The 137,609-nt window shown below is 42.6% G+C and overlaps 1 protein-coding gene and 1 pseudogene across 3 annotated transcripts; both read right to left on the bottom strand.

Moving 5' to 3' along the window:
- Window positions 1–2,344: 2,344 nt before the first annotated feature.
- LOC111827034 lies at window positions 2,345–3,107 on the bottom strand (annotated as a pseudogene).
- A 15,099-nt stretch (window positions 3,108–18,206) lies between these two features.
- On the bottom strand, window positions 18,207–123,410 carry MBOAT1 (membrane bound O-acyltransferase domain containing 1). Of its 3 annotated transcripts, XM_006093749.3 has the most exons (13): window positions 123,111–123,408; window positions 65,707–65,852; window positions 63,802–63,879; window positions 58,882–58,977; window positions 46,367–46,422; window positions 43,980–44,034; window positions 42,059–42,242; window positions 39,520–39,712; window positions 34,424–34,527; window positions 31,644–31,708; window positions 28,285–28,417; window positions 25,110–25,261; window positions 18,207–19,549 (listed from the first exon to the last, which is right to left on the bottom strand). In XM_006093749.3, exons 1-13 carry the CDS (start codon window positions 123,204–123,206, stop codon window positions 19,429–19,431), a joined length of 1,479 nt encoding a protein of 492 aa, XP_006093811.1. In that variant the 5' UTR covers window positions 123,207–123,408; the 3' UTR covers window positions 18,207–19,428. The 3 variants fall into 3 exon arrangements, with proteins under 3 accessions (XP_006093811.1, XP_014315516.1, XP_014315515.1); XM_014460030.2 differs by lacking the exon at window positions 65,707–65,852 and having other exon boundaries at window positions 123,111–123,222; XM_014460029.2 differs by lacking the exons at window positions 28,285–28,417; window positions 34,424–34,527 and having other exon boundaries at window positions 123,111–123,410.
- Window positions 123,411–137,609: the final 14,199 nt, after the last annotated feature.

Here is a 137,609-nt window from a genome sequence, read left to right as displayed (position 1 = left end):
CCTGTGTCTTCTTCTTGTTCCCTTTCTGTATTTCTGTTTCTCCTCTCGGCCTGTCTGCAAGCAGCCTGCCTTCCTCTCCCTCTCCTTTCTTATCCCCTCCTATTGTATCCTATCCTACCCCGGGCCTTGCAGCTGCCTGAGCAGAGGGCGGGGACGCAGCCTGCTGAGCCAGTCGTGACATGATGCTGTAATGGGCAATTTGCATATTCCTCTATTATTATATAGGATAGTCACCATGCTATACATTTGATCCCCAACTTGTTAATATTATTACTTTATCTTTTTATTCAATTATAGTTGACATTCAATATTATATTTCAGATGTACACATAAAGATTAGACATTTACATAACTTATAAAGCAATTCCCCAATATATCTAGTACCCACCTGATACCATAGTTATTATATTATTGACTATATTCCCTATGCTGTACTTTACATTCTCCTATTTTGTCACTGCCAATGTGTACATCTTAATCGTGTCACCTTTTTCACCCAGTCCCTCAAACTCCTTCCCATCCAGCAATGATCACTTTGTTCTCTGATTCTATGAGTTTTTCTGTTTTGTTTGTTCATTTATTTTGTTTTTGTTTTTTTCTGGATTCCACATATAAGTGAAATTATGTGGTATTTGTCATTCTCTAACTTATTTCATTTAGCATAATACTCTCTAAGTCCATCCATGTCGTTTCAAATTATAAGAGTTCATTCTTTTTATGGCTGAGTAATATTCCCTTGTATATATGTACCACTTCTTTATTCAGCTATTGATAGACACTTAGGTATCTTTCATATAATGGCTATTGTAAAAAATGCTGTAGGGAACATAGGGATGCATATTTCTTTCCAAATTAGTGTTTTGGATTTCTTCAAATACATACCCAGAAGTGGGATCACTGGGTCAGTAGGTAGTTCTAATTATAATTTTTAAAGAACCTCCATAATTTTTTCCATAGTGGCTGAACCAATTTGAAATCTCACCAACAGTGCAGGAGGGTCTTCTTTCTCCACATCCTTGCCAACATTTGTTCGTTGAGTTAGTGATGACAGACACTCTGACAGGTAGGTGTGAGGTGATCTCTTATTATGGTTTTCATTTCTCTGATGATTAGTGATGCTGACCATATTTTATGATATTTTTATAGATTAATTCACCATGTAGGCATAGGTTTATTTCTGGGCTCTCTATTCTGTTCCATTGATTTGTCTGTTTTTATGCCAGTACCATGCTGTTTTGATTACTATAGCCTTGTAGTACATGGTTTGATGTTAGGTAGCATGACACCTTCAACTTTGTTCTTCTTTCTCAGGATTGCTGTGTCTATTCAGGGTCTTTTGTGGTTCCATATAAATTTTAGAATCATTTGTTCTAGTTCTGTGAAAAATGCCATTGGCATTTTTTAATATATTTTTAAAATTGATTTCAGAGAGGAAGGGAGAGGGAGAGAGAGAATTATTGATCAGCTGCCTCCTACACACAACCCATTGGGGATTGAGCCCACAACCCAGGCATGTGCCCTTGACTGGAATTGAACCCAGGACCCTTCAGTCAACAGGCCAATGCTCTGTCCACTGAGCCAAACCAGCTAGGGTTGCCATTGGTATTTTAATAGACATTGCATTGAATCTGGAGATTGCTTTGGGTTGTATAGATGTTTTAACAATGTTAATTTTTTTCTATGCATGAGCATTGTATATGCTTCCATTTATTTGTATCTTTTTTAATTTCTTTCTTTTCAATATCTATAGTTTTCCAAATACAGGCCTTTTATCTCCTTAGTTAAATTTATTCCTAGGTATTTTATTCTTTTTTATCTTTAGACTTTAATTTTATTTTATGAGATCATGTTCATTTTCTTCTTTAATAAACTTAAATGATATCCTTCCACACATTTGGTCAGGCTTATTTATTTGTTAGCAATTGAAGCATTAAACAATGACAGTTTTTATTCTCAATCTTTAATAAAATTATATTCATTATACTTTCTTATGGAAAAAGACACACCCAAATATAAACCTTTGCCAGTGATTCTCAACCTTCCTAATGCTGCGACCCTTTAATACAGTTCCTCATCTTGTGGTGACCCCCAACCATAAAATTATTTTCATTGCTACTTCATAACTGTAATTTTGCTACTGTTATGAATCGTAATGTAAATATCTGATATGCAGGATGTATTTTCATTGTTCGCGACCCACAGGTTGAGAACCAGTGCTTTATACTATCCACCTACTAGTCCTGCAGCAAAATTTTAATAAAAAAGGTTTACTAATAAATGGATAATATATATGATGTGGGCAGAGAAATATTAAGAGTGATTATAAAGTGGCCAGTCTTGTAAGTCAAGAGCTATGATCTTTGATCCATTGTTCAATCCACTTCAATATCTGATTGATTTTATCCTCTACATTTTCTGGTTTATTTCTGGGCAGCTGATGCACTATTTCTTTGCCGTAGGATGCTAATGCTTCTTCATAAAGACTTTGAAAATTTTCACACTGAACATTATCTTTTAGTTTCTTCTCATTATAACCCAGCAGTTCTCAACCTGTGGGTCGTGACCATCGGAAAACACATATAGTTTGTACAATACACTATTATCTGTTTTCAGTCAAAAACTATATGAGCCCTAACCAGTTTGGCTCAGTGGATAGAGCGTCGGCCTGCGGACTGAAAGGTCCCAGGTTCGATTCCGGCCAAGGGCATGTACCTTGGTTGCGGGCACATCCCCAGTGGGAGGTGTGCAGGAGGCAGCTGATCGATGTTTCTGGCTCTCAATCCCTCTCTCTTCCTCTCTGTGAAAAATCAATAAAATATATATTTTTAAAAAAACTATATGAAACCAGTGTTCAGGGAAGAAATCACAACCATGGTAATCAATAACAACTCCATCTTCACTCATTTGGTTTTCTAACTCATCAACTACTCTATCTTCATCTAAAATAGGACAATCATACTCTTCATCATAGCCATCATATAACTGTCCTTCTCGAGCTAAATCACCCACATTAATGTATTTCAGTCCCCATCTTGCTGCAAGTTTTTGCCTAGTGCGGTTTTTCCAATTGCTGGTGTACCTGTGAGCAGGATGTTCGGAAGCAACATAGTCCTCAATGCAAAGGCTCTCTATTTTATTCTCTTTTATGCAATTGAAATGGGATTGTTTTCTTAATTTCTCTTTCTGATAGTTTATTATTGGTATATAAAATGAAAATGATTTCTGAATATTAATTTTGTACTCTGCTACTTTACTGAATTCATTTATTAGTTCTAATAGTTTTTTGGTGGAATCTTTAGAGTTTTCTCTATATAGTATCATGTCGCCCACAAATAAGGACAGTTTTTCTTCTTCTTCTTTTCTAATTCACATGACTTTTTTTCTTGTCTGATTGCTGTGCCTAGGACTTCTAACACTAAGTTGAATAAAGTGGTGAAAGTGGGCATCCTTATCTTAATTTTTATCTTAAGGAAAATGCTTTTAGCTTTTCACCATTGAATATGATGCTAGTTCTGGGTTTTTTATATATGGCCTTTATTATGCTGAGGTACATTTCCTCTATTCCCATTTTGCTGAGGATTTTTTTTTATCATAAATGAGTGTTGGATTTTATCAAATGCTTTCCCTGCATCTTTGTGACCATATGATTTTTCTTTTTTTAATGTGGTGTTTTGTTTTGCAGATGTTGTAATATACTTGCAGCCCTGGAATAAATTCCACTTGATCGTGGTGTATCATCCTTTTCATTTATTTCATTTATTTTTGTTTTTCTAAAATTTTGAGAATGTTTGCATGTATGTTCATAAGGAATATTGGCCTCTAATTTGCTTTTATATTTTCCTAGTTTTGGTATCAGGGCAATTTGTCCTCATAAATGTGGTTGGAAGGGTTCCCTCCTCCTCTGTTTTTAGGAATTGTTTTTGAAAGATTGGTACTGATTCTTCTTTAAATGCTTGGTAGCATTCACCTGAGAAAGCGCCTGGTTCTGGACATTTGTTGTTGGGAGATGTTTGATTACTCGTTCAGTCTCCTTACTAGTCACCGGTCTGTTCAGAATTTCTGTTTTCTCACGATGTAGTCTTGCTAGGTTATATATTTCTAGACATGTATTCATTTCAAATTTGTTGGCATATTATTGTTTTATAGCAGCATCTTATGATCCTGTTTGTGTGGTATTGCCAAGGTTTTTTAAAATCATGAGGAAATAATGTTTCCAATTGGTTTTTATGCATCTGTTAAAATGATCATTATAATTTTTCTTCTTTATTTTGTAAGCATGTTAATTACACTGATTAGTTCTTGAATACTAGACCAAGTTGGCATTCCCAAAATAAACCAATCTGAGCAATATGTGTTATCTTTTTTACATATTGCTCGATTCACTGAGTTAATATTTTGTTTACGTTTTTTTAGTAGATATTTAGGCATTGGGGGTATCTTTTTTGTTATTCTTATTCTCTGAAAGAGTAAAAGGTTATCATTAATTTTTTCTTAAATGTTTGGAAGAAGTTAGTAGTGAGACTTCTGAGCCTGAATTATAGATTCAATTTACTTAATACTTATAATATTATCTTAATTTTTCTATTACTTTTTGTGTCAGTTTTAGTCAGTCACCTCTGACATTTTTGAGGAATGAGTCAATTTCATCTACCTTCTCAAAAATTATTTAAAGCTGCTCATAATCTATACTAATAAAAGGGTAATATGCTCTTTAGACCGGGTCAACTGGCCATCTTCCAGACATCTGACTTCCTTCCAGACAAAGCCATGGTGGTGGGGCCGAGGCAGAGGCAGTTAGGGGCAAGATCAGGCTAGCAGGGGAGAGCATTTAGGGGGAGATCAGGCTGGCAGGGGGTTAGGGGCGATCAGGCCGCAGGGGAGGGCAGTTGGGGGTGATCAGGCCAACCGGGGAGGGCAGTTTGGGCATTAGGCAGGCAGGCAGATGAGTGGTTAGGAGCCAGTGGTCCTGGATTGCGAGAGGAATGTCCGACAGTCAGACATCCCCCAAGGGGTTCCAGATTGGAGAGGGTACGGGCCAGGCTGATGGATACCTCCTCCCTACCCTGCACAAATTTCATGCACTGGGCCTCTAGTATACTTATAATCTTTTAGATGTTTGGAGCAGGCTCTATAGAGATGTCTCCTTTCTATTCCTGGTATTAGTTATTTGTGTTTTCTACCTGTTTTATTTTAATCAGAATATCCTGGAGTTCTTGAATTTTATTAGTCCTTTCTTAGAACCAACTTTCAGTTTTATTGATCACTTTCTTGACTGTGTTCTAATTCATTAATTTTTTTCTCTTACCTCCACTAATCCTTCTTTCTGGTTTTAGGAAATTTAATTAGCTTTTCTTATTATAAATTCTTGAAATGAATGCTTAGCTTGTTTATTTTCAGATCTTGTCCTACACAAATATATAAATTTAAGACTACAAACTTTAAAGAGGGCGTTAACTGCACCTCACCAATCTGTTTTATTAGTAACAGTAATACCTTTGTAGCTCTATGTGTATAAGCCTATTTTCTTATAAGTTACTTTAAAAATAATGTTAGATCTACTTTTATTTACATGTATATAAACCTCTAAACCAGTGGTTCTCAACCTTCCTAATGCCACAACCCTTTAATACAGTTCCTCATGTTGTGGTGACCCCCAATTTCATTGTTACAAATTGAACATAATTAAAGCATAGTGATTAATCACAAAAATAATATGTAATTATATATGCGTTTTCCAATGGTCTTAGGCAACCCCTGTGAAAAGGTCATTCGACTCCCAAAAGGGTCTCGACCCACAGGTTGAGAACTGCTGCTCTAAACTATTTCTCTTATTTTAAGCTATATGCATGTAATAATTTGATATTAAGGGGGGGGGGACTTTCAGCTTCCTGTTTTCTAGAGAAAAGATGAAAATTTTGTGTATACACATCTACACCTTTGATTCAATCCCACCTTCAGTCCTCACTCTCCCTCTCAAATCCCATCAGCCCTTGGAGTGCTTCCTTAGCAAGGCTCTCCAATTGTCCCCCCTCTGAACCCTTATAGCATGTGATACCCATTTTACTCATTTTGACTCTTGATAATAAGCTGTCTTATACTGTTATTGTTTCAAGTGTGAATGTATTTTCAATTAGCCTATTGTCATAAGCATACACCCTATATTTACATCTATTTTGAAGATCTTTACCTTTATTTTGCCTCCCCCTCAGCATATTGCATTGTACTAGACAGGTGACTCGCCATCATAATAGACAGAGGAAGAGCAGGTGTCTCTGCCCACATATCCTCAGCACTGGCCTTCCCTGTGCACACAGCAGCTTCTCATTGCTGTTCTGCCTGCAGCTGAGCACGCTGGGCCTGCTTGCAGGACACCATGGTGCTGGGGATTGTCTCAGTGACAAATTAGAGTTGGTCCAGCCTCCTCTTCTCTCGGGTGGGACGACTCTGGGATGTGCTCTCCTCTGTCTCCCAGGGGTCTTCTGCAGACTGAGCCCCAGTTTCCCACAGAGGTAATCTACCGATGAATATACCCTGTATCAGGTTCCATCGCTTCCCTGTCTCACTTCCCCATTCTAAATCCTTCTCAGTATCACTTCCCAAACAAACTGCTTAACATGAAATCCCCACCTCCGGGTCTGCTTCTCGGAAGATACAACCCAAGACCATCTGTTGGCCTTTCTGTCTTTCTAAATGGATCATTCCTCATTCGGAAACTAAGAAGGCTTAAAACTGAATTCTAACTACAATTTATTCAAACTAATAGCAACAAGAGTTTTTGATATAATTCTTGAAATGAACTTACACAGTTTGGCAATACCAGACCTCAGCCCAAGGCAGCTGCCCAAGGTTCTGACGGTGTCGCCATCACTCACAGGGTGTGTGTCCGAAGGGGAGTTACTCTGCTTCTTCAGGCCTCGGCTTTCTAACGTAGACATGGACAGTAATGGCTGGTGCCACTAGCCTTGCCTTGTTAATCTGGGAAGCAAAGGAGAGACTGGGAATGAGCTTTATGAACTGAGAATTACAAAGAAAAAGTGGGGTGAAATAGAACATCACCTCTTTTCAGAGGGACTGCAACTATTCTTGTAATGTTTAGAAAATTAATCACAAGAAAGAAACAGAGGGAGAAAGGAAAGAACAAACTTGCCTGAAAGATATGTTGTATTCTAATTCTTTTTTTCTATGACAGTGAGGCATAAGCTCAATTTGTGAATTGGTTAGCCAAGTGCATTATTTTGTTGAGAAGCAAATGAGCTAGGAAGGGAGACCTAGAAAGACTTACTGTGTTGCTTGCCCTACAATTTTGGGCCAGAAGAGGGCGACGTCCATGACGTATGTACTGTGCCTGTTGGACACACAGGGGAACTTTAAATATTGGCCGAGATGTTTACCTATTTCTTTATAAATTCAGAACTTGCCTAACTACCCCAGCCATAAAACTGAAATGTCAATGATAACAGATAACATATAAAATGCCAGTATTTTCCTTTAGAAATTACTCAGAAGACAAAATAGTTACCCACCAAAAAATAAGTTAGCTTACGCTGGCACAATCGCTGGCTAGGAGCTCACTACTAGAAATAAAGAGACTCCTAAGAGTGTGATAAAGAATATCAAATTACAAAATGTTAGAAGCAGAAGCAACCTTGCTGGTCAGCTTGTTTTATATACACCTTTTACAGGTGAGAAAGTTGATACCTAAAGAGCTTAGATGCCTCATATCACAATGGCTTATCTGTACCATCATTTCAGAAATCTACCAGCTTAATAAACTCAGATTATGCTTTAACTCATTTTTAACCTCCACAATTCTGACAGTATTGCTATTATTCCAACTAAGAGGAAAATTGTACTCAAAGAGTTGGTTCACTTTCTCCTTGGTCATGCAGCAAGTAAGAAGCAGATGTATGCCTTAAATAAAGCTATTTTGTCTCTAACATCTATGCTATTTGGAGTCCATACCCCCTTCCCCTCCTGTTTTTGTTTCTTCCAAGGTAGGGAGAGGACAGGGCAGTATTTGGCCCTAAAGGAACACAGTTACTAAAATCTGACCTTTATTTTAACAGACCATCATTTAGTGTTTACAGGAACACCAGATAAATTAAAGTGTCAATTTCAAGGTATTCGGAGTGTGGGTGAATGGATGGGTGACTGAATGAGTGAGCAAACAAACAAGGAAGGAAGGTTAGAAGAATGAATGAATGGTTGGCTTTACAGTACAATATGAGTTGCCTGCAGTTACCATAAATGTCCACAAGATGTCACTACCTCACACCACTTCAGAAAAACCATCCACATTCAAATTAAAAATTTTACATCTCTGGACTGAGATATGACTTTATCACTTATAATTGAAAGAGGCTTGCTTATTTCTACTGTCTTATGGCTGCTGCCTTGTTTCCTCTTACATCTACTTCAAGAGATGCTGCAAGACATAGACTTTAAATAAGGCATGAAACCTAATGCTTTAATTCTGGAAAACATAAAACATTAAAAGTTACCCAGGCGAGGGGTTCCCAGGCTGCTCAGCAAAAACAGAGACAGGGCTAGAGACTTTGCACTAAGCCCTTAACCTGCTCAGTAGCAAAGCTCCTCTCAGCACCTTTTTGTGATTCCACCTCCCTGGCTGCTTCAGCTGCACAGGAAACAGTGATTCAGCATCGAAAAGGCAGCACTGGGGTGTGCCTTGTGCTTTCTTCTTGAACTGCTTCTCACACCTTCCCTCACCAGGACTGAAGTTCCAGTGGCGGTGGTGAGTTTATGTGTGCTCTATATGTGCTTAATACATATGCATGGGGCTTTACCTGCACCTCACCAACACATAACTCAGTTCAGAGTGCTCCTCTGCTTACTGTTTTTTCTGTGTTTGCTTTTGTTTTTTTCATGCATAATTAGAATACAGTTTGCAAATGATTATTTCAAGCTTTTGCAAGTTTGACAAACACCAACATAATGTTAGCCAGGCTCAGTATTTCAGCTTCTGCTTTATCTAACATTGACAGACCTTAAATTATTTTAATTTAAATATTTTATTCATATGGGTTCTACTAATGCAAACTATGCTTGTCTGTGGCAGATTTGTAAAGGCCCCAGAAAATTTTAAGGTCTTAGGTGCTTTATTAGTGCTCTCTACTGAGATTCTTTCTCCTCATTATTATTATTTTTATTGACGTTGGGGTAAATAACCTTCATCAATGGCAATTCAGTTCTGGCGAGAAGACAGTGCACTCATTCTGTTATGAAAAGAAGCTGCTTGGTATGTTTTCAGATCACTCAGCTTTGTAGACCAAAAGAGCTGTGTTGCTTTAAAGGTGCATATATCCTATACAAATACGTCCTACTTGCTGAGTCAACTTAGCAGGTGGTGGGTTAATGGCTCGGAGAAGCAGACATCAGCCTCCATGTCCTGATGCATTGTGAGGTATGCCAACGCAATTTCTTACTGATGATAATGTAAGGAGCTAGAGCTAGCAATTGATGTACCTTTAAGAAAGTTAAATAAATTACTAGACCATGTTCATACCAACCCCCATTAAGGGCTCACTGGTTTTCATTCTGTGATGCACTCACTGGAGCAGAAAAGAAAGGGATGGAAGATCTCATGCCAGTGAGGACATGCTCCCACTGTAAAGTTAAATAAGAAATAAAGTTCTGAACTCTGCAGGAAGCATTAGAATGTTGTGAAAATAAGTACCTATAAAAAGAATAACTACGAAAATGTTTTAAACTACAAAACAAAAATTAGAACTAAGATAAAATGTTAATAGATACGAGGATTGTGAATGCCATATTCTCATTAATTTTTTTTAATTTTCTAGAAGGTATTTTTTAATGAAGCAACAGCCAATGTCCAACGATGAGGGGGATGTTTTTCAAAAAATGGCACATTCATTCACAGACAATTAGGCAGCCATTAAAAACAACTTTTAGGAAGTTTATGGAATAATATGGAGAAATGCTTATGATATTTCCAAAAAGCCTGGTGCAGGGGACAGACTGTCTCTGAAAGGCTACATACACAGAAGATAATGGTGGCTGCCTCCAGGGATGGAAACGAGGAGAGTGAGGACAGACCTCAGAGGGAGAATGGCTTTTCTCTGTATCTTTTACATTAATTAGATGGCAAATACAATAGTCTGGCAACGCCAAGTCTGATGGGACCTTAATCCATTACAACTTTGGGTCACTAATGGTTCTGTTAAAGAACCACCAATGACCCAAAGTTGTAATAGATTAAGGTCCCAGCAACATGGCGGCCAGTGAGTGCGTACCCCCAGGATTTAGCTCCAGCATGCTGATCTAACCCCACGCGAACCCCATGGGCCAGCAGAACTAGATTGAGCTCCATGTTCAAGAAGAAGCCTGGATGCTAAAAGATAAGAAAGTGTGGGGCCTTTGGTCGTTACTAGGACCATTTATAGGGCTGGTCTTTAAATGCAAGGGCCAGAACCCCAAATCCAACCTGCCTTTCCAAGATGCCCCCTCTCCCTCACCTCAGAGAAATAATCCTGCCAGAGTGAATGGAATTCATTCACTCATTTCTTCAACCCATGGTGACTCTAGTACCTCTGAGTCAGGGCCTCACTAGGTATGAAGATATAAACACAACCTACAATTATCAGATAGATGGTCTGATTGGAGAGAGAGAAATAAAATCAAGTCACTCAGGACACAAGGTGTTGGGGACCTGTGAGCAGAATCCAGAGGTGAAAACAGCATCTTGTATACTATATTTTCTCTGCCAGACAGGCCTGTTTTTTCTGCTTTGGGAAATACTTGCTCAAAAAAGGTAGGTTTTTCAGGCAGTGGCCATTAAAACTACAAAGGCACAGAGTGGCAAATGCCCCCACGCTGCCCCTGAGTAGGGCAGCCACACTGCGGGGGTTGGGGGGGGAAGGGCAGGAACAGGCTTGTTAGGGTTGGAAGGGAAGGAGGTGGATTTATACTGTAGACACAGGAGCCAACAGAAGATTTTAGGAAGAGGACTGGCCCGATGGGCTGTCCAGGAAGGACTGGAGGGAGAAGGGACTGGGGACCAGGAGAAAGCTCCGCCCAGCCTGGGGCTTTTCCAGGCCAGCACACAGAGACAGTTGCAATGCGGGGCTGCAGCTGGCCATGCTGACAGACCGTTCTGCCTGTGAGACACAAGATAATAGACAGAAAGAAGGCCCGGAATGAATGGACCATTGTAGCTGGCAACCCCATTGACCGTGTATATTTTAATGTCAAATGTGCTTATTCTGTATGAACTTTCTTTGAAAACAAAAGGGGCCATTTGATCCTCAGGGTGGTGTGGATCCAGAAAAGCAAGGAGAAAAGTGCTGCCCTGTCCAGAAAAGTGCTGCGCATCTGCCTCCGCTGGTCAGCTCAGCAGTTCTGGAAATACTGTGAGGGAGGCCTACACGCTGACACAATGCACGAGGAGGTCAGCTGGTACCCAGGGCACGCAGACGTCCAGTCTGCTGAAACATAGCCAAACGCTCACTTGGACTCTCCACCTCAGGCCTGAGAGAGGATGCTCATCTGAGAAAATGTTACTGAAGATTTAGATGGTTCCTTTTCGTCCCGCTTGTCCTTACGTGGTGCCCTCTGCTGGCTGTTTGTGAGAAGGGAAGAGGCTTGTGCCTCTGTGAGAATTACACTCTGCTGGGTCAGGAGGGTTCACTTCTACCCTAACCCTGCCACAGAAGAGCTTTGTGATGCTTGGGGCAAGTTGTTAAACTCCCGGACCTCAGTTTCCTCAGATGTAAAATAAATGAGGCTAAGCCAGTAGTTCGCAAACCTGGCTGCACATCAGAATCATATGGGAATGAGTTAACGATATGGATTCCTCAGCATATCTCTGGGTCAACGGAGTCAGGAGTGGGACCTGGCGTCTGTGTCTAACCAAATATCTGGTAAGGCATCTGTAAGATGTCGCTGCACTTAGAAATTCAAATAAAAAACATAGCACCATCCCCAACCATATGACCAGCATTTTGGCCAGTATTTGGGGGTGGGGGCGGGGGCCGGGGGGGGGGGTCTCACTGGAGGCTTAGATTACTACAGAACATACCTTACCCCAGCCTGTAGTGTCTACTGCGTTCTCTGTCTCTCCTCCCAGCAACACCAAACTGGAGCCAAGTGCACCCTGCTTTAAGGTTAAAAGTGTCAGTAGCCACAGTAGTAAGAGAGGGAGATTCCCTAACGCCCAAGAGTTCTATGCCTTCCTATTCCTTAATTTTTTTAAAAAAATTTAATTACAGTTGACATACAGTATTTTATTAGTATCAGGTATACAACATAGTGACTAGACATTTGTATAACTTACAAAGTGTTCACCCCAATAAGTCACCTCTTCTGGCACCATACATATAATTATTACAGTATTAGAGGCCCAGTGCATGAAATTCGTGCATGGGGGGTGTCCCTCAGCCTGGCCTGCACCCTTTCCAATCCAGGACCCCTCGGGGGATGTCCAACTGCCGGTTTAGGCCCGATCTCACAGTGATATCCATCCCTCTTGCAATCTGGGACTGCTGGCTCCTAACCACTCACCTGCCTGCTGGCCTGATCGCCCCTAACTGCTCTCCCCTGCCAGCCTGATCACCCCTAACTGCTGGCCTGATTGCCCCTGACTGCCTCTGCCTCAGCCCCCACCACCGTGGCTTTGTCCAGAAGGACGTCCGGAAGACATCCGGTCTATCCAATCTAATTAGCATATTACCCTTCTTTAGTATAGATTATTGACTTTGTTTTCTATGTTATACTTTACATCCCCATGACTTTTTTAGGGGGATAATTTGTACTTCTTAATCCTTTCACCTTTTTCACTCAGTCCCCCAAAGCCCTTCCCATCTGGCAACCAACAGTTTCTTCTCTTTATGAATCTGTTTCTATTTTAGTTCATTTCTTTTGTTTTTAGATTTCATATATATGTGAAATCATATGGTATCCATCTTTGGCTGACTTATTTCACTTAGCATGATACCTCTAGGTCCATCCACGTCTCAAATGGCAAGATTTTATTCTGTTATATGGCTGAGTAATATTGCATTATGTACTTGTACCACATCTTCTTTATCCATTCATCTATCAGTGGACACTTATGTTGCTACCATATCTTGTCTAATGTAAACAGTGCTGCAATGAACATAGGGGTACACATATCATTTTGAATTACTGTTTTTAGATTTTTTTCAGATAAATATCCAGAAGTGGAATTGCTGGGTTATATTGAAGTTCTATTTTTAATTTTTTGAGATAACGCCATACTGGTTTTCACAGTGGCTGCACCAATTTACAATCCCATCAGTAGTGTATCAGGGTTCCCTTTTCTCTACATCTTCACCAATATTTGTTATTTGTTGATTTATTGATGATAACTATTCATTATAACAGGTGTGAAGTGATATCTCATGGTTTTAATTTGCATTTCCCTTATGATTAGATGTTGAGCATCTTGTGTCTGTTTTATGTCAGTACCAGCCTTGTAATATAGTTTGATATCAGGTAGTATGATACCTCCAACTTTGTTCTTTCTCAATATTGCTTTGAGTATTCAGGGTCATTTGTGGTTTCATATAAATTTTAGGATCATTTGTTCTAGATCAGTGAAAAATGCCATTGGAATCTTAATAGGGATCGAATTGAATCTGTAGATTACTTTAAGTATTACATACATTTTAATGATATTAATTCTTCTTATTAATAAGCATAGTATATCCTTCCATTTATTTGTATATTCTTCATTTTCTTTCTTCAATGTTTTATAGTTTTCTGAGTACAGGTCTTTTAATTCCTTGGTTACATTTATTCCTAGGCATTTTTTTTCCTGCAATTGTACATGGGATTGTTTCTTAAATTCTCTGATAGTTTGTTATCTATAATAATAAAAGGGTAATGTGCTAGACCAACGTCCTTCCGGTCAAAGCTGGGGTCTGAGGGAAGCCAGCCTGCAGGCAGCCGGAGGGAAGCCAGCCTGGGTCCTGGGTGCCAGTAGGTGGCCAGAGGAAAGCCAGTCCAAGTTCCGGGTGCCTGCAGGTGGCTGGAGGGAAGCAAGCCCAGGTCCCGGGTGCCAGAGGGAAGCTGGTGCCAGCAGCCAGGGGAAGGAAGGCCTACTCTTGCACAAATTCCGTGCATTGGGTCTCTAGTTGATGTATAAAATGCAACCAATTTTGAATATTAAATTTGTATTCTACTTTACTGAATTCATTTATTAGTTCAAATAGTTGTTGGTGGAATCTTTAGGGTTCTCTATAGATAGTATCATGTCATCTGCAAATGATGACAGTTTTATTTCTTCCTTTCCAATCCAGATGGCTTTTATTTCTTTTTCTAAAGCGTGTCCCAAAATTCACGCAAGAAGTAATTTTGATAGAAAACACAGGTTTAAAATTAAAAGTTGTAAATTTTTTATTGATTCATAAAGTATACAGTATAGGGTTATGAATGGAATAGCATATTGGGTAAATGGCCTCCACGGCTTTGCTGGCACATACGCACTCTTTTGTTGAAATTTTCCATGACCGTTTTGCATAAATGTGGCTGAATTTCATTGATACAGTGCTCAATTTCCTCCTTCATGCTATTTAACGCCGTTGGACTTTTTTCTTTAGAGTTTTTTGAAGTCTAAGGTTTATGCCAACAAGCCCACGACCACCCACGCCTTTATGATTGCTGTGGCTAGGACTTCCTGTACTATGTTAAATAAAAGTGGTGAAAATGAGCATCCTTTTTCTTAAATTTCTTTATTGATTAAGGTATTACATATGTGTCCTTATCCCCCCATTACCCCTCTGACCCTCCCACTCATGCCCTCACCCCCCTGTTGTCTGTGTCCATTGGTTAGGCTTATATGTATGTATACAAGTCCTTTGGTTGACTTCTCCCCCATACCCTCACCCTCCCCTACCTTCCCTCTGAGGTTTGACAGTCTGATCAGAGCATTCTTTTCTTGTTCCTGATCTTAAAGTAAAAGCTTTCATCTCTTCACCATTGAATATGATGTTAGCTGTAAGTTTGTCATATATGGCCTTCATTATGTTGAGGTATGTTCCTTCTATCCCCACTTTGTTGAGAGTTTTTATCATAAATGGATGTTGGATTTTATCAAATGCTTTGTCTCCTCATTTTGGCCAACTCCCTATGCTTGTTTCTATGTGTGAGGTACATCAGCTACATCCCTCACTCTTGGCAGAATGACCTTATGTCATTCACTCCATCTCCCTGGTCCCCTGAGCTGGGTGCTCCAGGAGTGTCCCTTGTGTGGGTTGTGCATGCCTTCCTGTTGTAGCTAAGCCTCGATGGCCATGGGCATGTCAGTGGGTGGGACCGATCCTTAGGCCGGCTGGCTGTGAAGGCTGGCCTAGCGCATAAGCTGTTGTGTGGACCCTGACCCCACAGTGTAGGAGTCACTTTAGTGGAACTCTGATGCCAGAGGAGTCTGCTCCTCAGGTGTGTCCTTTGTGGCGCTGGTTGGGTGGCTCTCTGCTGTGGTATGAAGCAGGCTACCAGGTGTGTTGATTCTGCAGCCTCTTGAAAGGGACTCTGGTGCAAGCCAATGTTGGCCGCCGTGTGTGCCCAGCTGGGGGCCACCTGGTTGGAGCTACAAAGTGATTTCAGGTGGGTTGCCGCATGTGCTGAGCTTGGAGGCACTTGAGAGGAGCCATGCTGAGAACTGAGGCCAGCTGCCGCCAGCTGCCACATGTGCCAGGCTTGTGGCCACTTAATGGAAGCCACCTTCCAAGCCAACACTGCCCACAGCTGGGACGGGCGTGGGGCTACCTGATGCACTTTACAGTGCTAATTGAGCCTGGTTGCCACTGGCACTGGCTTGGGGTCACTTAGCAAGAGGCACAGGCCACACTGAGGTCGGCCCTGCTTGTCTGGGGTTTGTGGACGGACCTTTGAGGGGTTTTAGGAAAGTCAGGCCATTTGAGCGGCAGCTGTGTTCGCTGATCCTGATATGTTGCCAGGTCAGCATCCAATTTCAGGACAAGGGCAGGCTTGACTCTAAAAGTACTGGACATGAGTCCCGGGCATGAGGCTGAGGAGCAGCCCTGTTGCTCTCCTGGGTAACCTGCAGACACCATGAGACAGTAGTGAACTTACAGGAAAGCAAGGATATGCCCATCAGTCACTGTAAATCTGATGCTAGGGTTCTCCGGGCACCCCTACAGCACACGCTCTGGATCATGTCTTTCCGATCTCGCTGTGAGCACTTCGATGGCACAGAATGAGCCTTTAGCATCTTTTACCTGCACCGTCTAACAGAGTGCCAGGCCCATACCAGCCATGGCAACATTTGATAGGTAAGTGAATGCATTAATTAATGGTACGGACCAGGACCAGGGCAGTTCCGAATATGTAAATAGGCTGTCTGAGTGGTTATTTCACATAATGTGCTTTCACAATTCCCTAAAAAACACAAGCCTTTCTTTCAAAAACTAATTCTGAAAAGCAGACAAAGATTCCCAGTGCAAAAATGACTCCAGCAAAACTGTCAAGTGCAATGACGCATTAAACTAATTCATTCAACCCCATCATTCATCGGCAAACACGCACTGAATCTTCATTACAGCCAAGCACTATGCCAAGGGTAGAGGGAAGAAGGGAAATAAGATGTGATCCCTCAAAGGGCTGGCATCAATCCATTTTTTAAAATGTTCCTCTGTGGTCCCAGTGCGCACCAGGGAGGAGGAGGGCTGTCAGGGAGGCCGCTGCTCACCCCGGAGCGGGCACAGCACTGGGGGGCACAACCCCCATCCCGGACACCACCCCCAGCTCCTCCTCCACCTCCCAGTTTCTGCCTTGTCCTCACTTAACCAGAATCTCAGAATCTCAGACTGAGCTATTTATTGCTTTTCACATCTACCAAGTAATGTTTCTGGGCCGTATGGTTACCTTAAGCAGAAAAACAAACAAACAAACAAAAAACACCACAAACAAAAAAAAAACAAGAACAAGTAAAGTTAGCTTTTTCAAAAACAGAACTAGAAATGTATTTCTTTCAAACCAAAATCTCATCAGGTTAATAAATACATATTTATTAAATGATTATTATGTGTAGGACAGCTTGGATCTCTAAGGCAATAAAAACAGCCCCAACCTTCTATCTGCATTCACTTACTTATCAGACTTTGACTCTAAATGAACATGATTTTCTATGGGTAAATGTTCTCAGTGGGGGGAGGTGCTAATCACTTTCTGCGCGTTGTCCCTTTAGGACTGAATAAAGCCTCACAGTGAGAAAAGCGTGCCATGTGTCAGGCCCAGGGGTCAGTCTGACATGCAGCTTCGAGAAGCCCAGATTCCAGAGGCCTGGCTTCCACTCCACTCCGTAAAGAACATCTGACTCTGGGTGGTCACTGGGGGAACCAAAAGTCCCAGTCTTCCCAGGACTGAGGGGCCAGCAGAGGCCCTGGCAAAGCAGGAAGACTGGTCACTCCAGTGGTCACCTCTTCTCTCACTACCCAGGTTCTCCTCTCAGAATTGAAGATGCTTAAATTCAGTGAAACCTGGTCATAAATCATACTGTGAGTTCATACACTGCACTGTGATACGGATTATTCCATACACTCCATGCCAGTGGGGACAGATGCTATGTTTGCTGGTGTGTAAGCGATGTATGTTTGGTCTTACACCTAAAATATTCTTGTTGGAGAGAGACCCTGACAGATCTGGGGCACCTATACCACCACCCCTTCCCCACTCTCTAATATTCCTCCTGCGACAGCAAAGTAGGGTCGCCCCAACATTTCCTGGTGAAATTGGGGTGAGCCTCATACTCTGGCCCAAATGTGCTACTTCTTAACTGCCGCTGCTTCACACAGGAGCTAGAGTTCAGGTTCCGGTCCTCGCCCCCAGCACCAGGGCTGCAGAAGCTCTTCAGGGACAAGCACGTTGCTTCACACTTCTCTGCCCTAAGACGGGCTGTGGGCTCTACTCAGCTCTACCACTAACTCTGTGACCCTGGATGCAGCCAGCAAACACCTCCCTGATTCTGCTTCCTCACCTGTAAATCGGGCGCCCATGGCCTGCAATGTTGGCAAACGAAGACCGGAAATCACACCAAAACCCAAAACCACCCAAGTGCCGATGTGTCCAGGTGGCTTTCTGATTTACAAAACCTTACGTTTGCTGGGCACATGTGTTAAACACACACACACTTCAGAATATCAAGTCTCTACTGATACAAACAAAAAGCAATTCTCTCTTCAGAAATATTTCCTTTATATAACAGTCTTTATTCAGTCACAAACTAATTTTTAGCCATCTGATTTGAACAAATTCTCTCCTCCCAAGGCACTTGATTGAGGGCACAGCATTGTAGCATATAATTCATTATCATCATTATTATTTTCCACAACATTTAATACCCTGTTTCTTTCTCCAGGTAGAATATTACCCAACAGAAATCCCCAGAAGGAGCCACAGCACATTCATAACAAAGACAGAAAACTGTCTCCGTGTTTGCTTTCCTATAGGAAAGTTCAACTAATACAAAGTCAGATCGAATCAGCCCTGAAAGGAAACAGGACAGTCAGCCCCTGGTGGCCATGACCTTTAACACCTCCAGGAAACGAGGGGAGAAAAGAACCAAACATCAGCTTCTTACCAAACTTCTACGTAACTTTAAATTACTCCTTTAAGCCACTATTTCTTTAGAACACATTCTTCTGCCGTGGAGGCTTTGAACTTGGGGCTGATTCCTCAGGGCGGGCCCTGGGCAAGCAGTGGCACCTGTGAAATGGGAAGAGATCTGGGAACAGCGGCCCCTCCGAGACTCCTGGTGGGCGTGTCCAGGCGGCTTTCTGATTGACAATCTTGGCTCAATTCAGAAGAGAAAAGGGAAGAGAGACATCCCAGGGGAAAGGTGCAGCCTACTTCAGGGCAAGGCTGGCTTTTGGTCCCTTCAAGTGTTCACAGTTGGCCCTCCTGGCTCGCACAGTTTTCGGTACCTGAAAAACAGCCTCCCGACCTTGCTCCTCCGTGGTCTCCGAGTGCAGTTATTGTGTTCGAAACAGTCATGTCCCAAGTCAAAGGATTTGGGGCTTCCCCAGGAACAACTCTATGTGGTATGTTCTGGTTTGATGAGCCTATGACAGGTCTCAGCAGTCACCTGCTAACGTCTGGAGCAGATGTCCGGGTCCCAGCGTCCACATGTCAGGGGCTGGAAATCATACTAGGAAAGCAGCCCAGACGGACTGTTGCTGCAACTCTGGCCCATTCACCACTCAAACGTCCTATAAAATATTAAAACAGGTTAACTGGACGTGGCGGATTTAGCGGTACGAAAGGCTTTATAAAATACTCCCTGAACTTTTATTTAAAAAAAAAAAAAGATGCATGTAAACATCGCCTCCAAGTCACAGAAGAACCCTGGAACCTTGTCATCTCATCTTCCAATGTTTTGCAGTTTTCCGTTTCCAGCTTTCCTTGGGGATATCAGTCTGTTTTTTTCCTATTAACAGAGTTCTGAGGCTGCCTTTGAATATGAGCTTGTGGTCTGATTGGCAGGAACAGTATTACCAGGAGACTGAGGATGTGTAAATAAAAGTACATGGACCTAGGAATAAAAACACACAAAAGTTATATTTCAAACAAGGACACGAATGGGAAACGTCACAGGAACGGGATTGCATCATCTGCAGGGTGAAGACGAGGCACTGCTTTCGGAGGAGGGGGCATGTTTTAACTCAGGCTCGTTTGGTCCACCCCACAGATACTCCCTTTGGTGGAGAGAGGGACAGGGATGGACTGAAACTACAAAACCAGGCAGAGCAAAGCAAGCAGCCCATCTGTGAATAGGCCTGCGTACGATGTCTTGTCAATGAAATAAGACACCGAGAATGAACCCCACAAAAGCCAGAACTCAAAGTATACGGATGCACAGGACCAAATTCAAACTCTATACTATTACGTTCCCCACACACAAAGGCAACGGACACTTTAGCCAACGTGCTCTACTCAAGGACACAGAGTTCTTCTCGGGTGTATTAGGAGCCAGAAGAATCCAAACTTTGAAAATTTACTCCATGACTCTGAAAATAACTTTCATCCAAACGTATAAGAAGCAGGTTTTGCTTCTGATGTTTGTGGACTTTTATTGCATAAGTGTGGTATTCAGCACACTGGGTACAATGTAGACTATAAGTAATGGGCATATCAATAAAAGAAAGAAATTAGAAACAGGTTACATTTGTACAACTGTTCTATTTCCACTCGGAAAAGTCAGACTTATACTTCCTCCAATGCTTTTTGAAGAGCAAAGGAAAATAATGTTAAAAAGGGAGGAAAATCCCACAGTTGATCTATGTATCATTCCTCAGCTGTCAGGCGTATTAGAATCAGGTAACTTGAGTATCCCCTGAACTTCCCGACCATTTAGCAAGAGGAATGTCTCCCTGAAAATGTCTACAGAATAGTCAAGAGCTCTCATGGAAGCAAACGAATCTTCATTTATTCTTTTAATAAGGTTGTACTGTTGAGAATGCACCGACGCATTAAGCTAGGGTCTACAAAAAGGCAAAGGCGCTGCCACTTCTCTTGGGAGTGGAAAACAAGACAAGTACAGGAGTAACAGGAATGTGTTTTTTATGTTCAACAAACTCCTATTGTTGCTATTATTATTGCTCTTATATTCTACCAACCACTATACAAATATTGTGGTAGGGTGGATAATGCCCCTTTAAAGATATCCACACACTAATCCTCGGAATCTGTGAACGTATTGCCTTATATGGCATAAGGGACTTGCAGATGGATCAAGTTCAGGATCTTAAAATTTGTAAAAGACGAATTAATGTGTGAGGATTTGCTTTACAAAATGGTTTCCTAATAAAGGTTCTGCTACGGGTTGAATATTCGTGTCCCTACAAAATTCATTGTGAAGCCCTAACCCCCAATGTGATAATATTGGGAGGAGTGGCCTTGGAGAAGTAATTTGATTTAAATGAGGCCATTACAACAAGGTCCCATCAGGAGCCTAGTGTCCTTATATGAAGAGAAAGAAACCAGAGTACTCGCAAGATCTTTCTTTCTCTCTCTTTGTCTCTTCCTCACTCTCTCTCTGTTCTTTCTTGCTGTCTCTCCTCTCTTCCTGCCTCTCATCCTCTCTCTCTCTCTGCCTTATGAGGACACAGTGAGAAGGCAGCCTTCTGCAAGCCAGGAAGAGAGCTCTCCCCAACTGTGAGAAATAAATGTCTGTTGTTTAGGGCATCTACTCTACAGTATTTAGTCACAGCAGCCCAGCTGACTAAAAGAGGTTCTCTCATAATACAGTATTCCCCATCTCCTTATCTCCTTACCCATGTTCAACAGAGGTCTGAAATACTGAATGGAAAATTTCAGAAATAAATAATTCATAAGTTTTAAACTGCACACCGTTCTGCGCAGTGCAATGAAATCTTGTACTATCCCACCTAGGATGTGATGGCACACCCCTCCGTCCAGTGTCTCCACACCTGTTATAGCCCCTCCGTTATCAGGTCGACTGTTGTGTGAACATAAACATCTCAGTGCTTACGTTCAAGTGACCCTTATTATACTTAGCGATGGCCCCAAAGCACAAGAGTAGTGATTCTGACAATGCAGCTATGCCTACGAAAAGATGTAAAGTGCTTCCTCTAAGTGAAAAATTATGTATGCAAAGGGGAAGAAATAGAATACACAGGGTTCGGTGCTATCTGCAGTTTCAGGCATCCACTTGGGGTCTTGGAATATATCCCTTGTAGATAAAGGGGGACCACTGTACATACAAGCGTTCGCTTGGGTGTAATTTACAAGTTAAAGAAAAAAATTAGACTAAGGAATTTAAAGCTGAGATTTGAAGTCACTATAGAATGGAAACTGACTAGACAGAAAAATGAAACACATCTGAAATTTAAGGTTAAGCAGTGAAGGACATACTGAGACAAGGATATGCATACAACTGTGGCTCACTGCTGAAATTAGCCCCAAGGGAGGAAAAGATCCGGGATGCAACCAGCCCCTCCTCCGCTAAAAGACCACGGAGGTTTAATTTCTTTTACAAGATTTAGTGATTCTCTTAAGAGATTCTGAAAACACTTTTTGGAGAGACAATCTATAATAGTTGTTGGTAATATATGGCTGCTTCAATTCCAATTAATTAAAAAGAGATAAAATTGACATTTCATTTTCGGTTTCAAATGCTCAGTGGCCACATGTGCTGGTGGTCAATGTATTGGACAGCATTTCTGTCACCATAGACACATCTATTAAACATAGCTGCTCCGGATAAGGAATTTAAGTTATATATACAGGCATACCTCAGAGGCACTATGGGGTCAGTTTGGACCACAGTGAATATTTCAATAAAGTGAGTCACACAATGTTTTTTTGCCCACTGCATTTAAAAGTTATATTTACAATTGTAGTCTATTAAGTATTACCTTAATTTAAATATACTTTATTACTAAAAAATGCTAACCATCCTCTGAGCCTTCAACAAGTCATTATCTTTTTGCTGGTGGAGGGTCTTACCTTCAATTTACACAATAGGCAATATCTGAGAAGCACAATAAAATGAGGTATGCCTGTGTAAGTGGCTTTGAGAACAAGATAAAACATTAGGTTGAAGCGTCTGAAATTGATAAAGTTAACAGAAATGTCAACTTCACCCTAAACAAAGGAGTTTTTGTTTTAATCGTTTAGACTGGTTTCAGAAAGAAGTGGGAATCTACTTAGGAGTCATCTGGATTGATGATTATTTGACTCTTACCCTAGAGCCCTGCCTAAGTGTAGGAATTAGCAGACTTTCATTGGTTAAGTGCATGTCATCCCAAATAAATCACCATTAGTGTGATCCCCCAAGCAGTAATTTTCTTCCAAAATAACGTGTCCTACAGAAATGTTTAGTAACTGTACTATTCATCTTGCTGTTAAAGGAACTCAGGTCTAGCACTCATTTGCTGTGTGAGTTTTGTTAAATTACTCACCCTCTCTGAGACTCCACTTCCTCATATGACAAATAGGGATACTGACAACTTCCCTTCTCTTCTCAGCTCAACACCCTCTACCTGGGATTGAGTCTGTGTTCTGCAAACCCTCGGGTTTCTCGAGTCTTCAGTGCACAGAGCTTCCTCCCAAGGGGGCTTGTCTCTGCTGTTGCCTATGTTTAGAGCAAATCCACAGTGTTCCACCTCACCCACCACCCTCACCCACACTGTGCCTGCTTCACTCCTACGATGCAGCTTTCAAGACTTAGCTCAAATGCCACTTCCTCCTAAAAGCCACCCTTGAGGCTCAGTCTGAGTCAGATTCCTGTTACTGTTCTCTGAAATCTTTGTACCATTCACTCATTGTGATATTAGTGTATATTTATAAACTTGTCAATTACCACCTGTCTCTTCCAACAAGCTATCCCCTCCATGAGAGCAGGAAGGAGTTCTACATTTTGCTCACCATTTGAGTCCCAGCTTCTAGAACAGTGCCCAGCACACTGTAGGTATTAAATAGCATTGAGTTGAATACAGGCATTTCTACTATAATATGATACATATATTCCTGAAAAATCTCACATTCAGCAGTATTCTGTGCTAAAATCACCTGGGCTTATGGGGGGACACCATATGAGAAGCAGACAACTCAAAATTTATGAGACTTTGTAACCAGAACAAATAGCACCTAAGCCAGCAAGCTGGACAGCCCAGGTAGATGCTCAATGGAGCTGCAGGCTGCTCAGGTGGGGGAATAAAACATAGGAGGCAATGAAGGCAAATGCTGGCTGGAGGGCATTGGAACCAGGGGAAGGGAAATGGAGCTGTGAGCCTGTGGGCTGCCCCAGGTGGAACACGGGGGAGGGGAAGCCAGCTGAGAGCCAGGATGGTGGGGGGTGCCTCTTGGAGAGGAAGCCCAGGGAAGAGGTGCTCAATTTCAGGTGTCTTAAATAAAGCTTAGTGCCCCCTACCTCTGTAGGGCTGAAATAAGGGCTCCCCCTCCCCTAGAGATTTCATTCTTTTCCTACTATACTGGTATCTTATCTAGAAAAATGTGTATATTAGTAAAACCCAACTCAACTTCCAGGTTACACTCCTCTGACCTAATGAGGACTTAGGAACAGTTTTATTGATGAGTGTTGTATAGTTTCCTCTACCTGAAAAAAATCATCCTGTGACACCCACACTGGGTAGTATCTCTGATCATTTCTGACCAGTGAATCAACCACAGAAAATACCCAACTTACAAATAAGGTACGTTTGCATTGCTTATTTCTAAGTCACTTTTCTGACCATAGCTATGCTCCAAAGCTACTCTACAAAAGCCTGTGAAAACCATTACATAAATACAAGTTACCATTTACTGAAAACAAACTATATGCCAGGCACCCACGAGTCCTTCCCACATCTGCCTAGTTCAGTCCTAACAAAGGTGCCCTGAGGTGGATTCTATTCTTAGCCTCATTTTACAGTTGAGAAAATAAAAGGCGAAAGAGGTTAGAAACTTGCTAGAGGTCACACAACCACGATTGTGGAAGTAGTGGAGAAATGCAACTAATTCAACATAAGAACGAAACTAGGAGAGTGAGCAAGAAGAGGTTTGAACAACCTCTTCCCCAAAGGCCTCTTGTCTCTGGTGTGAACCTTCCCCTCCATCCTAAATTCCACCTACTCCCCTCCACGTGTACCACGTGCCACATAGGTCCCATGTGCATCCAACAGAACTGCCGTCTCCCAGGACACAGCCTCCTGCAGACCACTCAGATCAGCCGCTCCCAGCATGGGCAGCGCCCCCGCACCTGCCACTTGTCTTGCTCTCAGAATGGCCCACAGTCTCCAACACAGCCTCGCCCCAGGAAAAAGAGGCTAAGGCAGCAGCTTCATCCTCTGAGTAACTCAGGTCCATCCCTTCAAAATCCACTACCATAAGCAGCCCTTAATTGTGTTATGAATGGCTGAAGAACTTGCGTCAGCTTTGCTAATGTACTGTTGTTTGTGAGTTGGGATTTCTAGAATGACCATGTCCACTCAAATCTTTCTATGGCCTTTTTTAGGAACTGAAGCCATATTTAGAAATTGTTAGTACTGGTTGATTCAATTGACTGAGTCCTGTGTCAAACACAGAGAAAACACGTTTACTGAACAGCGACTGAGAACGCGGGAACTTACCTGTATAAACTGATGGTGGGTTCAACTGCCAACATGACAAAGGGCGCCACTGTGTAGGAGACGGCCAGCTGCGTGGCAGCCCAGGTAGCCACGTCATAAGCAACCTTGAGGACTTTTGAAGAAAGGAAGTAATGTCTACAGTTGTTCCTCACCTGCCAGGCAAAGGGGAAGGTAAAAAATAAAACACAACTTCTACTCTGCGCAAGCAGGTACACCTTAGGAACGTAAGGTCTCGAAAACACCAACCGTCTGAATTCTATTTTCAACTAAAAATAGCATCGTGGTATTTACAATTATTTAAAGAACTAAGCAAAAGCAATTTTTTCTTTTTTAACATCTCTCAGAGAAAAGCACTATTTAAAAAGTTGGCACATATCCTTCCAGACTTATTCTATTCATATATACTCACTTTATATTTTCAATGGCATCAATATAATCTTTCGCTCTAGCTGGATCGACTCAGTGGATACAGCATCGGCCTCAGGACTGAAGGGTCCCAGGTTCAATTCCAGTCAAGGGCATATGCCTGGGTTTCGGACTTGATCCCCAGTGGAGGGGGGTGGGGGTGGGGCGTGCAGGAAGCAGCCAATCAATGATTCTCTCTCATCATTGATGTTTCTCTCTCTCTCTCTCTCTCTCTCTCTCTCTCTCTCTCTCTCTCCCTCCCTCCCTCCCTCCCTCCCTCTCCCTTCCTCTCTGAAATCAATAAAAATATATTTAAAAAAAATAATCTTTTGTCTGCTTTTCTTATAAAGATTTTTAAATTGATTGTTATAGAGAGGAAGGAAGAGAGAGAATCATCGACAGGCTGCCTCCTGCACACCCCCTACCAGGAATCAAGCCTGCAACCCGGGCATGTGCCCTAACCGGGAGTCAAACTGCTGATCTTTTGGTGCCAGGGTCGATGCTCAACCAACGGAGCCACAGCGGCCAGTACTTAATAGGTCATGATGTGGTGTTTTTTTTCTTTCATATCAGTAAGTATTAATCCCCAATACAATTATAAGTTAATAATGGAAAAGTGAGCTTGGGTCCCACCCCCTGCTGTAGTGAACAATTCTGTGATGCGACAAATCTCTGCAGTGTTTCCTAATTATTTCCTTTGAATAACAGTAATAAAGTAACATTAGCATTAATGATAAGAGCAGCTCCCATTTACTGAGTGCTTACTGCATGCCAAGCTTGTGTTAATGCTTACCCGTATGATTCTCCCGGCAAGCCTATCATGTGAGCATCATTATAACCTTTTGACAGACAGGGAAACTAAGAAATTCTTTGAAATGGACAATGCTGGGTCAAAAGATATACTCATGTGGAGGTCTTCTGACACATGTGACTAGATTTGCTCCAGAAAGACACCTAATCTCCAGATCCGAGAAGCAAAGGCAGAACTGAAACCAAGGCTGGCTTATCGGTAGGTCAGCCCCAAAGCAGGGTGGCTGGTGAGTGGACTCCTCTCCTCATTCTGGGTTCCTCCGGACAGAAGCCAGAGGTCCATCCATGGTGGGGGCAGGGTGGGCAAGCATGTAGGAGATTATATTCCCGAGTCTAAGACACTTCATACCTATTTGATTATATTCTCTGTTTGGGGGACAAAAAAAGGGGGGGAATACTCTTCTATGAACCCTCTCTGCTCCAACCCCACCTTACTAATTTGTACAAAATGTTTCCAGGCCACCCCCCAAAAAAAGTTTTACATCAATCAATGCTTTTATGCCAGTTGAGATCAATTAAACCAAAGACACTTTAAGAAATAATACTCTGAATAAATTAACAAACAAAACTCTATCCTTTGTTTCTTAGTTTGTCCTGCTCTCTGTTTTCAATGTTCTTTTATAATCCAAGTGTAGGTATATAAGTTGGAGAAAAGAAAATGCCTTCCCTAGTTTCTATGCACAAATATGTACAATATATATTTAATTTTTAAAGTGTGCTAATCAGCATGAATGGTAATCAGTTATCCATACTGTTTACACATATATCCCAACAAACCTTCATCTAACTAAAAATTCCATTGGGAGAGGGGGGACCTCTTGTTTTTGCTCACTACAGTAGCTTAGCACCTAGAACACTGAAGTAGGGCTCCTAAAATATTCATAGAATAGATACATTAAAGAATAAGTGAATAGCTTATACAGTTCAACAAATGTCATTTAAAGCTGTCGGCACATGAACAAGAAAGGCCACAATCATTATCATAGGCTGAAATAAAATCAAATATAAAACTCGGTATCTGATAATTAGAGCATATTGAATTGCAGTTACTTATTTCATATTCATCTCATTCTTTGAGGGAAGGCTTATTTTTATTTCTTTATTATTCTGCTCTACTGCCAGCAAAATGTAGGAACTGTCTAGGACAGTGATGGCGAACCTTTTGAGCTCGGCGTGTCAGCATTTTGAAAAACCCTAACTTAACTCTGGTGCCGTGTCACATATAGAAATTTTTTGATATTTGCAACCATAGTAAAACAAAGACTTACATTTTTGATATTTATTTTATATATTTAAATGCCATTTAACAAAGAAAAATCAACCAAAAAAATGAGTTCGCGTGTCACCTCTGACACGCGTGTCATAGGTTCGCCATCATTGGTCTAGGACAAACTTCCCAAAAAACCTAGAGAACCAAATTTATAAAATCCAAAGGATTTTACACAAACTAATTCAATTGGATCAGCCATGAGAGTTTGGAGCAATCTCCAACAGAACACAGTTCCTGTGGCTGTGATTTTACTGGCTGCTCACAGACTGAATTATTTCTGGGCTTAGGATAATGAAATGAGAAATGAAGTGAAGTATAAGTAAAATGAAGTGTTACAAAGCCTACATTAATTAATAATCATTGTCACCTGTGAATAGTAGATTGTATATGTTCACAGCCTTTAATGATTAAAAATGTTTTCATCTCTTAAGTTACTAAACGGTGCTCCTAAAATTCCTTTTCTTTTGCAAACACACTCTGTAAATAATGTGAAAATAAAATGATAAACCATTTGATGACCACAACCTCCTAGATACTGAAGTATTTCTCTAATGGAAAGACTTCTGTTTGATTTTTTTCAAAACATCACTCCTACCCTCTCATCCCCCGACTCCTAGTAGGACTAAATGACAACAAACATACAGGCATTACATTCCTAAGGAAAAGACCCCACAACCAAAGCAAGCTTACCGTCCTGGCTGCTACTGTGACGAGGATTCCAGTTAAGAAGGTGAAATAGTACCCAGGGTAGACACCATGCCACAGGGCGGACAGGATGAAGGTGAACACTGTGGGGTACCAGGGGACACGCTCGTAGCACACTCTGTGAAGAGAGGCAGGCACGACCAGCCACAGGTCAAACAAACCAGAAACCTCCAGCTACACTGGCATCTTTTCAAATCAGACTGACAGAAATCATTTGCTCCATTCCTGATGATCTGCCTGCCTAACCCTATTCAGGGATTTGCAATGCAGTCTAAGCAGCCTGAACTCGAGTTTTCTTGAACACTATCAGGTAGACAATTCACATGAACTTTTAACCTCCAAAGAAGTAAATGATCTGACCCCATTATTCTATCCTATATAATAAAAGGGTAATATGCAAGTAGACCAAATGGCAGAACCAATCAAAGCATAATATGCTAATGATATGCTAAGGATGCTCAACCACTCGCTATGACAGGCACTGACCAGCAGGGGGCAGACAGTCAACTGGTCAACCAGTCGCTATGCTGTGCACTGACCAGCAGGGGGCAGACAGTCAACCAGTCGATCAGTCGCTATGACATGCACTGACCACCAGGAGGCAGATGCTCTGACCGCTAGGTTAGCTTGCTGCTGGGGTCCGGCCGATCAGGACTGAGTGAGATGGCCCGGACATGCCCTGGGAGCCCTCCTGTGATCCCTCCTTGGCCTGATCATGCACCGGTAGGGTCCCTCAGCCTGGCTGTGCCCTCTCGCAATCCAGAACCCCTTAGGGGATGTCGGAGAGCCAGTTTCAGCCCGATCCCACAGGCCACTCCCCTTGGGAGGGCATTAGACACAGGGCTCATGGCTGGAGAGCCTCTCCCAATCGGGACTGATTGCACGTGAGCCCGCGGCAAGCACAGTGGGGTCGGGATGAGCAGGAGCGGCAGGTAGGAGCTGCAGGTGGCGTTGGACTATGGGTTTTGGCCCAATCCCTGCAGGCCACCCAGAGCAGTGATGGCGAACCTTTTGAGCTCAGCGTGTCAGCATTTTGAAAAACCCTAACTTAACTCTGGTGCCATGTCACATATAGAAATTTTTTGATATTTGCAACCATAGTAAGACAAAGACTTATATTTTTGATATTTATTTTATACATTTAAATGCCATTTAACAAAGAAAAATCAACCAAAAACATGTCATAGGTTCTCTATCACTGACCCAGAGGGACCCCCACCTTAGTGCACTGGGCCTATTGATCAAGACGCCGTCACAGTAACAACCGATCAGTAGGCTAGGTGCACAGCAGGCGCGGGTGGGCAAGGACTTGCAGCGCGTGCGCCGGGGGTCCTGAGGCACGCAGAGGTCCACAGGCCTCCGCCGTGGCCCGCTGGGGGCAGGGCTGAGGCAGGGGTCTCCGTGAGCCTGCACCGGGGTCCGCAGGCCTCTGCCGAGGCCTGGCCAGGGGGTCCGCAGGCCTCCCCCAGCTCTGGCCTGCCTCTTTGGGGCAATCCATCAAGAAGCCCCGGATGGGTGGGCAGGGCCTACCTCTTCGGGGTGATGGATCGCAGGGATCCCGCACTGTGACAGGGCACAGGCCAGGCTGGGGGACCCCGCCCCAAGTGCACGAATTTCGTGCAGCGGGCCACTAGTATCTAATAAAAATCCAAGTGGTCAGGCTCTGGTCAGCCACTGCCACCAATGATCTAATCTACCAGGAATAATTATGGATAAATAAGTGCCATTGGCACTAAATACCTTGGAATCAGGATATGGTTCTTTAGAAGCGGATATCCTCATTTAGTGTAAATTAATTTACCTTTTCAGCCTAGCCCCTGTGCCATAACCAGCTCTGCAACCTTTTTCACCTCATTTGGGAATGACTCCAGCCCAAAATCAAAGTGTCAGTTGTAGGGCCTTTCAGTTCTCACTGTGCCCACTGGATTTCAATCCATGAAGCTGCCTTTAAGAGTGATAGTGTGTGGATTGAGAAATTGTCAGCAAAACACCCTGGAGAGCGTTGGCGTCTTTGTTGATTATTAACACAAAGTAGCAGGGGACTTTCTCCCAAGCTCAGTCTGAGAACTGCCAATGCACTGAAAGGAGCCCTCCAAGGTTTAATAAATGAGAGGACCCAAATGGAACATAAAATAGAAACTCAAACAGCTAACCCCAATCCTGCACTATATAGATTGTCAAAGGTAACTGATTTAAACCCAAACTAAGGATATGGCTCCCTCTTCATGGAAAAACAATGCATTTGGGGAGAAAAACAGGACTGGGACCCCATTTGTATAATGTTTCTTTTTAAAATGAGGAATAGTTTGCATAGGTACTTGTTTCTTACCCTCTTTATCTTTTTTATAAATCAAATCATTTTCTTTTTTTTTCATTTTTTATGTGCATACATATATGTTCAGTCATCTTAAAACAAACTCCTAATGGAGACTAAAACTCTTGGTACATTGGGATTACTCAATATTCAAAAATTATTTGCAAAATTAATAGCAATAATATAAAGGATAAATTTCCAAAAATTGCATGTTCAGATCAATTTTCAGACAACACTGTGGGAGCTTACTTTGGGGGAATTACTATACATTGTCACTTGTTTTACCCAGTTTTCACCTAAGAAAAATGCTACTTACCAACAGCAGAATCTACAGCTTCGCATTTCTATACTCTCCCTGCACTTATATGATAGGAATATTCACTAGCTAGAGTTTCAAGGATAGCATATTACCCCGGATAACATATTATCAGTTCCATAATAAGCAATGTTTTTAATTTTGGAATGTGTAAGGAAACAGAAATATCAATAAAAATACAAAGTTTAAAAGCACAAACATCTGGGGTAGCATAAAGCTTTCAATGCGAGGGATAAATACCAGGATTTCAGTGGTTAGATGCGGACAATGTCCGTCTTTGACATCTGATCCACAGGCTGTCCTCTAGGTTAGAGGTAGCGCAGCACAGAGGTTAAGAGCCTGGCTCTGCAGATGGCCTGCTTGGGCTCTTATCTATTACTCATTAGCTGTGTGACTTGGGGCAAGTTACAGAACCTGTCTGTGCCTCATTTTGCTCATCTGCAAAATGGGGATAATAACTACCAACATCTCATAGGATTAAATGAGTGCCTGGTACATAGGAATGGCAGGATTAAATGTCTGATACACTAAAATAAACATGCCATATTATTTGATCTTCTCAAATCACTATATTTCTACTTTTTTTTACTTAGAGGGCATAGATGTTCATACAAAAGTGTCAGATGACATTACTACTATTGCTGTTCATCCAACAACTCCCATCTAAACATATCCCAGTGCCGTGAGGAATGAGGTCGCGTTTGTTTTTCTTACCGCTTTAGCCAAGTAGCTGTCTGAATATTCCAGTTTCCTAGGTACATTTTGAAACTTGTAGCAGTCTGAAAAGAAGAAAATAACACCTATCATTAGCTTTAAAAATACCCCAAGTAATGGAAAGTCCTCCCCAGAATTTCCCTGGCAGCAGACCAGATGTGCTGTTTCACTAGTGACTAGTCGGTCAAGAGTACATCAGCTGTTCCACTGAAGGCAGGAACATCCTGATGTTTATGAGACTGACGAACACTTGGCTTGCAAAGTCTCAATTTTTCTCAATTTATTTTCAAATTATAGGAAAACTTGAAGGAATGTTTTGTGGGTTTTCCATCCTCTCTGGTCTAAAAAATTTTTTTAAGTCATCTGAATTTTAAAACTAAATACCTTAAAAGGGGATTTGCCCTAGGAAAAGTTTAATCGTGTGAATTGAGTGCCTTTATGGAGACAGCTGCAATTTTATTGTCACCTTTTCACTGTGTTGCCATCTATAAACTAGGCCAGTCTTGTGAAGTTATTCTACAAACAGCTGCACAGGTTCAAATGCTTCCCATTGTATTTAGAATGTGAGAGATTTTACACATGAAGGAGTCACAATACAGAAAAGAAAAGAAAGAAATATCACCAAACTGGCAATGACACAAAGAAATCAACCTCTGAGGAAGACACATTCCAAAACAAGCCATGAAAAAGGTTTCCTCATAAAAAAAAAAAAAAAGGTATTATCAAAGGCTGGTTGGAGGTGGAAAGCATGAAACAAACATTCACGAACCAGATGCCTAATGAAGGTGGAAAGTACAAGTGCCACTTTTTTCTGTTTCAACCATAAGAAAATCTTAGGTCACACACTGGCCTAATGTAATATGTTTAGAAAGAAAGAAGAGGAGAGAAGAAGAGAGATCATCAATAGATGTCAATAGACAGATTTTGTATTATGAGTTTTTATTTCAAAACCCTAAGGACTTCTATGTATCCATATCTTCTATGGCTAATAAAATGTTATACACACAGCTTGTAGGAACCTTAACTAAATCGGACTTCCTTGGTTTTCTTTAGCTCCTTCCTCTATATCAACTCGATTGAAAATGCGAAGTTCCTCCTTCTGGTTTTCCTTTATAACAAATACGTAACTTAATAAGTTGGCCCTTCACCCTGAACACATGCCCAGTGAAATGACTGTCTTTGTGTGCACAGTGGAGGGGACTGGGGGGCAGCTGGAGGTCAGAGGGAACCACCGTGAAGGACATTCACCACAGCAGCCAGCAGTGGTCCCAGAGTTTTGAGGGAGAGAAGAATTCTGGGGGAAATAGGGAGGCAAGCCATAACACCTTCAGACTCCCTCTGACACCATCTGTATAGGAACGAGACGCATGGCGATGATCTACGTTGCTTTTCTGAAAATGAGAAAGGTTGTGCTGGAGCAGTGGTTCTCAACCTTCCTAATGCCGCGACCCTTTAATACAGTTCCTCATGTTGTGGTGACCCCCAACCATAAAATTATTTTCGTTGCTACTGCATAACTGTAATTTTGCTACCGTTATGAATCGTAATGTAAATATCTGATATGCAGGATGTATTTAGGCGACCCCTGTGAAAGGGTCGTTCGACCCCCAAAGGGGTCAAGACCCACAGGTTGAGAACCGCTGTTCTGGAGGCTGGAGCTTGTCCATTGAAGATGCAGAGAAGACTCAGGCATCAAGAAGGTGGAAGGTATCCCCCCCACAAGACTTCTTGTGGCCCAGTGTCCACCCAACGTGGGTAGCAGGTGGAAAGTCTCCACGGCCCTGGCTTCTTGCTCTGTCTGCATATCCCCTTCCAGCCACAAACCCGAGTCACCTGGCGGAAGAACCAACATTCTGCGGAGAACCATGCCCTACTCCATCCCGCTGCCAGGGGAATAGGGTCTGCGACGTGGTCTTCCTGTCAGCTCTGACTGCTGACAAGGCCAAGGAAGCCAAGTGACGTGGCCCCAAGGAGACCACCTGCAATGATGAAGACATAGGAGAGCAAAGCCAGCGGAAGAGAAAAACTGCTCTGCTTCTGGAGGCCTGAAAGCTCTGTGCTATGGCAATTCTTTTGAAATGCAACTGGATTATCACTGTTTCCAAAGGAACCACAAAGAGCACTTGTAAAATTGAAATCTAAATGCAGAAGCTTCCAGTCTGTGTTCTTTGTTGTTGTTGTTGTTAATCCTCACCTGAGGATATTTTTCTATTGATTTTTACGGAGAGTGAAAGGGAAAGGGAAAGAGAGAGAAACATCAATGTGAGAGAAACACATTGATTGGTTGCCTCCTGCACGAGCCCCAACCAGGGCCCAGGAGGAGCCCGCAACCAAGGTATGTGCCCTTGACCGGAATGGAACCCAGGACCCTCTGGTCCACAGACCATGCTTCATCTGCTGAGCCAAACCGGCTAGGGCCAGTCTGTGTTCTTGACTGAAGGAAGTAGAATGTGAACAAGAGAAAATGGATTCTGTACCTTCAAGTTGAAAGCACAGGAATGGAAACAACAAAAAAGATTTTCCTGGCTCTTTTTTCAGATTTTCTTGTGTCATTATTCCTTGAACCATTACAACTATCAAGAAAGTATCTTTACAAAAGAAAATAAAACAAAGAGGACAAATATTCCCAGATGCACCAAGTCCCAGAGACTGCTGGCCCTGGCATTCCCTATAGCAGTTTTCCATGGACATCAATGAAGAAGACCCCTGGACACTGCACTCAACGTAAACCACTGCTTTATACGCGATCGCAGCTGGATTCAGAAGCACAATAGACTCACCTCAATTTTCCAGATGTTGAGGTTAGAAAGCAGATCCCAACAGAAATTTCCATTCTGATCCACTCCGCTGAACCCAAAGCCAGCTGCGTTATTCACGGCATCAGCTATGGTTTTCAAAATAACACGTTAGGATACGGAACAAAGGTCACATGGTCGCTTTAAAAGATTCCAATGTCTGTCTCGCTTTAAGACTGAGAGATAGGTGGCAGTTTCCTCAGAAAGGACACCAAAAAGATTTAAAGGGCCTGGTGCCATGGTGAATCGGAGAAATATGTTTGGCTTTTTGGTGACCTCAATTTTTATTCACTTTTATTCATTCACTGGCAGTTAGTGAGTACCTGAGAGGTAAGAAGAAGGGCACTAGATGCTCATAGAATACAACATGGGAATGAGAGGAAGAAAGAACCAAAACGAAGCAAGATACAGGAGGATTTAGTGACCAGTTGGATATGGGAGGAGAAAGGGAAGAAGGGAAAAATACACTTAAGCTCAGAAGCAGAGACGGGAATAAGAAACGAGGTCCAAGAGCTGTCATCAGACAGCAGGACAGTAACGGGTAGACAGCACTGAGTCGGGAGACCCAGCTTTGAAAAGGAAAGTGCAGCTCATTCTGAACGTATGATGCGCGACAGGCCAGAAGGATATCAGTTGGGGCTGCTGAGATGCAGTTCGGAACGTTCAGATTACAAGAAGAAGGAGAGAGCAAGGGATGTGAGTCGGGGGCCAGCTGCCATGGAGACCACACGTGGACACAATACCAAAGCCGTCCCACCCATAAGTCCCGCTGAAAGCTCCTGCTACCATCGTTAGGTGACTTCACGGAACCCTAAGGAAAGGTCCCCCTGCAGGGAGCAATGCTCATCAACTCCTTTAATGAAATGCTTTCTGTAAACAAAGACCTGATGAAACCAATATACTTTTACTACAGTGACCAAGAGGACCATCCTCTCATCCAGTTGTCTTGTTTCAAGTTCACTGGTTATTTTTTAAAAGAAAATACGGTAATAAAACTGATGAAAGCTCAGCACGGCAGGTAGAGCCTGCGATCGGGAGGAGACGGTAGAGGACCTTCCTCTCCTGCAGCTCCGTTCCTCTGGGTCTACAATTCAGGCCCAACTCCAGAGGGATTTCTGAAGGCTGCTCTACAGGAGAACACCCTGCTCTGTCTGTCTCCTGCATAGTTGATGATTTAACGTTGCTTATCTTACACTCGGCTTCGCTGTAAAACGATCTGGTTTTTTTAGAAGAGAGAAGAAAAGTGCCGAGTCCTGCTACGTCAGTCTCCCAGGCCCACTGGATGGGAGCTCAGAGGAAAAGCAAAGCAAGAGTGGGCCAGTTAAGAAGCTAATAGTTTTAACTGTGTGGGCACAGTGTGTGAAGGCCAGAAGATAACCTAATCTGGGGGAAGAGCCCTTGAGGTCTGTGTTGACAACTGAAAACAGGGCTGGACTGGCCATGCTGGGACCCCTGAATGCCTTGTCTCACCTCCAGCCCCAGCTCTGGCTGACCAGGCCTGGTCTCAAAAGATCAGAATAATAACTATCCTGTGTTTGCGTGTTTGCACACAAGCACACTTGCTATCTTTCAGGGCTCTATAAATCACTCTACAGGCATTTCTCACGGAATACAGCTCACAACGGCGTGAACACAGTGGTGAGGGGCGGACTCTGGGGGTCCATCTCCTGGGTTCCTCTCTCTACTTCGGCATCAGAGTCAATGCAGGGCCTTGGGCGAGTTCTTAAACCTATTCTTTTGAGTATAAAATGGCTATAATAATGTTACCTATTTTAAAGGGATGTTGAAAAATCTGCTTTATATTGTACATGGCTCCAGTATATCATTACAGATAAATTAACTCAGACGCCCATATTTTATGGTTTGTGATCTCTAGAACACAGCCTGGGCTAAAGTTGAGTCTCACTAATTAGTAGGGCGTTTGGGGAGGACAGAATTGTACAGTAAATCCAAAGAAAATAGCTGTATTATTTCAATATAAACAGTAACTAGAACTAGGCTAATGCAGTGTAGCTCAGCTAAGATCCATCAAGAGGCCAGCTTTAAGGATTAAATTTATAATCATGTATAATTAGTACATCAATTATATGTAAATGGTGTTTTAAGCAGCTGGATAAAACAATTATTCAGTTAAGCAGTTTAAATATTCCCTGTCATACTATTCACTGCTTCTTTATTTATAAATAATACACAGGTTAATTGCAGACCAGCCCACGCAATCTAAACTGTAACGAACTTCAGATTGAGGCCATACACATTAACGAAGCGTTCTATGGAAGCTACCAAAAAAAGATAAGGGGGGGGGGAGAAAAGAAAAAGAGCCAAGTCCCCAGAGAAAGCTACCCATAAAGCTATTCTATACTCCAAAAAGCTGGGGAACTCCCCACAGCGCAGAACAGTGCCAGGCACCCCCGTTCCCTGGGACCCCCTCCCCACATAGACCCGCCAGCACAACCCACCTCGTGTTAGACTTTCCCTATGAGGCCATGGAATGGCCTTCCTTTCCTCCTTAAAGCAGGAGCCGATTTAGTCCAGAAGCCAGCCCATTACCCTGAGATACAGAATGTGGAGTGGAAGGGGAGGGAGGAGAGAGAAAAGGAGGATAAGTGAGGAAGTAGAAGGTTGTAAAGGGAGTGAGTTCTCTCTCAATCTTACACACACACACACACACACACACACACGCATGCGTGCATTGAGGTGAGAGCAAAGTGAAAATACAATTTCACATAGGAAAATAGCCTGGTGTTCCAAGTAAAGTTCCAACCATAGTAGTAAAGCATGTCCCAAAATTCACGCAAGAAGTAATTTTGATAGAAAACACAGGTTTATAATTAAAAATTGTAAATTTTTTATTGATTCGTAAAGTGTACAGTATAGGGTTATGTATGGAATAGCATATCGGGTAAATGGCCTCCACAGCTTTGCTGGCACATACGCACTCTTCTGTTATTGCCTGAGCAGCCGCATTTTCGAAGAAGAATGGTCCGATGATGCCTCCAGCCCAAAATCCTCACCAAACAGTGACACGTTGTGGATGCATTCGTTTCTCAACAATCACTCGTGGATTTTCTGAACCCCAAATGTGACAATTTTGTTGATTAACCAAGCCATCAAGATGAAAATGAGCCTCATCGAAATTCAGCCACATTTATGCAAAACGGTCATGGAAAATTTCAACAAAAGAGTGGGTATGTGCCAGCAAAGCCTTGGAGGCCATTTACCCGATATGCTATTCCATACATAACCCTATACTGTATACTTTATGAATCAATAAAAAAATTTACAATTTTTAATTATAAACCTGTTTTCTATCAAAATTACTTCTTGCGTGAATTTTGGGACACCCTTTATAAAGCCTACCTACTAAGGAAATGACTTTTAGATAATAAAGCAACTGCAGAAAATGGAATGAGATACAAGGAGACTTTTGAAGGCTCCCTGATGACCATATTTATCATCTCCTCTGCCCACCCCTGGGACAGCCCCTGATGTGAACTGCCTTGTTGGTGCCCACGTCTGTGTTCCCACAGAGTGTGACAATCTTGTCTTATTTTTTAATGCCTCGTAGCACAGAACATGGTACTCAACAAGAACTCCCTGAATGAAACTGAATGTGACGAGGAACAAAATTTTAAGAAGCTCTAAGTGAGATTTCTCTGGCCAAATGTTACATAGATACTATTTTGGACCAAACTTCTCCCTGAACAATGACCCTTAAAAATAATGTGGACCGGGAGCTGGGAACTAACTCTGCTTAATGGATAGAGTTTCTGCTTGGGGTGATGGGAACCGCTCTGGAGGTGGAGGGCGGAGACGGTTGCACCTCAATGAACTCAGTGCCACTAAACTGCACACGACAGATGGTAAAAATGGTAAATTTCTGTCATGTATACTTTTACCACAATAAAAATAATAAATGAAAAAAATAATTTAGTAGCTACACCTTGGGACTAAAATCTTGGAGCATAAAATGAGAAAAGAGGAACTCGGTACTGCCACGCCCTCACTCATGAAATATGGGCTAAGCACTGGGATCTGAGTTTAATAACCTTCTCAGCTTTATAAACAGTCACTGCTCTGGGACATCAGCTACGGGCTTAACTCCCATTCCTGAAAGGGTCCCGATGTAAATGCACACAGCGGCCGTGCCTTATCAAAGTCCTTTACCATTCCTGGTAAGTAAATGGAAGGTGTACTGCTCCCTGCAGCTAAGCTGTAAACTTTTCCAGTCTAAAACTGTTTGAAAAGAAAAGAGAGAAACTTAGTACTGACTAAGTTACATCACAGGGAAAGAAAAAAGTGTGTTAAAACCAAATTAAGTTGAACTTTCTACCTTTAAAAAAAATCAGTTGAAGTCAGCTTCTCTCCAAGGCATAAAGCTTAACCAACTATTTCTTTAAAAGTGTAGCCTAAGCCGAAACCGGTTTGGCTCAGTGGATAGAGCGTCAGCCTGCGGACTGAAAGGTCCCAGGTTCGATTCCGGTCAAGGGCATGTACTTGGGTTGCGGGCACATCCCCCGTAGGAGATGTGCAGGAGGCAGCTGATCGATGGTTCTCTCTCATCGATGTTTCTAACTCTCTATCTCTCTCCCTTCCTCTCTGTAAAAAATCAATAAAATATATTAAAAAAATAAATAAATAAATAAATAAATAAATAAATAAATAAAAGTGTAGCCTAAATTGGCATGTGTGTGGGTCACATTAATGTGATTCCAGCATTGTATACAGCCCAGAAAAATTACAAGAAAGCCAGGTCATTCTGGAATCCTCCCCTCACCTCCCACTGCACCAAATGGCCATTTGATTGGGGGAAGAAGCAGCTTCCTAGGCGGGCCATCTGTTAATAACATTGAGTTTAAATCGTAACCAGGACTGCTTTTTCCTTATCACGTACAATTGGGTTTACGATGGCGGCAAAGAGGAGAGCTTCCCTGGGGAGCAGAAAATGACGCTGACTCCACTGCTTCCCGTTACGTACTGGGCTTTTTTTGGTTAGGTGATCTGAAATGTTGTTCTGGCAAAGCCCTACAAGCAGTCTCATTTTCCCCCTCCTTCATTTAGGGCCACTCCATCATACTTACCTAACGTCCAGGCCAAGTAGTACTTGGGCTTTGAGGCTTGCATGACAACATATAAGTAGCCCAGCCGTGTCAGAAAGTTTGCCTTATGAACAAACCAGTCATCAGCCAGGCTGGTGACCGGGAAGGTCTTCGTGAGCGTCAAAAACAAAAGGAGAGACACGCCGGTCACGCACAGCTTGTGGATCACCGCTCCCTGAAATGAGGAGGGAAAGTCAGTGGGATCGCTCAGAAGATTCTGTAGGAGGAAGACAGTGTGATGAGGGCCCGTGGAGAACAAAGCTGTTGGGATAGCTGCTCTGGCCACGTTCCCTGACAGAGTGGTGACAGGCTTTTTTCCTCACAGCACAAATGGCATGACGGGCACGGTGCTCTATTTAGATGCAAAGCATACTTCACACTTGAGGACTGAGTGCGTCTAAAATGGAACAGAACTTTTACCAGCAAATTCTACCAACGAAGGGTAGATGGTTTTGTTACCCAAAACATAAGAAAAACAGGTACTACAGGGTGGCAGTCTTCCATTCGAAACAAATAGTCATTTGCCTTCCACTTCTATAGCCAGCAGCCAAGGAAATGGGTTTGAATGGCCAGCAATGAGGATAGAGCTTAGTTCGGAAGATTCTGTGTGTGTGAAGGATAAATGTAGCCTGCTCTGGGGTTAAGATGTACTGTCATTTTATTTTATTTTGCTAATCCTCACCAGAGGATATTTTTTCCCCAGTGATTTTTACAGAGTGGAAGGTTGGGAGGGGGAGACAGAGAGAGAAACATCGATGTGAGAGTGACACATGGGCTGGTTGTCTCCCGCACACCACCCCGACCAGGGCCAGGGACCGAACCTGCAACCCAGGTACATGCCCTTGACCGGGAATCAAACCTGAGACCCTTCAGTGTGTGGGCCAATGGTCTAACCACTGTACCACACCGCTCAGGGAATGTACTGACATTTTAAATTCCTCTGGATGGAGTGATTTTGCCCAGTTTGCCTGGCATTCCAGGGAATGTCATTTCACATCAACACAATTATAATTCCCAACTTTATAAAAACAGACGCCTTAACTGTAGTAAAGGGATAGTAAGAGCACCTCCCTCGGAGGGTGGGCTGGGTTTTAAGTGAATGAATATAAGGCACGGAGAACAGTGCCTGGCGCCCACTTAAATGCTCACCACGCTTAGCCACTGATGGGGCACCAGTCCCCCCACTTAGCTCATGGGTGCCAGCCCCTCCCATCAATGTGTCTCAAGCCAAAACATAACTTCCCCACTTCACTTTCTCTGTGCACAAAAATGCAAGAGTCTCCTAGAGCAGTGATGGCGAACCTATGACACGCGTGTCAGAGGTGACACGCAAACTCATTTATTTTGGTTGATTTTTCTTTGTTAAATGGCATTTAAGTATATAAAATAAATATCAAAAATGTAAGTCTTTGTTTTACTATGGTTGCAAATATCAAAAAATTTCTTTATGTGACACGGCACCAGAGTTAAGTTAGGGTTTTTCAAAATGCTGACACGCCGAGCTCAAAAGGTTCGCCATCACTGTCCTAGAGAGTGATATTCATTAAGACTCAATAATAATATTTTCTAAGCAGAAGCTTGTGAAACACCAAAGCACTACTGTGACAGACACTGTGGAAACACCTGTGGTTACACTTTGATGTCTTATCGCCAACTTCACTCCTACGTTGTTTTAGTAACAAGTTGGAGCTGAGACATTTCACGAAGTAGAAGGTGTGAGAAGCCGTGTCAAAACCATCTGAAAATTCATGCTTAATTAATAAATCACTTAAATTTTCAAATACTGAATTTTGCCTAGACTTTAGCATTTATGAAATATTTAAATTATCCTGATTTTCTCCCTTATCCAATTTTCCCCATTCCTTTAATTAACGACAAATGTCCCTTAAATATAGGATAGTTTATCTAAGTTTACCATATTTGTAAAGTTCACTAAGTTACCCTATGTAGACTACTTTGAAGATGAATAAAATTCAGATTAAAATTAAAACATTATTTCAAAAACCATATTAAACTCTCTCAAAGGCACTAAAACCAAGCATTGGGCAGTGTAAAACTGGTTTCCCTGGAAACAAGTGGGTTCTCCAATAAAAAGCACATTTATTCTGGTCCCCACTTCCTCCCCCCCCACCACCACCACCTTTTATGAATATTATCCTTTGGCTGTGTATTAATTTATATTCATAAAGACAAAACTCCCATAAATTTGAATGTGTTAGCTAGTACAGTACTAAGAACATTGTGGGCACTAAATATTGGCTGGTTGACTAATGGATGGATTGCTTTAATATTCCCAGCCAATGACCAGCTCTGTGAAATAAGCATCTGTTTCTCCAATTCAGAGAACTGCAAATAAATACCAGTATCAGTATTTTAAACAAATGGAGGGAAAAGTTATTGGCCAAACTTTCTGTTAAACAGCTTGGCTTTTGAATTAGAACAATTATTAGTGAGAGTCAGCCCTGGCAGCAAAACTCTATACTTGGGGCCTCTGGGTAAACACTTGGCACTAAAAACTTACAGTGGGAGAAGGTTCTGGCAGGCTGTGGGAACCTTTTTCCTTCCAGTTCACTTCCAGCAGCTTCATGTGTACATGTCTCCCCTCGATGAAGGCTATATAGTCCTTGAAGTTGTTACACGGTCCAGCTATGACACTCATGAAGTTGAGAAGGTAGCTTAAGTATTCCAAAAAAGAGGGTTTTACTCTGTGAAAATAAAGTTTTTTTAAAAAGGTTGAAAAGTATTCAGTCTTTAATTTTTCTTTCATATTTTCAAATAAGAAAATCGTAAACACAAGTGTTACCTTTACAGTTTATTAAACATCACAGGATCTTTCCTTGTTCTGTTTCTCTAAAATTCGCCTAAGAGAAATCTTGTTGAAAGGAAAAGTTAATGAGGTGAGTGGCTCAGAGAGGAGGCAGCACTCCATGGCGCCCTCTGCTGGCTGGTCACTGCTATAAGCACGGAAGGTGGGGCCTAGAGCAAAGGCAACTCTGAGGCTGGGAAACGCTTTCTCATCAACCTTAGCAGTCTTCAGGAGAAGGTGAAAGTAATAAACATAAGGGGTGGGGGGAGGTGGGGAGGATCCAAACCTACTGTTAGTTGATTGAGATGCTTTCAAATAGCAAAACTCCCTCCCAATTACTAAAATAAACACAAAACAAAGGATGGGTGGAACCAGTTTCTACCTGAAGAAGCCACACAAAAACACCGCTGTAACAGTCTCTTGTCTGCTTTGGCATCCAGGCGTGAGGTCAATAGACAAGGGTAGCAGCAGGGAAAAGAGTCTGCAGGAGCCATTGTGTGTAGTCCTTGCATGGCATTTGGAGGGGCATGCTCTTCCAGCAAGACAGAATTGTGGGGAAAGGCTTCCTAAAATGCCATTGGTGACGAGTCACTGGGGTTATGCCTATAGCACTTACACACCCATAATGCTCAGCAAAGAACTTGACTCAGTAGACTCTTCCAATGATCTTCCATTGGTTCCAAGTCTCAAATTCTTAATGAAGAAATGAGGCACTCAATCTCCTTACCACCTGGAACCCTCTCACTCCTCCCAGTTATCTCCTCCTACTACTCTCTAGTAGGAACTCTCAGCCAGGGCTGTACCACCATCCCCAATATGCTACCCCACATGCCATTTCTATTTTCATATGCTATTCTCCTACTTTGCATAGCCTTCTCCCTCTGGAACACCCACCACCTTTCTACTGCATGTCAACACTGGACAAAGTCCACCTTCATCAGCCTTCCTCCTTCCTCCTCTCCCCAGCCAGTATTTCTCCCTCCAGCTTTACCTCCTATGTTTTTTTCATGCCGGCATTTAATCATACTAATTTGCATTGATAACTAACTGTTTCTTGAGGGCCTGAGATACATGCCCCATAAAAATAATTCTGGAATAGACATAACAACCCCAGTGAAGGAGAATCCTGCAAAACTACAAAATCACAGATCCATTTACTCTCTGGCCCAGCAATCCCACTTCTGGGAGTTGATCCTACAGCTTTACCCAAACCCATCTGAAATGACCTATGGACAAGGCTATTCATCATTTACCATTTGCAAAGCCAAAGTTTGGTAGACACCCAAGTGTCCATCAATAGCAGATTCATTAAATAAACAATATTACATACACACAGTGAAGCTCATATGCAAATATTTTAAAAAATGAAGATCTCACCCTGGCTCAGTTGGTTGGAGTATTATCCTGTACACAGAAAAGGTTGTGGATTCAATTCCCAGTCAGAGCATATAAGAAAGGCAACTTATTGATATCTCTCTCTCTCTTTCTCTCTCCCTCTTTCTCTCATCCTCTCCCTTTCTCTATAAAATCAATTAAATATATATATATATCTCCTCAGGTAAGGATTTAAAAAAATGAAGATTTCTAGATACTGATATACAAAGCACTCAAGAATATACTGTTAAACTTAACTTACTTTACAGCAAGTCGGTGTTGCTCAGCAGACAGGTCTTCAGCTCTTCGACCTAGTCCTATGAGAAAGAAAACATTTAGAAATGTTTTCAGTGAAGTCGATAACTAATCTTAAGAGAATCTTATAAAACTCATCTGAAAAAAGTGATTAATTATTGTTTCATAAATCAAAGCTTCCATTTTTTTTAAATGCCCTGGATCAAAGCACTACCCCACAAGTCCATGTGTAAGGAAAGTCTCTACAGGTTCTTATGAAGAGGGGAGAATTCAGGGGCTACTCCAAGTCGATTCACACAGTAGGACATGAATCACAGAGCACCCTCCACAACTCCTACACTCCACACTATGCTGTATATGCTTTTGTTGCTACATGAGAGACATAAGCCTACCTTTGCAGCCTACGCCAGTGTAAATACCTCTCTGAAATGCTGGGTGCAGACACCTGGTACAAGCTGAGAGCATGGTGTGGAATGTAATGAGGAAAGAAATAGGGACTTTTCTCTTCCAAAACACAGGAAACATAATCCTGAATGCAGGGAAGACACAAAAGAATTCTTGGGAGGTTTTACTTCTTTTAAAATTCATCCATGCCAGAAAAACTCCCAACCAAATCACATCTGTGCTTCCCATAAAATGTACGTTAACTGAGTGTCAAAGAAACTGGAGGGTCATCTCATAAGCATCAGAAATTTCAGAGGGAAAAGGGGAGGGGGCAGGAAGAATTTAACCAAAGAACTTATCTATATATATAAAAGCCTAAGCGACCATTACAATCGAATGAACAGAATGACCAGTCGACCAGTTGCTATGATGTGCACTGACCACCAGGGGGCAGATGCTCAACGCAGGAGCAGGCCAGGCTGAGGGGACCCACCCATGCACAAATCCATGCACCAGGCCTCTAGTAAGAATATATTCATAAACCATGGACATAGACAACAGTGCAGTGAAGGCCTCGGAAGGGGAGCTGGGCAGAGGGGGGTAATGGGGGGGAAATGGGGGACATCTGTAATACTTTCAATAATAAAAATAAATTTTAAAAAGTAACTGTATATTCAGCTAAGACTGACTGATACGGTCACCAATCATAAAGGCAACTCAAAAACAAGCCTAAGAGAAGGGAGAGTGGTTCCAGAATTTACTTCTTCCTCCCACACACAAGAGAAAAAGACAAAGGCAAACAAACATTTTTCTGTATGTAAGGGATGTTTCAGAAAATAAACTGAGAATGCTTACAAAAGTAAATTCAGGCAAAAAGCCTGTATAAAAAAACAAAAGTAAACTAAACAAAAAAATGTAAGAAGCAGTGTTTTTTTAAAAAATCACTCACTTTTTTCTACAACCTCATCAAATAGTACAAATCTGGCAATCCCAGAGATTAAAGTGATTTTAGTTATTGATTTATGTTGCAGATGTTTGTCTATAACCGCTACCAAGTAGATTTTCAGGTACAAAAACACTAACCAACTCACACTGGTTTGCTCAGGACTTTGTCAATTTGGGCACTAAAAATCTCACATCTCAGGAAACCTCTCAGTTCTGGGCAAATCAGGATAATTATCACCCTAGAAAGATTCCATCCTTGGTATAAAATTACCCAGTTCTCTACAGAATGACTAAGTCACTAAGTATGAATGAGAAACACACAGAGTCAAAATGAAATTGGTTTCCAAGCTTTAAGGGAAACAAGAAAACTAGCGGAGACTGTACAGCTCAACCTGTCAACACGTAAAGACGTTTCAGCCGTCAGAAAGCATTTGCCAAAGAGGAACAAATCCTCAGACTATCCTTTTACTAATTGCACGTGGCATCGCTTAAGCCCATCTTCCGGCCAGTGAAAGTGCCATTCGCCTTCCCTGGGACCCAGTTTTAACAGTGGAAATAAAATTTTCTGGCCATTTTTAGAAAGAGTTTAAGTAAAGAAAATGTCCATTTTTTATACAAAGAGAAGAGCTTCCTCTCCCAGCTTTTTGTAGGGTCAGGCTAATCTCATTAGATAATTGTCCAAGCAAAACAAACAAACAAAAAACCTAGCATTAAAAATTGGTTAACCAGCCAATGCTGTTTAATCTTTTATTACCTCATGAGCTTCTCAGAGATTTGAAAATGAAGGGCAGAGAGCACCATAAGTTAACTTAAATTTAAAACATTGTAAAAGTAAACAGAAAACCCACTGTTCTCAATGCAAATATTTCAGCAAATTTAGGCTACAGATCCAGGAGTGAAATGATAAGTAATAGCTGGGAAAGTTAAAAGCTATAATTTAAGAGGCCTACAAATTTTGGACAAGATATAGCAAGATCTTCCAGCACTTGTCTAACTTGGGACGGTGTGCAGAATATGAAAAATGTCAGGTGGATGCAGAGCAAGGATCAAGGATGTTTTTCTCACCGTCATGAACTTGGAAGGCCAAGGTTGTGATCTTCTGAGTGACAATCATCAGAGGCCTAAAAGGAAGGTGGAAAACAATCAAGATTAGCAGAAGTGCCACTGCAACTTTTATTCTATTTCTCTCCATCAGGGGTGGGGAACATCCAGCCTGCGGGCTGTATAAGGCCCACGAAATCATTTGGTCTGGCCCTGCCCAGGCATTAGGGGTGAGTTAATTAAATGTTTGACAAATATAGCAGGCTAATTGTTAAGTTCATAATTCTGTATGGCCTGCGAATGATGTGATAAGTATTCAAATGGCCCTTGGCAGAAAAAAGGTTCCCCACCCCTTATCTAGAAAGTGAAAAGGCATTTCACAGAATGCATGAAAATGTGTGTAAATCATGTATCTGTAAGCTAGAATTCATAAAGAACTCTGACAACTCAATAATTAAAAGACACCCAGTTTAAAAATGGCCAAAGGATCTGAATAGACATTTCTCTAAAAAAGATATACAAATGGCGATAAGCACATGAAAAGACATTCAACAGTGGCTAGTTATAAGAGAAATGCAAATCAAACCACAATGAGATTCCATTTCTCAAGCAGTAAAAGGACTGGAATCAAAAAGACAGATAACAGGTGTTAGCCAGGAGGTGGAGAATTGCAACCCTTGTACATTGCTGGTGGAAATATTAAAAGGTGCAGCTGCTTTAGAAACAGTCTGGCAGTATCTCAGAAAGTTAAACATACAGTTACCATATGACCAAGCAATTGCACTCCTAGTACATTCCCATGAGAAATAAAAATATGTCTACACAAAAACTTGTACACACATGTTCAGAGAAACATTATTCATAATAGCCCCAAAGGAAATTACCCAAATATTCATCAACTGGTGAATGGATAAATAAAATATGCTATAAATATTATTCAGTAATAATAAAGAGCTAATATATTAATTAGACTGAACAGCAGAACAACCATCCAGACAACCTTCCGGATGACCTTCCGGAAGACCCTCCGGATGAAGCCGGGGCTGAGAGGGCAAAGCTCCTTGCACGAATTTTGTGCATCGGGCCTCTAGTTCAGTAATAAAAAGAATAAAGTACTGATACATGCTACAACATGGATGGACCCTAAAAACATACTAAGTAAAAGAAACCAGACACAAAAGGCCACATTTTGTATGGTTTCATTCATATGAAATGTCTAGAACAGGCAAATCTACAGAGAAAGGAAGTAGATTGCTAGTTGCTTAGACTTGGGGAATTGGGAGAAAATGAGGAGTGATAGCTAATGCATACAGGTTTCTTTTGAGAGCAATGAAAATGTAAACTTAATTGTGGTGAACAGTTGTACTCTATAATTTACTCGGCAAATATGCAAAAAAAAACCCCACTGAATTGTTATACTTTAAATGGGTAAATTGTATGGTATATGAATTGTATATCTCAACAAAACTACAATTTTTCAAATGCACCTGTTTTTCCAATTATCTACCCTAGTTTAGTACTTTTAGTAGCTCTGTTCTTGCCCAAGACAAGATAAAATCCCACTGCTCTAACCACCATCGTTTCTTTCAAACCTTCTTAATTTATCCTGGTTTTCTGATCTCCTTCTACGGCTTCTTACTGAATTGGTAACTCTGACCCCCAGGGACTGATGCTTCATTTATATGCAATGCTGAGCCCTAGCAGTGTCCCCGGAAGGACCCTGGGATGCCACACAGCCTCTGTGCCCTGAGCTCAGGTCAGGCCCAGGTGTGTGGAGGATGGAATTGGACACAAGTGTGATGTGTGTCAGCTGCACTTAGCCACTACTTTGAGTCCATTTTCCTGTTTAATGCTCATTCTGATGCCCACTTTCCATCTCTTTGACATAATAAGCATGGTATATTTTAAACTATCAATGTAAACTGACAAGATAAAGCGTTTTCAAGAAAGTACGAAGAAATACACTTTGAAATCTTAATACTTACACCCAGCATTATATCTCATTTGCAAAAGCCCCATGGCCAATGGCCATTGTTTGAAACAAGATTCTGAATGCTGCGTATAAGGCTAAGAGATGAGTGAGTCTGACGGGAGAAGGGAAGGGCACCTGTGCTCCACCGGAACTGGCCAGAGGAAGGTGTGGCACACAGGGGAGCCACTGAGGTAGATGTGCTAAGGCAGCAAGACGTGCTCAGAGCTAACACTGAGGTGACGACTCTCTTTTATATTGAAAAAATAGCTGCCTTTCCAGAACACTGAGAGTTGGGTCTCAGAAATGAAGGCTCCCCGGATGCTTCCTAGAAGATCAAATTGATCTTACAGACCAGACCAGACCTGTGCAGCTCACTACTTGATATTCAATGAGGCTCTGACCCACCATGTCTAACAAACGCCAAGAGCTGTTTTTCTTGAGAGGGACTCACTTTAAGCATCACAGGGAAGGTAGTTTCTAATGTGACTTTCAAAGCAGTACAGTTTTCTTTCTAAAGCCCTTTGTCTCCTGCAAGATTAAAAATCCCACTCTTCCTTGCACAAATCCCAGTACAAAATTTTTATTTTTTAAAATATATTTTTATTTACTTCAGAGAGGAAAGAAGAGGGAGAGAGAGGTAGAAATATCAATGAGAGAGAAACGTGGATCAGCTGCCTCCTGCATGCCCCCTACTCAGGATTGAGTCAGCAATTCGGCATATGCCCAGAGCTGGAATCAAACCGTGGCCTCCTGGTTCACAGGTCGACACTCAACCACTGAAGGACCACAGCCGGGCCCAGTACAAAATTTTTAAATTTGAGGCACACTCTCTGGTGCCTATGCAATTTGCAAACCATGTAAGTTCCTACATTTTATTTCATTCATAAAAATATATTTATTTTTAGGCCCTTAAAATATAGATATCAACAAAGATATAAAATGTCTCAAGAAATTAACCTACCTTTCTATCTCTGTAGAAATACAGCATGTTTCCCTCTATCTGGGGTTCAATTTAATGTATTCCATGATTAGACACATGTCCAGCAAGGCATTTGATAGTCTAATGTTCACCTACATGGTGGCCCTGAGAACGCATCGCTGGCAGCATCGCTGACGGGCTCCAGCTGTGCCCTCTGGTTCTGCCACCTAGTCTGTGCGAAGACACAGGCCCCTCCCTACAGGGCGTGGTTTCCTCTGCCCTGGGGAATTTTAGCTCAAGGATTTCCCATTGAACTTGCAAAAACTGTCTTAGAACATCACTGCAGCCCAAGACCTCTCTTCCTTCTGATCCCCTCTCATCTCAGGTCAGACATGCTTTCGATCTGATGGCTCTCCCAGCCTCATGCAGTGGCCTCCCCATTTCCCCTCCCAGGCATTTCACCCCATAAATCTCTCATACTCTGTTCCCATCTTGGCATCTGCTTCTCAGAGAACCTAGACCAGTGGTTCTCAACCTTGACTGCACATTAGAATCACCTGGGAATCTTTTTAAAATCCTGATTTCTGGGCCTCATCCTCCGGAAATTCTGTTTCTTTGTTATGGGGGGTGGGGGGGCGCACAACATTAGTAACAAAGAAACAGAATTTCCGGAGAATGAGGCCCAGAAATCAGGATTTTAAAAAGATTCCCAGGTGATTCTAATGTCCAGCTAAGGTTGAGAACCACTGACCTAGACCAATGCGATTCATAATAATGAATAGATCAACGTCAATAAATAACAACTATTCAATATGAAACCGGCACCACTAGGTTTATGTAAAAACCATATTGCTGTCCTTGTTTAGAAAAAAAAATGTTCCTTTTTTGGGGAAAAGAAGAAGCTCTGGATCAAATATTGTTACACATCATCCAGATGATACTTTCCACAATATACTGCTTCTGTTTCAGACATCTGAAGAAATTTCTAGCAACTTAATTAAAAAACATCTCACACATGTAGTCACTGATAAATAACAGACTGATGACCTATGAAAAAGCAGATCTGAAATCCTCAAACTAAAACCTGTTCAGTGAAAGGAATGAATTTAGAATCCTCCCACATTCTTACTTCTCTGAGGGTGTAAGGAAGAGCGCCATATGTTCTTGCTCAGAGAAAGTCCTCTCTGAACACATTTTCATTGATCAACTTATTTAAACTTATGGGTAGATCAGATGCCAAACTTCCATTGCACAAGTTACTGAGATTCAGATCCGTGAAATTACTAATTTAAAATAAAACTCAGCTCAGCCAGTGTGGCTCGGTGGTTAAGTGTCAACCTATGAACCAGGAGGTCATGGTTCGATTCCTGGTCAGGGCACATGCCCAGGTAGCGGGCTCGATCCCTCATTGGGGGGCATGCAGGAGGCAGCCAATCAATAATTCTCTCATCATTGATATTTCTATCTCTCTCTCCCTCTCCCTTCTTCTCTGAAATCAATAAAAATATATTTTAAAATAAAACTCAAATACCATCCATGATGCATTCCAATAAAAATGTAACACAATCTAAGACATGCTTGTTGGTTTGTGCCTGGAACTCATGCTTTCTTTCTTTCTCTCTCTTTTTTTTTTTTTTTTTTGTAAAAATGCAAAACCCAGCATCCACAAGCACCTACTACAAACACAGGGAGGACATAAAAAGGCCCCTTGATGCAGCCAAAGAACAGGACAATGAGGCCTTAGAACTTGAGCTGCACTCGGGTTTTCCACCCCCTGTAGAGTATGCCCTGTCCTTGGGTTTGTAAACACCAGTCACCCGGCACCCGGCATTTGAATCCATGGGAACCATCTGACCAATATGAAATCAAGGTTTGAGTCCAGCTTGGTTGAGGAAGAACCACATTTTTTTGTCCCATGAATTCTTTTCATGATTAAAAAAGAAAAGCCAAAGAAAACCATTTTTTTTCTTCCTAAGCGAAAGATTATTAGTAAAATTTAGATAAGGAAATATAGGGGGAAATTAAAGGAAAACAGGCAGTTGGAGATGTGTTTAGAGCAAAAAGAAAGGCAGAACAATGCTATCTACTTCTCACTCCTCTCCTACCCCCGCAAAATCCATGCCTCCTGATACAGATGTTAGGCAGGCTACCAGAAGTGGTATCCATCCATCCATTTCCATTTCCCATACCAACTCCCAACAGAAAATAACCTAATCTTTAAAACATTAAACAAAATTCAGTTTTGAGCAATAGTTCAATAAAACCTACCTGTTTTACCTTAATCTTTGGACCTAAAGTGGTTAAGTTCTCTGTGCTGGTAAAGGTAGGGTGGAACAACGAGAAAATGTAGTCATCAAAAGAGCCAACCTGTCACACAGCTGGCTGGCCAGCATCAAGCTGGATCTGACATTCAAGGATCTTCCCCAACAGGTCATTTTAGATCCAAAATTAAGAATAGAATTACCTTATGACCCAGCAATCCCTTTCCTGGTTCTCTACTTGAAACTTTTATTCACAAAGATATATATACCCCTATGTTCATTGCAGCATTATTCACAGTGGCCATGACATAGAAACAATGGAAATGTCTTTCGAGAGAACTGGATAAAGATGTGGTACATACATACACAATGGAATACTACTCAGCCATGAGAAAAGGTGAAATACTGCCATTTGCAGCAACATTGGTGGACCTTGAAAATATTATCCACCGGTTTGGCTCAGTGGATAGAGTGTCGGCCTGTGGACTGGGGGGGTCCTAGGTTCGATTCTGACCAAGGGCACATGCCCGGGTTGCGGGCTCAATTCCCACTAGGGGGCGTGCAGGAGGCAGCCAATCAATGATTCTTATCATTGATGTTTCTATCTCTCCCTTCCTCTCTGAAATCAATAAAGAAATATATTTTTTAAAAAGAAAATATTATCCTAAGTGAAATAAGTCAGTCAGAAAAAAGCTAAGAACCATATGATCTCACTAATATGTGGGATGTAAAACTGAAACTCATAGACACAATAGAGTCCTTGCTGCTGCCCTCAGAAGCACCTTGATTTGCACCCTTTGTGAACAACAAAGAAGAATCAGTTCTACCACAAACTTCAAAGGAATCCAGTACCAGCTTTATCACAAGCAATTGTTGAGCTTCCCTCCCTCAGAAGAACAGTAAATGTTCTAGTTACTTTATATTTGTATTACTTCTTTGTTTATAATACAAAGCCACGGTGACATTTATATACTTAAGAGAGCGAGGAGTCAGGCAAGCAAGAAGTCTGGCACGGGTACAGCAAACTTCTAATCCGCGGCAACCTAGGCCAGGACGGCCAATGTGCACAACAACCAGAGGTGCCAAGGTTCAACGCAAACTGTGCACCCCACAGCCTGGAGCCAGTAGCTGAGGGTCCCAACCCCGCAGGCTGGACCCAGCCTTCCCTCCCTGCTGCTTCTGCCCCGGCTGAACCTGCTGCTCCCTGGATTTCTTACTAAACGACATTACAGCTTTAGTAGAATGTTCCCAGATGCCTTTCTACTGTGCCAATGTGAAGGGACACCAGGAGTCACAGCAAAGAATGTACATACTAGTAGCTCCATTGGCTTCCTAGTGCTGCACCTGAAGGGAGGGAACCCTTGGGACTCAGTTCAGAGCTCCTGGTATCTGTAGAACCAGGCAGGGCCAATCAGAGTAGAATGGGCTTATACCCCTTCCACTCCTCTTCTCAAACATTTCATCTCTGTACTTCGGCATTCAACAACAAAATCATCAGCTCTCCATTGTAAGAGGAACTTGCCAAATAAACTCTGTATAACCTGGGAACTCGTGTCTTCAGAACTAAATTCCAGGTGATGTGCTAATTATTAAAAAGCTGGCGGCAGCCTGTCGGAGACGCATGAAATAATCAAATACAGAAATCTGTTCGCAAATAATCTTTTTTCCATCATGGGGAACCCAATTATTTGCACATACTGGGCTGGTCAGATAGAGTGATCAGGATGTCGTAACAGAAGAAAACCTCTGCCGTGGAACAAAAGGGCAAATGATCTCTACACCAGGAGTGCAGGCAAGTGACACCACTCTTTCGGGTTTTACAAGAAACAAAATAGGGTAACAGGGAGCACAAGTGGCTATTGTTCTACTCCTCTAGGCTACAGTTCATCAAAATATGCATGCAAATATATTTAAATAACACTTAGGGTGTCTCATTATTATAATCATCTAAAAGAATAAAAAAATTACTGAAATCCCCTCAGAACTACTGTCTTAGCATTTTGATTACTTCCTTCTACTCTCTTTTTTCTACACTCAGAAAGATGTAGAAAATGTGTCTGCATTCATAAAAATGGCATCTTAATACATGTATTTGTTTTGTGGTTTTTTTTACCTTCCATTATCGTGTAAGCATTTTCCAGTATCATTAAGCATTCTTTGAAGACATCACTTTCAATGGATGCATTTTAGTTCCATCATTTAATCATTCACTTCTTTTGAGCCATTTAGGAGATTTCTAATTTTTCATTATTATTAAAAACAGCTGAACATGCTTATGAATACATTTGATTTCCTTAAGGTAATTCAATTCCTAGGAATTTATCCTATTGCAGGATCTGAACTTTTAAAAAATTCTTGCTTGAATTTTATGGCTAAATTGCCTTTTCAGAAGCGTTGTACCAATTTATACTCCCACTAGTAGTGTATAAGAGTTCTCCTTTCATAATGTTTGCAAAAACACATGGGCACCTCACATTGCCAACGTGGTGGGAGAGCAATTGTCTGCCTGACTCTGGCCTGCCCTACTGAGAAAAGGGGTTCTTGTTGCTGCTTTCCTCAGAAGAAAACTTTTCTGTGAGCAACAAAGAAGAATCAGTTCACAATCAACAAACTAAAAAGGAATCAAGTACCAGCCTTATCACACGCAATTGTTAAGCTTCCCCCAGAAGATCAGTAAATGCTCTAGTATCTTTAATAGCCTCATTCACAGAGAAAGCACGGGGGGCATTCGCCACTCCACATATTGACATAAACTGGATTAGCAGCCCTAATAAGTGTCCCTTGTGTGTTATCCTCACCGTTACCACCAGTCTAGCCCATGAAAACCTGCTTATGTTCAGAAAGATAAAACTCCAAGCACCAGAATAATCTAAAGTACAGCAAGTTTATGTGTTCCTCAAAATTAAAAACATATATTGTTTGACACAAACACTAATTGAATCCCAGTCCCATCCGACTCCTATCTGCGCTCTGATTCTAAAGGTGTGATGAAATGTGAGACGCACTTAGGTGTGTGTGTGCACTCAAAAGAGAGTAGCTGCCACATCAGATCGCTTTAAAAAGCCAGGTTCGACTTCAGAACACTACTCTACTCCTCAACAGAGTCCTAAGATTTTTAAACTGAAACGACAGTGTTAAATTGCACTGTGAAGGAGCACCTGTGGTCGCCTGCATGCTCATAATGAGAACAGACTGGTGAAGAATCTCTGAGAGTCTGTGATTTAAAACATCTCGCCATTTCAGGTTGCTATGAACCTCTCCCTTTATGTTAACTGACATTATCCAAGAAGATGGGTTTATGTCAGTGAGGCACTGTGCATTTATGGTGGGAGGGGGTAATGCTGCTTAATAATGCCCTATAATTAAAAGGGGGGACATCTGTAATGCTTTCAACAAGAAAGATAAATTTTAAAAAAAAAAATTTAATTCCAAAAAAAAAAAGACATACCATCAAGAACTGGGTAGTATGGCCACTCAGTAATTAGAGAACTAAATTGCATGCAATTCAGAGGTAGAAGACATTTTTTTTACTCTTTTCCTAACAACAGTCCTTTCTAGTTCAAACATTCTACAGTTTTGTGGGTAATGTCAGAGATTTCTTAATGCAAGGAGATCTGAAAATGCCAGCGAGCAAACACCCCTTGAGGACATGTATCCCAGCTCTGCTGCTGCGAGTGAAGGGGACAGGAACTGGTTCCATCTCCCCTGCTGTCAAACCCCAAGTCCACAGCGTGTCACAAACACACCGCTGTTCTCCACAAATGCCCTTTATTTTTCCTTTGGTAACTTTCCACGGTTCTGACTATACTAAAGTGATGTAACAATCATTCAAGAGTTTATGGTTTTATGAACAAAATTAGTGGAGGAGTCAGTGTGACAAGAACAGGGAGAGATGTGGACACTGGAGGCACTCTTGGCTGCAGGATCAGGAGGAGGGGATGTGCTCGTGGAAAGGTATGCAATCACAAAACAGTGTGTATCCGTTTCCTAGAGAAGCCGGAACAGATGACCACAAATTGGGTGGCTTAGAACCAGAAACACTGTCTGGAGTCCGGAAGCTGAAAGCCCAATAACACGGTGTTGGCAGCACTGGTTCCTGGGGAGGCTGTGAGGGAGCATCTGTTCCGGCTTCCTCCTAGCTCTCGGTGGCTGAGAGCAGGCCCTGGAGTTCCCAGCTTGTAGCTGCTTCACTCTTTTCTCTGCCTCCATCTCCACATGCCCTTCTTCCCTCCGTGTGTCCATGTGTCCGTGTGTCTGTGTGTCCGTGTGTCTGCATCTCTTAGGGACTTCTGACAGAGACACCAGTCATAATGAATTCAGGGCCCACCTTACTCCAGTGGGTCTTCATCTTAACTGGTTACATCTGCAAAGATCCTATTTCCAAATAGGGACCTATTGTGAGGTTCTGGGTAGACATGAATTTGGGAGAACACTAATCAACTCAGTACACCATGGCATGCTCACATTTAAACTTCCTACACAAACCTGAAATCGATAACGGTACCTTCACTCCACAGTCTTGCTCACTCCTGTCTTCTATAACTGTGCCTGGCACGTGAAGGGCCCTCCATCGGTGTCTGCTGAATGATGCACCGACGGGCCTTTCGATGCAGGACCAAAGTGTTTTCTTGGAATTTGGATCTGCTCAATGTCGGCCTCTCTCTCTCACACACACAAACTTCCACCTACTATCTCCGGACTCATTTCCTCTAACATGGACTGAGAGGGTAAAAGAAAGTAAAGATGCCTCCACAGCAATCCAAGTGCAGGACCCCTACTTTTTATAATTCTTCCGCACATCCTTTCAGCATGTTCACGCACATTTAAATTCAATAGCTATTACTTTAATACACTCAACTTGCTTTGGTGATTTTGCAAAGGACCCCCCTTAGATTTAGAGAAACCATGTTCCTCCTTCCATATATAATCAGCTTACACATAAGTACAAACTGGAATAAACAAGTCTTGGAATAAGCACAGATGACACTAGATAAGCATGCAAATCAATTGGTGAGAGCAGAAGAGCCCGTGGCTGCAGCTACAAACACTCCAGGCGCCAGGGTCTCCATAAGTCTGATTTACAGGCAATGGGCAGCACCAGCATTAAAGCCCAGTGCAAGGTCCAAAATGCAGTAAGTGCCTGGTGGAGGAAGGGGATGTGCAAGGGGACAGCGATCAGGGACTGCTTTGTAAAACAGTGATCTTTGAACTGGGTTTGGGGAAAAGGAGTAAAAGGTTTCCATATAGACAAGGATGATAAATGTACCTCTAACTGGTGGAATGAGCAAGGCAGAGGCAGGGAGATGTGGACTGACCCGTGTGCGTGCAGACCAGGCACTTTTCGGCACTGCTACCACCTGCAGTGCACAACGGGAGTAGGAGATGACAAGAGCTGAGGCAGGTCCGCTCATCATGTGCTCGGTATTCTAGAACCTCATTGGTTGTACAGAGAACACAGACCAGAGAAGGGGCAGGGTGGAAGGAAAGATGGCCAGTTGGGGAAACTGCAGACACGGGGTGGCCCAGTGTGGTGGCTGCAGGCTTGCAGAGCTGTGGATGGAGCCTACTGACAGGCAGGCTGCTGACCTGACAGGACCTGGTGACACAGGGATGTGGATGGTAAGGGTCAGGGAGGTGGCTTTCTGGGACCTCCCCAGGCACCTGTCTCTCAGCTCTGTGCTCCTGCAGGGCTGTTTCCTCAGCTGGAATACCCTTCCTCCTGCCTGGGTGTCTCCAGGCCTCAGCACTATGCCTAGCATGCTGGGAATCCAAAAACAGTGCAGAAAGGAATGAATAAATATACACTTTGTACCTTAAAAAGGAAAAATGATGTAGATGAGAAACAAGTAATAATCTACTTTGGGCTAAAGTCAACATTTTTTATTCAATATCCCAACCAAATGGCTAGAGGGGCTATTTGATTGAGGCTTCTGGAAATACTGAAAAAAAAAAGGACTGACAAATACTAGAGTTTTTAACTCACTAATTTACTGAAAACCTATTAAGAGCCAGGAACTCTTCTAAGTATTGGAGGGGTAAAGATATGGTTCTGAATCTAGGGTGAAACCAAAAAACTGATGTTTGTTTATCAAACACTAGGGAGAGATCTGTGCACCGTTTAAAAATTACTTTTAATGCTATAACTTCCCAGCTATATTGTTATCGTTCTTGTTCCCATAATTTCCATATTTTGCTAGCAATACATATCATTAAGAAACAAAAAGAAGTTTGTGAACTTGTTTTAGAAAAATTGAAAAACTGATCCATAATCTAGGGGGGAAGGAATGCGGCAAGAGAACAGCTCAAAAAGAAATCAGTAAAACCCAGAGGCCTGAGGGTAAGAAGAACTGGTGCATGCAAAGCCAGTCTGAGGACAGACCACAGCCCTGGAAACGTTGATGCAACATCTTTGTGTCTGTCCCAGAGCAACACCCTTCGCCTTCCTAAGCCTCTTCATGCTGGGTTGGGTTAGATGCACATTTGCAAATTCACAGGAATGAGCTGTGAGTTGTAACCCCCTTATCTCACTGCCTACTCTCCAATCACTCATCAAATGAAATGCAGTTCAACCTGCGGGGAGAACTCGGACTGCCCTTGGAGAACAGAACCAAACTCCTAAGGAAGTAACGTGGATAACACACAAGGTGCTGTGCGGAATCACTCGGCTTTCGTGCCCGTTCCTCAAGAGCCATGAAAAGTTGTTACTGAACGAACATCAAAGGGCACACAATTTTCACTGATCCATCCCATAATGTTCCCAGGTGACCAATCAGGAGAAGGGTGGCCCACCAGGTAAAGGCCTGGTGCCAGACTTGGCCTTTCTAGCGGCTGCAAGTCTGATGGATCTGGTGGGGAGTGGCCGGGCAGCCAGGGGGCACCCAAGAGGGTAAGGAAGCAGTTACTTATCAACTAGTATGGAAGAATTTCTGTATTAATAACAAGGAGAGATAAACACCAACCCTGAGTTAAGGGCCTTAGATTAGGGGTCAGCAAACCTTTACTGTAAAGAGCAAGATAGCAAATATTTTCGGCTCTGCGGGATCATATGGTTTCTGTCATAACCACTCAACTCTACCTTCACCGTGCAAAAGCAGCCAGAGACAGCATACAAATGAGCAAGTGCCTGGCTGTGTTCCAACGTGACTACAAAGGCAGGTGGTGGGGCAGACTCTGCCCATGGCCATTGCTCGCAACCCTGCCTTACAACGCAGCAGAGCTCACAGTCCTACAGAGCAATGGAGTCTTCACTCTCAAACGCATTAGCACCGTCTTGTCAACTGACTTACCCAGGCACCCATGATTCTGATGTGCACACTGATCTTTCCAGACCCCAAGAGGCTGGGTCAAAGCCAGCGTCAGACTACTCCCCACAAGTTAAGATACTCACCCAGAAAAATCCGTAGTGAGGATTCCATAGTGGAAGATGTATATTCTGCTGACGTGGCATATCGTCAGGTATCCCATCGCTACAAAAAAGGAGTATCTGAAACCAAAACCCCACAGGACCAGGTTAGTATACATTGCAATAATGCACTCAATTAATTTTCTCTTCTTCCTCTCCCTTACTCCCAACCCCCTGGTTTGCAATGTCACAAAGTTCTGTTCTATCTACACCCCAGTCCTCCTCTCCCCCCACCCCCTGCTCTGAGCCCTTCATCTTTTCTCACCTGGTCCACTGCAGTTCTCAGCTTTGGCATCATAATGAAATCACCTGGGGAATCATTACAAACCACAGATGTCTGGGCCCCACTCCCAGATATTCAGGTTTAATCAGTACAGCGTGCACGTAGCAGGTGTAATTCCAATATGCAGCCAGAGCTGGGAACCACTCACCTGTAAGGTCTTGCCCACAGATTCTCCCCTTCACAAACCATCACATTTACACGATGGTCTTTGTAAATAAATATAATCACCATGTGCCCACCACTCTTTCCCTGAAACACTTTGTTCTCTTGGCTTCAAATCTCCTCGTTTTCTTCCCACTACTTTGGTTAATTCTTCCAAGGCTCTTGCTCAGCACATCTTCTTCCATCTACTCCTTAGTTGCCATTCCTAATGCTCTGCCCAGAACCCTCCCTGAGACTTCAATTCTCATCTGCTCCATATCATTCCATATCACCAGCTTATAGAACAAACCAACAATACACACACATACACACACCTGCCACTTAAAACATTCATCCATCTGTAATTATAAAGATATGCGATAATCTGATTAACTGCTGTTGCCCCTGCTACACTGAAAGCTCCATGAAGGCAAGGATGATCATGTATGTTTCGTTCCCTATAGTCACTTTCCGTGCACTAGTTGAACAACTAAATAAACGTTTCTTGTCTTAAAAGTCTCCAAAGAATCTCACTACCCAGTCACATCAAAACTCCTGAACACGGCAGGCAAGGTGCTTCCCACACAAAGCTCTGCCTGGCCTCTCTGGACTCACCTCTGGCCACACCCCACATCCACCTTACATTCTAACTACACTGGACATCCTGCATTTTCAGGCCCGCTATCTTTCTGAGAGTTCCTTCCTCTGCCTACAATTCCTTTCTCCATCCTAGAGTCTCTCTTGGAGCTGCTTAATTACCAGATAAGGCTCAGCTACCTACTAACATCTATAATTATAATATTAAAACTTTAAATATCTGTTTCCCCAACTCACTGTGACCTTGGACATCCCAACTCTTGACTTGACATAGGAGGGGTTAACTTACTGTTAGTTAAACATTGTAAGTGTTTCGGGAGCCCATGAGAAGCACACAATCAGAAGGGATAACTTTCAAATGCATCATAACACGTGGAAGATACCTATTCTGATATTAAATTATCTTGTAATACACAAATCCACATTAAAATAACTCATGAAAACTAGATCAACCTCAGGGGTAGTAAATGGGAGGGACAAGATAAATTCATTTGGTAGCAAGGGAGAACCAGACAACGCGTGTGAAGGAGTTCCATACATTCTAACGCACTATATAACTTCAACTTCTTTTTACCATTGTTTGCAATCAAAGACCTTACTACACAACAAAGATCTTCCCCTACCCTGGGTTCATCCTTAACCTTTCCAAACCAGTAGATGGTGAAAAAAGAAAATTATTAAGAAAAAACAACTCCCTCAAGAGCTAAAGCAAAAGCTGAATGGAGTTTGGCCGTTTTTGCCTCCCACACATGTTCCCTTTCTCCAACCAGTTCATGAGGGTAAAGGGTAAGGAAGAAGCACAGAGCAGATTCAAGACAGATTATTCCAGGACCTTTTCAAATGCAGCCAAGCCTGCTGCTTCCTCTTTCTCCTCTACAAGAGTTAGACCCATACTTTTCCCTTCCCCCTTCACCCCGAGAAAAAAGCAAGTTCAATTCAATTGTTATAATAAGACCCACCCACCAAGGATGGTGCCAAATGCTGTGTCCCAATACAACAGGGCAATGCATTCATGCTCTGGACAAACGTGAAAAAATCTAAGGAACCCAGAAGTGGCCGAGGGAGCGTATATTCTGGAGACAGACCAATGTGGGTTCTTAACCAGCGTTGGCAAAACTAACCCATGGTGTGAGATGGGGATGGTGGTTATTCCAGGAAGGAGGGCTGAGGTAGAGACTGGGAATGCATGAAGGTAATATTTCTCTTTCTGACCTGGGAGATGGGTATGTGAATGTATTCACTGTGTGAAAATTCAACAAACTGTATATCTATCTACCTCTCCAAGCTTTCATTTCCTCATCTCGGGAACAAAAAAAATTGATATCCTATTGAGTTGTCCTAGAAAGAATATAGTTGCAATAATGATAAATATTAAATACTAGAGACCTGGTGCATGAATTCAAGCATGGGTGGGATCCCTCGGCCTGGCCCCGCCCTTGAGCTGGCCTGAGATCAGGGCCTTCTTGCCCAGTCAGGGGGGAGGGACTGCAGGAGGTTTGTTGTGGGAGCACAATGACCACCAGGGGGCAGCTCCTGCATTGAGCATCTGCCCCCTGGAGGTCAGTGCATGTCATAGCTACTGGCCAGTAGTCCAGTTGTAATGGTCACTTAGGTTTTTATATATATAGATTTTAACATATCAATTGATACACTCAACAAGAGTTCATATACATAAAATGATGAAACATAATATATTTAAAAGAGCTTGGCCTGGCACTTGGCACAAAGCAGATACTCCAAAATTGGTAACTGCATCACTGAATTTGCACCGAGGCCTCTGTCCTAGGAGATACTAACTATATTCTGCTCCAGCTGGTTCACATGTGGTAAATTAACTCCTGTGGCTTCTGCCCAACATAGCGACTTGCGAAGGAAACAGCTGGTACCAAGGACTCTCTGTAAACCCTGAATGACAATGGTCAGTCCAGAAATGGGTTAGTTCCCATGACAGCAAATGCTAACCTTCCCTCCCCTTCCAGCCATATGACAGGACCCTTAACACTGGCTCAGTGATGAGAAGAGAACAATTCACAGAGAATCCTGAAATCCTGGTTCTGAGGAGAACTTAAGTTCAAACCACCACAAACGCCACCTCTGATGGAGGGGAAATCTGAGGCACAGAGCAGCTGCGTCACGTGTCTGACCTCACACGGCGAGAAAGAGCCAGGTTTCCTGACTTGGGTCTACTCTGCTTTCCTGCTTCGATAGGAAATAACTTCATCCACTGGGACTGAACCACTCCCTGCTTCTGCAGCACTGGCGACCACACAAGCAAAGAAAGACGGGAAAATTTGTTCTGGCATCCTTTCTTTTTGGTCTTGTGACACGGCCCTCTGCTACCACAATATGATTGCCTCTGTAAACTGTTCAGCTCGGCCAAGGCCGGAGTGTTCCATCCCTGGCCAGAGGCTAACACAGAGATCAGGGGCCTGGCCCAGAGTAAACGTGCATGCAAGTGCTCCACCCTCTGAAAAACAGACCATACCCAGCCGCATCCTACGAGCACAGGCAGAGCTGACAAATTACAGTTTGTAAGGAAATGCCCAGAGAGATGCAACAGCAATACATATGTAATACCCTTTGTTATGCTTTAAGCAATAAAAAAAAATAATAAAGAAAAATAAATAAATAAATAAAAAATAATAATAATAATGATATAAAGCATTTCCAAAACCCATTCTTTCCAAATTAGAAATATGGGTTTCGTGTTTCTCTTCTGAATGAGTGACATGCTTCCCTTCAAGGGGATGAGATGATTAGAACAGAGATGATTAGGACTCAAATTTTCAGAGCTCATTTGGATAATAAGTTGAATGACGATCAAATTTAAAAATATTTTCCCTCGAAACCAGAAACTTATTTGAAGTAATTACAAGATTACACACTGAGAAGTTAAATTTCAATGACTTTAAGAAGAAAAACTATTGTGCCAATAGTCTTATTAATCAAAGAGCTTTCCAAAGCCAAAATGAGACATCTGCTTTTTCAGAGACACCATCAGAGACGAATTCTTACTCGGTCATTCATTCCATAAATATTTATTGAGGCTTTATTTGTGCCAGGTATTGTTCTGGGCTCTGAGGAGACAACAGTGAGTAGGAGAGAAAGGTCTTTGTTTTCTCAGAGTTACTGACCCGCAGTCAGTAGCTGAGGTGTCAGAAAGACCATGGCAAACAGAGACAATGGGGAACAGATACCCCAGCTGTCTTAATTGATGGTCTAAGTATGTAGCCTTCAAAGTAGAATGAAATTACTTCAAAGTATCATAGCAAAAATATTTCTTCCTTAACAGTTTCCGTGTACATCCTTAAAGTATACAAAGTTCTGATATGCATACACACCCAGAAAACCATAACCAAATTCGAGATAACAGACGTATATATCCATCACACCCCAAGTTTCTTCCTGCCTCTTCGGGATCCCTGTCACATTCCCCTGCACCACCCCTCCCCTGGGAGCCTCTGATCTGATTAGTTTGCCTTTTCGAGAATAGAATTTGTGTGGCTTCCTTCACTCGCCATATTTATTTGAGACTCATCCATGTCATTGTGTGGATCAATCATTCACTCCTTTTTATTGCTGAGCAGTATTCCATGGCGGGGAGCATTTAGATTATTTCCAGTTTGGGGCTATCACAAATAGATCTGCCTAATGCTGATATACTGTCTCTCACCCGAGACCCAATTTGCACCCCCCCTCTTTTTGTAAACTTTTTTCTGAAGACTCCCAACATTTAGGGCTTCCCACCCCTCCTTCTGATGTCCCAGAAAACCAAGGCTATGCCATGTGTGACACATGGGGAAGGTACCCCTTCCCATGAAAATAAATACATTTCAAAGATCATGAATAACCCCACCTTGCACTGTTCATTCCCAGAGTCTTACCTGTGAATATTGGATACACTTGCAGTGACCAAGATTCCATAGCACATTAACACCAGCACAAACAGATGTGCAGAGTACCTTTAAGACATTGGGGTAAGGGGGAGCAAAAACACTGAATATATTTCATATTAACATATCTATTGCTACCAATACTGCTACTCCACCTCCACCCCACCAAAAAGCAACTGATCAGTTAACTCATGTTTATGTAAGAAAAATCAATCAAGTATTTCTGTTCTGTGGAATTAAGAACTTTATCTTGAAATGATATTAGGAAGTCTTGACACAACCTGCCAGTTGTAGCACTAGTGATGTTAAGAATCATGAATGGGATGCTTGTACTTTATTTTTATTTTTTAGAGAGAGGAAGGGAGAAAGAGAGAGAGAAACCCTGATGTGAGAGTAAAACATCAATCAGCTGCCTCCTATTGGGGATCGAGCCCACAACCTGGGTATGTGCCCTGACCTGGGAATTGGACAAGCAACCCTTGAGTGCATGGGATGACACTGAGCCACACCAGCCAGGGCTTATACTTTTTTCACATACACAAGTGCAAGTCTGAAAGAGAGTTCTTTCTTTCTTCAGACTTTTTTCCCCCCAAAATTTAAAGTACCAGGACCAAAACTGAGCTGGCTTTTATCTGTCTTGGTTGATTCAAAATACTCATCCATCTTTCTCAAATTTTTGTTGAAAGAGAAAGAGCAGCATTCTAGAGCCCTGAACAAATTCACAAATTTCCTTCAGTTGTGCTTCTAGAAATGTTGGTTCCTAAAGCTTCTTCCCCAAGAAGTGCCACTCCCAAGTATTTATCCAGAAAGTCTGATCTACATGCTTTCTTTGTTTAAGAATGACTGCCAGCCCTGGAAGGTGTGGTTCAGTTGGTTGAGCAAAGAGGTTGTCAGTTCAATTCCAGGTTAGGGCACATGCCCGGGTTTTGGGATTGATCCTCAGGAGGGGGCGTGCAGGAGGCAGCTGATCATGCATGTTTCTCTCTCACATCAATGTCTCTCCTCTCTCTCTCTCTCTCTCTCTCTCTCTCTCCCTCCCTCCCTCCCTCTCTCTCTCCCTCTCTCTCGCCCTCTTCCTCTCCCTCTCTCTCTCCCTCTCCCTCTCCCTTCCTCTCGCTCTAAAATCAATAAAAGCATATTTTAAAAAAGAATGACTCCCATTCCCTAAGACCAGCACTAAAACAATTGTTTTACTCTAAGTACAGGACTAATGCCAATATCTCCAGTAGTAATCAAGAAAAACACCAATGTCCACAACATTTAGGAATGATTCCTCGTCAGGAAAATTAAACCTTATAAAAACCCATTTACATGACCCAGGGGAGATCAGTAAAAGTGTAACTTTAAGAAAAATTCACCAAATGGACTTTCAATGGGTAGTCAAATTTATTGATTCCAGGTTCTTATAGGAAATGTAAATTTCTGCAACATCCCCATTATTTTAAGTACACACACACACACACACACACACACACATTTATTTATATTCAAGAGGCCCAGTGCATGACATTCATGCACAGGGGGTGGGGAGTGTCCCCTCAGCTGGGCCTGCGCCCTCTAGCAGTCCGGGACCCCTCGCTCCTTACTGCCAGCCTGCTGCAGAGGCGGGAGAGGCTCCTGCCACTGCCACTGCACTTGCCAGCCATGAGCCCAGTTTCTGGCTGAGCAGCACTCCTCCTGTGGGAGTGCACTGACCACCAGGGGGCAGCTCCTGCATTGAGAGTCTGCCCCTGGTGGTCAGTGTGCATCATAGCCACCGGTCCTTCCACCATTTGGTTGATTTGCATATTAACCTTTTATTATATAGGATATTTCCTTAGAGTCTGGGAAATGCCAAGAATATTGCCACAAAACACCCAAATGATAAATATTAGAATTCACGAGGCTCATACTCACCAGCCAAAACAAAAGATGACAAAGTAGATGCCAAAAATGGTGGCAAATGTGTGCCGAGCCAAGGGACTGGTTTTACCGGGACTTAAGTAAATGCGAAACCAGAAAGCAGCAAACAAAGCAACGAGCTGGCATGCCACAAAATTCACCTGTAAGGAAAAAAAAAGAATCAAAACCTTTACTGCTCTGCCTGTGTGAGAATGTTCTCGACATTTTTCAGATTTCCATGTTGGATGCACCTCAGACTTGTACTTCTTCCACAGTAGGGTGTTCATTTGGAGGAGGAGCCACAGACTGAAGAGAACTGGGCCCTCCTCAGTGGTATAAGAAGCAAGCTACCCAAAAAAAGCAGATGAACCTAACAAAGGTAGACCTCGTTTTATTGCACTTTATTTTACTGTGCTTCACAGGTGTTGTATGTTTTACAAACTGAAGGCAAGACCCTACACCATAATCCAGCAAAACGATTATGACTCACTTTATTGCCCTACTCGCTTTATTATGGTAGTCTGGAATCAACCTGAAATACCTCTGAGGCATACCTGTAGTTTCTTTTCCAGTTCTTTAAAACTAACCAAGGCTGCTTTCCCACCCATAATAGGAGACTTGTTCATGGTCTGCAAAGACTGCAGCTGATTGTGAGGTCAGTTTGCTGGGTCTCTTCCCACCACCCACAACACTATCCTATCTAATAATAGACAAACATGGTAATTAACCGTACCTCTGACACACTTCCCATTGGCTAATCAGGGCAATATGCAAATTAACTGCCAACCAAGATGGCGGCTGGCAGCCAGGCAGCTGAAGCGAACAGGAGGCTTGCTTGCTTGCTCCAGTGATGGAGGAAGCCAAGGTTCTCCGCCTGCCGCTGCCGGCCTCTGAGCTGCACTCTAAGAAACAATGTTGCAATTATAGAAGCTAAACAAAACCCAGAAACCTGCTTTCAGCCAGCCGGGCCTCAGAGCTGGAGTTGCAACAGTGTTTCAATTATAGAAGCCAAACAAACCCAGATACCTGCTTTCAGCAGCTGAGGTCTCGGAGCTGGAGCCGAACCTCAGAGCTAAAGCTGGCTCTCAGTTCCAGTGACAGCCATAGAAGGTAAATAAATCCCAGAATAAAAAAAAAAAAAAAGGAAAAAGGAGAGGTTGGGAGCTTCAGTCACCCACCAGCCTGAAAACGGCCCTCAGCCCCTCACCCAGACTGGCCAGGCACCCCAGTGGGGACCCCCACCCTGAAGGGGGTGTGACCAGCTGCAAACAGCCATCATCCCCTCATCCAGGCTGGCCAGGCACCCAAGCGGGCCCCCCACCCTGATCCGGGACACCCTTCAGGGCAAACCAGCCGGCCCCCACCCGTGCACCAGGCCTCTATCCTATATAGTAAAAGGGTAATATGCAAACTAATCCTAACAGCAGAAGGACTGGGAATGACTGGTCACTATGACACACACTTACCACCAGGGGGCAGACACTCAATGCAGGAGCTGCCCTCTGGTGGTCAGGGCGCTCTCACATGGGAGGAGCTCTGCTCAGCCACAAGCCAGGCTGATGGCTGCCAGTTACAGCGGTGGTGGTGGGAGCCTCTCCTGCCTCCTCAGCAGTGCTAAGGATGTCCGACTGCAGTCTAGGCCTGCTCCCCGCTGGCAAGTAGACATTCTCCGAGGACTGCCGGGCTGCCAGAGGGATGTCTGATTGCCATCTTAGGTCCAATCCCCCGGGGAGCGGGCCTAAGCCAGCATGTGGTCATCCCCTGAGGGGTCCCAGACTGCGAGAGCGCACAGGCCAGGCTGAGGGACCCTCCCCCTCCACCCCAAGTGCACAAATTTTTGTGCACCGGGCCTCTAGTCTATATATATAAAAGCCTAAGCAACTGGCTGCCCAGCCGGTAGCTATGATGCACACTGACCACCAGGGGGCAGATGCTCAACGCAGTAGCTGAAACCACAGGCATGGAAACATGGAACAGACTGATGAATCGTAGAGGGAAGGGGAAGGGGGGAGGGTGGAAAGAGATTAACCAAAGATCTTATATGCATACTAGAGGCCTGGTGCACAGATTTGTGCACCAGTGGGGTCCCTCAGCCTGGCCTGCGGGGATCGGGCCATAAGTTCTTTTAGAGATGCAAATTAATCAAATCAAAAAGGCTTCCCTCATATGATTCCTAAGAAATCAAATGCTTCTTCAAAATAATCATCACCTGTTTCATGACTCTAATTTTTCTCATTTTAAATTAACACCAAATAAGCAAGAGCATTGCTCAAATTCAAGGTGTGACACTAAAGATCCATAAAAGAAACAGCCCAGCATTAAACTTTCAATGTCAACGCTGTCCAATTATGCAACGTTGGCACCAAATTTCCTTAGAAAAACCTCAGTGATCTAGCTCTCAAAAATATTTTCCATAAAAGAAAATATGAAATAATTCCCTGACACCTGTAGGAAAGATCAGCTGATTTAACACAAAATCAAAATACATTAAGTGGTTTATCAGTTAATGAGAATTGGAATAACAGTTTAATCTTTTCAGAGTATTCAGAATGAAAACGTCAGTATCAATTTACTTTGAGACAGTACCTAACTGAAATGGATCAAGGATATAAATATCTGAATAAACCCTCAACTTCAGCCTCAGGAGTTTTTCACGCTACAAAAAGCTCTAGCTGTAAAATTCATGACGGCTGGGATCGGAGGTAGCACTAGAGGTAGCAGACATCACCTCCACCTGAGGTCATTTTGGTCTCCCAATAAAAAACAAGAATACTGTCCGGCCAGCGTGGCTCAGTGCTTGAGCGTTATGAACCTGGAGGTCACAGTTCAATTCCTGGTCGGGCACATGCCGGGGTTGCAGGCTCGATCCCCAGTAGGGGGAGTGCAGGAGGCAGCTGATCAATGATTCTCTCTCATCATTGATGTTCTCTCTCTCTCTCCCTCTCCCTTACTCTCTGAAATCAATAAAAATATTTTTTTAAAAAACAATTCTAATTCACAAGAAAAATAACTCATAGAAAAATAATACTTTCAGAGAAATTTTTTGCTTTTAAAAATTGGCTGTACTACAATCATGTCAAACTCGCAGCCCACAGGCAGCACGCAGCCTACAACGAATATTTTTGTGGCCCAGCCAATATAATAGTATGTAAGAAACGTTTTAACAAAACTGTCATAACTTAATTTTTAGAATGTCCTGTTATACATAATTATTAATAACGAACTACAACGTTCGCTAATGACTGATTACTATAATGGTGTTGCATTCATTTCCCTTACGCACCTTATGCGCAGGCGCACCATTTCTCTCCACTAATACTAGCAGCGAATATTTTAGCAGCCAATTGCCGTGTCATTAGTCTTGGACTGACTTGTTTAGTGTGCGCAACATGAAATATTTTGCTTTCGGAGAACAAGAAAAATAGGTTTATTTGCGTTACACTGATTAATTTGTGCAGTTATTCAATGTCTAGTAAGTTAATGTTCAAGAAAAAATATTAATTTTTATTAAAATGTTCTATTATTTTATGGTAACGATTACTCATTTATTTCAGCCCTTTGTATTCAGCATGTCTCTATCGAAATAAACCTACGTTTCTATGAAAATTGAAGCTTTTGTTTTTTTGCGGCCCACATAACCTTAAACCTTGTTTATTTGGCCCGTGTTAGCCTTTGAGTTTGACATGCTTGCTGCACTGAGTTTCCCTCTATTTTGGAGATCATTCTTCATTAGTCTTTGAAAACCTATTTCCCCTACTGCTCACCCTCACTTAATACCATAAAAGGCACAGACGAGTTGAGTTGTGTGGTCCTATCCTGCATAATTTTGATCATATCTTTTTATATAGCCTAAATGCACAACCAACAACAGAGAGAGAGAGAGAGAGAGAGAGAGAGAGAGAGAGAGAGAGAGAACCATCTTAGCAAGTTTCAAAATGTAAAGGACTTGGCAACTGGAAAGTCAAAGTTATGATCACCTGTATGTCATCAATCACACATCCCTTCATTCTCTCAGACCAGGGTCCAGCCTGCAGTCACAGCAGAATGTAGTTACTAAGGAGATATCCACAGGAAAAGTTGCTCCATTCCTGTTGGTTGGCCAGTAATTACTGAGCATCCCTGAACCAGTGGTTCTCAAGAGTATAGTCCCCCAACCACCAGCAGGAACAGCCACCTGGAAACTTGTCTGTTAGAAAAGCAAATTTTCAGCCCTCCCCCACACACACACCCGCAGAGACCAGCTAAATTAGACAGACATTCCCAGGATAGGTCCAGCAATCATAATTGTGATGTACACTCAACTTTGAGAACCATTAGCATAGAGGAGAAAGAAGGCGTGTCCTTTCCTTCAGGAGCTTATGATCTAACTGGAGAAAGAACCCAAATAACCTACAAGTAATTGTAAATTAACATTTAGCATTGTGTGAACTTCTTACATTATGTGTCCTTTAGATACTTAGTAAAAGACAAGAAGTTTCATGGTTAAGGAGGAATAAGACTCAGAGGGACAATAAGAAAACCTATTGAAACAGAAAAATTGAGGTGGGGGGGAGGGGGGCCTAAAGACACTAAAAATACTGCTGCCTGGTTCCTATCCCCAAAGCTTCTGATTCAATAAGCCTGGCCTCCGGACTTTTCAAAGCATTCCGGTAATTCTAATAAGCAGGCAAGATGCAGACCTCCTCGTTTGGAAGATAGAGACCTACAGAGCCACCCACGAGGAACTGGGCTTCCCCAGGATGGAGAAAAACACAAAGGACAGGGGGATTGGCCTGTGAAAGCAGGGCTGGGATGAGATGGAAGAAATTTAGGAGTAATCAAAGCCTGAAGGCCATCCCTCAGCCAGCCCAGACCGCCTCAGCCTCCTGGCAGTCTCCTGTACTGGGTCTGTCTTCTGTAAGACCCCTTTAAATCTACCTCCAAGGAAGAGAGAGCCTTACCATGGGAAACTACCCCTGATCCTGTAACCCTAGAGACAGCAAGGAAAGGAAGAGTGACTGTGTCCTTGAAGCAATCTGCCATTTCTCAGTCACCATAATATAATGTGCAGCCAACTGAATGCCCTGGTTCTGACACTGAGGTGTCAGCTGGGCAGCCTTAGGTGATTGGTTGGTTAATTCTACAAATATTTACTGGTTGACTCCATATGCCAGATACTGGGGACAGTGAGCAAGACACTATCATCACCTTCAACTCAAGAAGAGGCAAATTACATGCTCTAGGTTTTAATTCTTTTTTTCAAACTGTCTTTGGGAGAACTGGTCTCTAATGTCTCCTCTGGCTTCAGTGGTCTCTGATTCTATATCTAACCCCATTCCTTCCCCTTAACTGTTCTTGGTAAATGAACCCAAGACTTCATTATGGATTAAAAGCTTTCCCCTACACACAGACACAACTCACTCCCCCAACCTCTGCCTGGAGTGGGTCATGAATGGCTAGCTGAATGTTCCAAGGCAAACACAGCTCAGCACCACTTAGTTCTAGCAGGAGGGTTCTAGAAGAATTGCTCTTCAGTTAGCAGATGTACACCTTAAAAGGTACAGGCCAAACCACAATTAGACATCACTTTACACCCAGAAGGATGGCCATTATTTAAAAAACAAAATATGGAGAAATGAGAACCCTTGTACATTGCTAGTGGGAATGTAAAATGGTACAGCCATGGTGGAAAACAGTAAAAAATATAATTGCATATGATCTAGCAATTCCACTTCTGGGTATATATGGGTATATACCCAAAAAGATCAAAAGCAGGATCTTAAAGAAACATTTGTCCACCCATGTTCATAGCAGCATTGTTCAAAACAGCCAAAAGGTGGAAGCAAACCAAATATCCATCAAAAGATGAATGGATAAATAAAATGTGGTATATACACACAATGGAATATTATTCCGCCTTAAAATGGGTGAAATCCTGACACATGCTATAACATGGATAAGCCTTAAAGATACTATGCTAAATGAAACAAGCCAGTCACAAAAGGACAAACAGTGTAGAATTCCATTTATATGAGGTGCCTAAAATAGTCAGATTCATAGACTGAAAGTAGAATGGTGGTTACCAGGGACTGGAGGGTAAAAGAACTGTGATTATTATTTAACTAGAGGCCCAGTGCACGAAATTCATGCATGGGGACGGGCCCTCAGCCAGGCCTGCACCCTCTCCAATCCGGGACCCCTCAGGGGATGTCCGACTGCTGGTTTAGACCTGATCCCGCAGGACATCGCAATCGGGGACCGCTGGCTCCTAACCGCTCACCTGCCTGCCTGTCTGATCGCCCCTAACCACCTCTACCTGCCTGCCTGATCACCCCTAACCCCTCTGCCTGCCTGCCTGATGCCCCTAACTGCTCCCCTGCTGGCCTGATCGCCCCTAACCACCTCTGCCTGCCTGCCTGATCACCCCTAACCACCTCTGCCTCAGCCCCCGCCACTGTGGCTTTGTCCAGAAGGATGTCCGGAAGACGTCTGGTCTATCTGGTCTAATTCGCATATTACCCTTTTATTAGTATAGATGGTATGGATTTTCAATTTTGCAAGATGAAAAGAGTTCTGGAGATGGATGGCAGTGATGGCTGCATGCCAATGTGAGTGTACTGAATGCTCCTGAACTGTATGCTTTAAAAAGGTTAAAATGGGAATTTTTATATTATGTATATTTTACCAAACTTTTTCTAAAGTACAGGATGAAGCATGAAACCAATTTCTTTGTGTTTGCTAGTTCATATCAACACTAGCAGCTGATAGAAACTATGACCATCTCTGTGGCCAAAAGTGACTGGCTGCCATGACAACAATTCATACAGAAACAGAATTAGATCTTTGCTCCTTTCCTCTCTAAGGGCCAACAAAATTGGAGGCATTATCCTTTAGAAATGCAGCCTGAAATGGGTTTGATTTGATGTATGAGATTTGCTTCCAAATAATCTTGAAGGGATGGAGAGAGTAGAGTGGGTATAAATCAGTGGTTCTCAACTGGGGATGATGTACACCCCAGGGGACATTTTTGGTTGTCATAACCAGAAAGGGGAGGGGGTGCTCCTGGCATCTAATGAGTAGAGGCCAAGGATAATGCAAAAATATTCTAAAAGGCACACCACAGCCCCTCACACAACAAAGATGTTTCAGACCAAAGTGTCAGTAGCACCGAGGTTAAGAAATCCTGGCATGAAGGGGAAGAAAAATAAGAAAAGAAAAAGAAATCCTGGCATGGATGAAACAAGGTTGACCTGTTGAAACTGTTGAAGATAAGTGCTGGGAACATATCACTCCACTTACCTCTCCATTATGTTTGAATTTTTCCATAACAAACAGATGGGTAGTGTGTGTGTGTGTGTGTGTGTGTTTTGTTTTGGGGGGTGGGGTGTTTGTTTGTTTTACTATACTTTTATTGATTTTAGAGAGAGAGGAAGGAAGAGTGAGAGGGAGAGGAAGAGGGAGAGGGGGAGGAGAAAGAGAATAGGGAGAGGGAGGGGGAAGAGGGAGGGAGAAGGTGGGAGGGAGAAGGAGAGGGGAAGGGAGAGGTTTATCAATCAGCTGCCTTTTGCACATGCCCCGACTGGGGAATCAAACCAGTGACCTTTAGGTAAGGGGACAACACTCAACCAACTGAATCACACTGGCCAGGGCAACAAACAGATTTTTAAGGAAGCAAAATCACTGGCCTGAAAGGATACAGATATTAACCTCTGGTAACTGCAAGCAGTTGAAGATCTCTCTATTTAAAAAATATATATATATATTTTATTGATTTTTCACAGAGAGGAAGGGAGAGGGATAGAGAGTTAGAAACATCAATGAGAGAGAAACATCGATCAGCTGCCTCCTGCACACCTCCTACTGGGGATGTGCCCGCAACCAAGGTACGTGCCCCTGGCCAGAATCGAACCCGGGACCCTTCAGTCCGCAGGCCAACTCTCTATCCACTGAGCCAAACCGGTTAGGGCTTGAAGATCTCTTTATCCACATCAGAGAAACTCCTACAATAGGGAGATAACATAGATGAGTACAGAGAAAAACCAAAACAATAAAGGGACCATGTCTTCCTAAATAGAAAAAGAGCCACCTCTTATGAAATGATCAAACTTCCATAAGAAAAGAATCAAATTGTAACAAACACCAGAGAAAAGATCTACCTTCATTAATCAAATAAAGCACTGTGTCCTTCCATCCCATGACCAGCAACAGACCCAGTAGTTACCTACATCATCAACAGAGCCGGACTGCCAGCAGCAAGACCCTGCTCCACCACTTACTGGTTGAAGAATTACAAAAGCTCACTGCATCTTGGCTCCTGGTCCATGCGATGGAGGTAATAGCAGTAGTACTACCTCACAGGGTTGTTATGAGAACAAAAGAAGTTAATATGTAAGATCACCTGAAACAGTGTCTGGGACTGATAAGCACTTGCTATTAATATTATTCCATATCTACTAAATGGACACACAAGCTGTGCACAGAATAATCTCAATATGCAGTAACTGGGGTTGAGCTGTTGACAGCTGGCTTCCCGTCTCCTCCCTGCTGGCCTCACACTGACTCCTCTTCCCACCCAACCTTCAGACAGATGCCAGCGTTTCCCCGCTGTCCTTTCTTCCACAGGGAGGGGCAGTGCAGTTCGGGACAAAGAGTCAATTTCAGGGTTTTCCAGCTCCTGTGTGGAGTTTTATAGACTTTATCTAAGGCAGAGATAAATATGAAAGTTAAAGCAATATCGGGAAATTTAGAGAAGATATCTTTTTCTTTGTAATTCTAAAAACGTGCCTTCATAGGTCAAGAGCAAAGCTGATGAATTTGAAGCACAGAGCTTCAACCATAATCATGGAGGGAAGAAAAACTCTTCATGGTGGAAGTGCTATTTTTCTGCACAAAAATCAAGAGAGCTTGTCCAGAGAGTTGAAGGAGGGACTCGGGGGGCAGGAGTAGCATTTAGACGTGGGGTAGAGGGGTGAGAGCAAAGGTGCTGAGACCGTCCCTAGAAAAGTCCAGAGGAAGGATGCAGGTATCTCCGGAGAAGAGATGGTGCCTGGCTTCTCAGAATGCAGCCCAGGGAGACGGCCAGTCCATCAGAGAAGCACTGCTTTCAGAAGGCCGGGGGAGGAAGTACACAGACCTGCACACACAGGCCCCTCTCCGGGGCTCCAGGAACAGCAGAGAGGCCTGCTGAGAGCTACCAGGCCTGCGAAGGCCCGCAGCTGCATTGAGAACGTTGAATGTGAACCTACCGCATGGAGCCATGGCAGGGACTGCAGGGAACGCAGGTGGTGCCGCATCAAGAGGCCAGCACCCTAGACCACAAGGATGTGCTCCTTCTGCGCACAGGCCAGCGGGGCCCCCATGGCACAGGGACCAGCTGCCCTCACCTAGGCCACAGACGTCTGTAGACCCCTCAGGGATTAGCTCATTCCCTGGTGTAGAGGTAGACAGATCAACGTAACCTATATTAAACGGAAAGTGAGCTGCCCACAATTAGAAATTTCTCTTGAACACTAAATTAAGTTTAGTAGGGACAAACTAAACAGTTACTTTTTTTGTTGCAGTATCTATGTCTGTGGCTGTAAATTTTAAACCCACTATTACTGCCACTATGAGAAAAATGCACACAAAAATGTGTGCAAAAATATTCACCTCAGTATTATTTCTACTAGCAAAAAGAAGGAATTTGAAAGTTCAACAATTAGTAAAGACCCTGGTTAACACATGAAATAACTAAGGGTGCATGTTGCATTATAATTCTTTCTAAAAGAATCTGGTAGTATTGGCTATAAGCCATACTTTGAGTGATTCAATGGAAATTTATTCTTTGGGTGATAAAAAGCTTAATGCTGAAAAAATGCTGAGGCATTATTTATAAGGCAAAATGAAGTAAAATCTACCTAAATATGGAACAAGAGCCGAAACCGGTTTGGCTCAGTGGATAGAGCGTCGGCCTGCGGACTGAAAGGTCCCAGGTTCGATTCCGGTCAAGGGCATGTACCTTGGTTGCGGGCATATCCCCAGTAGGAGATGTGCAGGAGGCAGCTGATCGATGTTTCTCTCTCATCGATGTTTCTAACTCTCTATCTCTCTCCCTTCCTCTCTGTGAAAAATCAATAAAATATATTTAAAAAAAATAAATAAATAAATAAATAAATATGGAACAAGAGAGGAATAGTAATTAATAGTAAACCCATTCAATATAATAGTATTAAAAATGGGCATTGTAAAGTACTATCTTGCAATTAAAAACATTTGCTTTAATAAAAAATATAAAATTGTATGTACACTTACAAATATGTTAAAAACAATAGTGGCATTTGGAAAAAAAACAAAGATAACATGTAAAATTGAATATGGCTATTTTATCAGGGTGATGGGAATCTAAGCAAATTTTTTGTAATTTTTTTTTTACAACCTGTAATTCATGTGGAATTTCCCATACACTCACCACACACACATGCACACACACACACACACAAAATCAAGGTACTCTAAGAAACTCATCAAAATTCATATTTAATTCTACTTACTCTAACATCAGAGTTACATTCATTAGCAACTACTATAAATAAAATTTAGGGAGGAGTTAGGCATACATGGAAGAAGTCAACTTGTAAAAAGTTTCACCTTAAAGAAAAACATCTATAAAAATAAAAGGGTAATATGCTAATTAGACCAGAAGTCCTTGTGGGGCTGCTGCTGCAAGGGCTGGGGCAGCAGCCAGGGCTGCCACCTTGGCCCTAAGAGCCCCTTGCACAAATTTCGTGCATCGGGCCTATAGGCTATAATAACAAAAGCATAATATGCTAATTAGACCAGACGACCTTCCAGAGGCTGCAAGGGAAGCCCGGATCCCAGGTGCCAGAGGGAAGCCGGTGTTGGCAGCCAGGGAAAGGAAGGCCTACTCTTGCACGAATTTCATGCATCAGGCCTCTAGTGTTTTTTATAAGCACCAAAATGTCAAGAGAAACAATGAAAACATATACCATGATGCTCTTAAATAAACCCTTCACATTTAAAAGGAACTTGTGCAAAGGCTATTTTTCTACTGAGCCACTCCCTCCAAAGCATCAAAGAAAGCTGAAATTCTCATTTGGGACCCAGTATGTGCTCCACAATTCAAGTATTGTGTGGGCCCTGCAGCATAAGGAAACAGCAGAGCACAGCTGTTCTGATCAGACTGTAAACACCAGCAAGACTGACATAACTCAGATTCAGCAAGAGCTCAATTTCCACAGCTCTTGCAAGATTTCGAAGTAACTGCAAGGAAATAAAACACATGCCCAAGGATTAAGAAGTACAAATTGGTAGTTACTAAATAGTCACGGGGAGGTAAAGTACAGCATAGGAAAATAGTCAATATAATACTGTCAGAACTATGAGTGGTGCCAGGTAGGTACTTGAAATATTGGAAAGATCACTCTGTAAATTATATAACTGTCTAACCACTGTGCTATACACTTGAAACTAATATAAAATAATATTGAATTCAACTTTAATTAAAAAATGAATTTTTAAAAATAAATAAAGGCCTATTCTACTCCAAAACACAGAACAAACAAGAAAAATCCCCATGCCCGAGAGTTTGACTTCTTCTTATATCACCAAAGCGCAATCAAACTATGCTGCAATTTTAAATGTAAGTCTTAAATCTTTCTGCTCTAGTATGCTACAGAAAGGCATTACTTGGGGATTTCTGTTCTATAGCCTTCATATTCTTCCAACAATAAAATGAACTTTGCCAAGAGTGAAAAACACTGCCTTCCTCCTAATGAAGAAATACAAGCAGTCTATTTTTAACAAACAGCAAATATTAACAGTCCAAAATGATTTCCTCTACTGAGTGATTTACCAGGGGCTCACCACTGAGGCTCCGGCAACTGTCCAGGCCTGGAATGCTATCCTCAGCAACACTGCCTTATATGCACCAAGACAAAACCCATCTAATTAAACAATTCCTGATTTAAAGGCGAGCCATGCCTCCTCCACCAACAGTACTCTTTTGCATTGCCCCCTACAAATAAATGTGGCCAGAGAAGAGTACAAAAAAAACGCTATTCGTTTCTGTACCATGGAACAAAAGTAGCTTTTGTTTGTACCATACTCTTTAGTTTCTTTGCACTTTCAAAGAGATCCTTGTTATATACTTTCATTCCAAAACCCCGTGGAATGTCAGCAAAAAATGCTTTAAATCTGGAATGAGCCCATTTTTTTTCCAAGCTGGTAGACAAGCTAGTATTATTTAAGATTGATAATCAATGTGTGTAATTTATCACCAAACTTCTAATTGATATTTCAGTTATTTACTGAGTGCTCACCAGGTGTCAGGCACAGTGAAAAACCTTACATAAGTGATTCAACTTAAGCTTTACAATGACTTTATGAAGTAGCTCTTTGTATTTGAGGAAAATGAAGACAAAACAGTTAAGTACAGAAAGCAAAAAAATGAACAAATAAGACAAACAAAAACACATAGACAACAGACAACAGTACGGTGGTTACCAGAGGGAAAGGGGGTGGAGGAGGCAGTAAAGGGGTCAAATATATAGTGACAGAGGAGACCTGACTTTGGGTGTTAAACACACAATGCAATATAAAGATGATGCATCATAAAATTATACATTTGAAATCTTATATAATTTTATTAACCAATGTCACCCCAATAAATTTAATTGAAAAATTTAATACAGGTAAGTACACTGGCTGAATTCATAAAGCTAGTCAGCTGGGGTTTACTAGTAAAACCTGGAGTGAGTTCTCACTCATTATATTGTAGCGCTTCCCCCCAGCTCCCAACGTTCTCCCCAGAAGTACTATCACTCAGGGAGAATTTAATAGCTGCCTATATTCATTCGCTCAGGTTGCCATAACATGCCACAGACTGTGGGCGGCGGGGGAGGGGGGGGGGCGGCTGAGGGGGAGGGGGGAGAGGGGAGGGCTTAAACAACAGAAGCTTGCGTCTCACAGTTCTGGAGGCTACAGGTCTGAATTCAAGGTGCCAGCAGGGTGGGTTTCTTTTGAGGCCTCTCTCCTCAGCTTGTAGACGGTTTTCTCCCTGTGTCTTCAGATGGCCTTCCCTCTGAGCATGTCTGTGTCCACATTTCCTCTTTTTATAAGGACACCCAGTCACAGTGCATTAGGGCCCACCCTAATGACCTCCTTTTAACTTCATTACCTCTTTAAAGAGACGATGTCCAAATAGTCACATTCTGAGGTTCTGAGGGTGAGGATTTCAACATATGAATTTGGGGGAAATACAATTCAGCCCGTAACACTGCCCAGTAAAAATCTGCTACTCAACTGCATGGATTAAAACACTCTTCATTCCTTGCTCCTACAGATGGAAAGTAGGAGCTGTGAGGGAAGCTGAGTCCTAGCATAAGGTGGAGCCTCCTGCTTGCCCACTACCAACAGCTCCTGAGAGGGTCTTCCCAGCCTCTGCCCCTGCCTCCCCGCTCCATCCTATGTCCAAAGCTCCTTAGCCTACCATGGGCTTACCATGCTGAGAACGTTCATTATCCCTTAGCTTCTGTTCCAAACACAACGTTTTAAGTAATAACAATCAGCATTTACTGACCATGTACATGTATGAAGCTCAACAAATGTTGGTCATTTTTCTAAATGTTTCACATCTATCATCACATTTAGTCTTCCCAACACCCTCCCTGTCCTACTGAGGAAACTCAGAGACCAAGTGAATGGCCCTGAAACACTGAGCTATAGGACAGCACCGTGAGTTACACTGAGATGCTTAGTCCTGGTCTGTCACCGCCTCTCAAGATCTCAGGGTTGAACTAAACTGCCAGGCTCACAGTCCTTTCCAGCAGCTCTTCTCTGAGGCTTGCACAAACTTTCTCTCTAGGGTTTGACAATTCACAGACGAGCCTCCTTCCATCAGTTCAGAGTAAGTCATCCAGTCCCTCTGGAGTGAGATAATGCCTCTCAATTCTTAGAAAAGAATCCCATATACTTGGTTAGAGCTTAAATTGTACAGAAAGATGTGTGGCTTACCTTACTCTGTAAATATCATGTCATGTATTGGTCATGATTTAGAGTTAAAACCTTTAACAAGTGACTCCAATGGATATAATGGGGTAAATGTTTATGCTGTGTCTTTAGCCATGAAAAAAAAATTATTGAAACACGTAGTATTTGAAGTATGATATCTTTTGAGGATCTGCCTCCAGATTGCCTCCCACCCCATAAGTCACATCCTTATAATCCTTGTCCCAGTAGGCAGGGAAAACTGAGAATTCAGGACTATTTAAGGGGTCCTGAAAAACCCTGTCCATAATCATGCTGTCACCACCTCCTATGGAGATACAATTTCCCCATTAATTAATTCCATTATTAGCCAGTCAAAATATTTAAAAATAATAACAACAGCAACTAGCATTTAGAGTGTTCACCTACATCCCAGGCACTGCTCTAAGACCTTTGCCTATATAAATAACTCCTTTAATATTCACAACTATTTGAGCCTCTTTGAGGCATTCATTTTATAAATGAGTAAATTAAGTCACATAAAAGTTAGGAAATTTTCCCCCAAATCACACACCTAGTAAGTGGAAACACTGGAATTTAAACTCAGGGAGTCTGAGGTTCCAGAGTCCATCTGCTTAGCAACGACATCAGTGGTTCTCAACCTTGGCTGCACATTAGAATCACCTGGGGATCTTTTTTAAATCCTGATTTCTGGGCCTCATCCTCCGGAAATTCTGTTTCGCTGTTATGGGGTGAGGCCACAACATTAGTAACAAAGAAACAGAATTTCTGGAGGATGAGGCCCACAAATCAGGATTTTAAAAAGATTCTCAGGTGATTCTAATGTGCAGCCAAGGTTGAGAACCACTGCACTACATGATGATTCACTCAATTCAACCTTCTCAGGTAATTCCAACATCTCATTTTCCAGACAAGGAAAGTGGAGCCCAGAGGTTGTCAGTAACTCAGCCTGGGTTATCGAGTGGCAGAGTTGGGACTAGGACTAAAGTGTCTTGATTCTGGTCCATTTGGCACACTTTCCGGCAATTCCCCACCAGCCTTGGATGTGGAGTGGAAGTAGAATGGGGTGCAGGGGGTCAGAGAGGCCCATCCGAAAATAAAATCTGTCTGAGCGAGGAACCCAGGGCTGCCAGAGGGAGGGAAGGCCACACTGCTGTGGGAAATGCCACTGGGTGAGGAAGTGCAATGTTTGGGGTGACTTTAAAACCTGACCAGGGCCTGGGTATGTCAACTTCTACACACAGATGGAGATCACCATCAGCAACAGGCGTGTGTGAGTGTGTGTCTGTGTGTGGGTGTGCATAAAATTTTCCATGTGACCCAAGTCCGCCCAGCCAGGCCTGTGGCCCCCTTCTCTCAGGCTGGTTCCATCGTGAACAGTAACCTCAGCTAAGAGTCTCCCACCACTTACAAGATTATGTGGATAATATAATCATCTCCCCCGCCGACTGTAGTGGGCACTCAATGGCCTATGAAAGTACTTTGTAAACCACAGAGCTCCACAAGTACAGCAGGGCCTCGAAGAGCATCGTTTTATCCAAGTCATTTCATGACAACACAGGATCTTAACTTTTATTTATGCATATTAGCCTACGTAAAAATGGCTTTATTACATGCCATTTTGCTTTAAGTAGCAGAACCTATCAATGACATTAATAGGTCCATTAAAGGAGGCACTATATTAGATTAGCTACAAACTGTCAGGTCAGCTACCCAGCTGCCACACAGACCACTCAATGCAGCATTCCCCACTGTTAGCTGTCATGTGAGACCCTCTAAGACCATGAACACTGGAATCAACCAGGGAGCTACAAAAAAATTTAAAATACAAAGGACTCAAGCTAAGGCTCCACTCTGATTTGGGGGGACGGGTTGAGGGGAGGCCAGGCACGGTTTTTTTTTGAAAGGTTCATGGTTTTTTTCTAATGTGCAGCCAGGCCAGAGATCACAGCTTCAACGCGTCACACTGCTAACTGAGAGGAAAGGCAGTCTGGTGAGTATATTTTAGAGTAAAGATTTTTTAATCAGGCATAAAATAGACAGGAGAATCATAGACTATTAGCAATTATCTGGTCCAAGCCCTCATTTTGGGGGTGAGGAAAACAGTCCATCGAGGGAAGTCATAGGGAGATGCTGGCCAGAGTCTCCCAACTCTACAGACAGATCTACTTCTACCTTATCAATGAATGGATTCAAGACTTCATGCCCAAAGCGACCTGTGAATGTCTGTATTCACCTGCTTTGTGAACTCCGAAGAACTATGAGAAAGGTTTAGTACACTAGAAGGTTTAAAAGTAAATGAGACACAGGTTGCTTCATAGAGAACAGGAAAAAGTCACACAAGTGAATCCTATATTCCCAGGACTGAATGAAACATATTAACACAGCTTCGGGTCCTTCTTCCTGGCATCTAGTAAAACTGTACCTAAATGGAGTCAATTTAAAAGCCACAGAAAGCTCTGACCGGGTAGACCTGTTGGCTAGAGCATCTTCCCAATACACCAAGGTTGCGAGTTCAATCCCCGGTCAGGGTACATACAAGGATCAACCAATAAATGCATAAATAAGTGGAACAACAAATTGATGTTTCTCTCTTTCTTTCTCTCTCTCTCTCTCCCCCTCTCTCCTTTCCCCTCTGTCTAAAATTAATAAATAAATAATTAAAAATTTAAAAGTTTTCAAAAGTCAGAGGTTTTTTATCTGACTTTTTATTAGAAAATTAATAAATGCTATTTTAACAAATGGAACAATAGAGAGAGGTGCAGTGAAAGAAAGGACATGGTGCCACATCCCTAACCTTCTAAATGCACCACCCACCCTTCTCCTTAGGGGAAAATTTTTTTTAATACTTTTGTCCATATTTATAAAAACATACCCCTATATACTGGTTTATCCTTTTGTTTAATATGATCATGGTACAAAAGTACTCTGTAACCTGATTTTTCACTGAACAATTATCACAGACATCTCTTCATGTTTATTCATACGGAGCTGATTTATACTTTTAAAGCTGTATGATATTCCATAATATGGGAGGGAAATACTCTCTACTTCTTAGATTTCCGTAAGTGTAAAATAATTTCCACTCCATTTCCCAGGAGTAAAAATATAAAAGGAGAATTCCCTACCAAATGCACATTGAGCTCCTATATAGTTGAAGACCTGTCCTAGATGTAAAAATACAATTAGCCTATCTTCTTTCCCAAATGAGATTTGAGTTTATGACTGTACTTTAAAGAGGCAGCATTTATTACTCTAACATTTTTTAAAAACCTCCTTTATTCTAAAATTCTTAGGCATATACATTTGAAATTATAGAATTAATCAAGAAATAACACCCATTCAGCATGGAGCATAACCCAATTATACCATAGTGTCATCTTCCTTATAAAAAAAAAAACTACACACACACACACACACACACACACACACACTGTACTTGGTTGTTCCACATCACTAAGGAGGCAATAAATATAAATATCATCTGTGTTTTCCCAGTGGGTAAATGGAGAGGTTAAATAAGGTTATTTAATGAGAGGAAACACACTCCCAAGCCGCCTCTCTCCCCAACAACCTAAGTTGCCTCCTAAACAAAAAACCTGACTTAACAATTCCTTTCCTGGTGGACTTAAGTAAAAACTTTATCCCTCCAAAGGAAGTGCCCTCCATCGATATATACGCTTTCCCATCACCAGTACTACTACTCACTACTTAAGATGCGACCATGAGTGAGATCTCTGGGGACAATGGAAAGTGCAGAGCCAGAGCCATCTTTTCTTATGCAATACCCCAGGGTGTGACCAATTATCTCAGAGTGTGTTGGGAAATTCTCAAAAGCCTCAAAACAGAATTAATTTTAATTTGGCTTAAGTTAAGAATAAAAAGCAAACACCAGTCAGCTTTTACAAAGCAGAGGTGCCGTGGAGCCAGATGGGACACACATGAACGTCACAACTCCAGGAGGCCCTGAGCATGGTACAACCGTGGACCATCAACCAAGGAATATATGGGATTCTTCCTGGTCCCTAGCAGCTAGGCTATTTTTAGCTCTTATCATGTAATCAACTTCTTTAAAATATGTGTTTATTATAACAAAAGGAAAACTCCCATGTGGACCAAGAGTCAAAGTAACTGTGCGTCCCTGGTTAACAAGAACCTTAGCCTGCTCCAGAGCAAAATGGACAACAGCTTTCCAAGGCAGGAAACACACTGCCAACTAGAGGTTAAAAACTGTCAAGTAGTAAGCAAGCTTTTTATGGTGTCTATTACATCCCCCACCTATGGAGTCATAGGGGAAAGGGAAGGGGGAGAATTTGTTTTGTAAAAAATTAATTCCAAAGAATGCCTAAAATTATAGTTCATTTCTTAACCTCACCTTTATGCCATAAGCCACGACATATCCCTAACACCCCACAACAACTGCTCTGACCACGTCACCAACTAGCTTCTTGTTTGCTGAAGCCAATGAGCCATATCCAGTCTTTGCCTGCCGTGAGCTCTTGGCCACATTTGACACTGCGCATCATTCTCTGCTCTTTCTTCTTGGCTCCCTGACAACCAACTCCCTTGGTTGTCTTTACCTTTCTGATCACTCCGTGCCCCCTCCTTTGAGAGCTGCTCTCCCCTGCCACCTGCCCTGTTAAACTGATGCCCTCGGGGGTGGGGGGGCATCCCAGGCCAGCTTCTCTTCTCATGTTATATGCCGAGGGATCTCTCTTATTCCTGTGCCTCCAAATACCAGCTGATGACTGCCAAATCGTTTTCTCCAGCCCAGATGTCGCTCCTGAATTCCCAGGCATATACCCCAGGCTTACTGAAATCCTCATTGGCATAAACCACAGGCATGTAAATTTCATTATGTTCATAACCGAGCTCATCGTCTTCCCCCTCATCTATTCCTCTCTTAGCTAAGTGTGCGGCTCTTCAACAACCCAATCATTTAGGCCGGAAACCAGAACTGCACCTCTCTTACACCCATCTAAACAGAATCTATCTCAATTAATTAAATCTATCTCCCAAGTCTATCTTACATCCATTTGCTTCCCTCTCTGCATCTACCTTAATTCAGGCCACCATTCATTTCACCTGGACAACTTCAAGGGCCATTTAATCTCCCCTCTGACCTTGCCCAACCATCTCCCTCCCCCGCACCAGTCCTTCTGATCTCAGTTCAGACATCACTTCCTCCAAGAAGCCTTCCCTTCTGCTGCTCCCACAGCATCCTCAGCTTCTGCAATCACAGCACTTGCTGCACTCTAATTATCTCATTACCTGGGCAAATAGTTTCAAGAAAGCAGCGGCCATCTCTATCCTTTTACTCAATGTATCTCTAGTACTTGCTATATAGTTGGTTCTCAATATTGAAATGAATGGATGACTAATACATGAATGAATGAATGAATGAATGAATGAATGGTAAGTTCAGGAGCAAGGGAGGTTGGCCAGCATGTTAGAAGAATAAGAAAAGATAGAGAAAGAAAAGGCAGGGCAGAGATCAGGTAACAGAGGGCACTGAAGATCATGCTTACTCTTCATTCAGTAAAAACTACAGTTCAGGCTTTGGCTATGCATTCAGAAAGTGTTTACTGAAAAGCTGATGCGCAAGAATGAGCTGCTTTGATTTCATCAAAAGTGTGTTTCTTTGAGTTACAAGTGTCACTTTTTTTAATTATCACAGTTATTTCATGTACAACTATTTGGATATAATTAATACAAACCAAACCTAGTGATCTGTTTGAAATCTAATCCTCACTTGCAAATTCAACAGAAAACATAATAGTTAACCCCATTAATCCTACCCCAGCAGCATCACTGACAGCAGGAGAATGTGTTACATTATTTAACAGAAGGAAAACAAAAGAGAAAATAAGTACACTGTGCTATAAAATGCTATGGAAAACAGATCAGCAGGGCTGGCTAAATTTTCTTTAAAAGCAAGGAGGTACACTACCTTACTCTCTCAACTCTTGCTCTTAATACCAAACAGAATGTGCCTTTTCGCCTTTCCAAATCTGTAGTCAGCAAATGCCCCAGGTGCCTAAGCTTTTTGTTGTCTTTTGTTTGTTTGTTTTTAATATACTTTTATTTCAGAGAGGAAGGGAGGAGTAGAGAGAGAGATAGAAACATCAATGATGAGAATCACCAATTGGCTGCCTCCTGCACGCCCCCTACTAGGGATCAAGCCCGCAACCCGGGCATGTGCCCTGACCAGGAATCGAACAGGTGACCTCTTGGTTCCTGGGTCGATGCTCAACCACTGAGCCACACCTGGATGGGCTGTGCCTAAGTTTTTGTTCCAAGAAAAGTAAATTCCCAGGAAAACTACAATAAAAATTCCTGCAAAGACATAAATGTAAAATATATATATGCATATATAACCTTGACATAGATCTAGAGATCATCAATAGTATGCTCAGTAAATATTTCAACATGATAGAATGCGTAAAAGCACAGGGGGAAAAAGTCAGAAACATAAGAATGTGGTTTAGCTTCCCTGGATGGACTCTATGAGGGAAAGGCAAGTTCTCATTTATGTCACACAAAACGGGAATTTTGTGGTCTCTGAATAATACTACTGGTATTTTCTAGACCTCGTCGCCCATAAAAGAATAAACTTCTGAAAGTTCATCTAAGACTTAAATCTTAACATTTCATAAAACAGGCTTAAGCAATTTAAATGGGTTTTTAAAAGACACCACAATTTAATGGAAATATTTCATCAGAAATGACTGATGACTCATTTTGGAAAATACCTGAGAAAGAATCAAAATACATTTGGCTGTTCGTGAATAGGAAGACATAAAAGAGATTAAAATGTTTGTTTTGACTCAGCAAGAGATAGACCAGAAACTGGACTTTTAAAATCTGAGTACTACATGCTGAGCTAGGCAGTGACAGTAAATATTTATGAATACTGGGTTTAAAGTACAGAAAAAGGATAAAGACAAAATACAGTAGGTCCTCGGGTTATGTCGGAGATCCGTTCCTACGGCACCACGTAACGTGATTTTCACCATAAGTGGGAACCACCTCCATAAGCACCTACGTCACTCACATGGAGCACATACACAGCAGTAATGAAGTGAAACAGTAAAAACAATTTAAAAGAAAGATAACAATTCCTGACCTTTACTTGTGGTAAATAAATAATAAAAAACATAAAGCACATATGTACATACGTCAAAACGATGGAACTTTTTTTGTTTTACAAATAAATGGGACATGACGACGTAACCACAAAATGACATACGTCAAGTCCGATGTAACCCGAGGACTGTCTGCATTGGGGAAGGGAAATAAATAAGAATGGGAAAGATGAGAAGAATTTGGTGTCAGTCACTTCTTACAAGAATGAGTATAAATCTCAGGTGAGGTCTCAGAATTGACAGCATAGCATAATAAATGATGAAAACCTGGCAAAGCCTAATTATGTTTCCAGTAGAATGTGAGGGTCCAAGAACAGAAACCCAATGGCTTTGATCCCTGGCACATAAGTATTTCATCTCTGCAGAATGGATGCGTGGGAAAAGGTGTAAAGATGAAAGCTAAAGAAAATCCAGGAGAGAAAGCAGAGTACTGAGACAGTCACAATGGGTGTTGGCACCTACAACTGGTGGCTCCAAAGAATGACCCCAAGTGGTTCCTCTCTCTCCTCTCTTTACAGCAGGTCACATGCTATGATACCCAGGCTTTACTGACTAGAAAGCTGCTTTTCTTGTTCTCTGGCGTTAAAAAGTAAAGGCAAATCTAACCTGATGTTCTCACCACTCCACCCGCCTCTTCTTAGTGTCCAAGGGACCAGTCCTACACAAATCCAGAGTGGATCAGGCCAAGGAGCAGCGGCTCCCTCTCCATCCTGTGGGCCAAGCTCCACAGGCTACCTGGCTGCCCCGAATAGCCTTGGCCAGCCACCTCCTGGGACCTCTGGGCTTAAAAGAAAAATAGAATGAACAATAACTGTCAGGTCTTCTGCAAAAGACAGCACACTAGTCAAATCTGTGATGGTTCCAATCACAGTTCTTATGGACCGCTCCAGACTCCTCATGGTCCAAGGAAAATGTATGTGGACCATTAACACAGATGTCAGTGGACAGATTGCCCACCTTCCAGGTGGTGGGGTTGCACTTGTTTTCCTCTCAAAGTTAAAACTAAGTCTCATAATATGATTGAGCTCTTTAGTATGCTGCAAGCATATCAAACTCACGGCCGAAGCATGCGGCCCGCTGGCCACGAGTTTGACATGCTTATGGAAAAGCAGACATCTAAGAAGAAAAAGGGATCAAGTGTCCAGGTGCCCAGGCCATCAATCTACAGCAGGGTGTGCAGCAAGGCCACACCACTCGACTCCAGGAGGCTACTCCTGAAGTCACACACAGCACAAGCCGCACTGCTGTGTGCAGCTGCTTGGGGCCGGGGGAAGGAGTCGGGGCCCAAGTAACTTCCAGAAATCAAGTTCCAGAAAACAGTCCCATTCATAGGATCTACATTGAATGAAAATGATACCAAGTAACCAATTAGGAGAGGAATGTTCAAAGCAAAAAGTGAGTTACTATGTTTTTAATTCTTTTATTTTCTGTTTTCATGTCTGACATGATGGGTATAATTTAGAAGAGAGACAGTGACACCCATGAGAGGCAAATTAATTCACCCTGAATATATCTATAATAATAATAGCATAATATGCTAATTAGACCAGACAGCCAAAAGACCTTCCAGACGTCATTCCAGATGTCCTTTGGATGAAGCCACAGCAGCAGGGGCCAAGGCAGAGGCAGTTAGGGGCGATCAGGCAGGCAGGTGAGCAGTTGGAGTGATCAGGCAGGCAGGCAGAGTGGTTAGGGGCAATCAGGCAGGCAGGCGAGCAGTTAGGGGTGATCAGGCAGGCAGGCAGAGTGGTTAGGGTTGATCAGACAGGCAGGGGAGAGGTTAGGGGCAATGAGGCAGGCAGGCAGAGTGGTTAGGGGTGATCAGACAGGCAGGCAGAGGTGGTTAGGGGCGATCAGGCAGGCAGGTGAGCAGTTAAGGGGAATCAGGCAAGCAGTTAGGGGTGATCAGGTAGGCAGGCAGAGTGCTTAGGGGTGATCAGGCAGGCAGGCAAGCGGTTAGGAGCCAGAGGTCCTGGATTGCAAGAGGGCACAGAGATCAGGCCTAAACTGGTAGTTGGACATCCCCCGAAGGGTCCTGGATTACGAGAGGGTGCAGGCCGAGTGAGGGGACTCCCCCCCCCCAGTGCATGAATTTCGTACACCGGGCCTCTAATTGTTTAATAAGACAGTCATGAAACAAGAGCAAAGCCTCTGTCTGGTAAGTTTGGAATGCAGAATGAAGACTTCTGTGAGCTAGTAGCAAAAACAGAGAAGTATCAAAAACATATTCCCTTCCCTGAAAGCTGGTCCCTTTTACCTGGGGAGGGTGGGAAAGGACTAGGAGGAGGAGGGTAAAGGGGGAGGGATGGGGGTTATCTGTAATACTATCAACAATAAAAATATATTTTAAAACATAATTTAAAAATAAAATCAATAAAAACATTATTTTAAAAAAGCTGGTCCTTTTTAAGAGTCCATTAAAATTTTTTAATTAATAACAATAATATAGCCAGAAAGGTCCAAGGAGAGGAATTATCTTGAACAAAGACACTGCTTCTACTTAAATGAAGAATTTTAAGCTTAGGTTCTTAAGAGAAATTTGTATTTTTTTCTTTAAGAGAAATTCAAGGAAATAGCATTACCAATTGGGAAAATATATATATATATATATCACACACAATTGCAAAACATATCAAGTAGCCCAGATGCTCAATGGTTGAGCGTCTACCTATGAACCAGGAGGTCACAGTTCGATTCCACGTCAGGGCATGTGCAGGGATTGTGGGCTCCATCCCCATTAGTGCAGGCGGCAACTGATTGATAATTCTTTCTCATCACTGCTGTTTCTATCTCTTTCTCCCTCACCCTTCCTCTCTGAAGTTAATTTAAAAAAAAAAAAGACATATCAAGTAGCCCAGTAGCATCATAAGGTTTGCCTGCAAAAAACGATTTAGAGCTTGGTGGTGAGCGCATGTTTTGGTTGTGTTTGTTTGAGGACTAATACAGTGCAGTGTCATGGTTAAAAGCAGAAGATCTGGAATCTGCTCGAATCCAAATCTGGGACCCACCCACTACTTACCTTCTTCAACTACAAAAGAGACAAAAGCCCTACCCCTTAGGGTGACTGTGAGGTTTTTAATGAATATACATAAAGTATTAATATTTAAAATGCTGCTGGCAAAGAACTCTCTCAGTATGGGTTATTTTATTATTAAAAATTATTTCTATTTCAGAAATAGCTCAATTTTTTTAAAGCTAAGGCTTTACACAGTCTGAAAGTAAGACAGAGGAAATTATGTCATGTACTACCAGTATTTACTCCATTCAAAGATAATAAAGTGGTCTAGCCTCAAAATTGCTAATTATAAAGATGGGTAGAAATGAACACTTTACAAAGCTATTTCATACATATTAGAAACACTAAGATTTGTGAACAATCTAACCTACCATCAAGAATTACTTACTGTCTGCCCTGGCTGGTTTGGCTCAGTGGACAGAGCATCAGCCTGCGGACTGAAGGGTCCTGGGTTCGACTCCGGCCAAGGGCACATACCTGGGTTGCAGGCTCAATCCCCAGTGTGGGGCATGCAGGAGGCAGCTGATCAATGATACTCTCTTATCATTGATGTTTCTATCTCTCTCTCTCCCTCTCCCTTCCTCTCTGAAAACAATAAAAATATATTTAAAAAAAAAAAGAATTACTTACTGTCACTCCCTGGATAAAGCACTAATAAAGACCCTAATTGTTGGTGCTTCAACAATAAAAATAAAAAAATAAATAAGGCTTAGTCACCTTCACCAGTAATTGGCCTTTGATCTTGGGGAAGTCACACTTTCCTCCTGCTTCACTACCTTAAGCAGCAAACATCTCTCTCCCTTTCTCTCTGTAAAAAATCAATAAAAATATATTAAAAAATAAAATAAAATAAAATAAAAAATCCACCAAGATAAGCAGATATGGACAAAAAGTGAGGCACAGCATCGTGGTTTCTCTATGAAAACTGGCAGCTGCTTCTGCGGCATTGTCCTAAAATGGTTGCTTTCTCTAAAGTTTTACCTTTATTTTCTCACTTTTGTTTTTCCCCCCAAAGTGCAGCCTGTCTGCCGCCACCTCTACCACCTGACTTCCCTCCTTCCCTTTACTCTGATGCCAGTTTCTCTAATTCCCTGAAGGCTGAATGAATGGCAACTGGGCAGATCAGCTGGCATCAAGTGTCACTCACAAGACTCATGTCTTACAGTTGCCTAAAAGGTTCTCAAATGTGCCATTGGGCAATAAAGCTACTTTATTTCAATGTGGAAGGGGAAGTCCTTTAGATTTTACCATAAGCTTTCAGTCCTACAGAGCATATAATGCACTTTTGCAGGTGGTGTAAACTTAAAACAAAAAAATCTATGCACCCCAGAATCACTAATTCAAGATGCAATCTCCTTTCTCCTCTTGTGTGTATGTGTTTTTGTTTTTTTTTTTTTAATTTCTGTTTTACATTTGAATTGGCCCATTCCCCAGTATAAGGCAGAAGTTACCACCTGCAGCCACTAGTTCCCAGGGATACAAATTCTTTGGGGAAGAAGAGGAAGCAGAGGGGCATCTGCACATAATGAAACAGGAAAGTCCCTATCATTTGTACGCCATGTGCACACAGTCCTGACTTGTTTATTCAATGAATGGACTTCTAGGCCACCGCACACGACACCATTTCCCTTCAGAGCAAAAGCTAAGCTTGCCATGGCTACCTCCTGCTATGAAGACGCCATCCTGCAATCCTATGAAGTAGCTAATGCCACGGAAACTTACCAGTGTTAGAAAAGCATTGAAGGATTGTGGGAAATCAGTATTTAAAAATCAGTAGTTGTTTTAGATATGATGGTCCTTCCAAGTATACTTGGAGTCAGAGTGAAGATATCCATTCCCTAATCCTGGTCCACATACTGACCAGCTCTGTGACAGGCTCAATGTGGGTTGTAGTCAATGCCTATTATGAATTAAACATCAGACAGCTCATCTAACCCCTGAGGGAAATCAGGAGACCCACAATGGGGGAATCAGGAGATCCACACTGACCCATAAAATCCTTCCTAACTCAAAAATTATTCTAAATGTGTTTACCAGTTTGGCAGGGATGAAGTGACTTAGCCTAGGGGAGGCTGATTTCCACCTGACAGCTATATGATTCACTTCATATAGTCATTATGACTACAAGACAGCATGGGAAGTAAATACATTGTACTGACCCCCGTATAACAGGGGGAGCAAGGTTATCCCACCACATGGCCACTCTGCATCAAAGTTCAGCTCACTAAATATGCGCTGCGTATCTAGTCGATGTCAAGGACTTGCCAAGAATTGGGTTTAAAACAAAACCAAACAATGCTTTCCCTCAAAGAACTGGGGAGAAGCAAGCATTCAATCTCTCCCTCCCTTGGGCGACTCCTGCAATGGGCTTCTGCCAGCCTCCTGCACCCCCGCATGCTGCCCTGCACCCTAAGTGTGTGCATACGGCTCATCCCTATTACTAGACCGAATCTTCCTTGCAGAGAGGAACCTTGGCCAGCTGAGCTCTGCATGGCATAGAAAGCAGACAATTCTTGGTTTCTTTTCAACAAACCTCTGAGATTGCTTATATCTTCTACCTGCTTAAGTCCCCCCTCATTCCTTTTTCCAATACCCTTGCTCTCACTAATTGCCATTTTCATAGTTCCCCAAGTATCCTGACCAACGTTCTCCCCACTGGCTTTACCATTTTCCATCCTTTGCTCACTTCTGCCGTTTCCTGAGGCCTCCCCAATGTGGACCTTCAGACACGCCTCAAGGCCAGCTCACTAACCCCTTTCTTACTGCAATGAACACTAGTGGTCCTGAACCCCCTGCTCCCCACTCTCTGACCCTACAGAATGAGACGCTCTGAGTTTTTACTGACTAAACTCAAGAGCTCTCTGGCCCTGGCCAATGCAGCTCAGCTAGTTGGGCGCTGTCCCGTGCACCAAAATGGTGGCTGGTTCGATTCCTGGTCAGGGCACATGCCTAGATTGCAGGCTCGATCCCCATTGAGGGTATGCAGGATGCAGTCAATCAATGTTCTGCTCTCACATATCTCTCTCTCTCTCTCTCTCTCTCTCTCTCTAAAAATCAATAAAATAATAATAATAATAATAAAAGAATTGTCTGCACTTGGTAAGACTAACAACAAAATTTCACTTTTGAACTGCCCTAGACATTATTTGAATTTCTGGCCTTAAATGTGACACTCACTCTCCTTTCTACCACTTATCAAACACCGATTATATGTTACTTTTCTTTTTTTATTATTTAAAAACATCACGTATCCATGGACAAATGAATTTAATGAAAACTTTCATTTAATAAATGACACCTCTTAAGTAAATCTGCAAAATGTTTTCAATTTGGTGGTACAGAAAGGCTTAATTAGAACTTAAAATTTAAGAATTAAAGAAAGTGAAATGACCAGAAACCAGTTTGATTTAGCCCAAACTCAGCTTAACGAGACATATAATTAAAATAGAAAGAGTAGCAAATGATTGCCTTGAACCAATCAGTTTTAGGCAGTGCAAACAACAGGCTAAAAATAGGAGCCAGATGCTTTCATCTCGCCTACTTCTGAGTTGCCAAAGTGCTGGCCTGTTGAGGGCATTTCCCCTCTTGGTGGCTGCAATGGGGAGAGATGTTTTATGAATGACTCTGGCCATAAAAGAGGCCACACTGCCCACTGCTGAGGTGAATCCCCACCAAATACCACCGCCAGACAAGGGTGGTGAGAGCCACTCAAAAGGGGCGGGACCATCTCGGGGAGAAGGGAGCACAGCACCCTGGGCCATGTCCATGCCTGCTGGGTGACCTCTCCTTCGCCCTTTTAAAATCTCTTTTCTTTCACCTTCTTATTATCACTGCTCTTCAGCCCTCTCTTTCTTCCTGCTCCCACTTCATTCTATTTTCTCCTGCCGGCCTTTGCTCTCCATCCTGACTTCTTCTCTCTTGAACTCTAAAGTGGAGGAAAGGTAGTCACTTAAATGTATTCAATTACATAAATATTCCCAGGGAGGCTGAGTTCGGGCACTGTGCTGCAGTTACTGAATGAACAAAAACGATAGCCACTTTGCTAGCCACCTTGTAGAGAAAGGGGTAGAGCTAGCCCAGCAGACCACTGAACAGAGAGGGCTCCCTGTCCTCTGCTCCCCCTGGTTCCTTTCTCACTCAAGGTACCTGGCAGGCTGTCCTGTCCCCGAGACTGGAATGTAACCAAAATAAACCGTAATCTAATCCATGGCACTATAATCTACCTGGAAGAGATAATGTGCTTAGAAAGGGGAGGGCCACAAGGATTCTTTTAAACAGAAAGAGAGAAAATAGTTGAGTATGTGAGCACCCATGGTGAACAGGTCCCACAACCTGCTGAGCCAGGAACGGCCATCTGATGCAACTGGGCCCCTCTGACCAGCATGGCTCCATCACCATGACCATGACGCCCACCTGGCTGACTCCTTTTACTTTTTTTTTTTTTTTTATCCTCACCCGAGGATATTTTCCATTGATTTTCAGAGAGTGGAAGGGAGAGGGAGAGACAGAGAGAGAAAAACGTCACTGTGAGAGACACATCAATTGGTTACCTCCCACATGCATCCCAACCTGGGGTTGGGAATCAAACCTGCAACCGAGGTACATGCCCTTGACCGGAATTGAACTCGCAGGCCGATGCTCTATCCACTAAGCCAAACGGTCTAGTTCCCTTTACTTCTAATTAGACTCTGAATTAGCAGGGAAAGTCTCCTCTCTGGGATATAAGTGGAATGACTACCCAACATCAGTATGTCCAAGGTGCTTATCAGCGGTATTAGTCACAGTGAATGGATAACATGCCATCCTGTTGGTTGGCACCCATCCATGAACCTCATCCAGTGTAAGTCCACTGACAAAAAGCCAGAGTCCAGACTAATTAGCAAAGCAAAGAAATAGGATCCTGGACAGTTGTGGCCCTACCGAGTTACTGCTGCCGACAAAGCCCTGCCCCGAATCTGTGACACTGCTTCCACTCCGAATAAACAGTACCTTAGCAATCCGGGCATCTCCGGCCAGGAACTCACAGCACGACGCGTGGGAAGAGGCAGGGACCCAGCATCAGAACCACCCACGAAGGGAGCAGATGGGGCATCATGGATGTGCTGGTGCAGACAGGGAAATTCAGCCTGGCCAGCTAAGCCAGCTGGTGATCACAGCGTCCCTGGTCACTGAGCAGATAGGATGGGAGGGAGGACACTGCTTTTGGTGATACCACTGACAACAGGTGGACAGAGAATAGTTGGTGACAATAGGGTAGACTAGACCATACTGGAAGCCACCGTGGCAGACAGGCAGACAAGGATGGGCAGCTACCCTTGGAGAGCAGGACGCCAGTAACGAAGCAAAGGCTGAGAGCTGGGCCTCGATCCCCAGAAGGAAGACTAGCTCAAATTCTGTGGTGAGCTACTCATCTGCACCCCCTCAAACTGTCCTCCTCCAAATCAACTATGGGAAGCACAATCCAATCACGTCTCTTCCTGGCTCCAAAGCCCTTCAGCTCACCCTCATCCCCTGCCATCTTCTCACCTCCACTCCCTACCCACACCCTCCTCTCAGAAACCAGCTCCTCATTCCCACCCCCAGACACACACACATGCTGGGCTAGGCAACTGCCTCTGTACGGCCTCTATATGTATCTGACATTTTAATTGCCACACGTAATTGCAATGGCGTTTTTTGTATATGTGTATCTATGTTCTAGCTAAACTTGGTTCTCTGTAGGCAGTTAACAAGTTTTACTCACCATTGTAAGCCAAGCACCGAGAACAGTGCCCAACACACAACAGTAAAAATTAATTTTATTCTCTGTGAACCAAGCATTCTATATTTTTTTCATTCCATCCTCTTAACAAACGTACGAGGCAGGTATTATTGTCTCCACGTCACAGATGAAGACTAAGACTCAGAGAGAGGTAGTGACTGGCCCCAGGCCCTCCTGGTGCTTGGTGCCAGCTCTGCCTGACTCCCTGCCTGTAATGAATGCTTCCCATCATGCATCACTGGGAGGAAGAAAATGGCAGTAAGAGGACTGAAATTGGCTGAAAGCTTCAGTTACGTCTTCATCTGCAAGTATTTCACCTTTTTTGTGCCCTTGGAAACAAGAATCTGGCTTTTCAATAAGATTATGGGCATTTCCACACAACCAAGAATCTTTCTTTCCAGCTTTACTGAGATATAATTGACATATAACATTGTGCAAGGTTAAGGTTACAAGTGATGATCTGATATCTATACTAATAAAAGGGTAATATGCTAATTAGGGTGGATGTCTTCCGGACGTCCATTCGGACAAAGTGGCTTCAAGGCCCACGGCTCAGGCAGCTGTAGGCTCAGGCAGCCGTGAGCCCCAGTGGGGCTGTGGAATGGTGTTTGAAGCAAGTTTACTGAGCAAGTCTTCCCTGGCTGGTTGCTGGCTCTAAACCTAGAGTCAATGAGGTCAGACTGAAGAGCCATCACTTTGGGGCAGAGCTCTGGGGAGCCTTTGAAGAAGGAGAATAGGAGTATTCTATCAAAGGCACACCTTGAGCAACATAAAGGGTAAAAATTGTGTCTGTGTCTGGGGCTTACGAAAACCACATGAGAAGGAAAACATCTACTTCTGAAATTAACTAAACTAACCAGAAATTCAGAAGAAAAACCAAAGTGCCTTGATTCAATTTCTAGTTAATTTAACAAGTTCCACAATCTGACATGGGGAAAGCAAAGCATAGGCCATTCAGCTTTAAGCAAAAGTTGCATGAAACTATTTACCAAGTTCGCTGGAAACATTTGTTTCAAACTTAAACATCTTTCAGATAAAAATAACCTTTTATGTTTATTCTTCTAAAACACCTTTCACCATCACAACTTGCTCATTCAGATATTAATATAAAGTCCTCCAGAGGACATGAGAGAAAATTCCTAAGCTGCCTGGAATGTTTAAACACCAGTGACCAATGGCAACTCCATTTGTACTAACCATTTAATTCTAAGGCCTAGCCTTCTTATGATGGCCACATTCTATTAATTCTGAAGACCTGAGCAAAGTAGGAAGCATGCCATATTGGAAAAAACGTGGACTTTGGTGTCAGACAATCAATTCTATCGCTAGCTGTGTGTCCTTGAACAAGTGATCTAATCTCCCTGAGCCTAGATCATGTCTATAAAATGTGAAGGGAATAAGATCATTGTTAGGATAATCCTGCAAATTCTATAAGAAAATACATGTAACGCATCTAGCACAAACATCTAAATGGCTCTTCCATGTGCACTTATTGGGAAGTGTTCTCCAGGGAAAGTCTCTGCTAATGGTCCCACAGAGCTCACTTTCTTCTTCCTTCTTTCCCTGTGAAAATAGTTCCAAATTCTTTTTCACAAATTTAAAACAATTTGTGAAGCCAGAAGAGACTCAACAATCTCCATTTTCAACCAAAAAAAAAAGAGAGAAATAAGAAAAAAGAGAGTCATGTCACTAAGAGACCCCTGGATTAATTACTATCCTATAAAATAAAAGGCTAATATGCATATCAACTGAACAGCAGAACGACCAGTTGCTATGATGTGCACTGACCACCAGGGGGGCAGATGCTCAATGCAAGAGCTGCGCCCTGGTGGTCAGTGCGCTCCCACAAGGGGAGCGCTGCTCAGCCAGAAGCTGGGCTCATGGCTGGCAAATGCAGCATCAGTAGCAAGAGCCTCTCCCGCCTCCATGGCAGCATTAAGGATGTCCAACTGACAGCTTACACCGTCAATCAGACATCCCCCAAGGGCTCCCGGACTGCGAGAGGGTGCAGGCCAGGCTGAGGGACCCCCCAAGTGCACGAATTTCGTGCACCAGGCCTCTAGTGAAAGAATAAGTAGAAAAGTAATAATTCATTGGTCAGGTCAAAAAAGCAAGAAACTTAACAGAACACTGGTTTTCTACTGAAGTTTAAAAGCACAATGGAAGCATCATATGGGGCAAGAGAAATTGGCAACACTGTAAGTTGGAATAGCACCTAGAGAAAAAGATTCCAAGGTACTCAAACATGCCTCAGAGTCTTCATAGGAACAAGACATGGAAGGCTAAAAATGGTAAACAACAAAGCACATACCCATACAAACAAAGGCTGGCTCAGCCTAGGAAATAGCAAGTAGCCTGATTACCATGGGAGACTTGAAATTCCCAAGTGAGCAAAAATTTAGAACAAGTCCCTAGAGAAGTAAAAGTTCAGACAAACCTTTACTCAAAGTTTTTATACTCTAGAAAGTCACGCTTCCTGTTAAAGACCCTGCAGCATATCCCAGGCAGCTCCTAAAGGGTAGATTGATTCTTTAGATTCCCTGACTCTCAGACTGGGACTTTTTAGGAAATTCTGACTCAGAAAGTTCAGGGGTGGGGCCCAGGAATCCCTGTGTTTAAAAAGTTGCCCAGGTGATTGTCATGGTAACCACTGTTAGGGAATGAGTGCTGTAAACCAAGGACACTTTCAGCCATGTTAGGATGCCTTAGAATAGATCCTTAGGGCACGCTGAGCCCACCCCACCCTTTTGATTGCTCATACCTACTGGCTCTTTCTGTAGAATAAATACAGATAAATTAATTTTCACATTTTCACCCAGGCATTCTTCAGTTGATTAAAAAAGCAAAGCCAAGGCTATAGAGCAGGAGCACCCCACACTTCTTCCTGTCTCCACCTTGAAGTGAATCCGGCCAACCCCATCCTTCCAGGTGGAGAGGGGACCTTCTCCTGATGTCCTCAGTTGACCAAGTGCTGGATCCTGTCCTCTCTCACATTTAATCCATTCTGCATCCAACAAGTCTCTGTCAGCTTCTTCTCCACAGGTTTTGTGATTTCTCTACTTCTGTCTTCAAATATGGACAACTCCCCTCTATCTTTAAAAACAAAACTCTCCATGGCCCTTCCTGCAATTGTCTCTTATTGCCTCTTCTTTGAAGTCATTAGATTTCTTGTGCTCTGTCTATACCTATGTCCATCTCCTCCTTCTGCATTCCCTTCCAAGTTCTACAGTTTTCCCTCTTCACCACTTTTCTGAAACTGCCTTCTCCAACTTTTCCTCAAAAAAAAATCAACCCTCTTGCTCCCTTGAGGCCCTGCAACACCCCTCCTCCTCTCACCCATTTCCATGCTACTAGTCTCATTACCTTTCAAATGCTGCCCTCTCTTTGGGTTCCACTCTGCACGCTCATCAGGGAGTGTTCACCAGGATAAGCCTCTGCTGTGGTCTTAGCCCATCTCCTCCCTCACTGAGTTCATCCCTTGTCCTGGTTGCATCCACCCTGGGATGCCAATGACTTCCAAATCTCCATATCCCCAACTCTGATCTCTCAAGTCTCACACTGCTTTCAGGGCATTCCATTTTTGAAATCTGCTCTCATCTCAGCATGGCTCAAGCAGATGTCACTATTTCACCTCCTTAGTCAACCTCTATTTCCACTTTCCCCATTCTTCTCAAAAGTCCCATTTGCCAACGTACTCGTACTCGGGACTCCAAGTTTATAACAACTCTACCTCCTCTCTCCTCGCATATCTCCCTTCATAACCCTACTGGCTTTATGAGGGGGACAGCCCCACATCACCTAATACTTTGCACAATTACTTCATTCCTTTTGGTCTTGGAGTTCTTTCCTTCTTATGGTTTAAATCAGCCGTGGGCAAACTACGGCCCGCGGGCCAGATCCGGCCCGTCCCGTTTGAAATGAATAAAACTAAAAAAAAAAAAAAAAAAAAAGACTGTACCCTTTTATGTAATGATGTTTACTTTGAATTTATATTAGTTCACACAAACACTCCATCCATGCTTTTGTTCCGGCCCTCCGGTCCAGTTTAAGAACCCATTGTGGCCCTCGAGTCAAAAAGTTTGCCCACCCCTGGTTTAAATACTATGTTTGTTTTTTTAAAAAATACAGATGGAAAAAGTAAAGAGTTAAAATTTCCTTCATTCTCCCCCGTGATTGTTAGAAGAGTTGAGGCCACTGTGATCACTGTGATAGATAAATAGAGCATTTTTTAATGTAAATAGGATCACAATATTCACTGTACTGCGATTTTCTCTTTTTACTGAATATGATAACATCTTTCAATTGACCTCATTTTCTCAAATACTTACATATGATCCCATAGCTTGAATATGCCATCGTTCAGTCTATTCCTCTACTACTTAGCATTTAGGGATCTTTCTATCTTTAAAAGGCCATAGCAAAGGTCACTCCTTAAGTCACCGGCGTTTTTGTCAATTGGCACTAAAATAAAAATCACTGCGGACTGGCTGCCGGATAAGGAACAGAACTCAGAGCAAGCAGGGAGGGGTGTCAGGAAGGGAAAAGGCAGTTCCTAACCATGGGAATCGTCACCACACAGCTTCTGCTTGGAACCGCCGAGGTTGGGGGACTCATGAACACCAATGGTGATCAATTCTTTTATCTCCACAACTCTCATTAATAAGGAAGTTTATGATAGATTGAAACCTAACTCCCCAATGTTTCCATCCCTTGAGTTAAATTCTGCTGAGGACACAGCATAATTATACTCTTCAAATATCTGAACACTAGTCTTATATCATCCCTAAGGCTTTTCTTCTTTAAGTTAAACACCTCCTCTTCCTTCAACAATTTCTCCTGCCATGTACTAGGTTCAAGACTGCACACTTTGCTGCTCACCTGCCTTCTGGTATACCTCAGTTTGCCAATGTCCCTCTTAAAAGCTGACACTCAGCACTAAACACCTGGAGAGCTATGACCAGACCAGCACCAAGTGGACTGCTATGGCCACCTGCCCTTCCACAGTGTTACCTGCAAAATGTGTCCCCTGGGTCATTTTACCGCTTTGGATAAGCCAAACAGGACAGATGCATAACTGCTTTACTTTCTGGTTCATTCTCAGATTGACCCCAATATTCTCAAAGGCATCCTGCTTTGCGGCTGCACTTGATGCCCTGAGGCATAACACACAAGAGTGGATAGGAGTCTAGGTTGGGATTCCAAACCTCCTGGGTCCAAATCCCGGCTGTACTGCTGACCAGCCATGGGATCTTACACAGTGACTTACCCTGCCTGTTTTTTCATGGGGGCTATTATTTCTTACCACACGGGGTTGTTGTGTGGCTTAGATCATTTATACAGAATGTTTAGCACTGTATATCGGAAGCACTCATCGTAGGAATTTTAATGTATAGCTTGATTAGCACTATGACCAGAAGTTGAAGGTAGAAATATTGCCGTACGATAGAATAAATAGGAGCAGCTATGGCCCATATTAAGCTGTATTTTCCTTTTTGTTGGAAGAGAGAAAGAAGTTATGTATTTTATATATACCCAGCTGGCTAAGTAAAAAACTGTTACTGAAGTCAGCTGATTTTTTTTTTAATATCCCCACAGGCAAAACCACTCTGGAGGCTATAAACACACCCAAAGGAACAAGTATCACATTTCAGGTGATAAGAAACAATGTTTACCTGATAAGAGAGTCATTCTTTTGCAAGGTTCTTTCACACTTCCTGGGTGCACTAAGCTTACTTGCATTTCAGCCTAGATCTCCACCCTCACATTTCACTACAGTCAAAATAAAGTTTTCTTTCCATCTGTGTCCATGTTTTTACTCACTGCCTTCTTCTGCCCCATCTTTTCTGCCCTGAAGTACCCTAAACCCTTTCATCCACTAGCATCCTCTAAATCAGTGGTTCTCAACCTGTGAGGCGTGACCCCTTTGGCGGTCGAACGACCCTTTCACAGGGGTCGCCTAAGACCATCCTGCATATCAGATATTTACATTACGATTCATAACAGTAGCAACATTACAGTTATGAAGTGAAAGGGCGAGGGCTAGGCCCTCCACCTTGCCCCAGGGTAAGGGCTAGGCCCTCCACCTTGCCCCAGGGTAAGGGCTAGGCCCTCCACCTTGCCCCAGGGTAAGGGCTAGGCCCTCCACCTTGCCCCAGGGTAAGGGCTAGGCCCTCCACCTTGCCCCAGGGTAAGGGCTACGCCCTCCATCTTGCCCCAGGGTAAGCGCTCCATCTTACCTTGGCCACGTGCTTGGCAAGGAGCTTCTTCCCGGAAGTCTAAGCCTCTGCTAGCCACACCCAGGAACAAGACACCGACTTGTGCCTGGCCAATCGGCAGAGCACAGTCCTTTCTCCTCCCCTTACTCCAACTCCCCCTATATAACCCGTCTCCACACAGAGTTATCTCTCTCTGCTTCCTGCTGCTGTGTCGGCAAGGTGGGGGAGCCAAGCTAGCTCGAATAAAGACTCTTATGCTTTTGCATCGGACATGGCTGGCTCCCTGATGTGGTTTCTTGGGGATCCTGAAATCTGGGCATAACATGAAGTAGCAACGAAAATAATTTTATGGTTGGGTCACAACATGAGGAACTGTATTTAAAGGGCCAGAAGGTTGAGAACCACTGCTCTAAATCAAGTATTTTCTTTCTCTTCACCAGATACAAACTGAAAACCCAACTTCTCCTCCAAAACCACTCACACCCACCTCACTGCCCAGGCATCCTATCCATTCTTTAAGGTAATCCCAAGAACGTATTTAAATCTAAGAAGTTTCAATGGCGTAAGCTTAGACTACTGGAAAGTACACTCCTAGAAGACAGGAAATGTGTATTTCTTAAGTTCAGTGCTATTACAACAAAGCCTTTGTCCCTATTGGCTACAAAAATGTGATGGGCTGACAATGGGGAAATAACAGCAAACAACATCAACATGTACACTACAGAGTTTACAAAACCTTCCCCATGGGTCACCCACCTCATTTGATATTCACAACAACCCATTAATGTAGAAATTATTAGCTCATTTTACAAATAAGGAATCAGGCTCAGAAAGTTTAAATAGTTTGTCCAAGGTCTCACACCTACTAAATCCTGGCTCTAAACCTAGAACCCAACTTTTTACAGTCCTATTCCAGCATTCTTCCCACTATCTTAGAGCAAGGTGAGTTCACAGGCCAGATCTCAGAAGGAAACCCAGATGTTAATTACAAGCCTGGGTCTGAAAGCTGGTCTACTTTTATGCAGCTAGTATTCCATCATTCCTTATGAACAGTCTTTTTCATGAATTCTATGGATTAAACAATATGCACTTAGCATGTTTCTGTTGAATGGAGAACTGAGAGGCAAAAGAGCAATCTCCAAGGTCAAAACTTAATGAGGAAACATCTCCACGTGTAATGGTAAATAAATGGAAGGTTTTGTTTGTTGGTGGTTCTGTTGCTTGATATTACCAGGAGAAAAATATTTATCTTATGAAACAACTATACATTCATGAAAATTACCTGGTGAGGAGCCCGAGGATGCAGGGTAAACTAAAAGTCCTTTACATCTTTACTAAATGTGACTTAGAAACATGCAAAGATTTTAATAAATCTAACTTTCAAGCAACAGGTCAATCTAAAGCACAAACACATACCCATGTAACTGCATTTTTCTTTCCATTCCTCTGACTAGAAAATTCTCTAAAAACATACTGGTCTCAACTTCTATTTCTGACATATGGTGAGCTCCGTGTTCACAGATACAGCACAAGTAATAATCATAGATTTTTAAAAAATTTTTAAATCAGCTTTTTAAATTAACTTTACTCTTTAGAACACTTTTAAATTTACAGAAAAATTGCAAAGGTAGTACAGAGAGTTTCCATACACACCACCACCAGTTTCCTCTATTAGCATCTTATATCTTACTAGAGGCCCGGTGCGCGAATTTGTGCACTGGTGGGGCCCCTCGCCCTGGCCTGCACCCTCTCGCAATTCAGGACCCCCAGCTACCCCAGTCGGATAGCTGGTTTTGGCCCGATCCTCGCAGGCCTGATCCAGACAGGAGGGAGCCCGATCCCTGCAAGTCCGACTCAGACAATAGGGAGCCTGATCCTGTGCGTTGAGCATCTGTCCCCTGGTGGTCAGTGCGTGTCATAGCGACCGGTCAACCAGTCATTCGGTCATTCAGTTGCTTAGGCTTTATATATATATATATAGAGGGTACATTTGTTACAGTTAATGAACCAATGTTGATATAGCAGTATTAACTAAAGCCCATACTTCATTCGGATTTCCTTAGTGTTTACCTAATGCCCTTTTCTGTCCCAGGATCCCATCCAGGATACCATATTACATTTAGTTGTCATGTCTCTTTAGGCCAGCGGTTCTCAACCTGTGCGTCACGACCCCTTTGGGGGTCGAACGACCCTTTCACAGGGGTCGCCTAAGAACATCGGAAAACACATATATAATTACATATTGTTTTTGTGATTAATCACTATGCTTTAATTATGTTCAATTTGTAACAATGAAAATACATCCTGCACATCAGATATTTACATTACGATTCATAACAGTAGCAACATTACAGTTATGAAGTAGCAACGAAAATAATTTTATGGTTGGGGGTCACCACATGAGGAACTGTATTGAAGGGTGGCGGCATTAGGAAGGTTGAGAACCACTGCTTTAGGCCCCTCATGGTTATGACAGTTTCTCAGACTTGTTTTGGATGACCTTGGCAGTTTTGAGGTGTACTCATCAGGTATTTTGTAGACTCTCTCAATTGAGATCTGTCTAATGTTTTTCTCAAAATTAGACGGGAATTAATGGTTTGGGGAAGAAAGAACACAGAAATAAAGTATCCTTTTCCCCTTGTCATATTAAGGATAATGTACTATCTATATAATTATCACTGCTGGTGCTGACCTTGATCACGTGGACAAGGTAATATTTGTAAGGTTCCTCCACTATACTCTTCCCCCAAACCTTTTCCATACTGATCTCTTTAGGAAGAAGTCACAATGCACAGCCCACACTTAAGAAGTACATGAATTATTTGGAATTCTGCAAGGTAGATTTGTCTATTTTCCCCGTTTAATTTACTCAATCATTCATTTATTTCAGTATGAAACTCATGGATATTTTATTTTATACTCTTGTTTACACTCTAATACTTTTATAACTTATCGATTATAGATTGATAATTTATACTTCTTTAATCTATACTTTTATAATCTACTACTTCTCTATTTTATTGCTCAAATTGTTCCAGCTTTGGCCACTAGAAGCTATTTCTGTCGGTTCCTATGTCCACTTGAAACACTCTCAACAAGATGGGTTTGGTTTTGTTTTAGTACTTCTTTACTTTCTGGCACTATGAGATACTGCGCCCTCATTCTGTATATTTCCTGCCCCAGTTTCAGAATCAGCCATATCTCTAAGGATCCCTGGTTTCTTTTACTAGATGAAGGTCTTAGAAACCAAGATCTAAGTGTAGGTATGCTCATTGCTAATGGAATGTCACTCCTTGTAGACTCTTTTCGCTGACAGATCAAGGAAATATATGTGTGTGTATACTAACCCTTGAATATACATATACATTTATAAATATTCCTACATGCAACCATCTATATCTATATTAAGCTAAACGTGAGTTCATACTGATGTGCTTGATTATTCCCATGCACAGCTGAAGTGGTGGGAAAGTAGGAGAATTCCTTAGAAGCCAGAAATGCAAGAAAGCAGAAATGAGAGATGGCACTTGCCCTGGAGCATATGCCCATTCAGATCACCTAGAGCTTGGGCACCAGACCCAAAGCAGGCTGAGAAAGGGGAAGTGAAATAAATTAGAGACACTGCATAAAACTAAGACATGTCTTGAAGGCAGGACCCTCCTAAACTTCTGAAAGGTAGCACCTCACTAGAGAAAAAAGCCCTCTCTACAGACAAAGACAGTGAGATGTGTACTTATGTGGGTTTTGCCTCTGAGCAGAGAAAGAACATGTACAATGACTCCCCTGAGAATAAGAGTTTGGAGGTCTGAGTTCACAGGCCCTGTATGGGGAAAAATAAAGAAAGAAAGAAAGAAATCCAAAGCAGACATTGCAATGTCAGCGAGCCTGGTTGGGAGAGCCCCCAGGTGCCCTGACAGAAGGAAACGCAAACTCTCAAAAGGCTTGTGCTTTAAATCCAGGTCTCTAGATATTCCCACAGATAAAGTACAACACAGCATGAGCACCCAGTCCAAAAATCACTAAACACGCTTGAAAATAAAACAAATCAATCACAAAGATACATATTATTTGATTCCATTTATGTGAAATAGCCAGAACAGGCCAGTTTATAGAGAGAGAAAGTAGATTAGTGGTTGCCAGGGACTGGTGGAGGAGGACAAGGAGGGAGGTGGGATTTGGGAAGAAGTATAAATTGCTAATGATAACCAGTTTCTTTCGGGGGAGGGGGGACAAAAATATTCTAAAATTAGATTGTGACAATGGTTACACCACCTTGTGAATATACTAAAAGCACTGAATTATACATTTTAGATAGGTGAATTGTAAGGTACAGGATCCTGGAATAGAAAGAGGACATTAATGAAAAAATTGGTGAAATTAAAAAAGTCTGATATTTAATAGTTATGTATCAGTGTTAGTTTTTCAGTTTTGACAAATGCACCATGGCAATGTAAGATGTTAACATTGGAGAAAAATGAGTGAGGCATGTATAAAAAGTCTTTGCACTATCATTACAACTGTTCTACTAAATTATTCCAAAGTAAAAAAGTTTTTTTCTTAATTTTCAACAAATGTGATCCATCTATTATGAAGCAAAGGGTGTCTTTAAAAGATGTACAAGTTGTTTCTGAAAATACTGGGGAGACCCTTGGAATTTTCACTTGAGTGAAAGAGGGTTAATTACAAAATAACACAACAGAGGAACTCTCCAAGACCATCAAGTTCAAGGCCTTGTTCAGGAAATGACATGCATTAGTGGTGTGCCTCATTTATGGTTACATAATCAGCATTTTAAGGTCCCCATTAATGGCCACTCCCTGATCTGTGGCTTTTGCCATCTTTAGTTAACTCTTTAATCAAGTGCATTTTCTTTTGTTTAGCAATCTTCAGTCTAGCTCAGTTTTGGCGAACCTATGACACGCGTGTCAGAGGTGACACGCAAACTCATTTTTTGGTTGATTTTTCTTTGTTAAATGGCATTTAAATATATAAAATAAATATCAAAAATATACATCTTTGTTTTACTATGGTTGCAAATATCAAAAAATTTCTATATGTGACATGGCACCAGAGTTAAGTTAGGGTTTTTCAAAATGCTGACACGCCGAGCTCAAAAGGTTCGCCATCACTGGTCTAGCTTATAACAATTTTTCTTGTTCTTTTTTAACTCCTCCAATTTTTCAAGAAACTGGCAACAGGGAACCAAATCTAGATACATATTACGCTAATAAATGTTTGAGGGTTGCCAAGTACACAAGAAATGACTTTTCAGCTCTTATAAAAAAAAAACAAACCTCGTAAGTGGTCAATTTCTAAGTCGTTTTATAGCCCACTACCTGCCTTCAAAGTCTCTCTGCAAATTCAATTAACTAAGATGGACAGTCATGCCAAAACCGGTTTGGCTCAGTGGATAGAGCGTCGGCCTGCGGACTGAAAGGTCCCAGGTTCGATTCCGGTCAAGAGCATGTACCTGGGTTGTGGGCACATCCCCGGTAGGAGGTGTGCAGGAGGCAGCTAATCGATGTTTCTCTCTCATCGATGTTTCTAACTCTTTATCTCTCTCCCTTCCTCTCTGTAAAAAATCAAATAATATATTTAAAAAAGAAAAAGATGGACAGTCACAATTCATCACATGTGATGAAATAGCGCCCCCCCACCCTAAATCTTGACAAAATGACTTCTTTTAGTTTTACTACATTTTGTCCTTCTTTAAACTAAGATAACAGAACTGGCATTCAGATAAAGACATGTAAAAAGACATTCTAAATACCTCAGTATGAAGATAAATTACACATAAGTCAACTTTGGAAGTTTGGAAACTCAGTAAAGCTAACTATAAAACTGAGGTACAAGTTAACTCAATACAACTGAGATTACAAAAATGAATGTAAGATGGTCTTATGGTAAACTCCATCTCCAGGCCTCCTACGTTAAAAAAAAAAAAAAAATCTTTTTGTCTTTCCCTCCACATTTGCATAAAATTTCTCTCTGAATCTAATTTTATATAAATATTGATTTGCTTCTCTTTTGTAAAATGGCCTGCAGGTAAGTTAACACATTGTTTGGAGAAGAACGGGCAACTGTCTGTTAGAGAAGGAAGTAAAACAGTTCAACTTCCCTGGCACACAACAAACAGAAGCTCTTCTCTACATGCTCTTTCTTCCAAATTCTTAAGGCATTCTTTTTCTTTTTTAAGATTTTTAAATTGATTTTTAGAGTTAGAGGAAGGGAGAGGGAGAGAGAAACATCCATGTGAGAGTGAAACATCGGTTAACTGCCTCCTGCACCCCCCACCCCCCACATGGGGAATCGAGCCTGAAACCCGGGCATGTGCCCTGACCAAGAATCAAACAGCAACCTTTCAGTGCATGGGATGATGACCAACCAACTACACCAGCCAGGGCCTTAAGGCATTCCGACTTTACTCCAATAAGGAGGTAAAAGAAGAGAGAAGACCCATTTGTTAAGTTTTTCCTTTGTTTTTCTTGCCCTAGGTGATGTATCAGTGAAAATATTGCTGTGTAAATTATCTGAAATTTTACTACCTATGTTTTCTTCTAGGATTTTTATAGTTGCATGACCTACATTTAAGTATCTTATCCATTTTGAGTTTATTCTTGTGTAGGGTACAAATTGGTGGTCTAGTTTCATTCTTTTTCATGTACCTAATATTCCCAACACCATTTATGGAAGAGATTATCTTTACTCCATTGTATACTCTTGCCTCCTTTGTCAAATATTAACTGGCCATGTTGGTATGGGTCGATTTCTGGTGCCTCCATTGGTCTATACCAGTGGTCAGCAAACCGCGGCTCATGAGCCACATGCGGCTCTTTGGCCCCTTGAGTGTGGCTCTTCCACAAAATACCACGTGCAGGCACACACATACAGTGCGATTGAAACTTCGTGGCCCATGTGCAGAAGTCGGTTTTCGGTCTGGGCGAGTCTATTTTGAAGAAGTGGCATTAGAACAAGTGGAGGGTGTGGGTCGGTTGGGCGACAGGAGACGCGGCGCAGGCGACCGCGGGATACGCAGTGCGGGGGAGGCGCACTCGATTCATGCCCGAGTTGAGTGAGCCAGTCAGTCAGCAGTCTCATTGTGCAGTGGTTAGTGCTAGTCGCATCCGCAAATCGCACGCGGGTGACGAAAGTACCTACTCGAAGCATAAAGTTACTTGTATTTTTCCAACCAGCTGCAAATCCTACAGGTATTTTTGTCATCAATTTAAGGATTGTAATTCTTTTGTGTTGGTGGCTTTATTATTACAAAATGAAACATTTTTTTAGGCGCCTTGTTTGAGATGGCTACAAAGAAGAAGCAAAGAAAAACGGAAGATGAAAACCGTGAATTTAAAGTTGAATGTACCTACCTATATAGTTTAAGTTTAAAAAAGTTGGCTCTCAAAAGAAATTTCAATCATTGTACTGTTGATATTTGGCTCTGTTGACTGAGTTTGCTGACCACTGGTCTATACGCCTGTTCTTATGCCAGTGCCAGGCTGCTTCAATTATAATGGCTTTGTAGTATAGTTGATATCAGATATGTGATTCCCTCCAACTTTGTTCCTCAAACTAAAAAGCTTCTGCGCAGAAAAAAAAAGTGAAAAGGGAACCTACTATATTGGAAAGCATATTTGCCAATGATACATCTGATAAGAGGTTAATTTCCAAAATATACAGGGAACTCATACAACTCAACACCAGGAAGACAAACAATTCAATTGAAAAATGGGCAAAGGACCTGAATAGACTCTTCTCCAAAGAAGGCATACAGATGGCCAAGAGACATATGAAAAAAAATGCTCAACATCACTAATCATCAGAGAGATGCAAATTAAAACTATAAGGAGGTATGACTTCACACCTGCCAGACTGGCTACCATCAACAAATCAACAAACAAGTGCTGGCAAGGATGTGGAGAAAAGGGAAGCCTGGTGCATTGCTGGTGGGAATGCAGACTGGTGTAGTCACTGTGGAAGACACTAAAGAGGGTCCTCAAAAAATTAAAAATGGAACTACTGTTTGACCCAGCAATGCCACTTCTGGGGATCCTAAGAATCCCTTAACACTAATCACAAAGAATATGCATGGCTATATTCATAGCAACATTATTTACAATAGCTAAGATATAGAAACAGCCCAAGTGCCCATCAATAGATGAGTGGATAAAAAAGCTGTGGTACATTTACACAATGGAATACTATGCGGCTGTAAAAAAGGAGCTCTTAACCCTTTCAGACTATTATGCTAAGCAAAATAAGCCAGCTAGAAAAAGACAAATATCACATGATCTCACTTATATGTGAAATCTAATGAACAAAATAAACTGATGAACAAAATAGATCCAGAGGTATGGAATAGACTGACAGATCTCAGAGGCGGGGAGAGGGTACAGGAAGAGATTAACCAAAGAACATAAATGCATATCCCATGGACACAGACAGTAGTATGGGGAAGGTCTGGGGTGGGGTGGGGTGGGGTTGGGTGGAGGAGGACAAAAAGGGAGGAAATGGGAGATATCTGTAATACTGTGAATAATTAGAGAGAGAGAGAGAGAGAGAGAGAGAGAGAGAGAGAAGATTCCAGAGCTTTCAAGGTCAATTCACTTCAGCCAACATGTACCAAAATGCATTCTGCTTCATTGGAAGAAATAAGAAAGTAAAATACACAGGAACAATCCTTTTAGCTATGTTAGCTTCATCCACTGAAAAGTGGAAAATAAAGTCTTGGTTTGTGGGCTTTACCCTCAAAAAGTGTTTCTCTATCTAAATCAACCCTTCGTGGCTATTGTTGAAGGTCTTGGAATCACAGAATTTAAGAGCTAAATAGGTCAGGAAGAGTATCGTTTCCAGCCTACGGGAATACAGTGCCAAGAATTCTGGAGACCTCGCTAGTGAGAGGCAGAGACATTTTTACCTGAGACACAGGGGATGGGGGAATCTGCCATGTCCTCCTGCCTAAGTCCAGAGTGTACTTAGGCAAAACTGGGAACAAACACCAATCTATGCCTCCCCCAGCTCAGTGTCCCCCCCCCCTCCCATGTGTGCCCTGGTAAGTGGCCCTCACTGCTCTCCAAATCCTGGGATCATTAGCAGAGGAGGCGGTGCCAAGGTGGGAAGACCCCTCCCCAGCCTCGCCCCCACCGCCCCCACCACCAGCAGCACCTTCAGCCTCAGCTTAATTAAGGACAAGGCTGTTGCTGGAAGCACAGAAACAGAACTCTCAGAAAAGGCAGAAAGGAAGTCAAGTGTCACAAGAGCTCTGTGTATGCAGATATGGATCAACCCCTAAGAGACACTGTTATTAAAAAAAAAGAGAGAGAGAGAGAGACAAGGAGTGGAAGCACTTGTGCCAGAAACAGTCAAAAAGATTCCGTGTGCACGCATGCACCGCCCTGGCTCTGAAAGGAGGCCCTGGCTTCCGTGGGAGGGGATCTGGGCAGCGGAAAAGGTGGGTGTGGGGGGACACTGGCCTTGCATTATAGCCCCTTTTCTGCCTTGATTTTGATACATAAGCTACCTACTCAGAAAACTAATTTTTAAACTGTATTTATACAAAATAAAAGCAAAAAAATACTTAGGGTTTTTTTAATTTTTAAGTTAAAATAGATAAATAAATATGTAATATGAATATTAAAACAAAAACAGAGCAAAACCGTGATGTGGGACGGGAGGTTGGGACTAAAGATGTCTCACCCCAGTGACACTCACAGTTAAACCACTTCATGAAATTTCACAAAACGACTTTTGAATTTAGCAACTTCCTGTAAGCCTTAGCAACCTTTTGCTGTATACCTTTGTTTCAAACTGGAGATACAGAATGATGAATGAGACAGAAGGGAGAGGTATGAAGATAAGGGAACAAACCAGTATTTTTTTATTTTCATTACTTGTTTGAAATAAGAATTTAGAACCACTTGAATAGAACCTTTTCAAATGTACCCCTGCTCTTTTTCAACCTAGACTAGAACCTGAGCTCGTATTGTTATTTTGGTAAATAAACCTGAGAATGGAATATTTTAATAGTATGATGGTTGGGAAATCCCCAGCTCTATCAGCCCAGACATATCTTAATTTAACACTTAAAACCACTGTACATTGCCTGGGTGGCTCAGTTGATTGGAGTGTCGACCTGTGCACCAAAAGGTTGTGGGTTCAACTCCTGGTCAGGGTGCATATAGGAGGCAGCTGATCCATGTTTCTCTCTCTCTCCTTTCTTCTCTCTCTAAAGAAAAAATAATAAAAAAAAAAAACAATTAAAAACACACATATTTTCAGGTGAGGATTAAAAAAGAAAAAACCACGTTAATGCTGTTGTGAACTTTCAAAACCATTACTGCAAATCAGATCGATACTACTAATGCATAAAAGATTAACCACTGATAACTTTAAAAAGTTATAAGCAGAGTTACATTACTACAAAGAAGTCAGTAAATATTTACCAAGTACACAGTTTGGGGATAATTAAAAAACACATTACAAATGGGTTAATGAGTTCATCTGTGGCAGGTAGTCATGTTTCTCCGGCCCAAAGGGACAGTGGTCTTTTAGGAAAGCATGTGTTTAACCAGAATAAACTACTTGAAGTTACTTTTCTCACTTATTACTCTCCTTCCTTGTGCTGTCCTGGCAAAACCACAAGAAATTGTCATTAATAAGAATGCAGCAAGCTTTCCCTTTTTCTTGTTTACTGAAATGCTTGCTTAAAATAGAAAGCTTCTGAAAAGCACACAACCAAACACTGTTATTAAATTACACATCCTGGTTTCTGCTGCTACAAAAGACATTTCCAGATTGTATCTCCTTAGATGTAATCTCTTCGTGAACTTTTATTAGTGGAGTTCTGAGGCCATGCTGCACAATCCCAGGAGCACTTGGGTAGATGGCAGCACGTGACTTGACTTTCAGCTGCTCAAGGAAACGTCCACATGTTGTTCACACGAACCTGAGATGGTTCATCCAAAAAATGATACAAATATCTGCACATGTCATTGCCTGTGATATATACATCAACTCCACAAAATGAAAATGGGAATGGAGTACTTAGGACTTAAACAGCCCAAGATTAACATTTAACTATCAGAAATTGGGCCGTGATTTAACTTTCAAATTGGAAATTAGGACCATTCAATCTGAAATGTAGGTTCCAAATAGTGAACAGGCCAAACCAGTTGGTAAAAGGAACTGGCTCCCAATGTTATCTTAACTTAGTCATTCATGCCAAGGGAAAAATGTAAATAAAATCCTATTTCAATCCAACAAACATTAATTTAGTTCCTACCTTGTACCAAACATGCCAAGATGACTAAGATTCACTACCCACAAAGAACGTTCATCTTTTCTCCAGGCTCAGGGTCTTTGTTCAAACAGCTTTCTTCCTAGAATATTCTGCCTGTCTCACCCGCCAGCACCCAGCCACCTTCTCCTTCTCCTTTAAAAGCAGCAGCTCCCAGGAAGTCTTCCTGGCACCCTCTCAGGACAAGCCCATTGGAGCAGAGGCCATGTCCTTGGGCAATGGCATGGGCACAGGTCCCCTGCTTAAACCTCACAGATGCCCCTAGAGCAGCGGTTCTCAACCTGTGGGTCACGACCCCTTTGCGGTCGAATGACCCTTTCACAGGGGTTGCCTAAGACCACCCTGCATATCAGATATTTACATTATGATTCATAACAGTAGCAACATTACAGTTATGAAGTAGCAACGAAAATAATTTTATGGTTTGGTCACAACATGAGGAACTGTATTTAAAGGGCCAGAAGGTTGAGAACCACTGCCCTAGAGCATCAAGTACATATATTACCAAGTTTACAAGTAACAGTAGTAACAAGTGTTCACAGGTCTGTCTCCCAGAAGGCTCAGATCCTCACTAATCTCTGTATCCTGTTCTAGCCCAGTGTTTGGCATATGGTGCTCGATAAGCTAATACAGCCCTGTGCCGCTTACCGACAGGGCTCCATTCTGGGAAATGCGTCGTTAGGTGATGTTGTCATTGTGCTCACACCACAGAGTGCACTTACACAAGCATGGACGGTATAGCCTACTACACACTCAGCCTACATGGTACAGTCTATTGCTCCTAGGCCAGTGATTCCCAAAGTGGGCGCTACCGCCCCCTGGTGGGCGCTGCAGCGATCCAGGGGGGCGGTGATGGCCACAGGTGCATTTGTTTTAACTTTTTTTGTATTACCTTTCTGTTCTGAGTTCAATAAATAGTTTCATAATTTCAAACTCCAATGTTTCTAATTTACACCTTTCTTTACTATATTTTACGAAAAAGGTAGAAACATTAATACATATATCTTTCTGTTTAATTGCTATTAAAATTTTTTAAAAAATTAATTTCCAGGGGGCGCTGAGTAATATTTTTTCTGGAAAGGGGGCGGTAGGCCAAATAAGTTTGGGAACCACTGTCCTAGGCTATAAACCTGTACCGCATGTTATGGTGCAAAACAACACAAGATTAAATCAAGCACAAGAAAAATGATGCAAATTAAGAGATGCGATAAACATGAGATGGATGAAGCACACTGTGCTACAGCAAACTTCTGTTTTACAAGTAAAAAGAGTTCACTTTAAACTAACAATAAAAAGTATAGTGTAGCAAATATGTAAACCAGTAACAGTTGTTTATATCATGATCAAGTAGTACGCACTGTACCTACTCGTACGCACTATACCTGCATCCAACTGGTAGTGCAGGCTTGTTTACACCAGCATCCCCACAAACCCTTGAGGAATGCACTACACTCTGAAGTCACAATGGCTACAAAGTCATTAGCCCAAAGGAATTTTCAAGCTTCATTATAATCTTACTAGAGGCCCAGTGCACAAATTTGTGCACGGGTGGGGTACCTCAGCCTGGCAGGAGATCGGGCCGATCAGGGCCGGCCGGCTGGGGAGGAATCGAGGGAGGGCTCTAGGGCATGTCCGGCCCTCTCGTCCAGTCCCGATTGGCTGGACCCCATCAGCAATCTAACCTACCAGTAGGAGTATCTGCATCTTGGTGGTTAGTGCGCATCACAGCAACTGGTCGAGTGGTCAGACACTTAGCATATTATACTTTTATTATATAGGATGGGACCACAGTCATTGACCGAAAAGTTGGTATATGGCACATGACTATGGATGAGATAGATAACATATGCAGAGCAGTTAGCAGCATAAGCATTCAGTACAGAAGTTCTGGCATCATTAAGCCAGATGGGAAACTAAGGCCAAGTTTGAAGAGCAGCTCTTATTCTACAACGGGAAGGCTAAGCTCCAGGACCCAGAGGCCTCTCCTTGAAATGCCAGGAAGTAAGTGGTCACACCTCCACTCTCTCGGCCCAATTACTGTCAAATGAAGCTACCAGACTGTCACACCAGCCAGGCTGGACCCACCCAGAGTCCCCTAGAATGGAGACTGCTCACCTCCAGTTTTGTGTACAGAGCTAACTAATGGATGATCCCCAACTCCACCAGCCCTGTCCTCTTAAGTCTGTGGAATTGGGGGTTTATACCTCACAGTATTGCCCTGAACATACCTAACCCTTTGATGTCCCTCAACCTTGAAACAGCAACCTCTTTAGAACCACAAGGAACCTCCCACCACACTTTTGTGTGGCCCCAGGAAAGACCAAAATGCTCAGGGTTAGTCACTAGTCTTATCAGATCTCTGGGGCCCTACCTGCCTAGAACCTCCCACTCATGCACACCCTCATGCCCAGCAAGCAAGTTCCACTTCTCAACTTGCAGCCATGTGCTGCTCCTGACTTCCTCCTGCCCCCTCCTCCGTGGTGGCTCCTCTTCCCTCCTTCCCACTGCTGACCTGCTCTTCGCCCTCCCTCTGCTCCATCCAAAACTTCAGTCTTCCCAGCTCTCTCCTTCCACTCTCAGCCTTGCAAGAGAACTGTTTGCCTCAAAGCATTTTCTTTCTCATTTTACCACTACAATGGGGGTAGAGGGAGTGAGTGGGGTAAGTAGAAAGAAGAAAATCACTGCTTTTCCAGGTTCCTCATTGCTGCTTTGAACCATTTTTCTTCCATCATCCTTATACAAGACCTGTCCTCCCCTCAGATCCCACCCAGACTCCTTACGTTAAATGAGCTGCAGCCTGCAGAGCAGCTGGCTGAGTGCCTGGTAGCAGAGCAAGTCATACCCTCTCGGGTCCTTACACGGTAGAATCCATCAACCTGCACCATCCTGGGGAGCTGGGGTCCTACGTTGTCTTTTTCCCCTCACATCCCTGAATTCAACTTGGAAGCTTCACTGTTTAAGAGAACAATCCGTCCAACCCCCAGTTCCTTGACTAAACCAAACTGACTTGTACCCCAGGTCCCACATCCACACCCTGACTTTCATCATCGCCCAGAAAAGCTTCACTGAGAATCTTCAACTGCAACATCCCAGCCCCCAGCTCTCTCACTTCTGCTGCACCTGCTCCTCCAAGTTCCTCCATCTCTGGATGTTTCTCTTCTCACTTTCATCACTTCCAACTACTTGTCAGCATCTTTCAACACCCTTACTCCTTAGCTTTCCAACAACCTTCTCTGGAAATCGCCAACTACCTGTTTTACTTCTGCTCCTGAAAGGAGCTGCTGAACGAGAAAAGTCACATATTGACACAAATCCGTGCCTCTAAAAATCTAGAATTTTCAGTAGGTTGATGACCCTGCAGCCACCCATAAATTGCCTCTGGTCAGTTCTTTCTCCACCCGCCCATAAAGATCACTTTACATCTTCACTCATCCTCAAAACTGGTAGCAGCGGCTCTAAACTTCAGAGACTCACTGGGGAGCCCCTCCACCCTGATATTCAGACTCATTAGGCCTGGAACTGATCCCAAACACACACATGGCAAGAGATTCTGATGAACAATAGTCCATACATGAAATTTCGAAAACAAAAATTAGTCTACAGCAGGGTCTGCAAACTGGCCCTTGGGTCAAATCCAGCCTGCTGCCTGTTTTTGTGTGGCCTGCATACAAAAATTGTGTTTTACATTTTTTAAACGGTTAAAATAAAACGAATGAAGAAAATTCCACAACACCTGAAAATTAGATGAAGTTCAAATTCCAGGGTTCATACATAGTTTCCTGAGAACACAGCCACTCCCAATTATTTACACCTTACCTATGGCTGCTTTCATGCTATCATGACAGAGTTGAGTCATTGTGACGAAGACTGTATGGCCTGCAAAGCCGAAAATATTTACTATCTAGCCTTTATAGCAAGTTTGGCGACCCCTGGTCTGCAGCGTTTCAGCTTCCTGGTGAGGTGACTCCTGCTTACTCCTCCCACCGAGAGACCTGCACTCCACACAACTGCAGCCCACCATGCACTTCAGTGGGCGCACAGTTCCTTGAATGAAGCACACATTTGACACGCCATACCTCTGCACGTGCTGTTCTTTCTCAACACTCCGCCTCACAAATTTTTCTTCTTCCTTCAAGACCCAATGCTGCCCCTCCTCACCTGAGAGATCAGGATTTTAAAAAGATTCCCAGGTGATTCTAATGTGCAGCCAAGGTTGAGAACCACTGGTCTACTTCAATGGCTCTCAAACTTTCCGGCACATCAGCACCCACTGGAGGGCTCATTACATCACCTGTGGCTGAGCCCGTCCCCAGAGCAGCAAATGGGGGCACTAGGCAAAGAATGTACGTACATTTCTAACAAGTTTCCAGGCTGCTGCTGCTGCTGGTGGTCCAGGTACCACACAGGAGCAACACTGGTTGATGTATGTGTCCCTGACCCAACAATGAGTTTTTTGAGAATGGGGCCTATTTTATTCATATTTGAATCATCACAGCCTAGCACAGCTCCGGGAATTCCTGGAACACAGTTGAAACTTAATACATGTTGTTTGTCCCTTAACTGAATTATTTTCCTCCTGTAAGCTAATCATTTTCATTATCAAACAGTCAAGGGGAAATTAAGAGGGAAGAGGAGATCTGACTTTGCAGGAACTACTGAGGCCAGAAAAGAAAAATAAAGTGGCTCTCTGCGAGAGTGATTTCCGTGCCTGCCATACACATCCTGAGCTGGGGCGAACAGAGAGCCCTGGGTGAAGTCAGAACCCCACGGGTACAGCCTAGAGGCAGTGTCATTGGGGGATGGAGGGGAGAAGTTAGGTGCAGGACCCTTCCTCCCACAAAGGCCAATCTCCTGTCCACTTTAAACACAAGGCTCTACAGAATGAAGTTTCATAATAGACATCAGCAGCACTGGCATATATTGCTACTAATGATAAACATTTATTGGGCACCTATTATTTCCTTGGAATACAAGAAGGGATAAAACCTCCACCTCCAAGAGACTTTAAATTAGTTTGAAATTCAGCATATAAATGCAGCAAGATAACTAACAATATCAGGTCACATTTACTAAATGTCAGAGGTAAACAGTAAGTTCTTCAGACGTCCTATGTGACCTAGGGCTTTCCCTTCTCTGTTCCACCAAGGCTCCATCTACAAACCTCCATCTACAAACTTCCATGGGCACCCCACAGGCCTGTGAGCACACCGCGCTTGTATACTCCTATGGGTCCTTTGTCTCCTCTGGTATATCAACTCCTCCCAGACAGGGAAAATCTTGACTTTTTTCATCTTTGGGTTCTACAACCTGGCCAGGTACGTGGCACTAATAGCGTTAAATAAATATTTAATTGATTTAATAATGACTGTGGAATGTGAGCTGATCTTTTAAGGAAGGGCAAACCAGAGATAAGAAGTGAAGGCTGGGCTTTCCAAGAATGAGCAAGGGAACCAAGTGGGTGATTAGAAATTGCAGGCAGGTAAAGAAACCTTGTGGTCACAGCCCTACCCTCTACCCCATTCCTGAAATTATCAACTCCCTGCTGGCATCACCCTCAGTCCAGAGCACCGGGTTTTCAGAGCTGGTCTTCCTTCATCCAGCCTTTTGAACTGTAACACCCAGCTTACGTTGATAGTCCTAAACCTTTGCTGCTTTGATTTCAATATCATTTCCTGGTCTATTTTTCCCTTGTTCCTGTTTCTGCTGATTAAATTGGGAAGGGAGGAAAGAAGAAAGGAAGGAAAGAAGGAAGGAAGGGAAGGAGGAAGGAAGGAGTAAACAAACAGACAAACCCAAATAATCCTAATTTAACACTGAATTGATACTTTATGCAAACACAAAATGTGGGAGTGCCAGTCAGTAAAAATAGCCTTGGCACGGGGAGTTACCCCCACCCACCAAAGTGGAAATTCCTTAAAATGAGGAGACAGCTTCTCAGCTTTCACAGCTCCTAGGACATGACCATGCACCATACAAATTAACAACGTCCATATCACGTCCATCTGGTAGCTGAGTCCACCTTGAAGACTTAGAAGGCTTTGGTCAAAGTCAGGTCATGTCACACCCCGCAACCAAAACAAAGTGGACAGGACTTGAGCAGATGATTCAAACAAGAAGTAAAACAAAACACTCCTCCTCCACTCCTCAAGTCCCCTGAAATGGGAAAGAAAAGCTGTTACCTGACTTATCTTGGGTAGGGGAAGGTTTCTATCTGAAAAATCCTACTAATTCCCAGAGCTCCGTATTTGCTGGACAGACAGGGACTCACTATTGAGAAATGCAACTTTCCACAAGCTCGTCCTGAGGTACCTGTGGAGGCCCCTACGTCATCACCCATTTCCTGTGCTCGATCTGAAGTGCTGTGATTTCACATTTCACATCTTTAAGGGGATATCAGACTAATTAAAGTCCCTGGGAACTAAAACCACAGATTTTTTTCCTCAATATGGTCACAAGTGAACACAGGCTTCCCCCAGGAGTTAACAGAACAGGTAAATGGAAGAATCAGAAAAAGATAGTAAAACAGGTTTTCACTCACATACTAGAATGGTAAACAGATATTTCAGTTTTTGCAAAAAGTAAAAATAAACTACTTGACAAAGGGACACCCAGAAGCCAAGAAGTTCTCAGAAGTTCATTCAATTCAGAAATGATGAATGTATGTGAAATGCTAAGACAGTCATTGGGGAAGACACATTCAGTGTCTTTAAGGGGCATATGAAGAACAATTTGGGTAACTTGAGGTATAAGTCTTATCATTTTTAGCATATCGCAGGCCAATAAAGAGTCACTCTCAACCAGCCAGCATGGTTCTGGGTTGAGTGTCAACCTATAAACCAGGAGGTCACGGTTCGATTCCAGTCAGGGCACATGCCCAGGTTGTGGGCTCTATCCTCAGTGTGGGGCATGCAGGAGGCAGCCAATGATTCTCTCTAATCATTGATGTTTCTATCTCTCTCTCCCTCTCCCTTCCTCTCTGAAATCAAAAAAACATATACTTTTTTAAAAAGTCACTCTTCAAAGCAACAGGAGCAAACATTTATCAAGGACTGTGCTCTTGGATTGCCCTCCAGATCTGGCTCTCCCTTTTTCTGCCCCATTCTGTGCCCTGGGAGGAGCCCCTGCAGACCCAGGTCAGCCACCTTTGGGTGGGGTCTGACCACTGAAGAGCACTGGCAATAAATGGAAGGGCTGTGGGGTGGAGGGCTGAGAGGGCTGAGGTTCTCTCTCGCTGCTTCCCCCACCCCATCCTGGCAGGTGCAGCTCTCACTGGGCAGCAGCAAATTAATGAGGAAAAATGGAAGAATCAAAAAAGATAATAGAAGAGTTTTTTCATTCAAACTTCCTTCACTTTCTCCTTCAGCTCCCAGGTCTTGGTACCTGAACATCATTTGCCAGTTCCCTTAATCCTGCCCACACCCCTCTAAGTAGTTCATTAAAGTTTCTTCATTGCAGCCCACTGAGTTGAATTTTGTTTCCTGCCAGCACTGTGCTTGACACGAGGACCTTCCTAACTTTTATATTTATATAAAAAACTTTATATCTACATAAAGTGTCTCAACTGCAAAATGTAGGTCTTAATGCCACCTCCCATTTCACACATGAGGATGCTGAGACTCTGAAAGGGTAGAGTGCCAGTCGTGGTCACACAGGAAGTCTGCTGGCAGAGCAGGAATTACACCCTGGCCAGTCCGACATCTAAGATCTTAAAAAGCTCTTGAAAGTGGGAGGGAGAAACACTCTCAAGCTGCCTTACAGCCTCAAATCACGTTATTCATGGTTTGGGATTTCTCCCTGGGTCTAAAATGAGCTAGTTGGGGCATCGCCTTACAAGTGCTTCTCCCACCAAGAGGCATTCAGATGTGAGCCTGCGGGAGGGTGGAGGGGCTGTCCTAAGATGGAAGAGTTCACAGGTGCTTCCCTCCTTGCCCATCGCCCCACACCCTTCTTTCCGTTCACCCCAGAAATCCTTAAACATCATAAGGCTCTTTTATAAACTAAAAACAGGGTTCTTTATGACAGAGACCCCAGGATATTTGGAGAGGGGGGTGGGTGCAGTTAAAAAGCATTTAATAACATCATACTAGCTCCTCTCGCTAGGTTCCCGTTAAGTGTATCTCTATTCAGTGTATCTCTATTCGTACATAGGCCTGGCTGGATTCCTCTCTCTAGCTGTGCAGGGTAGCTTAAAACAAGAACTCCTACCATTTGCAATAGCATGGATGGAGCTGGAGAGCATTATGCTAAGTGAAATAAGTCAGTCAGAGAAAGATAAATATCACATGCTCTCACTCATTTGTGGATTATAATGAACAACATAAACCGATGAACAAAAACAGATGTAGAGACAGAGAAGCATCGATCAGATGCTCAGAACTCAGAGAGAAGGTAGGGGAGGGTGGAGGTGAGGGGAAGAGATAACCAAAGGACTTGTATGCATGCATATAAGCATAAGCGATGGATGTGGACAACAGGGGGTGAGGGTGAGGGCAGGATTGGGGGGATGAGGGGACATTGGGGGGATAAGGACACATTTGTAATATATTAATCAATAAAGGGAAAAAAATAAATAAAAATAAATTCTGACCTGTATGCATGCATATTAGCATAACCAATGGACACAGACACTGGGGCGGTGGGGGCTTGCCCTTGGGGGTGGACAGGGTGGGGGGGGGCGGTCAATGGAGGGGAGAAGGAAACATGTAAAACTTTAGAAAATAAAAAAAATACTAAAAATAAGAAGTAAATAAAATAAATTCTGAAGGGGCATGGGGAGCAAGTACAAAATGAACTCCCCTTAAGGATTTAGCTATGGGTTACAATCATTTCAGGGCTAAAGACTGCTGTTATTTCTGCCTTTGCCTACGTCCCTGGGTCTCTCCCACCCTCAGTACACACGGAAAAGTAACTTACAAAAGCAGGAGTTAGGATTCCATACCTCTCCCCAGATCTTAACTCACTGGATCAGTTGGATTTTGCAACTGATAAGAAGGCACTGTGAGATCAGGTGGGTTCTGAATCAGATCCCCAGAGGGAACCCTGTGGAAGGGCAGCTCAATAGAGTATCTGAGTAAGGCCCCTGGCTCTCACTTCCTCCTTGCTCAAAGAATGAGTAGAAAGGGCAGCAGGTGTGCTCTTGCTTGAAGCAAAAAAAAGATCACAAGTGAAAGGCAGAGGAAGAAACCTGGGCCAAAACTCAGCATGAAACAGAACAGGCAGGAGTGCAAGGGGCCCTCCTCCAGCAGCCCCACCCGATTCCTTGTAAATCAACACACGCTGTTGACTCAATTCTAAATCCACGGTGCATCCAGCCTGCGGCACCTAAGGCAGACCTGAAAATGAGTAAGGCAGTCTCAACGCCCGGGAAGATTTCTCACCAGGAATTGCTGTTCTTTATTGCCATTTTCAGTTTTAATGGTAGCAGTACGGGACAGTCCAGGTAACTTCAACAGCGCCGCTCTTCTTCCACTCACCTGTCCTACTGGGGAGCCTGGACCCTTCGCCTGGGGAAACCAGGGCTGTGTCCCTCCTCCCTCTCCATGGACATCACACGTGGTACAAAATAATAGTCATCCCGATTTAACAAGTCTCACTGCTGAAGTTTAAAACCCAGGTCTCTCATTCAAAAGCTGTGGGCTATAGCCTCTCAATTAATCAGGTGTATTTTTATGGAGGGTCCTCTACATTCAAAATAATGACTTGACTCCGCTGATGGAAGAAGCAGCTGATTCAGCTCTCAGAAGACTTTAGAACTTGGTACCAGAAAACGGAGCAACCCAAAACTTTAAATTTAAAAAGAAAAAGTTATTTCGAACCTGTCGTGCAGGGAATATAATGTTTTTTTCACACTTGCCGTAGAAAAACAAACTCAAAACACTGCCCACCTGTCCAGTTCAGCTAGAAACTCTGCTATGGGGGCGGGGACCGAGGGGGCTAGCATTTGCCCCGCAGGCTCCACGCCCGCACTGGCTGGGGAGGGGTCTGCGCCCCGCGCCGCACTCACCTGGTCCAGCGGGATGCCCAGGAGCTGGCTAAGCGGGTGCAGGCAGGTGGAGCCCGTGGTGCGGTAGGAGAGGCTGGACGGCGGCTGGGCTGCCATCCCGCATCTTCGGGAGGCGGCTGCCCCGACCCCGGCACGCTACCCGCTACTCCGCGTCCTCCCGCCCGTGCGCTCGTCGGTGACTGTCCCGAGCGGCTAGCGACCGACTCCCTCCCAGGGACCTAGCGGCAAGGCCGAGGGACTGCCACTCCCGGGGCGCAAACTTAGTGTGGGCGCTGCGGCCAGGGCGCCGTGGGAGGGCTGTGCCGAGCGCGCGGCTTCCCGCTCCCTCCTCTCGGCGCCCATTGGCCGGGCCGCTGGGACAGCCCAGGAGGAGGGAGGGAGCAGGAAAAGTGGGGACTAGGAGTCCGGCCCCCAGCGCCGCCTGGCCCGCCCAGCCCAGCCTCGACCCAGGCCGCCGGGAGTGGAAAAGTGATGCCAGCGGGCGGGCTGGTGGCGCGCGGCCCAGGGGGCTGGAGGCGCCTCTCCTCCTCCCCGCAGCTCGCCGTCCCGTCGTCTCCCCGCCACACGACAGGACCTCCACCCGGATCACCCGGGCGGGCGCCTTTCTGCCCCACCCTATTTACGCACTCACCCCCCCTCCTCCCTGTCCTAGCGCCAGCTAAGATTTCCTGCGCTTTCCTTTGGAGCTTTCTCCCTCGCAGTCCCTACTGCAAAGGGTTAATATGCCGGTGGCTGGAGCCCAAGGAGAACCCCTTGGTGCTAGCCATCGCCCCAGCACCCAGACTCCCCTCTGTCTTGAGTTTCATCACCAACAAACTGCCCAAAACTGCAAATGGCCAGGCCAGAATTTCTCAACCCATGTCCCCTGTCATGGAGCAAAAGCAGTTCCTATCACTAATCCTTGTCCCCTTGGACATTTTAAAGGAGGCCACCACCACCAGATGACAATCTCAACACACACACACACACACACACGCTTGTAAATTAACTAGGCTACACAGGCTCATTAGATATCACACAGGTCTAGAAATTGACCAAAATTGTAGCAATGTTCCTCTTATCTTGAGCAAAATAGCAACTGAAGTGAGGTGTTTCAAAACACGGTGTTTTTTAAAAATCAACACTTAAGTATAAATTGCCACATAAGAAAAGTTCTACTGATACTGTAGTACAATTAATATTAAGAGGACTATTAGATGGCACAGTGTCAAGAGACTAGATCAGTTACACTGTTAGATATAACTTAGTAAAATTTCTTCATTGACCACGGACAATCACCATGTGTTCGTTATTATAATCTCTATTTACAGATGAGAAAACTGGAGCTTTTGGAGCTTAAGGACTCGGTTTTATTTAAGGAGGGTCAGTAAAACACAACTGCCCGATTCCAGAGCCTGGGCCTGAGTCATCGTGGCGCTGTGCCCCCCCTAAAGCAAAGCATTGCTCTCCTCATGGAGCGGCCCACCCACAGGCCTGCCACAGGCCTGTCATTGCGGGGGACAGGCATTGTATTTACTGCTCCAAGCGAAGTGGCAGCCTGATGCTACAGGCACTCTGTCTCGCCTGTTTTCTGTCTGCAGTAGAATGAGGTTTGATATCAAAACGGGGTTTTTCGTCTCCCTCCTGGGAGAGTAAACCGTGCTCAGAATGTGAAGTCATCCAGAAGACCCAGTGCTGACGACTGGTCTAAAATTAAAGGCCAGACAAAGAGACCTGGAAAGGCTTCTGGCGCATTCAGGAAGGCAGGGTGATACTATGGACTGATAGGAACTCAATACCAGTCACGTGCCAGTCCAGGCCCAGCCAAATAGATACTCAAACAGCAAAACTGAATTAAAACAGTCCTCAAAGTGTTCAAAGGTACAACCCCTAAAGAAGATAAAATTCTAATGATACAATCAGTCTAGATTCAACCAAAAATGATCACATAGCACACGTAAAAATAGAATTACCATTTAATAATACTGCATATTTATGTGATGATACTGTATGTTCACAGAGCATATTCATGTATATCATCCCTTGGATCCTGCCAACAACTCTATGGGGTTGGAAGGGCAGGTGTTATCATTTTTATGGTTATGCCATCATCCTTTCCATTTTTATGCATAAGAATCCCAATTTCTGGAAATTTGCAGCTAGCTTATATAGCTAGTAAACAGCAAAAGTAGGTTTCAAATTTGGCTATTCCACTTTTCTTTTTATTATACAGAAATCTTTTTATTATGCTAGGAGTCCACCTTCAGGAAAGCAGCAGAAATTGTTGCCTGCACAGGACATTAAACTCCATGCTTAACATTTGAGAACTGATCTGCAGAGTGGTCTGAATTGACCCACAATGGGTATCACTCTTGCTTTGCAAGCAGTTTCTTTAAGCATTATTCACATAACCTTAGGGAATATAGACTTCACAATGAGCACTCAGCTTTTTACTGTTCTAGCTCAACTGGTCTGTGTTTGCTTGGAACATATATGGCTGCCTACCTGCCTAACATTTTTTAAGGCTGAGATCACAGTTAAACATTGTTTTTGTATTTGTACATGTGCAGAAAATGAAGAAATATAACTGAACACCAACCAGCTTTAGCTATTACTGCTGAGTAATCACATGTTTGCCTAAGGATATTATATCAGTTAGTCATTCAAGGTAAATCAACACAAATTAGCTCAGCTTCCCAACCTATGTACACACACCAGGGAGATGCTGAGATGTCTAAAGACAAAAGAATCCAAGAAATCAGTTTGGAGAAATGCAAGCAGGAATTAGTCACTGATAACTGAATGCAGAAATAAAGCTTGCTAACAAAACTCCATTAACTAAAAATGCTCAGAACAATATTTACAAATATGATTTTGTACAACTTCTGGGTGGTCAGGACCGGAGCCTAAAACCTAGAAGAGGAACAGATCATGAAAATCTAAAGAACCCAGCCTTCAGAGCAAGACAAAACTGCAACGGACAGCAATACTGCCTTTTACTGGTTTTGTGACTGAGCAAGTCAATCAACTTCCTCAAGCCTCAATTTTCTCCTCTTTAAAGTGGGAATAAGGATTATGATCTCTTGTGGCTGCTATAAGGACTGAAGGAAAGATTATATGTGAAATAACTTATCACAAGTAATTGTTCAAAAAATATTAACGGCCACCCTAGCCTATTTGGCTCAGTGGTTAGAGCGTCAACATACAGACTGAAGGGTCTCAGGTTTGATTCTAGTCAAGGGCACATACCTGGGCTGCAGGTTCCCCACCCAAGTTGAGGACATGTGTGGGAGGTAACCAACTGATGTGTCTCTCTCACACCAATGTTTCTCTCTCTGTCTCTTCCCACCCCTCCTTTCCACTCTCCCTCTCTCAAAAAAAAAAAAAAAATCAATGGGAAAAAAAAATCCTCTAGTGAGGATTAACTATATATATAAACTGCCTAGCTAAAATGTACCCTTTATGTACTAAACTAACATTTTATTTTTAACTTTGGTCTTTTGGGAAATAGATCTTCCTAAAATGCATCCCTGCGTACTTAAATGGAGTTAGTGATCATAACTGAATTTTTAGTGATGGATTGGACACTATTGTAAACAGGAACCATCCTGCAATACAGTGATGCCAGAGTTTGTCCTTGTACTAAACTACGCCCAAAGAGGTAAGCTTTCTCGATTACTGTGTCCACTTTCTAGTTTTCAGTCTCCTCTTCTGCTCTCATCTTTCAGTTGTCACTGCCTTGCCTGCTATTTTGGTTCTCCTAGGATCTGGGGAACTCTATAGATTGCCTTAGAATCACTCGGCTTTGAGAGCTGAATGCCTAAGGAATTCTTAAAGAAGTGAAATACTTCAATTTTAAGTAAAACTCTATGCTATCTTGGATATTCATAGGTGGGGTTTTTTTTCTTAATTCCTGCTTCTTTGGCTGTGTTCCAAATAGTTACTCTTGCTAAAGAAGTATCCTATGTAATAAAGTGTGATTGAAAATAATATTTGTGAATACAGAGATAGGCAAAAACCTATCTGCTTATGCTTCCAGAATTTTCTGGTTGGATGCAGTAAAGAAGAAGAAGAAGAGGAAGAAGGAAGAGGAGGAGGAAGAGAAGGAGGAGGAGGAGGAGGAGGAGGAGGAGGAGGAGGAAGACAAGGAGGAGGAGGAGGAGACAGTAGGGCCTGCCCTGATACCGATACCCCTGGAGCCTTTGGTATCCTGAGATGCTTGGCCCTACCCTCTCCACCCTCCACCCCAACCGTGGGTACTGTGGCTGAGGCCGCTGTCATCTTAGGCTTCAGCAGTAACCCTTTACCCCAGACCTTATATTCGTCCTGAAGGCCACATGGAATCTCCCTCACCCTTGTATTTTTACCTTACTCTTCAGTCTCTTCTGCAGCCTGGCCCAATGATAGTGCTAAGCATAACAATATTTCAGAATGAATGGATGGATGGTTCCCTGGCAATCAATGCAGCCAACAGAACTCATGACTGTCTCCCCCTTTCTCACTTAAGTCCTCATGACCCAGCTCATTGTTCAGAGCCTGTGTGGCCTTCGGTCAGCACATTAGGCCGGGCAGCCCTAAATGCTGAGTGTACAGTCTGTTATTTATAGGACCCGGGTAGGTATTTGCCCCCGTTGCCTTGGTTCTTTTCCTATACTCCTAATGAGCCATTTCTGCAACTTTTATTTATTTGTAAATATTTTTTATCATTATTGATCAATTCTCTCAGAGTATCGTGTAAAACAAGCTTAGATTTTCACAAAATAATACACTAGCAAGTGCTACCTTTTCAATCTCCAAGAAAAAGGCATCAAGCTTAGTTGACCACAAGGGATTTTCTTTTACTTTTTTATTGAATTTATTTGGGGTGACATTGGTTAATAAAATTATATAGATTTCAGGTGTACAATTCTATAATCCATCATCTGTATATTGTATTGTGTGTTTACCACCCCAAGTCAAGTCTCCTTCTATCACCATTTGACCACAGGCATTTTGTTGTGTAAGTAGTGCACATATTTTAGAATTAGCATTCTCCAGATTCAGCTGGGGAAACAGTGTTTTTTGCTTGTGAAGGTTGATTTAACATTCAGCAAATATTTATTGAGGAGCTATTATTTATAAAGCACTCCTCTAGGTGCTTGGGAGACACAGCAACTCCAAACAGACAAAAATCCCGCCCCTCCTGGAGCTTACACTCTAGCAGGGGAAGGCATAAGAAAAAATTCTTATTAATAAGATGATCAGTGCACAGAAAAGGAAGGTGCAGCAGGGTAAAGGGGTGCATGGGGCAGGATATGTATGTTGCAGCCTTTAACCGGGTTGTCAGGGGAGGCCTCATTGAGAGGTCACATTTGAACAAAGAGCTGAAGAAAGACAAGGAGTTAACGGAGGATTTCTGGGCAAAGTACATTCCAGAGAGAGGAACTATCTAGAGCAGCGGTTCTCAACCTGTGGGTCTCAACCCCTTTGGGGGTCGAACGACCCTTTCACAGGGGTCGCCTAAGACCATCGGAAAACACATATATAATTACATATTGTTTTTCTGATTAATCACTATGCTTTAATTATGTTCAATTTGTAACAATGAAAATACATCCTGCATATCAGATATTTACATTACGATTCATAACAGTAGCAAAATTACAGTTATGAAGTAGCAACGAAAATAATTTTATGGTTGGGGGTCACCACAACATGAGGAACTGTATTAAAGGATCGCGGCATTAGGAAGGTTGAGAACCACTGATCTAGAGCAAAGGCCCTAAGACAGGAGCAGGCCTGGCAGGGTGGAGAAGCATGAGGCTGGCCAGGAAGGTTGGAGCAGAGTGAATAAGGGGAGAGAATGAGGAGATGGGCCAGTGAGGTGTGGGGGACAGCCTATGGGGACCTTGGAGGCCGTTATAACAACGTTGGCTGCTCCTCTGACTGCCATGAAGAGTCAATGCAGGGATCTAGTAGAGGAGTGTCTATACTCTTTAGACAACCACTCTGCTTTTTCTCTCCTCTCAGGCTCTAGTAACACCATTCTGCTTTCTGTTTCTATGAATTTGACTATTTCAAATACCTCATCTAAGTGGAATCATACAGTATTTCTGTCTTTTGGGTACTGGCTAATTTCACGTAGCATAATGTCCACAAGATTCATCCATGTTGTAGTATTTGTCAGAATTTCCTTCCTTTTTAAGGCTGTACAAGATTCCATTTATGTACCTACCACATGTTATTTATTCATTTATCTGTTAATGTACACTTGGGTTGCTTCCACCTCTTTGCTATTATGAGCAGTGCTACTGTGAAAATGGGTGTGCAAATATCTCTTTGAGACCCTGCCTTCAGTTCTTTTCAATACATACCAAGAAGTGGGATTGCTGGATCATACGGTAGTTCTATTTCTAATTTTTTTAGAAACTATCATACTGTTTTCCATAACAGTTTTTATAACCCCAACAACAGAGAACAAGGATTCCAGTTTTTCTATGTCCTGGCCAACACTTTGTTTGTTTGCTTGTAATAGTAGCAATCCTAATGGGTATGTGGTAATATCTCATTGTGGTTTTGATTTGCATTTCTTTGATAATTAGGGATGTTAAGTATCTTTTCACATGTTTGTTGGCCATTTGTATATCATCTTTAGAGGAGTGTCTATTCAAGTGCTTTGACCATTTTTAGTCAGGTTATTTGATTTTTTTATTGTTGAGTTGTAGGAGTTATCTTATATTCTGGATATTAACCCCTTAGCAGACATATGATGTGCAAATATTTTCTGCCATTCCATAGGTTGCCTTTTCATTTTGTTGATTGTGTCCTTTGATGCACAAAAGTTTCTGTTTTTGTTTTTTTAATGTAGTCCCACTTCTCTCACTTCACTTTTGTTGTTTGTGCTTTTGGTCTCATAGCCAAGAAATCACTGCTAAGTTCACTGTCATGAAATTTTTCCCCTATGTTTTCTTTGAAGAGTTTTCTAGTTTTAGGTTTTATGTTTAGGTCTTTAATCCCTTTTGAGTTAATTTTTAGATAAGGTATAAGGTGAGGATCCAATTGCATCCTTTTGCATGTGGGTATCTGGTTCTTCCAATACCATTTGTTGAAGAGACTATCTTTTCCCCATTGAGTGATCTTGATACCCTTGTCAAAGATCATTGACCATATATGTAAGGGTTGATCCAATTCTTTCATTTTTAATGTTACACTATTGAACTATCTTTTTGCTTAATAAGCTCTTTAAAAGGCTTACAATTTTCCTACATAAGACAGCTTTCTCCCTGAGAGGAATTCTGCCAGATGTGACAATTTTACATTCCAACCCCCAACTGTCTCACCTGTGAATCCAGTTTTCCTGGGCTGCAGTTTCTGTGTGTGTGTGTGTGTGTGTGTGTGTGAGAGAGAGAGAGAGAGAGAGAGAGAGGGAGAGAGAGAGAGAGAGAAACTGTGTTGCAAACTATAGATTTTTTTATCACATGACAAGTTACCAAATTATTTTATTTCATTCCTAAATTTGCATTTTTTAAATAAATCTTTATTGTTAAAAGTATTACATATGTCTCCCTTTTTTCCCCACTAACCCCCTAGCCCACCCCCACCCCCCACCCCAGGTCTTCAGCTCCCTAGTGTCTGTGTCCATGGGTTATGCATATATGCATACAAGGTCTTTGACTGATTACCTCCCACCCACTCACCCTCCCCCGCCTTCCCTCTGAGGTTCCACATTCTGTTCCATGCTTCCATGTCTCTGGATCTACTACGTTAATCAGTTTATTTTGTTACTTAGATTCCACATATGAGTGATATCATGTGATACTTATCTTTTTCTGATTGACTTATTTCATTTGGCATGATACTTTCCAAGAATCTTCATGCTGTCTCAAAGGGTAAAAGATTCTTCTTTTATACTGCTGCATAGTATTCCATGGTATAAATGTACCACCGCGTTTTTATCCACTCATCTGCTGATGGGCACTTGGGCTGTTTCCAGATCTTAGCTATTGTAAATTCTGCTGCTATGAACATAGGGGTGCATACATTCTTTCTGATTGGTGTTCTGGGATTCTTAGAATATATTCCTAGAAGGGGATTGCTGGGTTAAATGGCAGTTCCATATTTAATTTTTTTAGGAAACTCCATATTGTTTTTCGTAATGGTTGCACCAGTCTGCATTCCCACCAGCAGTGAACTAGGGTTCCCTTTTCTCCACATCCTTACCAGCACTTTTCATTTGTTGATTTGTTGATGATAGCCATTCTGACAGGTGTGAAGTAATATCTCATTGTCATTTTAATTTTATCTCTCTGATGATCAGTGACTTTGAGCATTTTTTCATATGTCTCTTGGCCATCTGTATGTCCTCTTTGGAGACATGTCTATTTAGGTCCTTTGCCCATTTTTTTAAATTGGATTGTTTGTCTTCCTTTTGTTAAGTTGTATGAGTTCTTTATATATTTTGGATATTAACCCTTTATCAGATGTATCATTGCCAAATATGTTCTCCCATACAGTGGGCTCCCTTTTCGTTTTGTTGATGGTTTCTTTTGCTATGCAGAAGCTTTTTATTTTGATGTAGTGCCATTGTTTATCTTCTCCATAGTTTCATTTGCCCTAGGAGATGGATCTATAAACATATTGCTGTGAGAGATGTATGAGATTTTGCTGCCTATGGCTTCTTCTAGGATTTTTATGGTTTCACAACTTACATTAAGTCTTTTATCCATTTTGCCTTTATTCGTGTGTATGGTATAAGTTGGTGGTCTAGTTTCATTTTTTTGCAGGTATCTGTCCAATTTCCCCAGCACCATTTATTGAAGAGACTGTCTTGACTCCAGTGTATGCTCTTGCCTTCTTTGTCAAATATTAATTGAGCATAATGGCTTGGGTCAATTTCTGGGGTCTTTGTTCTGTTCCATTGGTCTGTAAGCCTGTTCCTGTGCCAGTACCAGGCTGTTTTGATTACAGTGGTTGTGTAGTATTACTTGAAATCTGGTATTATGATTCCTCCAACTTATTTTTCTTTCTCAAGTTTGCTGCAGCTATTCGTGGTTTTTTTGTTTTGTTTTGTTTTTATTCCATATAAATTTTTGGAGTATTTGTTCTAGCTCTGTGAATCGGTGTTTTAATAGGGATTGCATTGAATCTGTAAATTTCCTTGGGTAGTATGGACATTTAATGATGTTGATCCTACCAATCCATGAACACGATATATTCTTCCACTTGTTTATATATTCTTCTATCTCTTTTTTCAACGTACCATAGTTTTCCAAGAACAGGTCTTTTGCCTTCTTGGTTAAGTTTATTCCTAAGTATCTTAACTTTTATGTTGCAATGGTAAATGGGATTGTTTATTTAGTTTCTCTTTCTGAGAACTCATTATTGGTATATAAAAAAGCCATTGATTTTGGGGTGTTGATTTTGTATCTTGCTACATTGCCAAAATCATTTATTAAATCTAGTAGTTTTTTGGTGAAGTCTTTAGGGTTCTCTATGTACAATATCATGTCATCTGGGAATAATGAGAGTTTTACTTCCTCCTTTCCAATTTGGATGTCTTTTGATTGGAGCATTTAATCCATTTACCTTTAAGGTTATTATTGATTGGTATTTGTTTATTGCCATTTTCATTCTGTATGTCTAGGTTTTTCTCTCTGTTTCTTCTTATTATTACAGCAGTCCCATCAGCATTTCTTGTAATGCTGGCTTGGTGGTGATGTACTCCTTTAGCCTTTTTTTTTGTCCAGGAAGTTCTTTATTTGACTACCTATTTTGAATGATAGCTTTGATGGATATAGTAATTTTGGTTTCAGATCTTTGCTTTCCATTACCTTGAGTACTTCATACCATTCCCTTCTGGCCTGTAGAGTTTCTGAATGAGAATGGGAATTTCTTTGTAGGCAACAGTTCGCTTTTCTCTTGCTGCCTTTAAGATTCTCTCTTTGTCTTTAATTTTTGCCATTTTAATTATGACATGTCTGGTCATGGGCCTGTTTGGGTTCTTCTTACTTGGGATTCTCTGTGTATGATTCTCCTGAACTTGTGTGACTTTTTCCTTTATTAGGTTAGGGAAGTTTTCTACCATTATTTATCCCTTTCTCCTTTTCTGCCTCTTTTGGCACACCTGCTATTCTAATATTGTTACGTTTCATGTTATCCCACAGCTGCCTTAAGCTGTCCTCCTGTTTCTTAATTGCTTTTTCTTTTTGGTTCTCTGAATGAGTGATTTTTTTCAACCCTGTCTTCTAATTTACTGATTCGGTCCTGAGCTTCCCCTAATCTGTTGTGTATTCTGTCTAATGTGTTCTTTATTTGTGTTATGTCATTCTTTATTTCTGACTGTTCTTTTTTCATAGTTACTATATCTTTTCTCATGCTGTTGAGCATCTTTACCATCATTATTCTGAAGTCTGTTTCAGATAAATTTCTTATCTCCTTTTCATTTATCTCTTCTTCTGGAGAATTCTCTTGTTCTTTCATTTGTGGGTAGTTCCTTTGTTTCCTCATATTGGCTTCCTGTTTGGGTTTGTGACTAAGTATTAGGTAGATCTTCTACACCTCTCAATCTCCAGTGCAGGACAGTGTCAAATGCTGTTTCTGACCATTAGATCAGGCAAAGACTCAAAGCCTTCAGAGATCCTCTGGCTGCAGACTCATAGGATTCCTCTTGATCTGCCCTCAAGCAATCATCCGCAGGTGTGGCAAGAGTTTTTTTTCAACAGGGTGGGTTAATTGTTTCTGCCTGGTGGCTAATTATCATTCTTAGTCTCATAAGGGGCAAGGAGTTTTCTATAGGGTGGGTCAGCTGTCTTCACCCAGGCAATGCTGCCTATATAGCAATTGTCTGCAGGAAATGGCTAAGCATAGGAAACCAGAATGTCTGCCTTCTGAGTTCTTACCCCAGAGCCCTCAATCCTGGCTTCTGCTCACCCAGCTCCAATCCACTCTGCTGTTCCTCTTTCAGAGCACAAGATGGGTGGCTCCACAGGGAATTTTATGCATTGGCCCTTTAAGAGGATGCCTGAATTTCCAGCCGTCTCTAGCTGGCAGACAGCAACCCCACTGCTTTCACAGCCAGATATTATGTGCATACCCTTCTCAGTTCTGGTGCTCTCTGCTGGGGGGGCCCACCTGGGGAATTAGACCCCAGAGTTCTCAATGGCAACCTCCCACAGCTGAGATATCTTTCCAGAACTTTGGAACTTCAGCTCCTCTCTGTGGGGGCCCAGCCAGTCCTTTCACACCTCCGCCCTCCTACCAGCCTCTATGTGGTCTCCACTTTTGGTCCTCCTTATCAGGGTTCTCTCCAGTGGGTCTTCCATTGATTATTCAGTAAGTTTTTCTGTATTTTAGTTGTAATTCCAGTTTGGACCTGGGAGCATCCATGCAGCATCCCCTTACTCCACCACCATTTTTAATCCACAAACTGTAGATTTTCAAAACTATATTTATTGAGAGATACATCATATGTGTAAAATGTAGCAATACATATAGATTACATAAAACTAGTCAAGTAAAACAGATATGCATATTCCCACAACTCATTTGAAGAAAGAGAACATCAGAAATACCATCAACAGTATTCTTCAAAGTGAGGTTTTCAGCCTCCTCACCATTGTTCAGCCCTAATCAGGTACATAAAAATTATCTGGGGGTACATACATATCTACAGTATAAGGAAATCAGTTTCTAGATACCCAAATTTCATATATACTCTTCCTAAACCCAATTTGCCTGAGAACACTTGAGCTCACAATAGTCCTCCATCCACTTAACCAAAGCACCCATTGCAAACATCACAGTGGACTAGATTTCTGGAAAGTGAACCCTCTCAGCTCCAGATGGGCCATCTCCCAAAGGATTAAGCAAAGCATCATAAACCCACAGGGCTTTCTTTGCTTCCCATTTCATACATATTTCTGTTAGGAGTAAAGCATGAATTTTAGAATCAAGTATTTTGGCTCCTGTTAAGGTGTTCTGAAGTCAGATCTACAGTGATGATAAGCATGGGGGTGGCAATGGTAAGTTTCACCTCTTTCTTCCCCAGCTTATTTTCAAAAAATGAGGAAGAGTTCTGGGAGAGCAAACCAAGAACATGGGCAAGAAATATTCAAGACTAAAAGGCTGGGCTTTTTCCATATATTTAAAAAGAAGCATTTCAAGCTATTCTCAAGACTCTTTCATAGGGTGTGTCATTTGCTGGAAATAAAAACATCTTGATGAGATGAAGAAGCAGAATTCTTCTAATTATTTTCAATAAAACTGGAATGTTTTCTGGGACTGCCAAATTTTTCAGGGTAATTTTGTGTAAAGCCTAAAGATAAAATTTGTGTTACTTTGTTCATGTCGTACTCATTGTAGAAATTAAAACATTTATCACCCTGGCCAATGGTTCAGTGGTTAGAGCATCAGTCTGCACAACAGAGGGTTGTAGGTTCCAGGCACATACTTGGGTTGCAGGTTCCATCCCCACTCCCAATTGGGGTGGGTGTGAGAAGCAATCTCTCTCTCTCTCTTTCTCTCTCTCTCTCTCTCTCTCTCTCTCTCAAAATCAATGGAAAAAAATATTCTCACTCCTTGGGTGAGGATTTTTAAAAAACACCCATTTTCTCAATTATATTATGAATTTTTTTTGTAATCATACTGATTCCTCATTTTATTTCATCCAAAAAATGCTTACCATTTTCTCCTATTAATAAAAAATTTCTAAATGAACTGCTAGTCCCACTGTTCTTACCAGTATAAACCTTTCTCTTCATCAAAAGCATAGGAGATCATGATCCTCCTTATAAAGAATGTATTTCCAGACTTCCGGTCAAGATGGTAATATAGGTAAATGCAGTACTCACAACCTCCCACAACACATCACAATTTTTAACTAAGCTACTTCATTCAGAACCACCTGAAATCTAGCTGAGTAGAATTCATACAACTAAAGACTTAAAGAAAAAGCCACATTGATACTGGTAGGAGGGGCCAAGACTCAGAATGGGCTGGTCCCACACCCATGTGTGGTGGATAAAAATTGGGAGGGATATCTCAGCTGCAGAGGTGAGCCCTGAGAAGTGAGGAGTCCCAGACCCACACCAGGCCCCCAAGCCCAGAGTTCCAACGCTGGGAAGAGAATTCCTCATAACTTCTGACTGTAAAAACCAGTGGGAATTGAGGTTCAGTGAGACAGAGGACTGATGGAGTCCCAGGCAGCTCCTCTTAAGGGGCCCACACACAGACTTATTTGGACTCATTCTCTCTGAGTCCATTGCTAGAATAGTGGCCTGAAAGGCACCAGGGACATATGAGGAGAAACTGAAATGTATAGTATCAGGGCAAGAGTTGGAGGAGCAGCTTTCTCCCAGAGAGAAGTGCTGGCAGAGGCTATTGTTCCTTTGATGAGCCTCCCCAGGTACAGCAGGTGGGTGCCATAGCTGAGTCTTCATCAACCTGGAAATCACTGTTTGCCCCACCCTGGTGAGTACTTGAGACCCTGCCCACCAAACTTGCCAGCCCACCCACACTGTTTTCAGTGCCTTTTCCTTAGGAATAGCCGGTCTTAGCTCATACTTCAGACTTTCCTCAACTCTCTTAAACAAGCATCATCTGGCCTTAGTGAACCCTGTACCTCTTGCTAAATGGCACCAGACCCAGCACAAGCAGCAGCCACCCATGATTTGCAGTTTGGCCTCACATGGTCACCTCCAAACCCAGCACAAAAAGCATGCAGCTGTAGATCAAACTATAGCTCAAGCTGGGTAGCCCTAGGCAGAACACAAGCCTCAGCAGACCTTGGTCTGTACCACCTGGGAGGCCCCAGAGCCAGTGTACCCAGTGGACTGCTTCAGACCATGTCAAAACACCACCCGATCAACTCTACAGTGACACAATGAAGTGACAGACTGCACAAGCATAAGAGCCCTGCTGAAGTAAGTCCTGCTCTGTGGGGTATTCCCCTGTACAGCAGATCCTCCACAGTGGTTGATAGTCACAGCCAGTCCTTGCAACAGATAAGCCTGGGAGTAAATCCCTCTCATTTGAGTGCTAACATCAATCAAGACTCAATCATGAGCGGAGAGTCTACAAAGCCCACATGGGGGGAGGGGGAGCGTGGGGGGGGGGGTCGGGCAGGAGCGGGGGAGGGGGGTTACATCATGAGTGCCAAGTTTGGGTGATTGGAAAGGCTGTGCCACTGGACCCTATAGGACATGTTCTACACAAGGCCACTCTACCAAGCCCAGGAGACATAGGAGCTCTACCTAATACACAGAAACAAACACAGGGATGCTGCCAAATTGAGGAGATAAAGAAACATGTCCCAAATGAAAGAACAGAACAAAACTCCAGAAAAAGAACTAAACAAAATAGAGACTGTTAGGTTTGATCGAGCAATTGAATCAATACCCCTCCCCCAGGAACTGGCTTTTCAGGCCATTTTACTATGAACATTCCCTTTGCTTGAGACCACATTTCACTTGCTGCGGCCACATTCCATTATCTCCCCTCTGGGTATGCACAAAGAATTCTCTGCCCAGAGATAACAAGTAGTGT

This window comes from Myotis lucifugus, unplaced genomic scaffold, assembly GCF_000147115.1.
Source record: "Myotis lucifugus unplaced genomic scaffold, Myoluc2.0 scaffold_122, whole genome shotgun sequence".
Taxonomy (NCBI): domain Eukaryota; kingdom Metazoa; phylum Chordata; class Mammalia; order Chiroptera; family Vespertilionidae; genus Myotis; species Myotis lucifugus.
Note: the sequence above shows the minus strand (reverse complement) of the source record. Positions and strands in the feature narration are given on the sequence as shown.

What these genes read in the sequence shown, in the direction of transcription:
- MBOAT1 (XM_006093749.3), bottom strand. Translation starts at nt 123,206, where the DNA reads ATGGCAGCCCAGCCGCCGTCCAGCCTCTCCTACCGCACCACGGGCTCC. An exon ending in GTCATCTTTTGTTTTGGCTG is followed by an intron (nt 63,880 to 65,706) that starts GTGAGTATGAGC and finishes AATGTCTTAAAG; the next exon opens with GTACTCTGCACATCTGTTTG. An exon ending in ACAGCTACTTGGCTAAAGCG is followed by an intron (nt 28,418 to 31,643) that starts GTAAGAAAAACA and finishes CTCTCTTCACAG; the next exon opens with AGTGTGCTACGAGCGTGTCC.